The following is a 144179-nucleotide window of genomic DNA, read 5'->3' on the forward strand; positions in this document are numbered from 1 at the left end:
TCCTGGCAGTTGATCTGTGTCCTCGCAGCAGCTCCTCTCCCTCCCGGTGTCCAGGGCTGAAGAAGCCGACCTTGCCAGGTCGGCTTCCAGGTCCAGGTCGCCTGCGCAGTAGAGACCCGATGACGTCACGTACACCACGTGGCCCCCCCGCCGTTAAGTGCACAGAAGCCGACCCGGAAGCCGACCTGCCGGGGTCAGCTTCTTCAGTGCTTGACACCGGGAGATGCAGGAGCTGCTGCAAGGGCACAGATCGATTGCCATGAGCTGGAGGAAGCCCCAGGTAAGTGGAGTTTGTTGTTTTTTTTTTAGCTTGGACGTTCCCTTTAGGCTGCTTACACACTAAGACGTTACAGGCGCACGTTAGTGCGCCTGTAACGCTCCCCCAACGCACAGCAATGTAACACAAGTGGGTTGTTCACACAGCCCACGTTGCGTTACATGTAACGCTGCACGTTCTCCGCAAAGTGCAGCATGCTACGGCGTTGGAGTGGCTATAGCCGCGTTAGACTGTTTGCACATGTGCAGTGGGGGGCGGAGAGGAGGCGGGGAGAGCCAGCTACAGTAGCCGCGCACATGGCTACTTAATATTCACTGCGCTGGTGGCAGCTGATTGGCCGGCGGGACCACGTGATGCGGAGTGTCTCGCTCCGCATCACGTGGTCCCGCTGGCCAATCAGTGCCACTCTGGGAGACATTATAGGAATCGAGCCGCCTAACGCGGCTCACTCTACCGTCGGCTCTTGCAGCACCATACGTTGTGTTAGGTGCACGTTATGCGACCTTAACGTGGCACCTAACGCAACGTCTTGGTGTGCAAGTAGCCTTAAGGAAAGGGTAAAGGTCAAAAAAATAATTTTGCAAAAAGACCTTATCGTTTTTGAGAAACTCGATTTTAAAAATGCAAGTAAAAAATGGTTTTTATTATTTAGAAGTCAGCGCAGATCAAAGAGGAATAAATACAGTCCATAAAACTTCACCATGGTGATATTCCAACGTCACATGGTCTCGTGGCCAACCATCACCAGTAAAGAGTAAGAGGGGCTTATTACCAGCTGCCAACAACCCACATTATAAGGTTGTATGTCTCGCATTGAGTGGTAATCCTAACGAACCTCGAGCAGATATGGATCCAAACTTCCACCACTCCCTCACTCCGATATATGGTATGGTACGAAGGAAGGCCAATATATAAACACAACAAAAATACGGCAACTCTAATTGTAAACCGTTTATTGTAAAAACAATCGGTATAGACCGGTATAAACCAGATAAAAACAAAGACTTGCGTTTCTCTCCTGGCGGGCTCAGAGCTGCAGCCGCTAGGCAACTGCCCAGCGGCTGCAGCTCCGAGCCCGCCAGGAGAGAAATGTATTGCACCACCTCTGGTGTTGGGGAGACTTGCCTGGGGTCTCCTGCCGAGTAGGTGCTGGCTTGTTGAGCCAGGGCAGGGCCGGGGTTCGAACCCTGGTCTCCTGTGTTGGTGGTGAAACCCTTGGCCAGTACACTATCCAGCCACTTGTTCATCCTCAGCAACAATGTGTAATGCATGTGGCAATTGCATTATGTATTGCACTGCATTGATCTATGCACTTATTTTGGAGTAATGTGGATTCTCTTTTGTGTTATCCATTTTATATGGAATCCTATTTCGCTTGGAAGACTTATTTGGACACTGTTAGCACAATAGTTGTGTATTCTATTGTATAGGTCTTTCTGCACATTATGTTTTTGTGTTTATCTGGGATGAATAGATTATCCCGATCTAGTGATAGACTATCAACTGGTAAGGTCTAATGGGGAGGGATCTTCAGGTCCACCCCTTCCTCTTTTAGAAAACTATACATATGGTGCCAGCCGCCTGGACTCTTGATTCCCTGATGACGCTAGATTGCGAAACCGGTCGGACAGAAGACAGGCGGAAACTTTAATGTCTTATTGGCTGTGGACCAGCTTGAACGCGCAAGTTTTTATTGGGGGTTCCAAGTTCCTGGGCCCCGTATGTAAGTCTTTGTTTTTATCTTGTTTTTACGGTCTATACCAATTGTTTTTACAATAAACGGTTTACAATTAGAGTTGTCGTTTTTTGTTGTGTTTATATATTGTCCTTCCTTAGTACCATAGCATATATCGGAGTGAGGGAGTGGTGGAAGTTTGGATCCATATCTGCTCGAGGTTCATTAGGATTACCACTGAATGCGAGACATGCAACCTTATAATGTGGGATGTTGGCAGCTGGTAAGCCCCTCTTACTCTTTGCTGGTGATGGTTGGCCACGAGACCATGTGATGTTGGAATATCACTGTGGTTTTATTGACTGTATTTATTCCTCTTCGATCTGCGCTGACTTCTTAATACTCATTATGTGGACTTTGGACGTTGTTCATTCTCGGCAGCGATCATATGTTCTATTTCCTTGGCACTGATAAACTGTTTGCTTGTAAAGAAAAGGGTTTTTAAACTTAGAAAAATGACAGTTTAAAAAACATTTTTCTTTGCATTATTAAAATCGAGCTTCTCAAAAATTACAAGGTGTTTTTGAAGAATTATTTTTGTGACTTATACTGCCTATTCTGCTTAATATATGTAGCAATTTTGGTAGCAATAGCATCTATGGGGGCTTTGCTATCAACCTCTAAATTCGGCACAAAATTATGCAACATTTTGAAAACTACTATTACATACGAAATTAATTACAATTTTCTCTGAAATTGTGCATTACGATTACAATGCGTAATTGCGAATTTTGATGCAAAATTTTGCATATGCGAAATTTTGGCCCACCACTATTGTCCATGCTTGATCTACATATTTCTGTGCATTGTCCATTCATCCCCCTAGTCTCCTCGATCCCCATAACCATGCCTTGAAAATGTTATCTTTTAGCTAAAGCATATTTTTAGACAGGAAGAGGTGGGCTTGCTATGATTCTCCCTCCCACCCCCATCCCTTAATAATTAAAAAATATTGTTTGTGATCAATATGATCAGCTAGGTGTGCTTCAATTAAAGGGACTCCGAGCTCACCCAAAAAAAGAAAGTTGTACTCACCAGGGGCTTTCTCCAGCCCAGTGCTGGTCGGGAGGTCCCACGCCGGCGTCCTGGCTCCTCTCCTTCTCCCCGCTCCGGAATGGCTGACAGGCCACAGCCCGGGCGACACTCGGCAGAGTGTCGGGCTGCTCCTTCCGCGTATGACGCGGCTGATGTCACACGCCGGCCGCCTCGCGTCATCACGGCGGCCGGCGTGAAAGTACTGCGCATGCGCGCTTTAATTGCGCATGCGCAGTACTTTCACGCCGGCCGCCGTGATGACGCGAGGCGGCCGGCGTGTGATGTCAGCCGCGTCATACGCGGAAGGAGCAGCCCGACACTCTGTCGAGTGTTGCCCGGGCTGCGGCCTGTCAGCCATTCCGGAGCGGGGAGAAGGAGAGGAGCCAGGACGCCGGCGTGGGACCTCCCGACCAGCACTGGGCTGGAGAAAGCCCCTGGTGAGTACAACTTTCTTTTTTTGGGTGAGCTCGGAGTCCCTTTAAATCAAGGTTAGACTGATTTTATTTAAAAAGAAAAAAAAGTTTAAGAGAAAAGTTTCAAGAGAAAAAACATATTAAAAAAGGGCCCTTATGTGCATTTATTGGTCACTAATTACTCACTGGCACTTACCGTCACCATATGTATATGTATTTTTTTTTGAATATTCAACAACCTACTCATTTTTGCATTGTCTGTTTCTTTGATAAGTTAATACACATACTTTTTATGTATTGCTAAATATTAATATTATTTATCATTTTAACTGATAACAATTTTCTTTGGAGGTGGTTTTGTATGTTCTGGCCTGTGGCGGGAAACGTTTTCTTTTTGTTTTCTGTTTAGTACAGTATATCAAGAAATTATAGATACTGTAGATAGATAGATAGATAGATAGATAGATAGATAGATAGATAGATAGATAGATAGATAGATAGATTTTTTTTAATATAATTCTCAATACTCTCTTTAAAGAGAATCTGTACTCTAAAATTCTTACAATAAAAAGCATACCATTCTATTCATTATGTTCTCCTGGCCCCTTTGTGCTGTTTCTGCCACTCCCTGCTGAGATCCTGGCTTGTAATTGCCAGTTTTTGGCAGTGTTTACAAACAAAAGACATGGCTGCTAACCAGCATGGGTTAGGCTGAGAGAAGCTCAGTCTGTCACTCATACAGAACCTGGAGGGGGCGTGGAGAGGGTGTGCATAACTTCTATCCTATCACAGCAGAGCATCACATTCCAGCTTGAGCCGACAAAGCCGGCAAAGGAAAGAAGATTAGATTAGATAACAGAGGTAATACAGCCACTGTGCAACTAGGAAAGGCTGCAGTAAGACAGACCACATTAGAACAGGTATAGGAACTTATAGGATAGAAGAAATAAGGCTGACATTTTTGTTACAGAGTCTCTTTAAAGGAAACCAGAGATAAACAATATTAAAATATTTATAAATACCTGGGGCCTCCTCCAGTCTCATCAGCACGGATCGCTCCCACATCGCCATCCTCAGTCTTCTCTGTCGTCTGTACTGGGTCCTGTAACTTCATCCAGCCACGGCCAGTCTGTGCAAGCGCAGTGCACTCTCCCCGTCTCTCTCCAGCGGAGAATAGTACTGCACCTGCGTCCGAGGGAGACGGAGGGAGTGCACTGCGCACATTTGGACTGGCCATGGCTGACCAAATTTACTGGACCCAGTGCAGAAGATGGAGAGGGCTGAGGACGGCAGCGTGGGAGCGATCCGTGCGTATGGGGCTGGAGGAAGCCCCAGGTATGTATACATTTTTTTATATTGTTCATCTCTGGGACACTTGAAGCAAAGTAATATTTAGAATAAGTCACTTTTATTTTTCTTTACTTTGCCTGTTTTCCAGATGACACTTTCTGGTTTAATATTCAGAGTTTCCTCCATAATCCCGATGCAGTTGAAGAACGTCACTGGCTTGATCTGACATACATAACTGTTTGCATTTTTATTAAAGATGACATTTCCTAACATCAATTCTAATGGAACCCCTTCCTTCCTGAAGGGCATCATGACTCGTCCTGCTGGGCCACGGTTTTGAAGGCTTATTACATAGCCGTGGACCTGTCCAATAAAAGTGGAAAAAATATGTTATTTGGATAATATACTACCTTCACTACGACTAATATAATGATTAAAATATTCCCACTCAAAACCACTTCCAGGCACCGGCCTACCCAACCTATGGCTGTAATTCCATAAGTGGTGTGGGGCCTACTTCAGTGCTGAGTCCTGCGGCATTACCCCTTATGTCTCTAAGAGGTTGTAGATCGGCAGGCCAGTCTCTCCAAAATCTACTACTACTACAACAAAATTGTGTCAGAATAATGTTCACACAGTTCAATACAGCTGTTTTTCAATGGAAAGCTCCTTACTTCAGTGGGCAGCTTCTGGCTGCTTCTGAAGAGGTGATAACATTATCTTTTGTTTGCATCCCTTTGTCTGCTACATTCTAGTGCTGAAAATGAGCTCTCTCTGCTGTAGAATGAGAGAGCAGAGACAGAAGCAGAGAGTTGATAAGTGATCGTGAGATAGATTTTAATATATTAATACAGCAGCTATGCAAGAAAATGCTATAGCAGCTTTCAGAGCAGATACACTGTACAGTGGCTGGATAGTGTAATGGTTAAGGGCTCTGCCTCTGACACAGGAGACCTGGGATCGAATCTCAGCTCTGCCTGTTCAGTAAGTCAGCACCTATTCAGCAGGAGACCTTAGGCAGGTCTCCCTAACACTGCTACTGCGCGTCCTAGTGGCTGCAGCTCTGGCGCTTTGAGTCCGCCAGGAGAAAAGCACGATACAAGTGTTCTGTGTTTGTTTGTTTGTTTACTTAAGAACTTGCAATTTGTGAATTGACGAAATTACTCCTGCACAATAGCAAATATGTTAACTGTATGGGCAATAAAAAGTGGTAAAACATCTTTTTGTTGAATATTAGCTGGTGGCCTGGCGTTGCCCGGGTATGTGTTGGCTCTGCCCACTTTTCCTAACCCTAACACACAATTACTCAATTACTTAAAGGATACCACAACTGAACGTGTGTGGTTAAAATGAGTGCAGCACTGTATAGGGTGTAATGCGCACATACCTACTGTTTCTCCCGCCCCCCTCCGTCTGCCGCCATTCACACTCTATACACTCCGGTGTGCGGCGACTTGTTTGACCTCTGCCCGGACATACTGCGCCCTGTGTGCGCAGTATGTCCTTCCCCCTTCACTTCTGGCTGGCGCACAGCGTGAGGCTCAGAAGCTGCTGTCCCCTCTGCACTGCATGTGCGCTCCATTACACCGAGCGTCACATGCTAATTATGTGATGCTCGGTGTAATGGAGCGCACATGCAGTGCAGAGGGGACAGCAGCTTCTGAGCCTCACGCTGTGCGCCAGCCAGAAGTGAAGGGGGAAGGACATACTGCGCACACAGGGTGCAGTATGTCCGGGGCAGAGGTCAAACAAGTCGCCGCACACCGGAGTGTATAGAGTGTGTATGGCGGCAGACGGAGGGGGGCGGGAGGAACAGTAGGTATGTGCGCATTACACCCTATACAGTGCTGCACTCATTTTAACCACACACGTTCAGTTGTGGTATCCTTTAAGGACCACGTTTGTGAGCTTTGCGGTATTTGGCATCAATAATTTGCATTGAAATAAAATTAATCTGTTTGGTGGTGGCTCCACCCCTTTTCTGAATTTGAACCCCAATCACCCAATGGCCAACTGTACCAGGTACAGGTGATTAACAATGCAAGAGGCTTGTGCCATTAACAGTGCAAGAATGGCAGCAATTAAATATTCCCCTTGAAAATCAATGGGTGAATTTTGATTGGCTTTTATAGGCTCCACCCACTTTTCTGAATATTAATCCCAGTCACCCAGCGACCAACTGTGCAAATTTTGAGAACCCTACCATTAACAGTTTAAGAAAGTTTACATTTTCACAGTGAAATTTGTATTTGTCTCCACCCACTGATGACCCAGCATTGCCCGGGTATGTATTTGGCTGGTGTTGGCTGCGGCCACTTTTTCTAACCCTAACACACAATTACTCAATGACCAAGTTTGTGAGCTTTGCGGTGTTTGGCAACACAGTTTGAGGCTGTACCAAGTTTGAGGCTTGTGCCATTAACAGTGCAAGAACGGCAGCAACTAAATATTCCCCTTGAAAATCAATAGGTAAATTTTTATTGGCTTTTGTAGGCTCCACCCACTTTTCTGAATATTAATCCCAGTTAGCCAGTGACCAACTGTGTAAAGTTTGAGAACCCTGCCATTAACAGTGTAAGAATGGCTGCAGTTTACATTTTCCCAGGGAAATTTGTATTTGTCTCCGTCCCCTTTTTGGTTATGGGAATAAAAAGTATCCTATACTTTATTCCAGGTAATGTATTATGTGTGTGCCAAATTTCATTGAAATCCGTTCAGCCATTTTTGCGTGATCGAGTAACAAACATCTAAACATCCGAACTTTCCCATTTATAATACTAGCTGGACGCCCGGTGTTGCCCCGGGTATGTATTTGGCTGGTGTTTGCCCCGCCCACTTTTCCTAACCCTAACACATAATTATTTAGTTACTGAATGACCAAGTTTGTGAGCTATGCGATCTTTGGCATCAATAATTTGCATTGAAATAAAATAAATCTGATTGGCTGTGGCTCCACCCCTTTTCTGAATTTGAACCCAAATCACCCAATGGCCAAGTGTACCAGGTACAGGTGATTGACAGTGCAAGAGGCTTGTGCCATTAACAGTGCAAGAATGGAAGCAATTAAATATTCCCCTTAAAGAGGAACTCCAGTGAAAATAATGTAATAAAAAAAGTGCTTCATTTTTACAATTATTATGTATAAATGATTTAGTCAGTGTTTGCTCATTGTAAAATCTTTCCTCTCCCCGATTTACATTCTGACATTTATTACATGGTGACATTGTTACTGTGGGCAGGTTATGTAGCTGTTTCTAGCTGTTCTGGCTGTTACAGACAGCTGTAAACAGCCATTTCCTGTCTGTGAACATTGTTACATTGTGGCAGTTTGCCCAGAGTACCGCGGTATTCAGAGCCTCTTGTGGGAGGGGTTTCAGCACAAAATCAGTCACACAGCGCCCCCTGATGGTCTGTTTGTGAAAAGCATTCTATTTCTCATGTAAAAGGGGGTATCAGCTACTGATTGGGATAAAGTTCAATTTTTGTTCGGAGTTTCTCTTTAAATATCAATAGCTGGATTTTGATTGGCTTTTGTACGCTCCACCCACCTTTCTGAATATTAATCCCAGTCACCCAGTGACTAACTGTGCAACGTTTGAGAACCCTACCATTAACAGTGTAAGAATGGCTGCAGTTTACATTTTCCCTATGAAATTTGTATTTTTCTCCACCCACTGATTTCCTGAGATTGTTCAGGTATGTATTTGGCTGGTGTTGGCTCCGCCTACTTTTTTCTAACCCTAACACACAATTACTCAATAACCATGTTTGTGCGCTTTTTGGTCTTTGGCATCAATAATTTGCATTGAGATTAAACAAATCTGATTGGTTGTTTGTGGCCCCACCCCTTTGTCTAATTTTGAACTCCAGTCACCCAATGACTAACTGTACCAGGTTATACAATAAATGGGAAAGTTTGGATATTTGGATGTTCGGATGTTCGGATGTTCGGATGTTCGGATGTTCGGATGTTCGGATGTTCGGATGTTCGGATGTTCGGATGTTCGGATGTTCGGATGTTCTGTTCGGATGTTCGGATGTTCGGATGTTCGGATGTTCGGATGTTCGGATGTTCGGATGTTTGGATGTTTGTTACTCGATCGCGCAAAAATGGCTGAAAGGATTTGAATGAAATTTGGCACACACATAGTACATTACCTGGAATAAAGTATAGGATACTTTTTATTCTCATAACCAAAAAGGGGGCGGAGACAAATACAAATTTCACTGGAAAATGTAAACTGCAGCCATTCTTACACTGTTAATGGTAGGGTTCTCACACTTTGCACAGTTGGTCACTGGGTGACTGGGATTAATATTCAGAAAGGTGGGTGGAGTCTATAAAAGCCAATCAAAATTAACCTATTGATTTTCAAGGGGAATATTTACATTGCTGCCATTCTTGCACTGTTAATGGCACAAGCCTCAAACCTGGTACAGTTGATCATTGCATGACTGGGGTTTACATTCATAAAACAGGGTGGAGCCACACACAGCCAATATGATTTGTTTCATTTTAATGCAGGTTATTGATGCCAAAGACCACAAAGCTCACAAACTTGGTCATTGAGTAATTGATTAATTGTGTGTTAGGGTTAGCAAAAGTGGGCGCAGCCAGCACCTGCAAAATATATAATCGGGCAATGCCGGGTCATCAGTAGGCGGAGACAAATGCAAATTTCACTGAGAAAATGTAAACTGCAGCGACTCTTACACTTTTAATGGTAGGGTTCTAAAACGTTGCACAATTGGTCAGTGGGTGACTGGGCTTAATATTCAGATAAGTGGGTGGAGCCTACAAAAGCCCATCAAAATCCACCTATTGATTTTCAAGGGGAATATGTAATTGCTACCATTCTTGCACTGTTAATGGCACACACCTTAAACCTGGTACAGTTGGTCATTGGGTGACTGGGGTTCAAATTCAGACAAAGGAGTGGAGTCACAAACAGCCAATCAGATTTGTTTAATCTCAATGCAAATTGTTGATGCCAAAGACCGCAAAGCTCACAAACTTGGTTATTGAGTAATTGTGTGTTAGGGTTAGAAATAGTAGGCGGAGCCAACACCAGCCAAATACATACCTGAACAATGTTAGGAAATAAGTGGGTGGAGAAAAATACAAATTTCACTGTGCAAATGTAAACTACAGCCATTCTTACACTGTTAATGGTAGGGTTCTCAAACTTTGCACAGTTGGTCACTGGGTGACTGGGATTATTAATCAGAAAAGTGGGTGGAGCCTATAAAAGCCAATCAAAATCCACCTATTGATTTTTAAGGGGAATATTTAATTGCTGCCATTCTTGCACTGTTAATCACCTGTACCTGGTACAGTTGCCAATTGGGTGATTGGGGTTCAAATTCAGAAAAGGGGTGGAGCCACATCCAATCAGATTAATTTTATTTCATTGCAAATTATTGATGCCAAAGACCGCAAAGCTCACATACTTGGTCATTAAGTAATTGTGTGTTAGGGTTAGGAAAAGTGGGCAGAGCCAACACTAGCCAAATACATACCCGGGCAACGCCGGGCGTCCAGCTAGTATAATAAATGGGAAAGTTCGGATGTTCAGATGTTTGGATGTTTGGTTGTTTGTTACTCGATCACGCAAAAATGGCTGAACGGATTTGAATGAAATTTGGCACACACATAGTACATTACCTGGAATAAAGTATAGGATACTTTTTATTCCCATAACCAAAAAGTGGGCGGAGACAAATACAAATTTCCTTGGGAAAGTTTAAACGGCAGACATTCTTACACTGTTACTGGTAGGGTTCTCAAATTTTGCATAGTTGGTCACTGGATCACTGGGATTGATATTCAGAAAAGTGGGTGGAGCCTACAAAATTCACCTATTGATTTTGAAGGGGTATATTTAATTGCTGCCATTCTTGCACTGTTAATGGCACAAGTCTCAAACCTGGTACAGTTGGTCATTTGGTGACTGAGGTTAAAATTTAGAAAATGCAGTGGAGCCACAGCCAATCAGATTTGTTCCATTTCAATGCAAATTATTGATGTGAAAGACCGCAAAGCTCACAAACTTGGTCACTGAGTCATTTAGTAATTGTGTGTTATGGTTTGAAAAAGTGGGCGCAGCCAAAACCAGCTAAATACATACCCGGGCAATGCAGGGTCATCAGTGGGCGGAGGCAAATACACATTTCACTGAGAAAATGTAATATTCAGAAAAGTGGGTGGAGCTTACAAGAGCAAATCAAAATTCACCTACTGATTTTCAAGGGGAATCTATATATATAATAGAGTAAGTACCTCAACCTTCAAGCAAGAAGAAGAAGTAGCGCCCTGCCCCCAGGGCCGGTCCAAGCAAGAAGAAGGGGCTGGTCCAAGCAAGAAGAAGAAGTAGTGTCATATCAAACCAAGGGCAAAGAGGGATAATTTGCATATTCAGTAGCAGTGCATTGTGGGTAACCACAAATGTTAACTTATAGCTGAATTATTGCAGATTTGCTTCTGTTTTAAGAAGGAAAAGTAAACCAAGCTTTGCTTTTTTTAGTAGGAGGGATTTTTGGTCTCTTTTATCCTCCTATACATTCTTAGTAGTTTGGGTCACCCTGAGCTGCTTGGTTACTCTGTTGTACTGGTCCAGGCCCTATCTCATACAGCCTTATCAATCCCTGCTATGTACTGATGAGGGCCAAAAGTCTGAAACAGGCTGTCACATGTGGATTTGATATGACTGTGTGAAACTTAAAGCTATAGGCTTGCTTAACTTACCAAGGGTGAAAAGGAATAATTTGCATATTTAGTAGTGGTGCATTGTGGGTAATCACAAATATTCACTTATAGCTGAGTTATTGCCGATTTTCTTCTGTTTTAAGAAGGAAAATTACACCAAGCTTTACATTTTTTAAGTAGAAGGTCTTTTTGGTCCCTTTTATCCACCTATGCATTCCGAGTGGTTTGGGTCACCCTGAGCTGCTTGGTTACTCTGTTGTACTGGTCCAAGCCCTATCTCATACAGCCATATCAATCCCTACCATGTACTGATGAGGACCAAAAGTCTGAAACAGGCTGTCACATGTGGGTTTGATATGGCTGTGTAAAATGTAAAGCTATAGGCTTGCTATACACCAGTGGTTCTGGGTGCTTGCTTGGCTTACTAAAGGTGGCCATACACTGGTCGATTTGCCATCAGCTTCGACCAACAGATCGAATCTGATCAGAGAGGGATCGTATGGCCACCTTTACTGCAAACAGATTGTGAATCGATTTCAACCTGAAGCTGATCACAATCTGTAGAGCTGCCGCTGCTCCCCCCCCCCCCACCCCCCCCGGCATACATTACCTGCTCCAGCCGGCGCGAGTCCCCTGGTCTTATTTTCCGTTTCGGCCCCACCACGCTCCGGCTACTGAACTTCCTGTCCAGGGGAAGTTTAAACAGTAGAGGGCGCTCTACTGTTTAAACTTCCTGTTGGGACAGGAAGTTCTGTGTAGCTCTGAAGCCCGAAGCGGAGAAGAAGACCAGGGGACTCACGCCGGCTGGAGAAGGTAATGTATTACCGCTGTATTGCGTCGGTCGTCGGGCATTCGAACGCCGCTAACGACGCACTCCCGACCCGCCGGCGACCGAGAAAAATCTTCCGCACGGATGGGTCGACGGGAACGATCGATTTCAGACGGAAATCGATCGTTCTGTCAGCGGTGTGCGCGGCGATTACACAGCCGTTTCGATCACTGAGATCGAAACGGCTGTATATCGGCGGGAAAATCGTTAGGTGTATGGACCCCTTAAGGGTGAAAAGGAATTATTTGCATATTTAGTAGCAGTGCATTGTGGGTAACCACAAATGTTCACTTATAGCTGAATTATTGCATATTTCCTTCTGTTTTAGGAAGGCAAATTACACCAAGCTTTGATTTTTTTAGTAGGAGGTCTTTTTGGTTCCTTTTATCCCTCTATACATTTCGAGTGGTTTGGCTCACCCTGAGCTTCTTGGTTACTCGGTTGTACTGGTCCAAGCCCTATCTCATACAGCCATATCAATCCCTCACATGTACTGATGAGGACCAAAAGTCTGAAACAGGTTCTCTACATGTGGGTTTGATATGACTGTGTAAAGCTTAAAGCTATATGCTTCCTATACACCAGTGACTCTGGATGCTTGCTTGGTTTACTAAGGGGGAAAAGGGGTAATTTTCACATTTAGTAGCAGTGCATTGTGGGTAACCACAAATGTTCACTTAGGCCTGGTGCACACCAGAGGAGTTTTTCTGAGCATTTTGAGTTTTTAAATCTGCTGCTAATGTTATCCTATGTGCCTGTGCACACTGGAGCAATGAGGTTTTGTAAAAAAACCCATAGCATTACATTGGGAAGAGCTTTTGAAACCTCTAAAAGCTCTTCCCAATGCAATGCTATGGTTTTTTTTTACAAAACCTCATTGCTCCAGTGTGCACAGACACATAGGATAACATTAGCAGCAGATTTAAAAACTCAAAACGCTCAGAAAAACTCCTCTGGTGTGCACCAGGCCTTATTGCAGATTTCCTTCTGTTTTAAAAAGGCAAATTACACCAATACAGTGTGCGGCATTGCAGGAAGTGACGACAGTGGAACGCACGATGGAACACGGAAGAGGTGAGTCATCCCCGCCCGCTGCCTCTTACTAATAGTGGCGGCTGCTACTGTGCTTAAGCAGGAGGGGGAGTGCACATGGGGGACCCAGGTGAGGGAGGGAGGGGGGGGGTTCCTGCTGAGCTTAAGCTGGAGGGGGAGCACACATGAGGGACCCAGGTGAGGGAGGGGGGTTCCTGCTGAGCTTAAGCTGGAGGGGGAGCGCACATGGGGGACCCAGGTGAGGGCAGGGGGTTCCTGCTAAGCTTAAGCTGGAGGTAGAGCACACATGGGGGACCCAGTTGAGGGGGGGTCCAACCCCCCTTCCCGCCGCTGTGCCCAATACCCCCTATCTGCCCTCTACCCTCTTATGCGGCGTATGCTACGCCGCGGGTCGGCTAGTCCTACTAATATTATATACTAGCTGGTCGCCCGATGTTGCCCAGGTATGTATTTGGCCGCTGTTGGCTCCGCCCACTTTTCCTAACCCTAACACACAATTACTGAATGACCAAGTCTGTGAGCTTTGCGGTCTTTGGCATCAATAATTTGCATTGAAATAAAATAAATCTGATTGGATGTGGCTCCACCCAATGGCCAACTGTATCAGGTACAGGTGATTAACAGTGCAAGAGGCTTATGCCATTAACAGTGCAAGGATGGCATCAATTAAATATTCCCCTTAAAGATGAATAGGTGGATTTTGATTGGCTTTTGTAGGCTCCACCCACTTTTCTGAATATTAATCTCAGCCACCCAGTGACCAATTGTGCAAAGTTTGAGAACCCTACCATTAACAGTGTAAGAATGGCTGCAGTTTACATTTGCACAATGAAATTTGTATTTGTCTCCGCCTACTGATGACCCGCCATTGCCCGATTATGTATTTGGCTGGTTTTGGCTGCGCCCACTTTTCCTAACCCTAACACACAATTAATCAATTACTCAATGACCAAGTTTGTGAGCTTTGCGGTCTTTGGCATCAATAACCTGCATTAAAATGAAACAAATCAGATTGGCTGTTTGGGGCTCCACCCCCTTATATAAATTTAAACCCCAGTCACGCAGTGATCAACTGTACCAGGTTTAAGGCTTGTGCAAGAATGGCAGCAATGAAATATTCCCCTTGAAAATCAATAGGTAATTTTTTATTGGCTTTTGTAGGCTCCACCCACCTTTCTGAATATTATTCCCAGTCACCCAGTAACCAATTGTGCAAAGTTTGAGAACCCTACCATTAACAGTGTAAGAATTGCTGCAGTTTACATTTTCCCAGTAACATTTGTATTTGTCTCCGCCCACTTATGACCCCGCATTGCCCGCTTATGTATTTGGCTGGTGTTGGCTGTGCCCACTTTTCTAACCCTCACACACAATTAATCAATTGCTCAATGACCAAGTTTGTGAGCTTTGCGGTGTTTGACATCAATAATTTGCATTGGAGTGAAACAAACCTGATTAGCTGTTTGTGGCTCCACCTCCTTTCTGAATTTAAACCCCAGTCACCCAATGATCAACTGTACCAGGTTTGAGGCTTGTGCCATTAACAGTGCAAGAATAGCAGCAATGTAAATATTCCCCTTGAAAATCAATGGGTGAATTATGATTGGCTTTTGTAGGCTCCTCCCACCTCTCTGAATAGTAATCCCAGTCACCCAGTGACCAACTGTGCAAAGTTTGACAGCCCTACCATTAACAGTGTAAGAATGGCTGCTGTTTACATTTTCCAGTGAAATTTGTATTTGTCTCCGCCCCTTTTTTGGTTATGGGAATAAAAAATATCCTATACTTTATTCCAGGTAATGTACTATGTGTGTGCCAAATTTCATTCAAATCCGTTTAGCCATTTTTGCGTGATCGAGTAACAAACATCCAAACATCCAAACTTTCCCATTTATTATATTAGTAGGATTACCACATTTGGAATCGGGTAATGCTGAAAAAAGTTGACTTTACTGAGCACTTAGGAAAATGTAATTTCATAAAGGCTGTTACCACATGAAAAGCTAAAATTACTGAGCAGTGCGGTAAATACCCCAACACATGTCAGCAGATGTCAGTAAATGTCAGTTCATAAAGACTAGATCATGCCGTAAAAGCCTGAAATGTTAGCAGCACCTCTGGTGTGGCAAAATGAGAGAGGAGAGTGTGCGATACTGTGGCAACTTGCAAGCCAGTGTGACTCAGACAAGCAGAGAGGGATATGACTGACAAGAGCAGAAGCCAATAGAAACAGCCCCTGTCTCCTGCAAGTCAGGAGGATGCATTTTGATAAGACCCGAAGCCTTCTCCAGTGGGTCTAACTTTGCTACCCCCAGGCAGTGAGCAGAAAGAATGGAACAAAAGAAGTTTCTCTGCTTCCCTTCAGCAGTTTAACCTCCTCTGTTCCTGTTTGAAGATGCAGAGTAGCTAGTAGGGAAACCATCTAAGCATGGCATGTGTAAAGTCTCCTAGAAGTTCATCTAAGCTGTGGCAATTAAATAAAATATTAAGAAAGACTAATAGACAGAATCAGAGTGAGCAGAGGCAATATAACAAACAGTATAGCAAAACATGTACAGTACATCTAATAGCAAAACATGTACATCTAAAGGGAAGTCAGGATACCTTTTACTATTGTATTGCTGTCTCGGCACATTTTTATGAATTAGCACACAAAAGTCTAAAATACTTGTGTGGTTTTCCGAGCACTTTACATTTACCAGACTGTGCTCTATGAATCAAGGCCTATGACTTCTTCTACTGTTAGGGCTCTTTCACACTACAGGCAGCGGTAAAAGGCTAAAACGCTGCATTTTGGCTGCAGGCGTTTTGAATGCGTTTTCAAGGCGTTTTAACGCCAATACATCACTAGCAATTGTAATAAGAAACGCCGCGGTAGGCCCAGAAAAAGCGCCTGGGAGCGTTGAAATGCAACGCTCCAAAACGCGGCGTTAGATGTGAAAGGTAAAATGAAAGTCTATGGACTTTTATTTTACCTTGGAAAACGCTCACTTTGGCCGTGGCGTTAAAACGCCGAAAAAGCCCTCTAGTGTGAAAGGGCCCTTACAGCTGCTACTGCTACCCCTGGTGCTCAGATTTTTATTCTGTGGTCACAGATTACCCCTGATTCACGAGCTTTTTTTTACTATTCGGTTTTGGTATTCGATTCCGTGTATTGAATTAAAATCACGGAAATCCGTCACGGCAGGCCGTGATTTCGGAAATCCGGACGCATTCACGGTCGTGAACACGGCGTGGAAAGCCATGGCTAGGTTGTGATTAGAGGAAATGGGCGGAAATGACTTCTCTGGACCAATCAGAGGCCCCAGCCAGGCCCTAGCAACCAATCATAGGAGGGGAGGCTACACCCTCCCCTCTTGTATATAAAGCGACGGCCATACTGAAAAGCTCCCTCCTTGCTATTTGTTGCTAAAGCAAGCGCATTTTTTTTTGTATGCAAAACATAGCTTTTTAACTCCTAACAGTGCTCTTATACTGTAGTGTATACTTGTATTCAGCTAGCTAGCCAGTGAGTGATTACTTCAGTTGTAGTCAGTGTAATAATAGTAGTGAGAGAGTGTACTGATTGCTGTGTTTAGTACAGGCAGGCTGGTTCACTGCTCACTTGTATTCAGCTCATTAGCCAGTGATACACTTCAGTTACTACTTCAGTCACTGCCAGTGCTGTTCATTCACTAAGCTTCGTTAGTGACTGTAACGATTGTGGAATTCTCTCCGTGATCAGCGCACAAGACGTGCGCTGACACTGCGGAAACCCTCCACAAGCGTAAAAATTTGAGGGAACCCAGCAAAAGGTGCAATGCACCTGTAGAGGGAAATTCCTGTCGGCAGATGGAGCTGTGGAGTGCAGAGGAACAGCTCCTCTGCCCTGCCACAGACGCCAGACAGGAATTGTACGAAGGGAAGAAACGCAGGGCAAGATAGCCCTTAAAGAGAGAGAGTAAAGTGACAGAGGGTATGTGTGTCCACCAATCTAGTCGCCACCCTGCGACAATGAACACACAACCAGGAAGATAAGGTGAGAAGGCAGTCGCCAGAGATGGAGGTTGCTAACAGTGACACAAGAAAGAATAAGCACAGATGAGGAATGTATGTATGTCCACCAAGACCAAAACCAGAACCGGGCAGAGAATCATCACGAGCAGTGGTCACAAGCACTGGACTTTCAAAAGAAGGCTTGGACTCAAACCTGGAAATCTCTGTGACTGTACTGGTATCTACCACATATTCATCATTTACTACACAAGACTGAAGCTCCTCCAGAGCTGCAACAGTAGTCAGCACAACAGCAATACCCACTGAAGTGGGCAAAACCTCAGACGGATCTGGGGGGCAGGAGGTATCTCCTAGAAGTTCTGCACCCTTTAGGAGGGACTTGGAAACCTCCAAAACATCAACTAAGACCTCAGAAATGTCATTTTCCAAGTTTTCTATGAAGGGTTCTGAACTATCCATGTTACAGGGCTGAACATTAAATACCTCCTGCAGGCAGGGCAGATGTCCCAGGAATGGTTCCACCATAAGCTGAGACTGGATTTCATCATCATGAGTGGGATGTACGGGAATGTTTACTGGAACACACTGACTCCCTAACTTCAATCTCACTGCACCCAGGATTCTGTGTAGCAGTCAAACTAGCTTGCAACTACAAAACTGCAGAGAAACAGGTGAGTATAGTAGCAATACCTAGACGAGCCTCTAGGGACACTGCAGGAGATTCAAAACAAGGCCATATTAACTCATCCAGAGTACAGGGTGCAGAATCAGCATTTTCCTCAGAACAAGAAAGGGACTCACAAATGTCAGTGCGAGTGGAGATCATGTTTTCATTCATGGTACAGGGCAGATTCAGAGAAAGCTTCTCTGAGCAAAGCAAAGAAGCCTCAGCATCAGATTCGCAAAACCGAAGCGCTGTCTCACTCTTAGATTTGGCTAACAATGTCAAATCCGAGGAGTCAGAACGCAAAACTTGCGAATCAAAAATCGCTTTAGGTTGTGAAACTGACGCTTCCATAGCACAAACCTACGCGATCTGCGGACCAGACTGTAAGGCGTTCAGGACAGGAATACTGGAGCAACTGTCACCAGGCAACAGGCTCTTACAGGTGTGAACAGGGTGAGACAAAGACTCATTTGCAGTAGAAATAGCGACAACATCAGGAAAAACTTTATTAGACATATTAATTTTACTTTTGATGCTGCATAATTTAGGAATTTTCCCCACAGCAGGATCACAGATGGAAGATCTGTCTCTAAATGACAAAGGATCCCACACATCCTTGAGGAAACCGGCACATTTATGCCGATCACAATCTGCAGGAACATCCAAGAAACAGGCACCAGATCGCACAGATTCAAACTGCACACTGTCAGGAGAGAATCCTTCAGGATTCGCACAGGAATCAACCACAGTGGCACACTCATTCATTTCAGATTGCACAAAGTCAAGACTCTCATGCTTTACCCCAGAAAGGCAGGAACAATCATCCGACAATGATGACTCTTTATTGGAATCAATTGGTTGGTGTGTGTGTAACTCATCCAAAATCGTCTGCCACACATAAATCACCAGATCCACATCACCCTCGTCACATTCATCGGAATCAATCAAAAGGTACATAGAATCGAGACAATCATTCAAGACATCTTCGCTTTTTGCGATGTAAAAATCGCAAAAGGCTTTCCAATCAAAATCAAATTCCTCCATCAAGGCCCCAATTTCCCATGAGGCAAATGGAGGTTCAAACAAGCCAGTATCAAGATAATCTCCATATGGGTGGAGATCAGGAACAAGAACAGATTTTTTTAACTGCTTTAATATAGTGTGCTATCCTACCTATAGAATCCACATAAGCTTTGGATTGGGGCAAAAAACCCGGAGACTGAGCAACATCAATAGGGAGTGTTTTATTCAGAAGCTTGCAATTTTTAGTTTTTCCCTTTTCAGCAACTTTGCATGTCTGCTGTCTAAATGCGAGAAGCGTATCCAGGCAGTTCTCTTGCACCTGCTTGGAAGCTGAAGTGGCAAGAGAAACATTGAACTGATTATCATACTGAATGGTTTTGCACATTTCAGACTTGACAGAAATAACCTCTTTATTTGTGGTTGCTATGGGCAACGAATCTTTTGGCTGACAAGCCGAATCAGCAGATTGGCCTGCAAGCACCAACTCATTAACATATGGTAATGACAGAGAAATGTTGCATAAGATAATCTGATCAGCATTTTGCACAGCAGGAAAAAACTCATAGAAACAACCTGGCAGGGGAATTCTAAGCTTACGAGAAAAGACATGAGCCAAAAACCTGCAAGGGTTATGTCTCAGATTTTTGTGTCTGGCATACTCATCAGCCCACACGAACAGATCCTCTTGGAAAAGATTGTAAGCAATCTGACCACTCCAAGTGGAAATATTGGTGGCCTGAAATTCAGGATTTGCCAAGAATCTGGAACATTCTGATATGAACTCATCTCTAGTTTCAGAGTCCAGTATCTTAAACCTCTTAAAGATACAGGACCCATATTTGACCAAATCGTACAAATCGGAAATTCCCTCTACACTGGGAATTTCAGTTTTGGCTGGTCATACTGTAACGAATGTGGAATTCTCTCCGTGATCAGCGCACAAGACGTGCGCTGACACTGCGGAAATCCTCCACAAGCTTATAATTTGAGGGAACCCAGCAAAAGGTGCAATGCACCTGTAGAGGGAAATTCCTGTCAGCAGGTGGAGCTGTGGAGTGCAGAGGAACAGCTCCTCTGCCCTGCCACAGACGCCAGACAAGAATTGCACGAAGGGAAGAAACGCAGGGCAAGATAGCCCTGAAAGAGAGAGATCAAAGCGACAGAGGGTATGTGTGTCCACCAATCTAGTCGCCACCCTGCGACGATGAACACACAACCAGGAAGATAAGGTGAGAAGGCAATCGCCAGAGATGGCGGTTGCTAACAGCGACACAAGACCGAATAAGCACAGATGAGGAATGTATGTATGTCCACCAATCTAGCCGCCAACCTGCGACGGCGGACACACAACAGAGGAAACCAAGTGAGAACGCAATCGCAAAAGAAGTGATTGTGAAAGAGAATGAGCACAGGGATAGAATGTATGTATGTGCCCCAATCTAGTCGCCAACCCGCAACGGTGCACACACAACAGCAGATATGAAGTAGGAACGCAATCGCGAGAGAAGCGATTGCCAGAGGTGACACAAGGCTACAGCAAGGCAGAGCATGAGAGTAGCAAAGGCACAGCAAATCATACAATGAGAAGATAAGGAAAATAACAAACGCTAACTAAACGCAAACACCGCACTCATTTGCAACAGCGAACGCGTTTTCTGCGCGGTCTCCGCGTGTTAAGCACAACAGAGACAAGCACGCCTAACTAACCACCAACAGACAAACATGAAACAGAGGACGCGAGCGCTTGCTTAACGGTTACCACACCGAGCCTCCAGCAAGCGTTCGTATCAGACAAGACAGATACACGAAAACAGGAATAAGTGAGAGATACGATCCACTGCTCTTTCCGCCAGAGCAAGTGCAATCCAAGTATAGCAACAGAGCGAGCTGGATCCACTGCTCTTTCCGCCAGAGCAAGTGCGATCCAAGTATAGCAAGATAGCTTAGCAGAATCCACTGCTCTTTCCGCCAGAGCGAGTGTGATCCAAGTACAACAGACAGATGAACAGAAGGGGCCACCAGCAACAACCGCTGCTCTGGTTAGTACCCCACAGACAGACAGAACAAGCAATACAAATAATACAATCCTGACTGCTCTAGCAAGGATGCCTAGTGCAGTCCCAGGAATTACTCTAAGCTAATCTTCAAACCATAAGCAAGGCTGACACTCCAGGAGTGTTTCACAGGACAAACCCTTATGACCAGCCCAGGTCTGTGATATCACATGGTATTTATAGTACAAACCTCCAGAGGATGTGGCTAGGAAATCTGCATGACCAACCTATGCAAATTCCTCAGCAGCAGCAAGCTGCAAAACTGACAAAAGATCTCTCTTCCAGAGACCTGCAGAATGCAGACCTGAACAGTGGTCAAAAAGCTGCCTGCCTGCGCAGGCAGCTGAGCGGATCATTACAGTGACATTGTACTGCTCACTGCTCACTTGTATTCAGCCTGATTTTTGTGTTCTTTTACTGTATTCTTTTTTTTCCCCTTCACTGAAAAATCAATAACAGCCCCCTGTTATATTCCGTCTGTCCCCAGGCCCACACACGCTTTGACTGTAAAAATCAGCACACTTTCTCCACCTTCAAATATCTGTCATACAACATGTCTGGCAGGGTTCGTGGGGGTGTCAGGAAATGGAGTGCCACTTCTGGGACTGCTCCACGGCCAGGGAGAGGGGGCCCAGCTGTACGGGGTTGGGGTGCAGAAGAAAGGTCAGGACAGCCTGGGCCGAGTCAGCCGATGCCGTTATAACAATTTTTCAAACCTTCGGGTCCCCGTGTGGTGGTTGAGCAGCTTGAACCTGACGTATTCATGAACATGATGAGTGTATCCTAGACCTCCGCTGTGAGCAGCACTCCCAGCAGCAGCAGCACCATGCCTGCCTTTTCAAAGCAAGTTAGAACCTACCTGCCTTGGTACATTTTTTGGCTGTGGTACTTCCTGTGAGTTGCCATGGCCCTTCTGTGCTGTCGCACTGACTGGCAGCTTAGTCCTCCTGACTCAGTCGCTACTAAAGTCTGTGTTCCCGCTACCAGGGTCCACGGATGCATATCATTTTTTGGGCAGCATTATCAAACGGTGGTACTACCACTACTAGTGAGTTGCCATGGTCCTTCTGTGCTGCTGCACTGACCGCTTAGTCCTCCTGACTCACTACTAAAGTCTGCGTTCCCAACGCCAGAGTCTACTGACAAATCTGCTGTCATGTCATTGCTATCACTGCAAGAAAAAGAAATACAAAAACCTTTTTGGGTTTTCTTTGTGGCGTCGCCCACTTGTCTTATCCTCCTCCAGTGGTACCACCACCGCCAGGTGCCATTGGGACCCACCATTACCTCTGCGATTGTTTAAAGTGTATTTCCCTGTTTAAAAACAATTATTACCAATTAATAGCCATATTTACAGTGTTGATTTAACTTTAAAATCCATTTTCTCAAAAACGAAAATTTCTTTCTGGAATTTTTTTGTTTAAGTTATAGCCCCTTACCACCTTTATAAGCCATGCGATTTTGGTGATTGTAGCATGTATGGGAGGCCTTGCTATTAGCTAAAATGGGTTTCCATGATCACGGCCATGAATTTCCATGATTGCCTTATTCACTGAAAAAATCTGGGTAGCTACTACTACTACAGCTGCTACTGCCGCTACTACTACTTCTACAGCTGCTGCTACTACTATTACTTCTACTGCCAGTGTTGCCTACCTCAGGAGAAAAAAATTACTGACATAGCTTAAAAAATGTACTGACAGAAGATTTTTTTTTACAGATGCCCCACATACAATACACCAGCAACCACATGGGCACGAATGAGGAAAAAGGACAGGTAAAGCAGTAATGCACGGACACCGGGGGGCTACATCTACATTTGGGAGGATGCGACCAGAGGTTTCCATCACATTCGGCGTTGGTGATTATTGCACGCTGTTACCACTGCACACTCATTTGAGCACGTTGGCTCGAGATTTTACAGCATGTCGGATCAATACATGCAATCAATTTCGGCCCAGAAGTGGTCAAATTGTCAACTGAGCAACTTTTTTACTGACTGAGTAAATTTAGTGATGTTTGGCAATACAGACTACTGCTACTACTTCTACTACTTCTACTATTACTACTATTACTATTACTACTACTATTACTAATACTACCACTACAATTAGATCCGCTGATGACACAAGTTTGTGAAACCAGTCGGGAAGGAGACGGGTGACACCTTTTATCCTTTTATACCTGTTGTTGGCCAGTACACACGCGCTATTAGATTTTGGGGTGCCGATCATCTGGGCCCGATATGTAAGTGCTTTTTTTCATGGTTTTATGTGCTATTTGGTTTTATATTTTTACAATAAAGTAGTCTACACTTAGTGTTGCAGCTTGTAGTTTTTTTATGATAAATCCCTTATTCTAGATTTAATTAGCTTGGAGGATGATGCTATTACACTGAAGTTTGGAGGACCCTTGTGACGATCTATAATATTCAGGCTCTTGACACAACCTTATAACGTGGGTTGTAAGTGGCTGGTAAGTCTCATTCCTTTTTGGGTGCTGGGATTCACAATTGTTTGCTGATACAGGTAGTCCTTGGTTAACGAATGAGATAGGGACTGTCCGCTCATTCTTAACCTGAATCTGTCCTTAAGTCGGGACAGCCACCTTTGCTTCATTTTTAATGCAGAGTAGGTGCAGCGGAAGGTAGATAGAGGATATCTCACCTGTTCCACGGTGGTAGAAGGTCCCATCGCGCTGCCCGGAAGCTGCACGTCCCGTCCTCTCTCTTCGTCCACTGTCCCCTCTGCGACTTCACATGCGTCGGATAATGATGCATTAGGAGGCACCGCCACTAGGGGGCTTTTCCTGATTGCGTCATTATGCGACACATTAGAAGCCGCCGGGTAACAGTGGACGGAGAGAGAGGGTGGGCCGAGCAGCTTCCGGGCAGCACGATGGGACTTTCTACCTCAGTGGAACAGGTGAGATGTCCTCTATCTACCTTCCTCTGTGCCTACTCTGCATTAAAAACGGCAGCAGAAGAGGTAGTCCCCGGCGGCGTGTCGTCATCGCGGCGGGTCGGCGGGCGTTCGTATCGGCGGGTTGTTCGTAAACCGCTCGTAAACTGGGGACTACTTGTACTTCAGAAAGCAAGCATGGTGAAATTGAACGTCTATATCTGCCTGTGACCTGAACGGACTTGTTTATACTACCTCTACTACTATTACTAGCATTAGTACTACTACTACTACTACTTCTACTACTACTACTACTACTTGTGATGAAACGCGGAAAAGCCGCTGTCTCTCAAGGCGAGGCGGCTGTTTCCGCGTCCAGCATTGCGTCACAACGCGGAAAAAACGCCGCATGCCGCTTAGGCAGAGCGGCGGAATCCGCATTGGAGGCGGCTCCCGCACTCAGTTCACTGGATACATTGCAAGACAGTACTGGTGTGGCTGGGACTGATAGTCCACCAAGATTCAGACTTACACGCGCGCGAGCACAGAGGCAGAGTTTAAATAGCTGTTAGAAGGGAGTCGGCTGACCAGCTGGGTCAGCTGACAAATTCCACTGCTCCCATTGGACCAGCAATTAGGGAGGTCCTGGAAAGGTCCTAGAGTATATATACTGCTGGTTGTTCACTTGCTCTTTGTCTGGCGTGCGATCACACACGTGGGAGCACCCAGATCCGTAGTCAGATCCGCAAGTGTGCCGGGACCAGCTGGAGCTGTAATCCTACACTTAGCTAGATTCTGTTGATAGCTAAAGTACTATTTTGATTGTGATTATCTGTTATGACTTTTGCCTGCCTTGACTACCCTTCTGAACTCTGATCTTGTACCTCGTTATTTCTGATACTCCGTTGCCGAACCCCGGCTCGCTCCTAGACTCTGTTTCTGCCTCCTGATTTTGTACCCCGATATATCTGATACCCCGTTGCCGAACCCTGCCTGTACTTTGACTCTGCCTTTGTCTGCTGATCTTGTACTTTATCTGTCTGTGTGTTTACGACCTGGCTTGTCCGACCTCGAGAACCGACCTTACCGTTAGAGGCGGTTCCTCGCTCTGTTAGCGATCCTTCCTCCTGAGGGTCACTTTCAGATATACCTTCCTACTGTCAGTCTGACTCCTCCCGTCTTGGAGAGCTCAGGTCTGCGGAAGGAATCTGTGCAGTACTCCTTGCTGCATTGAGGCCTTGTCCTCTAAGTGTTACAGTTACACCAAACACTACACTCTACTCAGGTGAACAGAGGTTAGTTTGTATATCGGATTATCGGTGAGACTGCAGATCACTTATAATCTGGTATATATCTGTATTTCCGGTGATACTGCAGATCACCGGTAATCAGATACTCTCTGCGCCCACCGATCGTTACAGAACGCCAGACCAAATACAAAATGGACGCAAACACTGATTGTCTGGGTGTACTTGCCACTTCGGTGGACAACATCAATCAAGTACTGGGCACCCACATGACTCTTATTGATGCCCTATCAGGGTCTGTACAAATCCTCCAGACATCAGTGGATCATGTGCGATCCTCTCCTAGCTCTGACATACGTATGCCTGTACCTGAAAGCTTTTCCGGCCACAGATCTGACTTCCGGAATTTTAGGAGTAGAGTATTGTCCTATTTTGAGTTGAGACCCCAATCTTCGGGTACTGAGACCCAGAGGGTCACGTTTATAAAGACTTTGTTGTCCGGCGACTCCCAGTCTTGGGCATATAGCCTGCCCGCCGGAGACAAAGCTCTTACCTCTGTAGAGGAATTCTTTAACGCTATGGCAGTAATTTACGACGATTCGGACCTTGCTTCGACTTCTGAGCGGAAGCTCAAGCTTTTGCGTCAAGGCGAAGGTCCGGTCGAAGATTACGCGGCCGAGTTTAGGAGGTGGTCAGTTACGGCCAGGTGGGACACTTATGCCCTATTAGATCGTTTCTTGTCAGGGCTGTCCGATGAGGTCTCTGATTTGATGTTAAGCCAGCCCGAGCCTAGAACAGTCGATGAGGCCATCTCAGCGGCCATCCGAATCGACCGCAGGCTGCGCTACCAAAAACAGACCAGGGGTAGTTCCCGTGTCAGAGGGGTATCTTACACTACGGTCCCAGTGACTCCACCTCCTACTATTGCACCTTCTCCCGTCTTGCCTCCATCCGAGCCAATACAGATTGCTCGGTCAAAATTGACCCAGGTAGAGCGAAGACGGAGAATGACCGAACAGCTGTGTCTGTACTGTGCTGAAGGGGGGCATATGGTACAAAACTGCCCTAACAAGCCGGGAAGATGCTACCGTTTAGGAGTGGTAGGGGGTAGCACCCTAGGTGCCCGGCTCATACCCTTAAACGAAAAACGTTTGCTCCTTCCCTGTATGATTACATGGGGGGACAAATCTGAAGCCACAGAAGCCTTTGTTGATTCAGGCTCCGCGGCTAACTTTATGAGTTCAGAGTTTGCAGAAAAGTTGGGCATTCCGCTCACCTCAGTAAAACCACCTATCCAGGTTACTGCTGTGGACGACTCCCCGCTGCAAAGGGACCGTCCGCTGTCTCAGACACCAGAGGTGGAAGTCACTATTGGGGTTCTGCATAATGAAAGTCTAAGTTTCTTTGTATTACACATGACCACCTCCACAATTGTTTTAGGAATGCCCTGGCTGCAACTCCATTCGCCACAGATTAATTGGGCTACAGGACAATTAACTAGTTGGTCAGACTTCTGTTCCCAACAGTGTCTAGGGAAGGTGACTTTAGGTCAGACCAAGTTGCATGTGGAGGGGGTTCCCGAGCAATACTCCGAGTTCTCGGATGTATTCTGTCCCAAAGCTGCTGACAAGTTACCTCCTCATCGCCCTTTCGATTGCCCCATCGATCTCCGTGTCGGTTGTATGCCCCCTAGGGGTCACTTGTATAATTTGTCTGGACCAGAGAAAATAGCGATGCAGGAGTACATTCGTGACAATTTAGCCAAAGGGTTCATTCGCCCCTCCCGGTCGCCTGCAGGGGCCGGTTTCTTTTTTGTTAAGAAAAAAGACGGAGGGCTGCGACCATGCATCGACTACCGTGGTCTGAATAAAATCACGGTGAAGAATCGTTATCCGTTACCATTGATAGACGATTTATTTACGCAAGTCACGAACGCTAAGATCTTTTCAAAATTAGATCTGAGGGGTGCATACAACCTGGTCCGCATTAGAAAGGGTGATGAATGGAAGACGGCCTTCAACACTCCCGATGGGCATTACGAGTACTTAGTGATGCCCTTCGGGTTGTGCAATGCGCCAGCCGTCTTTCAAGAATTAATCAACGAGGTATTCAGGGAGGTGTTGGGTAGATTTGTACTAGTATACCTTGACAATATACTAATCTATTCCAACAACCTCCCCGAGCACAGGGTCCACGTTAAATTTGTGTTGGACAAATTGAGGCAAAATATGCTGTATGCCAAGGTGGAGAAATGTATTTTCGAGGTGACCACTGTCACATTTTTAGGGTATGTGATCTCCACCTCAGGCCTGTCAATGGATCCTGCCAAGGTCACAGCTGTCCTGGAATGGCCACAGCCAGTGGGGTTGAAGCCCCTGCAAAGATTTTTAGGTTTTGCGAATTACTATAGGAGGTTCATAAAGGGATACTCCACGATAATTGCCCCTCTTACCAGTCTCACAAAAAAGGGGGCAGATACCAACCACTGGTCTCCTGAGGCTGTGGCAGCTTTTTCTCACTTGAAAAAATTGTTTTGCTCTGCACCCATATTGAGACACGTAGACACCTCTTACCCATTCATTGTGGAGGTTGATGCCTCAGAAGTTGGAGTAGGGGCTGTGCTGTCTCAACGCTCTGGGCTGCAGGGGAGGTTGCACCCGTGTGCCTATTTCTCTCGGAGGTTTTCACCGGCAGAGAAAAACTACGACATAGGCAACCGGGAACTTCTGGCCACTAAATTGGCATTTGAAGAATGGCGCCACTGGTTAGAAGGGGCAGAACACACGATCACGGTGTATACTGATCACAAGAATCTGGAATACATCGAGGGGGCTAAGAGACTAAGTCCCCGACAGGCCCGTTGGTCGTTATTTTTTACGAGGTTCAGATTTATTATCACATACACTCCAGGCAGCAAAAACATCAAGGCAGATGCCCTGTCCAGATGTTTCGAATTAGAGACAGCACAGCCCCCCGCTCCTGAGTCCATCATCCCGCAGAGGCTGGTGTTAGCAGCCACAGAGACCTGGGAGGATTGGACAAAGGTTTTGGGTCCCTTTCAGCAGGATGTCCCTGAGGGGAAACCGGAGGGGGTCTTGTTTATCCCACTGTTTTTTCGTCTACAGGTCTTACAAATGTTTCACGCCCATAAGAGTGCTGGTCACCCTGGTGCTGCCAGAACGCAGGATCTGATTGCCAGGTGTGCTTGGTGGCCTTCTATGGCAACAGACTGCAAGGAATATGTCAGGGAATGTGCGGTATGTGCCAAAAGTAAACCCTCCCGGCAGGCACCTGTCGGTACCTTACAGCCTTTGCCCGCCCCGAGTGAACCATGGACCCACTTGTCCATGGATTTTGTGGGTGAGCTCCCCAGGTCTGAAGGCATGTCGGTCATTTGGGTGGTAGTCGACCGCTTCAGCAAAATGGCCCATTTCGTGCCTTTGAAAGGACTCCCCTCGGCCCAAGAATTGGCTGACCTATTCATCGTCCACATTTTCCGGCTGCACGGCATTCCGGAGAACATTGTGTCCGATCGGGGAGTCCAATTTATCTCTAAATTCTGGAGGGCATTCTGCCACCAAATGGGCATGAAGCTGTCTTTCTCATCAGGCTACCACCCACAGACGAATGGGCAGACTGAACGAATTAATCAGTCTTTAGAACAGTTTTTAAGATGTTACGTTGCGGAGGCACAGAATGACTGGGTGAAGTTTCTGGCTTTTGCAGAATTTGCGCAGAATAATTTAAAGAGTTCTTCTTCTGGTTTTTCCCCGTTCCAGATTGTGACAGGGAGGTCGCCCAAGTTCTCCCCTTTGCCAGTTGCCTCTTCTCCATTCCCAGCGCTGGAGGATTGGCAGAGGTCACTCAGGGACAATTGGGGAATTGTTAGAGATAATTTGCAGAAAGCGTTCCAAAGTCAAAAGGGTCAAGCGGACAAGAGACGTTCCATGGAATGGAAGTTTCAGCCAGGGGATTTAGTCTGGGTGTCCACACGTCACTTGACCCTGAAGCAGCCTTCTGCCAAACTAGGCCCCAGGTTTGTGGGTCCGTTTTCTGTGACCAAAAAGATCAACAACGTCACTTATACCGTTGATCTCCCCGCCAGCATGCGTGGGGTGAGATCATTTCACGTATCCCTGCTCAAACCAGCAGTCCATGTGGGCCCTACTCCTCCTCCTCCTGTCCTGGTGGATAGTCATCCTGAGTTCGAAGTAGAGAAAATTTTGGACTCTCGCATTGTCCAGAACTCGGTACAGTATCTGGTACAGTGGAAGGGATATGGCATTGAGGAGAGACAGTGGGTACCGGGGACTCGCATGCATGCGGATGAGTTGAGGAAAGAGTTTCATGCCTTACACCCCGAGAAGCCTGGTAGGAGTTGTCCGGAGTCCACTCCTCGGGGGGGGGGTACTGTGATGAAACGCGGAAAAGCCGCTGTCTCTCAAGGCGAGGCGGCTGTTTCCGCGTCCAGCATTGCGTCACAACGCGGAAAAAACGCCGCATGCCGCTTAGGCAGAGCGGCGGAATCCGCATTGGAGGCGGCTCCCGCACTCAGTTCACTGGATACATTGCAAGACAGTACTGGTGTGGCTGGGACTGATAGTCCACCAAGATTCAGACTTACACGCGCGCGAGCACAGAGGCAGAGTTTAAATAGCTGTTAGAAGGGAGTCGGCTGACCAGCTGGGTCAGCTGACAAATTCCACTGCTCCCATTGGACCAGCAATTAGGGAGGTCCTGGAAAGGTCCTAGAGTATATATACTGCTGGTTGTTCACTTGCTCTTTGTCTGGCGTGCGATCACACACGTGGGAGCACCCAGATCCGTAGTCAGATCCGCAAGTGTGCCGGGACCAGCTGGAGCTGTAATCCTACACTTAGCTAGATTCTGTTGATAGCTAAAGTACTAGTTTGATTGTGATTATCTGTTATGACTTTTGCCTGCCTTGACTACCCTTCTGAACTCTGATCTTGTACCTCGTTATTTCTGATACTCCGTTGCCGAACCCCGGCTCGCTCCTAGACTCTGTTTCTGCCTCCTGATTTTGTACCCCGATATATCTGATACCCCGTTGCCGAACCCTGCCTGTACTTTGACTCTGCCTTTGTCTGCTGATCTTGTACTTTATCTGTCTGTGTGTTTACGACCTGGCTTGTCCGACCTCGAGAACCGACCTTACCGTTAGAGGCGGTTCCTCGCTCTGTTAGCGATCCTTCCTCCTGAGGGTCACTTTCAGATATACCTTCCTACTGTCAGTCTGACTCCTCCCGTCTTGGAGAGCTCAGGTCTGCGGAAGGAATCTGTGCAGTACTCCTTGCTGCATTGAGGCCTTGTCCTCTAAGTGTTACAGTTACACCAAACACTACACTCTACTCAGGTGAACAGAGGTTAGTTTGTATATCGGATTATCGGTGAGACTGCAGATCACTTATAATCTGGTATATATCTGTATTTCCGGTGATACTGCAGATCACCGGTAATCAGATACTCTCTGCGCCCACCGATCGTTACACTACTACTACTACTACTACTACTACTACTACTACTACTACTACTACTACTACTACTACTACTACTACTACTACTACTACTACTACTACTACTACTACTACTACTACTACTACTACTACTACTACTACTACTACTACTACTACTACTACTACTACTACTACTACTACTACAATAGTAATAATTTAATCATTATCATTAAACTTACTACTTTCCTTAATCCATGCTTTTTAGATTTGTTTTTCTTCATGTACATGCTATGAAGTGCCTGAGCCAGAACATATACTGCCATAAATGCATAGGAGGGCTTTGTGTCCTTTTCCCTGGTAAGTATTGTTATAAAAGGTGGGAGACCCGTGCAGTTTACTCCACATATTTCATGGATGAATTCAAAGTGTTTATTTTTAGATAGGTTTGAGGAAAGACATTTAAATGTATCAAACAAGAAATCTTCCCGCAATGGGTCAGAAGAGTTAGAGGAGGACGTGACACGGTGAAACAAAGCATGGGTGCCAAAAGGGAACATCGAGGACCACAAAAAGATGAAGCTGCAGTTGATTAATGAAAAGAGAGGACTTGGCTTATATTTCATGTTAGCCCATGACTCATGGAGGATCAAGGTGATATCCTTCCTCAAAAAGTTCACCTCTATTAAAAATTTTAAGAAGTTTACCAAGAAAGTGCTACACATGATCATAACTTTAGCTCTTGATTTCCAGACGCTTATGCTCTTCTGCGTATCTGTTTCTTTAGTTTGATAACTAACAAGTTGAATGAGATATTCAGCGCAGATGCCGTGCTGGACCATCAGCTTAGTCAGCTCCTGTAGCTCCGTATCATCACTGCCATCACTTGGAGCCACCACTCCAACCCAGTTCCATCCAAAGTGTAATAATATTTTAATGATGGCCATGTAACGGATCCGATCATCATGTATCATTTGGTAGAAAGTTGGAAACATTTTTCTGTCCCTCAGAACTTGGTCAGTAACTTGATAATTGATCTGGGAAAGGCAACATTTTGACAAAAAAAATGAAACACAAATGTTGGTCCAATCACATACAAAGAGGCCTGCGGGTCTCAGAAATGTAAACTTTTATGGGGAGTCACAAACACTGGTAGAGGGGTACATCAAGCCTCTCAAATACTTTAACTGCAGATACACAAATCCAGCCTGGAATCGACCCTTAAGGTGGGAGCAATGGTCCAGGCTGTAATCTTTATTCACAGCGGTGATACAGCATATTGACCAGTGCTGGTCATCAGACCCCAGAGAGAGAGCTCTGTTGGTGGGAAAAAAAGGGGGGGTGGAAAACCAATTGTGTGTTGAATTGGACAGTCCTGCAGCAAGGCCTTAAAGCTGCAGTGGCCTATTTTTTTTTAAAAAAATGGCCTAGTCTTTAGGAGGGACACTATGGTCCTCAAGTGGTTAAGGTTTGAGTCTGGACTGGATTTCTGTATCTGCACACAAATGTTGGTGCCAGAGTGCCAGACAAAGCTGAATCTAAACACTGAGGGCTAAGTTTTTTTTTCCCAGGAGATGTTTTCACTTTATCAATAAACTACCTTTCAAGCCTCTAGCAAGCAAGAATATACTTGAAATAAGTTTTATATAGCATTTTTACCCACTTTATTATACTTTTTTTAATTGTGTGTTAATTTGTAGACAAGATAAAAAGTCAACTCCTAAGAGCAAATTTAGGTGAAAAATGAATTGAATTGGGGTTACTGTTTTCTGAAAATTCTAGTTCCAAAGTCTAATTTTACCATTTTTTTTAAATGAAACTTTAAATCGATTATCTCAAAAACTGCATGGTCTTTTCACATTTTTTTTCACCATGTTCCTACTGTTCTCTCTAATATATATATAGCAAGTTTGGTGATGGTAGCATAAATGGAGGCTTTGCTATTAACCGCAGAAATCAGCGCTGTTGAATTTTATCCTACTTATATCATAAATGGGAAAGTTCGGATGTTTGGATGTTTGGATGCTTGTTACTCGATCACATAAAAACGGCTGAATGGATTTGAATGAAATTTAGCACACACATAGTACCCTACCTGGAATAAAGTATAGTATACTTTTTATTCCCATAACCAAAATCTGGGCGGCGACAAATGCAAATTTCACTGGAAAATATAAACTGCAGCCATTCTTACACTGTTAATGGTAGGGTTCTCACACTTTGCACAGTTGGTCACTGGGTGACTGGGATTAATATTCTGAAAAGTGGGTGGAGCCTACACAAAAATTCCAATCACAATCAAAATCAATTCACGTATTGATTTTCAAGGGGAATATTTCATTGCTGCCATTCTTGCACTGTTAGTGGCACAAGCCTCAAACCTGGTACAGTTGGTCATTGGGTGACTGGGGCTAAAAATTCATAAAAGGGGTGGAGCCACAAACAGCCAATCAGATTTGTTTTATTTCAATGCAAATTATTCATGTCAAAGACCGCAAAGCTCACAAACTAGGTCATTGAGTAAGTGTGTGTTAGGATTAAAAAAAGTGGGCACAGCCAACACCAGGCAAGTACATTCCCAGGACATGCCAGCTCATCGGGTGGTGGAGAAAATACAAATTTCACTGAGAAAATGTAAACTGCAGCCATTCTTACACTTTTAATGGTAGGGTTCTCAAACTTTGCACAGTTGGTTACTGAGTGACTGGGATTAATATTCAGAAAAGTAGGTGGAGTGTAACGTTTGCGGGATTTTATTTCCGTGGTCAGCGCACAGAATGCGCGCCGACACTGCGGAAATCCTCCATAAACGTGTATTTAAGTATAACCCAGCTATGGTGCTCTGCACCTGTAGAGAGAGATTCCCACCGGCAGATGGAGCTGTGGAGTACAGACGGACTCAGCCTCTGTACTGCCACAGATGCCAGATGGGAATTGCACGAGTTGCAGCAATGTAAGGCTGGATAGCCCTAAAAGAGAAAGAGCACAGAGACAGAATAAATGTGTGTCCACCAATCTAGTCGCCACCCAGCGACGGTGAACACACATCTGCAGAAACGAAGTATGAATGCAATCACGAGAGAGGCGATTGCCAGAAGTGACATAAGACTGAGCAGGACAGAGCATGAGAGTAGCAAAGGCACAGCAAACGAGAGCAATAAGGAAAATAACAAACGCTAACTAAACGTGAACACCGCACTCATTCGCAACAGCGAACGCATTTAAGCATGATCATTAGATGCCCAGTGATAAGCGTGCCACCCTAACAAACAAATGACACACAAACACAAAATAGAGAGCTCGAACGCTTGCTAAACGGTTACCTCACCGAGCCTACAGCAAGCGTTCGTACAAGACAAGACAGAGAGGAGGAGCAGCCAGCAGCAACCGCAGCTCTGGCCTACACTCCCAGACAGAGTTCAGAAGGAACCACCGCTGCTACCGCTAGAGCGTATGCGATCCAGACAGACAAACAGATGGGGCTACCAGTAGCAACCGCTGCTCTGGCCAGCACCCCTAAGGCAGAATACAGAAGGAAGCACTGCCACTACCACTAGGGCAAATGCAATCCAGACAGATGGAGCAGGCCAGTAGCAACCGCAGCTCTGGCCTACACTCCCAGACAGACAGAACGATTCCCTGTCGACCGCCGCTGGCGACAAGGCAATCGAGACAGAAAGGGAGAACAAGGCAACACAAATAATACAATCTGACTGTACTAGAAGGGATGCCTAGTGCAGTCCCCAGGAATTACTCTAAGATAATCTTAGCAAATGACAGCAAGGCTGACACTCTGGGAGTGTTTGCAGGAACAAACCTTCATGACCAGCAAAGGATTCTGGGAGCACATGGTATTTATACTGCAAGCCCTCAAAGGAGGCAGCTAACCAATCTGCATGACAATTATATGCAAATTCCTCAGTAGCAGAGCAGGTCTGAAACTTGCAAAGCAAAGACAGGTCTCTTTTCCAGAGACCTACAGCCCTCAGACTTAAGGAATGGACAAACAGCTGTCTGCCCGTGCAGACAGCTGAGCAGATCGTTACAGTACCCCACTCTAGGGACGGATTCCAGACGTCTCTTAAAACTGACGTTTCCAAAAAAATCTAACTGAAGACTCATGAAGGTCAGGTTAGCCCGACAAGGCCCAATTCCAGAGTCAATCCTCCCGAAACCGACCTCGTCGGAAGCAAAAGCCACCGAAACATGTCCATCAGTACTACAAGTCTCAGCGTAGCACCCATCAGAACTGTGAATGCCAGAGAAGAAGCCATCGACACCCTCCAGGCAATACCCACCACCTTCCAAGGAGCGTCCAAAAATACCAAACCTACCACAATACCTATTCGAAGTGTCCCTTTCAACAGAGACGCCACTGTTGATCCCATCCAGGTCACCAAGAAAAATTTCTCCCAGAATCTCCCAGAACACTTTGAAGCTCCGCAGAGATCCCAAGAGGCCAGAACGCTCACCCGGCTCACATGGAGAACTACCAAGAACCCCTATGGAACCTATGATTATTCCGGATTCAGGATTACCAGGACAACCATCAAGATCAGGGCTGCCAAGGACCACTTCTGGGCATGCAGGCAGGCAGGCAATGTCAGAACATGTCTCCACCAAGGAAGCATCTGAGCATGCTGGTAACCGAGGCACACTTGGCTTTCTGGGTCACAGAGCACATCGGGGTACACTAGCACAGGAGAAACCTCAGGACATGTCGGGGAACTGCCAACCTCAGAGTCCGACACGACAAGACCAAAACCAGGACCGGGCAGAAAATCATCACGAGTAGTGGTCACAGGTAGTGTTGGGCGAACATCTAGATGTTCGGGTTCGGGCCGAACAGGCCGAACATGGCCGCGATGTTCGGGTGTTCGACCCGAACTCCGAACATAATGGAAGTCAATGGGGACCCGAACTTTTGTGGTTTGTAAAGCCTCCTTACATGCTACATACCCCAAATTTACAGGGTATGTGCACCTTGGGAGTGGGTACAAGAGGAAAAAAAAATTAGCAAAAAGAGCTTATAGTTTTTGAGAAAATCAATTTTAAAGTTTCAAAGGGAAAACTGTCTTTTAAATGCGGGAAATGTCTGTTTTCTTTGCACAGGTAACATGTTTTTTGTCGGCATGCAGTCATAAATGTAATACATATAAGAGGTTCCAGGAAAAGGGACCGGTAACGCTAACCCAGCAGCAGCACACGTGATGGAACAGGAGGAGGCGCAGGAGGAGAAGGCCACGCTTTGTGAGACACAACAACCCCGGCCTTGCATGAGGGCAAGAAGCGTGCGGATAGCATGCTTTGTACCGCCATGCAGTCATAAATGTAATAAAGATAAGAGGTTCCATAAACAGGGACCGGCAACGCTAACCCAGCAGCAGCAGCAGCAGCAGACGTGATGGAACAGGAGCAGGCGCAGGAGGAGAAGGCCACGCTTTGTGAGACACACAACAACCCAGGCCTTGCATGAGGGCAAGAAGCATGCGGATAGCATGCTTTGTACCGCCATGCAGTCATAAATGTAATAAAGATAAGTGGTTCAATAAACAGGGACCACGCGGCAACGCTAACCCAGCAGCAGCAGACGTGATGGAACAGGAGCAGGCGCAGGAGGAGAAGGCCACGCTTTGTGAGACACAACAACCCAGGCCTTGCATGAGGGCAAGAAGCGTGCGGATAGCATGCTTTGTACCGCCATGCAGTCATAAATGTAATAAAGATAAGTGGTTCAATAAACAGGGACCACGCGGCAACGCTAACCCAGCAGCAGCAGACGTGATGGAACAGGAGCAGGCGCAGGAGGAGAAGGCCACGCTTTGTGAGACACAACAACCCAGGCCTTGCATGAGGGCAAGAAGCGTGCAGATAGCATGCTTTGTACCGCCATGCAGTCATAAATGTAATAAAGATAAGTGGTTCAATAAACAGGGACCACGCGGCAACGCTAACCCAGCAGCAGCAGACGTGATGGAACAGGAGCAGGCGCAGGAGGAGAAGGCCACGCTTTGTGAGACACAACAACCCAGGCCTTGCATGAGGGCAAGAAGCGTGCGGATAGCATGCTTTGTACCGCCATGCAGTCATAAATGTAATAAAGATAAGTGGTTCAATAAACAGGGACCACGCGGCAATGCTAACCCAGCAGCAGCAGACGTGATGGAACAGGAGCAGGCGCAGGAGGAGAAGGCCACGGTTTTTGAGACACAACAACCCAGGCCTTGCATGAGGACAAAAAGCGTGCGGATATAGCAGCAATGCTTTTTGCCGCCATGCAGTCATAAATGTAATACAGATGAGAGGTTCAATAAACAGGGACCGGAAACGCTACACCATCCCAGATGTTAATTGGTCATGTTACTTGGTTGGGGTCCTGGAGTGTTGTGTAGTCATTTCCAATCCAGGATTGATTCATTTTAATTTGAGTCAGACGGTCTGCATTTTCTGTAGAGAGGCGGATACGCCGATCTGTGACGATGCCTCCGGCAGCACTGAAACAGCGTTCCGACATAACGCTGGCTGCCGGGCAAGCCAGCACCTCTATTGCGTACATTGCCAGTTCGTGCCAGGTGTCTAGCTTCGATACCCAATAGTTGAAGGGTGCAGATGGATGGTTCGACACAGCTACGCCATCTGACATGTAGTCCTTGACCATCTTCTCCAGGCGATCGGTGTTGGAGGTGGATCTGCACGCTTGCTGTTCAGTGGGCTGCGGCTGCATGGGTGTCAGAAAATTTTCCCACTCCAAGGACACTGCTGATACCATTCCCTTTTGGGTACTAGCTGCGGCTTGCGTTGTTTGCTGCCCTCCTGGTCGTCCTGGGTTTGCGGAAGTCAGTCTGTCTGCGTACAACTGGCTAGAGGAGGGGGAGGATGTCAATCTCCTCTCTAAAGTCTCCAAAAGGGCCTGCTGGTATTCTTCCATTTTGACCTGTCTGACTCTTTCTTCAAGCAGTTTTGGAACATTGTGTTTGTACCGTGGATCCAGAAGGGTATAAACCCAGTAATTGGTGTTGTCCAGAATGCGCACAATGCGTGGGTCACGTTCAATGCAGTCTAGCATGAATTGAGCCATGTGTGCCAGAGTCCTACCAGAATCCTCATCATCCTCTTGTGAGCGTTGTGATAGTTGTTGTGATGCATCATAGTCGTCACCTTCCTCCTGGTCTGCTTCTGCTGACCATTCGCGTTGAATTGTGGAAGTCCAACGTGCACCGCTCTGGCCCTCGTCAGTGGTGGCATGAAATTCCTGCTCCAACTCCAGCTGTTCCTCCTCCTCTTCTTCGTCATAGCTGCTGGGGCCAGCGTTCCCTGAGGCGGATGGCCTGATGTTGGTACCATCACGCTGATCGTTTTCTCCTTCAGATTCCCCCAGTTGCATCATGACAGCTGTTTCCTTGATTTTTAACATCGACCTCTTCAGTAAACACAGCAGTGGTATGGTAATGCTGACTGAAGAGTTGTCACTGCTCACAAGCAACGTGGATTGCTCAAAATTTTGGAGGACTTGGCAGAGGTCCAACATGTTGGCCCAATCGGATCCACAGAAGCTTGGCAGCTGGCCGGATGCGCCTCGGTACTGCGCCGTCATGTACTGGACCACTGCACTCTTCTGCTCGCAAAAGCGGGCTAGCATGTGCAGCGTAGAATTCCAGCGCGTAGGGACATCACACAGCAAGCGATGGTGGGGGAGATTGAAGCGCTCCTGCATCTTGGCGAGTGCCCCCGAAGCAGTACTGGAATTTCTACAATGTTTGGCCACTCGACGCACCTTCAACAGCAGATCGGGCACGCCTGGGTATGTCCTCAGGAACCGCTGAACTACTAGGTTCATCACGTGCGCCAGGCAAGGGATGTGTGTCAGCTTAGCCAACCTTAAAGCGCGAATGAGATTACTCCCATTATCACACACAACCATGCCCGGTTTCAGGTCCAGCGGTGCCAGCCACAAATCCGTCTGTTCCTTTATTCCCCTCCAAATTTCCTCCCCTGTGTGCTGCTTATCCCCAAGGCAGATTAGCTTCAGCAACGCTTGCTGACGCATGCCAACAGCTGTGCTGCACTGCTTCCACGATCCTACTGCTGCTGGGTTAGCGTTTCCGGATGAGGTACAGCTTTGAGATGCGTTGGAGGAGAAGGAGTCAGAGAGGTAGGTGCTGCTGTTATCCAGTGGGAGGGACGGCGGTGCAGCTGTTTGTGGCGTGGGCAACACCCGTGCCGTAGCAGGTGAGGAATCGCTGCCAGGCTCCACAAGGTTCACCCAGTGCGCGGTAAGGGAGATGTATCGACCCTGGCCGAACGCACTCGTCCAGGTGTCAGTGGTGAGGTGAACCTTGCAGGCAACGGCATTCTTCAAGCTTCGGGTTATTTTGCTGACCACGTGCTCATGCAACTCAGGCACTGCAGAGCGTGCAAAGTGGTAGCGGCTGGGAACCACGTAACGTGGGATGGCCACTGACATCATGCCCTTGAAGCTGTTTGTCTCCACCAATCGATATGGCAGCATTTCGCAGGCCAGAAGCTTGGCTATGCTGGCTGTTACTGCCACGGCCTGGGGGTCATTTGCTGGCAATTTCCTCTTGCGCTCAAACATCTCCGACACAGACAACTGAACCGTAGCGCTGCACACGGAAGGGCTGTTGGTTGTTGTGTTTGATGAACACTGGGAGACCTCAAGAGCACTACTCCGGAAAGTGACAGTGTCAGCGTCGTCTGATGTTTGTGAATGTTGTGAACCACGCAATGGCTGGGCTACTGCTGCTGCTGAGGCGGGTCTGGTGGTGAGTCTGGTGAACCCAAGGGAGGCAGTTTTGTTTCTGGTACCCTGTCCTGACGCGTTTGCCCAAAGAGTGGGATGTTTGGATAGCATGTGACGGCTCATGCTGGTGGTGGAGAGGTTGTTAATACTTTTCCCCCTGCTCAGGCGGGTCTTGCACACCTTGCAAATCGCCATGGTAACATCCTCAGTGCAGTCTTCAAAGAAAGCCCAGACTTTGGCGCACCTTCCTCCTTGCTGGCGATTTCTGTTTGCTCCTCTTTTGCCTCTCACTTGAACTTCCACGCTTGTGGTGCCTGAAATTGCGCGCCGCCTACCTTGTGGCACAAGGCGAACTCGTGCAGCAGTGGGTTCTTCAACAGACTCATCTGTGCTGCTGCTACGACGGCGATGTTCTCGTTCACAAACAAAATCTGGGTCTCTGTCCACATTGTCCATACCCTCCTCTTCCATCTCCTCAAACTCGTCATATGTCATTGTGGGCCGCCGCCGTGGAGTAGAGCTCCCCACAACAACCTCTGCGCAGCACACTCCAACTCTTCCAGATCTTCCAGATCTTGTCGGCCGACCTCCTGCAATTGCAACCCCTCCTGCCCAAATTGCTCTGGGATTTGGGTTTCCGAGTCCTCTTCGGACTCGCCTTGTATTTCAGTGCGCGGTGCATTTCCCACAGTTAACGGTTGTGAATCCAGGCACAACATTTCTGGCTGTTCCTCCATTGACCTTTGAAAGGTGGAAGTTTGTTGGGCTGGGAATAGCTCCTGCGAATACCCCATTGTGTCCTGAGGTAATTCATCGGACTGGTTATCTGGCAGTTGTGTGCGTGGTGTCGCTGCCGGTTGTGTCAGCTTTGTGCCCACTGGCTCCTTGTAACTGGCTGAGGACTCGGACCTCGTGCGTGATGTGCTGGTGCTGCTTAACCCACTGCTGGACGCTTGAGAGGTCATCCAAGTAATTATCTGGTCCTGTTCTTTTGGATTTGTGAGGGTTGTTGTCCTGGACAACATGGGCGGTATTGAGTGGGTTTTCTTGGGTGCTCCCCTGTGGCCTGTACGTGAACCGTCAGGGGAAACACCTCTTCCCTTGCCCCTCCCTCTTTCACCGGATTTCTTCCTCATTTCACTTATCCTTACAGTACACGCTGACTGGCAGCAGTACAGTGGCAGTACAGAAATGCTATACAGTACCACTATTCCCAGCAGCGACACAGAGCACAATGCTATACAGTGACGGGTGAGCGGTGTACCACTATTCCCAGCAGCGACACAGAGCACAATGCTATACAGTGACGGGTGAGCGGTGTACCACTATTCCCAGCAGCGACACAGAGCACAATGCTATACAGTGGCGGGTGAGCGGTGTACCACTATTCCCAGCAGACACAGAACAGTACACAGAATGCTATATAGTGTGGCTGAACGAGCGGTGTACTACTGTTCCCAGCAGACACAGAACAGTACACAGAATGCTATATAGTGTGGCTGAACGAGCGGTGTACCACTATTCCCAGCAGACACAGAACAGTACACAGAATGCTATATAGTGTGGCTGAACGAGCGGTGTACTACTGTTCCCAGCAGACACAGAACAGTACACAGAATGCTATATAGTGTGGCTGAACGAGCGGTGTACCACTATTCCCAGCAGACACAGAACAGTACACAGAATGCTATATAGTGTGGCTGAACGAGCGGTGTACTACTGTTCCCAGCAGACACAGAACAGTACACAGAATGCTATATAGTGTGGCTGAACGAGCGGTGTACCACTATTCCCAGCAGACACAGAACAGTACACAGAATGCTATATAGTGTGGCTGAACGAGCGGTGTACCACTATTCCCAGCAGACACAGAACAGTACACAGAATGCTATATAGTGTGGCTGAACGAGCGGTGTACCACTATTCCCAGCAGACACAGAACAGTACACAGAATGCTATATAGTGTGGCTGAACGAGCGGTGTACCACTATTCCCAGCAGACACAGAACAGTACACAGAATGCTATATAGTGTGGCTGAACGAGCGGTGTACTACTGTTCCCAGCAGACACAGAACAGTACACAGAATGCTATATAGTGTGGCTGAACGAGCGGTGTACCACTATTCCCAGCAGACACAGAACAGTACACAGAATGCTATATAGTGTGGCTGAACGAGCGGTGTACTACTGTTCCCAGCAGACACAGAATATGTGCACCTTGGGAGTGGGTACAAGAGGAAAAAAAAATTAGCAAAAAGAGCTTATAGTTTTTGAGAAAATCAATTTTAAAGTTTCAAAGGGAAAACTGTCTTTTAAATGCGGGAAATGTCTGTTTTCTTTGCACAGGTAACATGTTTTTTGTCGGCATGCAGTCATAAATGTAATACATATAAGAGGTTCCAGGAAAAGGGACCGGTAACGCTAACCCAGCAGCAGCACACGTGATGGAACAGGAGGAGGCGCAGGAGGAGAAGGCCACGCTTTGTGAGACACAACAACCCCGGCCTTGCATGAGGGCAAGAAGCGTGCGGATAGCATGCTTTGTACCGCCATGCAGTCATAAATGTAATAAAGATAAGAGGTTCCATAAACAGGGACCGGCAACGCTAACCCAGCAGCAGCAGCAGCAGCAGACGTGATGGAACAGGAGCAGGCGCAGGAGGAGAAGGCCACGCTTTGTGAGACACACAACAACCCAGGCCTTGCATGAGGGCAAGAAGCATGCGGATAGCATGCTTTGTACCGCCATGCAGTCATAAATGTAATAAAGATAAGTGGTTCAATAAACAGGGACCACGCGGCAACGCTAACCCAGCAGCAGCAGACGTGATGGAACAGGAGCAGGCGCAGGAGGAGAAGGCCACGCTTTGTGAGACACAACAACCCAGGCCTTGCATGAGGGCAAGAAGCGTGCGGATAGCATGCTTTGTACCGCCATGCAGTCATAAATGTAATAAAGATAAGTGGTTCAATAAACAGGGACCACGCGGCAACACTAACCCAGCAGCAGCAGACGTGATGGAACAGGAGCAGGCGCAGGAGGAGAAGGCCACGCTTTGTGAGACACAACAACCCAGGCCTTGCATGAGGGCAAGAAGCGTGCGGATAGCATGCTTTGTACCGCCATGCAGTCATAAATGTAATAAAGATAAGTGGTTCAATAAACAGGGACCACGCGGCAACGCTAACCCAGCAGCAGCAGACGTGATGGAACAGGAGCAGGCGCAGGAGGAGAAGGCCACGCTTTGTGAGACACAACAACCCAGGCCTTGCATGAGGGCAAGAAGCGTGCGGATAGCATGCTTTGTACCGCCATGCAGTCATAAATGTAATAAAGATAAGTGGTTCAATAAACAGGGACCACGCGGCAATGCTAACCCAGCAGCAGCAGACGTGATGGAACAGGAGCAGGCGCAGGAGGAGAAGGCCACGGTTTTTGAGACACAACAACCCAGGCCTTGCATGAGGACAAAAAGCGTGCGGATATAGCAGCAATGCTTTTTGCCGCCATGCAGTCATAAATGTAATACAGATGAGAGGTTCAATAAACAGGGACCGGAAACGCTACACCATCCCAGATGTTAATTGGTCATGTTACTTGGTTGGGGTCCTGGAGTGTTGTGTAGTCATTTCCAATCCAGGATTGATTCATTTTAATTTGAGTCAGACGGTCTGCATTTTCTGTAGAGAGGCGGATACGCCGATCTGTGACGATGCCTCCGGCAGCACTGAAACAGCGTTCCGACATAACGCTGGCTGCCGGGCAAGCCAGCACCTCTATTGCGTACATTGCCAGTTCGTGCCAGGTGTCTAGCTTCGATACCCAATAGTTGAAGGGTGCAGATGGATGGTTCGACACAGCTACGCCATCTGACATGTAGTCCTTGACCATCTTCTCCAGGCGATCGGTGTTGGAGGTGGATCTGCACGCTTGCTGTTCAGTGGGCTGCGGCTGCATGGGTGTCAGAAAATTTTCCCACTCCAAGGACACTGCCGATACCATTCCCTTTTGGGTACTAGCTGCGGCTTGCGTTGTTTGCTGCCCTCCTGGTCGTCCTGGGTTTGCGGAAGTCAGTCTGTCTGCGTACAACTGGCTAGAGGAGGGGGAGGATGTCAATCTCCTCTCTAAAGTCTCCAAAAGGGCCTGCTGGTATTCTTCCATTTTGACCTGTCTGACTCTTTCTTCAAGCAGTTTTGGAACATTGTGTTTGTACCGTGGATCCAGAAGGGTATAAACCCAGTAATTGGTGTTGTCCAGAATGTGCACAATGCGTGGGTCACGTTCAATGCAGTCTAGCATGAATTGAGCCATGTGTGCCAGAGTCCTACCAGAATCCTCATCATCCTCTTGTGAGCGTTGTGATAGTTGTTGTGATGCATCATAGTCGTCACCTTCCTCCTGGTCTGCTTCTGCTGACCATTCGCGTTGAATTGTGGAAGTCCAACGTGCACCGCTCTGGCCCTCGTCAGTGGTGGCATGAAATTCCTGCTCCAACTCCAGCTGTTCCTCCTCCTCTTCTTCGTCATAGCTGCTGGGGCCAGCGTTCCCTGAGGCGGATGGCCTGATGTTGGTACCATCACGCTGATCGTTTTCTCCTTCAGATTCCCCCAGTTGCATCATGACAGCTGTTTCCTTGATTTTTAACATCGACCTCTTCAGTAAACACAGCAGTGGTATGGTAATGCTGACTGAAGAGTTGTCACTGCTCACAAGCAACGTGGATTGCTCAAAATTTTGGAGGACTTGGCAGAGGTCCAACATGTTGGCCCAATCGGATCCACAGAAGCTTGGCAGCTGGCCGGATGCGCCTCGGTACTGCGCCGTCATGTACTGGACCACTGCACTCTTCTGCTCGCAAAAGCGGGCTAGCATGTGCAGCGTAGAATTCCAGCGCGTAGGGACATCACACAGCAAGCGATGGTGGGGGAGATTGAAGCGCTCCTGCATCTTGGCGAGTGCCCCCGAAGCAGTACTGGAATTTCTACAATGTTTGGCCACTCGACGCACCTTCAACAGCAGATCGGGCACGCCTGGGTATGTCCTCAGGAACCGCTGAACTACTAGGTTCATCACGTGCGCCAGGCAAGGGATGTGTGTCAGCTTAGCCAACCTTAAAGCGCGAATGAGATTACTCCCATTATCACACACAACCATGCCCGGTTTCAGGTCCAGCGGTGCCAGCCACAAATCCGTCTGTTCCTTTATTCCCCTCCAAATTTCCTCCCCTGTGTGCTGCTTATCCCCAAGGCAGATTAGCTTCAGCAACGCTTGCTGACGCATGCCAACAGCTGTGCTGCACTGCTTCCACGATCCTACTGCTGCTGGGTTAGCGTTTCTGGATGAGGTACAGCTTTGAGATGCGTTGGAGGAGAAGGAGTCAGAGAGGTAGGTGCTGCTGTTATCCAGTGGGAGGGACGGCGGTGCAGCTGTTTGTGGCGTGGGCAACACCCGTGCCGTAGCAGGTGAGGAATCGCTGCCAGGCTCCACAAGGTTCACCCAGTGCGCGGTAAGGGAGATGTATCGACCCTGGCCGAACGCACTCGTCCAGGTGTCAGTGGTGAGGTGAACCTTGCAGGCAACGGCATTCTTCAAGCTTCGGGTTATTTTGCTGACCACGTGCTCATGCAACTCAGGCACTGCAGAGCGTGCAAAGTGGTAGCGGCTGGGAACCACGTAACGTGGGATGGCCACTGACATCATGCCCTTGAAGCTGTTTGTCTCCACCAATCGATATGGCAGCATTTCGCAGGCCAGAAGCTTGGCTATGCTGGCTGTTACTGCCACGGCCCGGGGGTCATTTGCTGGCAATTTCCTCTTGCGCTCAAACATCTCCGACACAGACAACTGAACCGTAGCGCTGCACACGGAAGGGCTGTTGGTTGTTGTGTTTGATGAACACTGGGAGACCTCAAGAGCACTACTCCGGAAAGTGACAGTGTCAGCGTCGTCTGATGTTTGTGAATGTTGTGAACCACGCAATGGCTGGGCTACTGCTGCTGCTGAGGCGGGTCTGGTGGTGAGTCTGGTGAACCCAAGGGAGGCAGTTTTGTTTCTGGTACCCTGTCCTGACGCGTTTGCCCAAAGAGTGGGATGTTTGGATAGCATGTGACGGCTCATGCTGGTGGTGGAGAGGTTGTTAATACTTTTCCCCCTGCTCAGGCGGGTCTTGCACACCTTGCAAATCGCCATGGTAACATCCTCAGTGCAGTCTTCAAAGAAAGCCCAGACTTTGGCGCACCTTCCTCCTTGCTGGCGATTTCTGTTTGCTCCTCTTTTGCCTCTCACTTGAACTTCCACGCTTGTGGTGCCTGAAATTGCGCGCCGCCTACCTTGTGGCACAAGGCGAACTCGTGCAGCAGTGGGTTCTTCAACAGACTCATCTGTGCTGCTGCTACGACGGCGATGTTCTCGTTCACAAACAAAATCTGGGTCTCTGTCCACATTGTCCATACCCTCCTCTTCCATCTCCTCAAACTCGTCATATGTCATTGTGGGCCGCCGCCGTGGAGTAGAGCTCCCCACAACAACCTCTGCGCAGCACACTCCAACGTCGTCTTCCAGATCTTGTTGGCCGACCTCCTGCAATTGCAACCCCTCCTGCCCAAATTGCTCTGGGATTTGGGTTTCCGAGTCCTCTTCGGACTCGCCTTGTATTTCAGTGCGCGGTGCATTTCCCACAGTTAACGGTTGTGAATCCAGGCACAACATTTCTGGCTGTTCCTCCATTGACCTTTGAAAGGTGGAAGTTTGTTGGGCTGGGAATAGCTCCTGCGAATACCCCATTGTGTCCTGAGGTAATTCATCGGACTGGTTATCTGGCAGTTGTGTGCGTGGTGTCGCTGCCGGTTGTGTCAGCTTTGTGCCCACTGGCTCCTTGTAACTGGCTGAGGACTCGGACCTCGTGCGTGATGTGCTGGTGCTGCTTAACCCACTGCTGGACGCTTGAGAGGTCATCCAAGTAATTATCTGGTCCTGTTCTTTTGGATTTGTGAGGGTTGTTGTCCTGGACAACATGGGCGGTATTGAGTGGGTTTTCTTGGGTGCTCCCCTGTGGCCTGTACGTGAACCGTCAGGGGAAACACCTCTTCCCTTGCCCCTCCCTCTTTCACCGGATTTCTTCCTCATTTCACTTATCCTTACAGTACACGCTGACTGGCAGCAGTACAGTGGCAGTACAGAAATGCTATACAGTACCACTATTCCCAGCAGCGACACAGAGCACAATGCTATACAGTGACGGGTGAGCGGTGTACCACTATTCCCAGCAGCGACACAGAGCACAATGCTATACAGTGACGGGTGAGCGGTGTACCACTATTCCCAGCAGCGACACAGAGCACAATGCTATACAGTGGCGGGTGAGCGGTGTACCACTATTCCCAGCAGACACAGAACAGTACACAGAATGCTATATAGTGTGGCTGAACGAGCGGTGTACTACTGTTCCCAGCAGACACAGAACAGTACACAGAATGCTATATAGTGTGGCTGAACGAGCGGTGTACCACTATTCCCAGCAGACACAGAACAGTACACAGAATGCTATATAGTGTGGCTGAACGAGCGGTGTACTACTGTTCCCAGCAGACACAGAACAGTACACAGAATGCTATATAGTGTGGCTGAACGAGCGGTGTACCACTATTCCCAGCAGACACAGAACAGTACACAGAATGCTATATAGTGTGGCTGAACGAGCGGTGTACTACTGTTCCCAGCAGACACAGAACAGTACACAGAATGCTATATAGTGTGGCTGAACGAGCGGTGTACCACTATTCCCAGCAGACACAGAACAGTACACAGAATGCTATATAGTGTGGCTGAACGAGCGGTGTACCACTATTCCCAGCAGACACAGAACAGTACACAGAATGCTATATAGTGTGGCTGAACGAGCGGTGTACTACTGTTCCCAGCAGACACAGAACAGTACACAGAATGCTATATAGTGTGGCTGAACGAGCGGTGTACCACTATTCCCAGCAGACACAGAACAGTACACAGAATGCTATATAGTGTGGCTGAACGAGCGGTGTACTACTGTTCCCAGCAGACACAGAACAGTACACAGAATGCTATATAGTGTGGCTGAACGAGCGGTGTACCACTATTCCCAGCAGACACAGAACAGTACACAGAATGCTATATAGTGTGGCTGAACGAGCGGTGTACTACTGTTCCCAGCAGACACAGAACAGTACACAGAATGCTATATAGTGTGGCTGAACGAGCGGTGTACCACTATTCCCAGCAGACACAGAACAGTACACAGAATGCTATATAGTGTGGCTGAACGAGCGGTGTACTACTGTTCCCAGCAGTGACACACAATGACTGGGGGGGACCCTGGCTAGCGTGGCTGGAGCGCGAACTACCCTGCCTGCCTACCCAAAGCTAAACCCACAGACAAATGGCGGAGATATGACGTGGTTCGGGTATTTATTTACCCGAACCACGTGACCGTTCGGCCAATCAGAGCGCGTTCGGGTCCGAACCACGTGACCCGTTCGGCCAATCACAGCGCTAGCCGAACGTTCGGGGAACGTTCGGCCATGCGCTCTTAGTTCGGCCATGTGGCCGAACGGTTTGGCCGAGCACCGTCAGGTGTTCGGCCGAACTCGAACATCACCCGAACAGGGTGATGTTCTGCAGAACCCGAACAGTGGCGAACACTGTTCGCCCAACACTAGTCACAGGTACTGGTCTTCCAAAAGAAGACTTGGACTCAGACTTAGAAGTTTCTGTGACTATAATTGTATCTAACCAAAACTCATCATTGACTACGCATGACTGAAGCTCCACAAGAGCTGCAAAGGTAGTCAGCATAATGGCAATGCCTACAGAAGTGGGCCATACCTCAGACGGATCTGGGGGGAAGGAGGCATCTCCTAAAAGTTCTGCACCCTTTGGGAGGAACTTGGAAACCTCCAAAACATCAAACAAGACCTCAGAAATATCATTTTTCAAGTTTTCTGACAAGGATTCTGAACTATCCATGTTACAGGGCCGAACATCAAATACCTTCTGCAGAGAGGGCAAATGTCCCAGGAATGGTTCTACCATATGCTGAGACTGAATTCCATCATCAAGAACAGGATGCACAGGAATTTCTAGTAAAACCAACTCTGACTCCCCGAGTTTTGTTTCACTGCAGGCAGAATCCTTCATAGCAGTCAAACCAGACTGCAATTCTGAAATGGCAGAACAACAGATGCAATTAGCTGCAATACCTAGAGGAGCCTCTGGGCTCCCTGCAGGAGGTTCATTGCAAAGTAATCTTTACTCATCCAGAGTACAGGGTGGACAATCATTACCTTCCTCAGTATCAGATTCACAAAACCAAAGCGCTGTCTCATCCCTAGACTCGGCTAACAATGTCGAATCCGGGGAGACAGAAAGCAAAATTTGCGAATCCAAGATCGCCTTAGCTTGCGAAACTGATGCTTTCAGAGCGCAAACCTCCGCAATCTGTGGACCAGACTGCCAAGTTTTCAGGACAGAAACGCTGGAACAACTGTTATCAGGCAACGTGTCTTTACAGGTGTGAACAGAGTGAGACATAAATTCATTTGCAGAAGAAGTTATGACAACAACCGGAGAAACTTTATTAGTAATTTCAACATTACTCTTGAGGCTGCATAGTTTAGGAATTTTCCCCATAGCAGGATCATCTGAGAAACAGGCATCAGATCGCACAGATTCAAAGTTCACACAAGCAGACGAGAATCTACCAGAATTCACACAGGTGTCCACAATCGAGGTACACCCATTCATTTCAGGTCGCACAGTGTCTAAACTCACTTGCTTTACCCCAGAAAGGCAAGAACAATCATCTGATAATGATGTCTCTTTATTGGAATCAATTGGTTGGTGTGTGTGCAATTCATCCAAAATCGTCTGCCACACACAAATCACCGGATCCACAACACATTCATCACACTCATCAGAGTCAATCAAAGTGTACACCGAATCAAGACAAGCATAAAGAATCCTTTCGCTTTTTGCAATGTAAAAATCGCAAAAGGCCTTCCAATCAAATTCAAATTCCTCCATCAAGGCCCCAATTTCCCATGAGGCAAATGAAGGCTCAAACAAGCCTGTATCAAGGTAAGATTCATATGGGCTAGGATCAGGAACATGCACAGATTTTTTAACTGCTTTAATATACTGAATGGCTTTGCATGGAAGGGATAGAACAGCTGACTGATTAGCAGATACATACTCATCAAAAATGGGTGGTAAAGAAGGCAGTTTAAACCAGTGGGAAAAAATCAATGTAAGAAACTGATAAAGATTATCCTCCCAGGAATTGCTTTTCAAAATATCATGAGCCCACACAAACAGATCTCCTTGCAATAGCGTATAAGCGTAGGATTAAGCAAAAATCTTAAACCAAGGATTTTGGTTTGTTACATTGTACATTGTTTGTTACATTGTAACTACCGCACCCGACGTCACTCGCCGCCGCCTCCGCCGCTGCACCCGCACGGACCCGACAGAGAGCTCTGAGCTATATAGCTCAGAGCTCTCTAAGCATCTTTGTATTTGGGCTCCAAGGAGCCCCATTGGTCCTTAGCAGACCAATGGGGTTCCTTTAAATCAGAAGGAACCCCATTGGTCTGCTAAGGACCAATGGGGCTCCTTGGAGCCCAAATACAAAGATGCTTTAGAGAGCTCTGAGCTATATAGCTCAGAGCTCTCTGTCGGGTCCGTGCAGGACGCTAAGTCCCCGCTGGCTCCCGCTGTCCACCCCGCCCACATCTGTCACCCACATGTCACCCACATGTGGGTGACATGTGGGTGACATGTGGGAGGGGCGGGGAGGGCAGCGGGAGCCAGCGGGACTTAGCGTCCTGCACGGACCCGACAGAGAGCTCTGAGCTATATAGCTCAGAGCTCTCTAAAGCATCTTTGTATTTGGGCTCCAAGTAGCCCCATTGGTCCTTAGCAGACCAATGGGGTTCCTTCTGATTTAAAGGAACCCCATTGGTCTGCTAAGGACCAATGGGGCTCCTTGGAGCCCAAATACAAAGATGCTTAGAGAGCTCTGAGCTATATAGCTCAGAGCTCTCTGTCGGGTCCGTGCGGGTGCAGCGGCGGAGGCGGCGGCGAGTGACGTCGGGTGCGGTAGTTACAATGTAACAAAGTTGTTACATTGTAATAACTTTGTTACATTGTAACTGATAGAAAATTTCTGAGGATATTGCGTGGGATCATTTATTTAAAGGGACAGGTAAGTATTAATGGTTAATTAAGAATATTAAAGGACTTTTTTCGTGGTTATGTTTTTTGTTCAATTAAAATACTTTTTCTAAGTGTCTGTGTGTTTATTTACTTTTAACTCTTAAAGGAAATGGGTAAGGGGTACAAGTACCTCTATACTCATTTCTCCTGGGAGGGGGGGTGGGCATCTGGGGGACCCCTTTTTAAAGGGGACTCCCAGATTCCACCATGAACCCCCCCCCCCCCAGGAAATCGCGGCCTCCACCTCCACCGCCCATCGGAGGTGAAGAAGAGCCCCTTGTCCTTGGATTGGACAAGGGCTCGGAGGGGGAGGGGAAAGCTTGGCTGCCCCTCCCCTTCCGAGACCCCCCAATCCATGGACCATGCGGGCTGGTATAGTCAGGGTGCGGAGCCCCACGCGGCCGGTGCTCCGCATTCTGGCTATCCCAGCCTGCATGGGGGACAAGGGGTTAAAGAGGTCTGGGAGGGGGGACCCCACGTCGTTTTTTTTTTATATTTCCCACACTCAGAACGAAGTAAGTAAAACTCTCCCCACTTGGGGGAATCTATGAAAATAATACACTATTGTTACCTGTGCAAAAAAAACTGACATTTTCCGCATTTAAAAGACATTTTTGCCCTTGAAACTTAAAAATCGATTTTCTCAAAAACTATAAGGTCTTTTTGAAAAAAAAAATTTTCCTCTTATTCCCACTGATCCCCTTAATATACCCTGGGAATTTGGTGTTCCTAAACTTTAAGCAGGCTTTGCTATTAACCGTTAAAGTCGGCGGGTTTTTAAATGTATACATTTTTACTTTGAAACTTTAACATCGATTTTCTCAAAAACTATAAGGTCTTTTTGAAAAAAAAAAATTTTCCTCTTATTCCTTCTGATCTCCTTAATATATTCTCCAAATTTGAGGCTCTTACCATTTAAGGGGGCTTTGCTATTAACCGTTAAAGTCGGCGGCTTTTTTGTATTATACGGGAGCGTTACGGTGTAACGCGAAATTACGGTAGCGTTTAATGCGAAATTACAGCAGGCCCACTGTAATGCGAAAATTACGCGAAAATTACGCTTACGCGAAATTTCGCAAAATCCATCTTCATTACGATTATGTACTTACGGCCATAATCGTAATTACACTAATTACGCGAAATTTCGCGAAATCGTAATTACGTCATTACGCTCATCTTTAGTTCGTACAAGACAAGACAGAGAGGAGGAGCAGCCAGAAGCAACCGCAGCTCTGGCCTACACTCCCAGACAGAGTTCAGAAGGAACCACCGCAGCTACCGCTAGAGCGAATGCGATCCAGACAGAAAAACAGATGGGGCTACCAGTAGCAACCGCTGCTCTGGCCAGTACCCCTAAGGCAGAATACAGAAGGAAGCACTGCCACTACCACTAGGGCAAATGCAATCCAGACAGATGGAGCAGGCCAGTAGCAACCGCAACTCTGGCCTACACTCCCAGACAGACAGAACGATTCCCTGTCGACCGCTGCTGGCGACAAGGCAATCGAGACAGAAAGGGAGAACAAGGCAACACAAATAATACAATCTGACTACTAGAAGGGATGCCTAGTGCAGTCCCCAGGAATTACTCTAAGATAATCTTAGCAAATGACAGCAAGGCTGACACTCTGGGAGTGTTTGCAGGAACAAACCTTCATGACCAGCAAAGGATTCTGGGAGCACATGGTATTTATACTGCAAGCCCTCAAAGGAGGCAGCTAACCAATCTGCATGACAATTATATGCAAATTCCTCAGTAGCAGAGCAGGTCTGAAACTTGCAAAGCAAAGACAGGTCTCTTTTCCAGAGACCCGCAGCCCTCAGACTTAAGGAATGGACAAACAGCTGTCTGCCCGTGCAGACAGCTGAGCAGATCGTTACATGGAGCCTACAAAAGCCAATCAAAATTCACCTATTGATTTTCAAGGGGAATATTTCATTGCTGCTATTCTTGCACTGTTAAAGGGAAAAGCCTCAGATCTGGTACAGTTGGTCATTGAGTGACTGGGGTTCAAATTCAGAAAAGGGGGTGGAGCCACAAACAGCCAATCAGATTTGTTTCATTTCAAAGCAAATTATTCATACCAAAGACCACAAATCTCACGAACTTAGCCATTGAGTAATTGTGTGTTAGGGTTAGAAAAAGTGCCCACAGCCAACACCAGCCAAATACATACCCGGGAAACGTCAGGACATAAGTGGGCAGAGAAAAATACAAATTCAAGGGGAATATTTAAACTGCTGTTTTTCTTACACTGTTAATTGCAGAGGCTTCAGACTTACTACAGTCAGTCATTGGGTGACTGGGGTTCAAATTTACTAAATGGGGCGGAGCCAAAAACAGATTTCTTTGGTGGATAAACTGCTTCCATTCACATATTTTTGATGCCAGGAACCCTAAACCTCACAAACTTGGTCATTGAGTCACTGTGTGTCAAGCTTACAAAAAGTGGGCGGGCCAAAAAAATCACTGGCAGAATGTAAACTGCAGCCATTCTTACACTATCAATGGTAGAGTTCTCAATCTTTGCACAGTTGGTCACTGGGTGACTGGGATTAATATTCAGAAAAGTGGGTGGAGCCTACTAAAGCCAATTAAAATTCACCTACTCATTTTCAAGGGGAAATATTTCATTGCTGCCATTCGTGCACTGTTAATGGCACAAACCTCAAACCTAGTACACTTGGCCTTTTAGTAACAGGAGGTGGAGGTGGAGCCACAGCCGATTAGATTTATTTCATTTCAATGCAAATCATTGATGCTAAAGACTGAAAAGCTCACAAACTAGGTAATTAAGTAACTGAGTAATTGTGTGTTAGGGTTAGAAAAAGTGGGCAGAGCCAACACCAGCCAAATACATAACCGGGCAACGCCGGGCGTCCAGCTAGTAAACAATACTTCCGAAACACAGAACTTCAGAACTCGGAATTTGCCTGTGGAACAAATTGTTTGTGACCTACTTTGCCCTGTACTGACTTCTGCTCATTGTGAATACACTTTTGTCTGTCCCCTGGATATCCACATTTGTACCTGACCTCAGGTTTGTGTAACCCACCATGGTTTGATAGTCACATGACCTTCATGTATGACCTTGGATTGTTTCCCCTCTTTCTGCCTGTATCCTGCCTAGTGAGGTTGTGGTGGTACTTCTGCCTTCACACAATTAATTCCTACACTGTGTGCACTTGGGTGGACATGTACATGTAAAATAAAATATAATTTAAAGTGGTCACTGTGCTCCCCAGGAAAAATAATCAATCTCCTAAATAGCACGTAGGTGGATCGCTATGAACTATGGGGGGTATCAGAACCCCATAAACTTGTACGTTTGTTATCAGATATCAGCTCTACAACAGGAATTCAATATATGGAAGGACTCTAGAACCTATAGTTCATATAGTCTATATAACAGTTCCACTTCCTCAGGGCAAAAAATCTTCAACAGTCGGGTAAATATATGCAAGTACGCTCACCAACGGTGATGGCTGATTGAATGACAGATCAGCATATCAGGCACAAGGTAGTAGCAGCAACACAATTATTGAGTCCTCTTGTCAGACAACAACCACTTCTTCTGACTATAACTCAATAGAACATAGAAACAAAAGGGTACATAGCGTAATACTGTTTCCACTGGTACATATCCACCACCACACCTGTCAGCAGTGTATAGCCATGACCCCTGAAGAGTCATCTATGACGAAACCGGTTGGGCGGAGCCTAAGACGCACTAGACGCTGAGACGCTGTGGAGAGGAGACTAGATGCTGTTTATGGAGACGTCCAACTTTTACTGATATGCGCATAACGTTTAAAGGAAATGTGAGTGCACTACTATGTATTTTAATTGAATTAAAGCAGTATTACGCTATGAAAGCCTTGTTTTACGTTACAGATCGTGGAGGACTGTCACTAAGCATGCTGAGCTGGTCTTTGAAGGGTCAGCCTGCTATCTGGTGAGCGTGTTTTCCACCTGGGTATAGATGTGTGACAGCACTGGGGTCATGGCTATACACTGCTGACAGGTGTGGTGGTGGATATGTACCAGTGGAAACAGTATTACGCTATGTACCCTTTTGTTTCTATGTTCTATTGAGTTATAGTTAGAAGAAGTGGTTGTTGTCTGACAAGAGGACTCAATAATTGTGTTGCTGCTACTACCTTGTGCCTGATATGCTGATCTGTCATTCAATCAGCCATCACCGTTGGTGTGCGTACTTGCATATATTTACCCGACTGTTGAAGATTTTTTGCCCTGAGGAAGTGGAACTGTTATATGGACTATATGAACTATAGGTCCTAGAGTCCTTCCATATATTGAATTCCTGTTGTAGAGCTGATATCTGTTGCCATGTTTTGATGCAATACTAGGTGTTAGTACATGTACATGTGTGCTAGGTTGATGTATAAAGGCTTCAATTCTGGTAGCTATGTGAGGGAAATATTTTTTTTTTTGTAGGTAAAATCCCTCAGTAGGTATTTTCTTCTTTTTTAGCAATTAAAACATGAGGAAAAACATGAGGTAAATGCATAAAGTGAGGTAAAACATGAGGTGTTTAAAGAGAACCCGAGGTGGGATTTTATTATGCTAGTGGGGCACAGAGGCTGGTTGTGCACACTATCACCAGCCTCTGTTGCCTCATGGTGTGCCTCCAGGACCCCCCTGCGCGCCGCTATACCCCCGCAGTGCTGGCAACAATGTTTACCTAAGCGCTGTCTGTCAGCGACGCTCCCCCGCCTCCTCCTTATCGGCGCTACCCGCCTGTGTCCCTTCCCTCCCGCTGATGGGAGGGAAGAGACGCGGCGGGTAGTGCCGATATGGAGGAGGTGGGGGAGCGGCGCTGACAGACAGCGCTTAGGTAAACATTGTGCTGGCGACACGCTGCTTGTCCCCAGAACTGCGGGGGTATAGCGGCGCGCAGGGGGGTCTTTGAGGCACACCATGGGGCAACAGAGGCTGGTGATAGTGTGCACAACCAGCCTCTGTGCCCCACTAGCATAATAAAATCCCACCTCGGGTTCTCTTTAAGTGGTAAGCATGCAGTTAATAAAGCTTCCATCTTCCATAAGTTAGGATAGTCTTTGGAAGATGTTTTTTTTTTTTTTTTTTTTTTTTTTTTTTTTTGAGGGGGGAAGGTGTATTTGATTATGCAGCAACCTATGAAAAGTATATAGGCATCCCTTATAAAAAAAATCCTGTTAATATTTGGAGTTTTATTTCTACTAGTCTTTTCTATTACACAGTGTGAATAGGAACTGCACTAAAACCTGCAAAATGCATACAAACTGACTTCACTTTCAGGTACAGGTAGGTCTTAAACTGATTGACTGATTGGTCAATTATGTGCTAACTGCTCCCCCCCCCCCCCCAATTTCCATGAGAATAGCTATTTTCTGTAAAATTAATGCAAATTACCTCATGAGGTAAAACATGACTAAAACCTACCAGAATTGCTAAATGCCATGAACTCATGAGGTAAATTACCTCACATGAGGTAATTTGTTTGAAAACCCTACCAGAATTGAGGCCATTGTCTCCTGAATCTGAGCGAGGAGGACACACCACAAAGGGTGAAGGGCCAAGGTCTCCTATTATACTTGAGTACTTTCATTAACTTTAATAGCTGAATCCTGACAGCCATTTATCCGGTGAACAATGCAGCAATTGCAACCAGCATAGCAATGGATGGAAACAGCCAATTTTGTGAACTCCATCACGGACTATTCGTGCACATATACTGTCGGTCTTGGTTTAGTAAATCAGCACTCATTGTGATTCAGGGACAGTGATGAGCAATATTCTTTTCGAATTGATTTTCACAAAAATTATTTAAAATTTGACTTTCGAGCAAACATGCCATTGAAAAGCATTCTATATTAAGTTTGTGATTTTTTGCAATTTTTTTTTTATTTATGTGCTAAAAATAAACTTTTTTTGCGCTTTGATTTATTTGACTATGTTAGGGAAATACAAAGTATTTTCACAAATATTTTCTCAAAATCACAAAATAACATTTTTGATGCGAAAATGACTTTGGCGAAATGTGCAAGCAACACTGTTCAGGGATCGTGGATTGTGCAGGTTTCTTTTTAAATTAGGCTCACTATCTCTGCACTCTGCAATGCAGTTTATTGTGATAGAGAGTCAATCTGCTGATGGATAACCTGATGCAGTGATCACTTACCTGTGTGTACCGGTACAGGCTGAGTAGCTGGGCCATGGCATGACTTGTATGGAAAGTGGTGTCACCAATAAAACCAGCCACCTCCCCATGTCTCCTGCAGGAATAGTTAGGAGCCTCCATCTTATCTCCAGACAATATCTTCAGAACATATCCTAAGTTTTGCTGTGGATTCCCACAAGTATTTAACACATGATATCCCAGAGTAACATTGGGTAGAAGATCAGGGTCCTTGTTAATCTCATCCACTGCAGACATCAGAGCCAAGATGCTTTTGTACTCCTCAATGTTAAGGCTGCAGCATATCAAGAGCAATGGAAACTTCATATGATTTTTGACACCCCGTACACAGAGCTTACAATTTGATCAGCAGGACTGTATTCATAGATAGTCCACAAAGGCCCCGGTTTTGATGCCCAAGCTGGTGGTTGAGCATGGAAACAGAGTTGCTCGGATGCCCTTGACCAAGAATATGAGTGATCATGGGCATGACTCCGCCCACTTCTGAATTGAATCGTGATCATGATCACGAGTAGGAAGGGATATCGGACATGAGTGCAGTTTTGAGTCGAATAACCACATGTAATCACAAATCCAGAGTCGGTATTCGGAATTAAAAACCTGCTGAATATAGTGCTTAATAGCAAAGCCCCCTTACATGCTAGAAACACCAAATTTGCAGGATATCTTAACCCTCCTGGCGGTAAGCCCGAGCTGAGCTCGGGGTAAGCCGCCGGGAGGCACCGCTCAGGCCCCGCTGGGCCGATTTGCATAATTTTTTTTCCTGCACGCAGCTAGCACTTTGCTAGCTGCGTGCAGTGTCCGATCGCCGCCGCTACCCGCCGATCCGCCGCTACCCGTCGCGCCGCAGCCGCCCCCCCCCCCCCCAGACCCCGTGCGCTGCCTGGCCAATCAGTGCCAGGCAGCGCCGTGGGGTGGATCGGAGTCCCCTTTGACGTCACGACGTCGATGACGTCGGTGACGTCATCCCGCCCGTCGCCATGGCGACGGGGGAAGCCCTCCAAGAGATCCCGTTCTTTGAACGAGATCTCTTGATCTCCGATCGCCGGCGGCGATCGGAGGGGCTGGGGGGATGCCGCTGAGCAGCGGCTATCATGTAGCGAGACCTCGTCTCGCTACATGAAAAAAAAAAAAAAATTTAAAAAAACGTATTTGCTGCCCTCTGGCGGATTTTGTCAAACCGCCAGGAGGGTTAAGAAGAACAGTGGGAACAAGATTAATTTTTTTTTAAAAAGACCTTATAGTTTTTGTGCAAATTGATTTTACAATTTCAAAGGAAATTACATGACGGGGTTCCCAAGGGGTCTGTACATAGTGTGTACAAACCCCCTGGAAACCCTTCCAGCACCACAGCACTTTAGCCAGAGATTGCTATACAGCCGCAATATGGCTGTATAAAGATCCCTGACATCTTTTCCTATTTTTTTACACTTTTTTTATGTTCAGAGGGGTGGGAAATTTAAAAAAGAAAATGATGTGGGGTCCCCCCTTCCGCGACTTTTTAACCCCTTGTCTCCCATGCAGGCTGGTATAGCTAGAATGCAGAGCACTGGCCGAGGGGGGCTTCGCACCCTGAGCTATACTAGCCCGCATGGTCCATGGTATGGGGGGGCTCTGGGGAGAGGGGCAGCCAAGCATTCTCCTCCCCCCGAGTCCTTGTCCAGGACAAGGGGCTCTTCCCCACCTCCGGTGCCCCAGGAGGAGGTGGAGGTGACGACTCCCTGGGGGGTTCATGGTGGCATCTGGGAGACTCCTTTAAGAAAGGGACCTCAGATGCCCTCCCCCTCCCAGGAGAAATGAGTATAGGGGTACAAAATACCCCTTATCCATTTACATAAAAGGTTACATGGAATATTACTATTATTATTATTTATTAGATTTATATAGCGCCAACATATTACGCAGCACTGTACAATAAATAGGATTACAGACAATGATCACTGGGGTGACAGAACAATACAGGTAACAAATCATAGATACAACAATACAGGTAATAGCAATAAGATACACAGCACAATGCAGATAGTAGTACAATGCCAGATCATACACTGGAGTGGTAGTGGTATAAATTACCAGTTCCAAATTCTGGGTAAAGTGCACACACACAGTCAAGTAAGATACAAATGGGGAGAGGGCCCTGCCAAAGGCTTACAATCTAGAGGGAGGGGTTGGTGACACGAAGGAGGGGGTGCAACAAGAAGTTATTGGCAGAAAGGATTAGGGCAGCGTTGAGTTTATGTAGGCCTCCTTGAAGAAGTGAGTTTTGAGTGCTTTTTTGAAGGTGTTGAAGGTGGGAGCGAGCCTGACAGGCAGTGGGAGAGAGTTCCACAGGATGGGGGCAGCTCTAGTAAAGTCCTGCAGTCGTGCATGGGAGTGCAAGATGCGTGGGGTGGTTAAGAGGAGGTTGTTGGAGGAGCGAAGTGGACGGCCAGGTGTATATATGCTGACCAGGTCAGAGATGTAGGTTGGGCAGGACTTGTGTATGGATTTGTATGCCAAACATAGGATCTTGAAGCTGATTCTTAAGTGAATTGGAAGCCAATGAAGGGATTTGCGTAGTGGAGTCATGGAGACAGAGCGGTGGGAGGAGTAGATGAGTCTGGCTGCTGCGTTCATGATGGATTTTAGGGGGGGCGATGCGGTTTTAAGGAAGGCCTGACAAGAGGGAGTTGCAGTAGTCCAGGCGGGAGATGATGAGGGCGTGGACAAGGAGTTTGGCAGTGTCTGGGGTCAGGAAAGGCCGGATCTTGGAGATGTTGCGCAGGTGGAAATAGCAGGCTCTAGCTACAGTTTGGATGTGGGAGGTGAAGGAGAGGGCTGAGTCCAGAGTGACACCCAGGCAGCGGGCTTGTGTGGTAGGACGAATGATTGTGCTATTGACAGTGACATAGTGTCAGTGGGGGGTGAAGCAGCATGTGGTGGGAAGATTAGGAGTTCAGGAATAAAAACACAATGACGAGAAAAGTCCTTTATTGTTCTAAATTAACTACCTTTAAAAAAAATGTTCCCACGCCAATTTCCTTGGAAAAGGTCCCACGCCAATATCCTATATCTTGCGACCTTGATTAAAGATCTCCGATGACCCGCTCTACTGCCACCACACACCGCCGGTTCCTGTGCAGCTCTAGCTATACTTAGTATAGCTAGAGACAAAGCATCTTTGAATTTCCCTTCAAGGCTTCCCATTGGTCTATTAACAGACCAATGGGGATCCTTCTGAACCCACATTGGTCTGTTAATACACATAAAAAAGGGGGTGCACATGGAATGTTAGAGGTAGAAAATGTGTAAATGAGGCCTCAGTGATCAGCAAACACAAGTATGCTAATCCAGTCATACCATGAAACCACTAATAAATAGGGGTGGTCGGGAAATGCTTACTTCCAATTCCATGGAAATTCTGATTTCCAGTTTTCTGATTTCCGATTTTCTTTATTTATTTATTTTTTTATTACCGAGGAGTATTTTGTTAGTCTTTTTTGCATCAGAGAATTAAAAAAAATCGGAGAAACAGATTTTTTTTTTTTTTGTGATTTTGTGATTGATCTAAAATTAAAATTTTGTAGAAAAGTTCTTCAATCTCTGATTGGTCCAAGCCTTTTGAGTTCTGTGATTGGGCAAAAATTACAGAGTTCAAATGTCCGATCTCCAATTGAAAATGCGCAAATTTCAATTCCACAGATTTTGAATGAGCATCCCTACTAGAGTTGAGCTGAAATTTTCGAAATTTCGCATTACTATAATTACGCATGCGAAATTTGCGATTACGATGCGAAATTACGGTAGCGTAATTGCCATTAAAATCGTAATGGAAAATACCGTAAGCGTAATTTTCAACGCGTAATTTCGCGTTTCGGGCATGCCGAAATTTCGCATTAAACGCTACCGTAATTTCGCGTTACACCGTAACGCTCCCGTATAATACAAAAAAGCCGCCGACTTTAACGGTTAATAGCAAAGCCCCCTTAAATGCTAAGAGCCTCAAATTTGGAGAATATATTAAGGAGATCAGAAGGAATAAGAGGAAACATTTTTTTTTCAAAAAGGCCTTATAGTTTTTGAGAAAATCGATGTTAAAATTTCAAAGTAAAAATGTATACATTTAAAAACCCGCCGACTTTAACGGTTAATAGCAAAGCCTGCTTAAAGTTTAGGAACACCAAATTCCCAGGGTATATTAAGGGGATCAGTGGGAATAAGAGGAAATTTTTTTTTTCAAAAAGACCTTATAGTTTTTGAGAAAATCGATTTTTAAGTTTCAAGGGCAAAAATGTCTTTTAAATGCGGAAAATGTCAGTTTTTTTTGCACAGGTAACAATAGTGTATTATTTTCATAGATTCCCCCAAGTGGGAAGAGTTTTACTTACTTCGTTCTGAGTGTGGGAAATATAAAAAAAAAACGACGTGGGGTCCCCCCTCCCAGACCTCTTTAACCCCTTGTCCCCCATGCAGGCTGGGATAGCCAGAATGCGGAGCACCGGCCGCGTGGGGCTCCGCACCCTGACTATACCAGCCCGCATGGTCCATGGATTGGGGGGTCTCGGAAGGGGAGGGGCAGCCAAGCTTTCCCCTCCCCCTCTGAGCCCTTGTCCAATCCAAGGACAAGGGGCTCTTCTCCACCTCCGATGGGCGGTGGAGGTGGAGGCCGCGATTTCCTGGGGGGGAGGTTCATGGTGGAATCTGGGAGTCCCCTTTAAAAAGGGGTCCCCCAGATGCCCACCCCCCCTCCCAGGAGAAATGAGTATAGAGGTACTTGTACCCCTTACCCATTTCCTTTAAGAGTTAAAAGTAAATAAACACACAGACACTTAGAAAAAGTATTTTAATTGAACAAAAAACATAACCACGAAAAAAGTCCTTTAATATTCTTAATTAACCATTAATACTTACCTGTCCCTTTAAATAAATGATCCCACGCAATATCCTCGGAAATTTTCTATCAGTTACAATGTAACAAAGTTATTACAATGTAACAACTTTGTTACATTGTAACTACCGCACCCGACGTCACTCTCGCCGCCGCCTCCGCCGCTGCACCCGCACGGACCTGACAGGGAGCTCTGAGCTATATAGCTCAGAGCTCTCTAAGCATCTTTGTATTTGGGCTCCAAGGAGCCCCATTGGTCCTTAGCAGACCAATGGGGTTCCTTTAAATCAGAAGGAACCCCATTGGTCTGCTAAGGACCAATGGGGCTCCTTGGAGCCCAAATACAAAGATGCTTTAGAGAGCTCTGAGCTATATAGCTCAGAGCTCTCTGTCGGGTCCGTGCAGGACGCTAAGTCCCGCTGGCTCCCGCTGCCCTCCCCGCCCCTCCCACATGTCACCCACATGTGGGTGACATGTGGGTGACAGATGTGGGCGGGGTGGACAGCGGGAGCCAGCGGGGACTTAGCGTCCTGCACGGACCCGACAGAGAGCTCTGAGCTATATAGCTCAGAGGCAGAGCTCTCTAAAGCATCTTTGTATTTGGGCTCCAAGGAGCCCCATTGGTCCTTAGCAGACCAATGGGGTTCCTTCTGATTTAAAGGAACCCCATTGGTCTGCTAAGGACCAATGGGGCTCCTTGGAGCCCAAATACAAAGATGCTTAGAGAGCTCTGAGCTATATAGCTCAGAGCTCTCTGTCGGGTCCGTGCGGGTGCAGCGGCGGAGGCGGCGGCGAGAGTGACGTCGGGTGCGGTAGTTACAATGTAACAAAGTTGTTACATTGTAATAACTTTGTTACATTGTAACTGATAGAAAATTTCCGAGGATATAGCGTGGGATCATTTATTTAAAGGGACAGGTAAGTATTAATGGTTAATTAAGAATATTAAAGGACTTTTTTCGTGGTTATGTTTTTTGTTCAATTAAAATACTTTTTCTAAGTGTCTGTGTGCTTATTTACTTTTAACTCTTAAAGGAAATGGGTAAGGGGTACAAGTACCTCTATACTCATTTCTCCTGGGAGGGGGGGTGGGCATCTGGGGGACCCCTTTTTAAAGGGGACTCCCAGATTCCACCATGAACCTCCCCCCCAGGAAATCGCGGCCTCCACCTCCACCGCCCATCGGAGGTGGAGAAGAGCCCCTTGTCCTTGGATTGGACAAGGGCTCGGAGGGGGAGGGGAAAGCTTGGCTGCCCCTCCCCTTCCGAGACCCCCCAATCCATGGACCATGCGGGCTGGTATAGTCAGGGTGCGGAGCCCCACGCGGCCGGTGCTCCGCATTCTGGCTATCCCAGCCTGCATGGGGGACAAGGGGTTAAAGAGGTCTGGGAGGGGGGACCCCACGTCGTTTTTTTTTTATATTTCCCACACTCAGAACGAAGTAAGTAAAACTCTTCCCACTTGGGGGAATCTATGAAAATAATACACTATTGTTACCTGTGCAAAAAAACCTGACATTTTCCGCATTTAAAAGACATTTTTGCCCTTGAAACTTAAAAATCGATTTTCTCAAAAACTATAAGGTCTTTTTGAAAAAAAATGTTTTCCTCTTATTCCCACTGATCCCCTTAATATACCCTGGGAATTTGGTGTTCCTAAACTTTAAGCAGGCTTTGCTATTAACCGTTAAAGTCGGCGGGTTTTTAAATGTATACATTTTTACTTTGAAACTTTAACATCGATTTTCTCAAAAACTATAAGGTCTTTTTGAAAAAAAATTTTTTCCTCTTATTTCTTCTGATCTCCTTAATATATTCTCCAAATTGGAGGCTCTTAGCATTTAAGGGGGCTTTGCTATTAACCGTTAAAGTCGGCGGCTTTTTTGTATTATACGGGAGCGTTACGGTGTAACGCGAAATTACGGTAGCGTTTAATGCGAAATTACAGCAGGCCCACTGTAATGCGAAAATTACGCGAAAATTACGCTTACGCGAAATTTCGCGAAATCCATCTTCATTACGATTATGTACTTACGGCCATAATCGTAATTACACTAATTACGCGAAATTTCGCGAAATCGTAATTACGCCATTATGCTCATCTCTAATCCCTACTGATAAATGAAGCCAGAGACATTCACCTGTTAAGGGGGTAAGTAGTAAGTAGCAGTAAGGTAGCAACAGACCAACCAGTTCTAGAGGGGAGGTGTTGGAATCAAGCTTTTCCCTTTGACAGGTACTCATTATCTTATGGAGCACGGTTGCTGGCATCACTCAGGCGGAGGAACCACACACTGGTGGTCTCTGAATTCCCCCCACGAATGCCAGTCTGCATGGAAGATTAGAGGCCTCATAGTGTTTGGAGGGAGGAACCCTGTACTTTGCATTATTGTCACTATTCAAAAATGTGTAATGTCCATTTACATTTTCAAAGTTCCAACAGTTGACAAAAAGGATGGAGAAGATTAAAAATCCAAAACCGATGCAGACCTGTCATCTGATTTTTTTTTTGTTTTAATGTAGAACAATTTTCATTTGCAAATTTGCATATGATCATAAATAAAATGTGATGCCATCCAAATACATTAAATGTGTGAGAATCACAATTTCAGAAAAATGCAGTTTGGATTTTTAACATGTGTGAACCCTGCCCAACCGAACTTACTGTATCATGCCTGAACAAGAAACCTAAAGATTTTTTAAAGCTTGTAAGACAACTAATTACATTGTTGAATTAGTCATTAAAGCAAACGTGTGTGTGTGTGTGTGTGTGTGTGTGTGTGTGTGTGTGTGTGTGTGTGTGTGTGTGTGTGTGTGTGTGTGTGTCTGGGTGTGTGTCTGGGAGGGGTGGGGAGAGAGCCTCTGGAACCTGGAGAAGCTTCCTCAGTCCTACTCAGCACCGTGCCTGAGCAGTAGCATTGACCCCCTCGGACTTCACCCAAAAAAACCAAACTGATTGGGTCCATGCTACTGCACAGGTTCAGATACCTTGCACATGCACAGTAGCATGAACTGGATCAGGGATGGCTTTTTCAGCCAGAGCCCAAGCAGAACCTGCTTGGGCTCTGGCTGAAAAATCCAACCTTGATCCAGTGCCGCCGCACATGCAAAGCTGTGGACAAGCGATTTCGGGGGATCTCAGTGCTGGAACACGGAGATGGAGGAGGACAGGGGAAGCCACTCTAGGTTCCAGAGGCTTCCTACTCCTGAGATGAGTATCCCGTATGGGGCACTTTTTTTTCCCTACAGGTACAGTTAGAAGTTATTACCTAAATCAATATTTGTAGGTTTGATATTGGCAGATCAACATCATGAATAACATCAGACCATAATTTGCATGCCCTGTCTAGCTAAAAAAAACCTGGCTGAAAGGAAGTGCAAGCCCTACCCTGGAAGCTGCCTAGTCACCTACCTATTCAAGATTACACACTATGGAAGGCAAGAAAGGATAGCAGGAGATATGGTTATATTCTTCAGATCCACTCTGTAGATCAGACCATTTGCAGTAGGCCCCATCCAATCCTTTATATGTCTGACAGCCCAGCTTTCTGCTAAAACATAAACGCATTGCTTGTCCACTTCCCCTCAATGAAGAGCTCAGCCTTTCTCAAAGACAGGGTTCAACTCAGATCTTAACTACGGAATACAAACAGCTAAAAGAGGTGTTATGAGTAATTTAGGTGCCAGGGAAAGCCGCAAGTAGCATATTGATAAAATTACTCATTTTTTAATATTAGGCAAAGGATATACAATGGTAAAATATCAGTAATGTTTCCTAATCCATCCTATGGTATATACTTTAAAAAGTCATAAAACAAGATAACCCCATAACATATATTTATCCCTCATTCATACCAATAACATCAGTTCTACTGGGGCACAAGATTGTGTGACATTATTTATTCATTATGGCTATCCAACCATTCACAGCTTAAAGTCAATCTCCATTCGGAGGCAGCATCAGACTGTATTGATAAGCCGGGTAGAGATGAGCGTAATGGCGTAATTACGATTTCGCGAAATTTCGCGTAATTAGTGTAATTACGATTATGGCCGTAAGTACATAATCGTAATGAAGATGGATTTCGCGAAATTTCGCGTAAGCGTAATTTTTGCGTAATTTTTGCATTACAGTGGGCCTGCTGTAATTTCGCATTAAACGCTACCGTAATTTCGCGTTACACCGTAACGCTCCCGTATAATACAAAAAAGCCGCCGAATTTAACGGTTAATAGCAAAACCCCCTTAAATGCTAAGAGCCTCAAATTTGGAGAATATATTAAGGAGATCAGAAGGAATAAGAGGAAAAATTTTTTTTTCAAAAAGACCTTATAGTTTTTGAGAAAATCGATGTTAAAGTTTCAAAGTAAAAATGTATACATTTAAAAACCCGCCGACTTTAACGGTTAATAGCAAAGCCTGCTTAAAGTTTAGGAACACCAAATTCCCAGGGTATATTAAGGGGATCAGTGGGAATAAGAGGAAACATTTTTTTTTCAAAAAGACCTTATAGTTTTTGAGAAAATCGATTTTTAAGTTTCAAGGGCAAAAATGTCTTTTAACTGCGGAAAATGTCAGTTTTTTTTGCACAGGTAACAATAGTGTATTATTTTCATAGATTCCCCCAAGTGGGAAGAGTTTTACTTACTTCGTTCTGAGTGTGGGAAATATAAAAAAAAAACGACGTGGGGTCCCCCCTCCCAGACCTCTTTAACCCCTTGTCCCCCATGCAGGCTGGGATAGCCAGAATGCGGAGCACCGGCCGCGTGGGGCTCCGCACCCTGACTATACCAGCCCGCATGGTCCATGGATTGGGGGGTCTCGGAAGGGGAGGGGCAGCCAAGCTTTCCCAAATACAAATACAAAGATGCTTTAGAGAGCTCTGAGCTATATAGCTCAGAGCTCTCTGTCGGGTCCGTGCAGGACGCTAAGTCCCGCTGGCTCCCGCTGCCCTCCCCGCCCCTCCCACATGTCACCCACATGTGGGTGACATGTGGGTGACAGATGTGGGCGGGGTGGACAGCGGGAGCCAGCGGGGACTTAGCGTCCTGCACGGACCCGACAGAGAGCTCTGAGCTATATAGCTCAGAGGCAGAGCTCTCTAAAGCATCTTTGTATTTGGGCTCCAAGGAGCCCCATTGGTCCTTAGCAGACCAATGGGGTTCCTTCTGATTTAAAGGAACCCCATTGGTCTGCTAAGGACCAATGGGGCTCCTTGGAGCCCAAATACAAAGATGCTTAGAGAGCTCTGAGCTATATAGCTCAGAGCTCTCTGTCGGGTCCGTGCGGGTGCAGCGGCGGAGGCGGAGGCGGCGGCGAGAGTGACGTCGGGTGCGGTAGTTACAATGTAACAAAGTTGTTACATTGTAATAACTTTGTTACATTGTAACTGATAGAAAATTTCCGAGGATATTGCGTGGGATCATTTATTTAAAGGGACAGGTAAGTATTAATGGTTAATTAAGAATATTAAAGGACTTTTTTCGTGGTTATGTTTTTTGTTCAATTAAAATACTTTTTCTAAGTGTCTGTGTGTTTATTTACTTTTAACTCTTAAAGGAAATGGGTAAGGGGTACAAGTACCTCTATACTCATTTCTCCTGGGAGGGGGGGTGGGCATCTGGGGGACCCCTTTTTAAAGGGGACTCCCAGATTCCACCATGAACCTCCCCCCCAGGAAATCGCGGCCTCCACCTCCACCGCCCATCGGAGGTGGAGAAGAGCCCATTGTCCTTGGATTGGACAAGGGCTCGGAGGGGGAGGGGAAAGCTTGGCTGCCCCTCCCCTTCCGAGACCCCCCAATCCATGGACCATGCGGGCTGGTATAGTCAGGGTGCGGAGCCCCACGCGGCCGGTGCTCCGCATTCTGGCTATCCCAGCCTGCATGGGGGACAAGGGGTTAAAGAGGTCTGGGAGGGGGGACCCCACGTCGTTTTTTTTTATATTTCCCACACTCAGAACGAAGTAAGTAAAACTCTTCCCACTTGGGGGAATCTATGAAAATAATACACTATTGTTACCTGTGCAAAAAAAACTGACATTTTCCGCATTTAAAAGACATTTTTGCCCTTGAAACTTAAAAATCGATTTTCTCAAAAACTATAAGGTCTTTTTGAAAAAAAAATTTTTCCTCTTATTCCCACTGATCCCCTTAATATACCCTGGGAATTTGGTGTTCCTAAACTTTAAGCAGGCTTTGCTATTAACCGTTAAAGTCGGCGGGTTTTTAAATGTATACATTTTTACTTTGAAACTTTAACATCGATTTTCTCAAAAACTATAAGGTCTTTTTGAAAAAAAAAATTTCCTCTTATTCCTTCTGATCTCCTTAATATATTCTCCAAATTTGAGGCTCTTAGCATTTAAGGGGGCTTTGCTATTAACCGTTAAAGTCGGCGGCTTTTTTGTATTATACGGGAGCGTTACGGTGTAACGCGAAATTACGGTAGCGTTTAATGCGAAATTTCGGCATGCCCGAAACGCGAAATTACGCGTTGAAAATTACGCTTACGGTATTTTCAATTACGATTTTAATGGCAATTACGCTACCGTAATTTCGCATCGTAATCGCAAATTTCGCATGCGTAATTATAGTAATGCGAAATTTCGAAAATTTCAGCTCAACTCTAAAGCCGGGCTCATTCTCCAATTACCAGCTGCCAATCCAAGACTTTTATCTTTACCTAAACTTCAGTAACCCAACAATGCAGATAACCTGCTCCACACCTCTGCATCAGCCCTCCTGTACAACAGTTGTCTAGACCAGGCTCTGATTACAGTTGTATACAGTCTGCTCCTACAGGACAGATGGCCTGTAACTCCAGTAAGTCCTCTAACCCAGGGATGGTCGTAGTCAGCCAACTTCGCTACGCTGGAACTTCGCGTATTTTTATGCAAATACGCTTCACAATCTACGGCTATGTAATCAGAAACTTCACTACGTTTGCCTTTCGTAGACTACGTGTTAAATTACACAAGCTTCGCGTAGTGCGAAGCGTAGTTGATGCGACCGCTTATGCCCTTATGTGGAGAAATTTCAGCAATAATCTTCAACCTATTTGCAAATATTAACTAATATAAGCGTACATTCCACCTTCCAATGTGAAATTGTATGCGTATAAAAGGGCAATAATATTTCTGCGCATGCGCAATGATCCATATAGATGCAGTTACCGCACGCGTAGTTGACTTCGCAATACATACGTCAACTACGCGTAGCGGGTGAAGTTTCGCATAGCGGGACTACGACTACTCGGAAATGCGTACGTGTAGTTCTTAAACTTCATCTACGAACTACGATGCGTAGTTGCGTATTATGACGTGTAGATTCGCACTGGCGTAGTTTACGAGCAACCCTGCTCTAACCTTGCACATGTCTCCTCACTTCAGGGAAGGTGGACAGAGGCTAACAGACTTGGGGCAGAGCATTAAGTTGAGCCCATAGCGCCAACCCAGAAGCTTTGCCGGGATTGGTATCATAGTAAGAGTGAAGCACACAAATATTCAGGGGCCAGTAAGAAGGAACAGAAGGGCGCAAGGCTGGATTTACCATGAGGCACTGTAGGCACAAGCCTTCAGGTGCCTGATCATGGAAAGGCAGCTCACTCCCCTCCCTGAGTGTCTCCCTCCCTCTTTTCATATGCAGAGTCTCAAGCAGAGCATAAATGAGAGCATACATGAGCGGTTACTCATCCAGCTCTCTGCATTTTACTGACAAGATCTCCCTTCAGTCAGGGGCACCTCGAGCTACTTTATACTGAGGGTACCCAGAGGACAGCCAGCACACTTGCGCTGTGGTTCTGTGGGGTATTGTAGGTTCATGAAGGGTTCATGTAGGGTGAAGTCTAGGGTGGCAGGGCATCTGTGTCTATTGGCTCCTGTGATGTAAATCCAGGCCTGGAAGGGTGGATAACTGACAGATTGTTCTGCTTCTGAGATTCACAAACTACTTGGACCTGGTTACAGCCTGCCCTTGGCTAGGCTAAGCCACCAGTTACCCTTCAGGAAGTTGTACATTACAAGTGAAACTCGAAAAATTAGAATATTGTGCAAAAGCCCATTTATTTTAGTAATTCAAGATAAAAGGTGAAACTAATATATGAAATAGACTCATTACGTGCAAAGCGAGATATTGCAAGCCTTTATTTGTTATAATGTTGGTGATTATGGCTAACAGCTTTTGATAACCCCAAATCTCAGACGATTAGAAAATTATGAAAAGGTGTCAGACTCTAATCATCTAATTCATCCAAAACACCTGCAAACACCTGCAAACACCTGCAAATGGTTCTTATTTCATATATTAGTTTTACCTTCTAAGTTGAATTACTGAAATAAATGGAATTCTAATGTTTTAAAGGAATACTGTAGGGGGGGGGGGGGGGGGGGGGGGGGTTCGTGGGAAAATGAATTGAACTTACCCGGGGCTTCTAATAGTCCCCTGCAGACTTCCTGTGCCCGCGCAGCCACTCACCTATGCTCTGGGCCCCGCCTCTGGTTCACTTCTGGAATTTCAGACTTTAAAGTCTGAAAACCATTGCGCCTGCGTTGCCGTGTCCTCACTCCCGCTGATGTCACCAGGAGTGTACTGCGCAGGCACCGACCATACTGAGCCTGCGCCGTGCTTTTCTGGTGACATCAGCGGTAGTGAGGACACGGCAACGCAGGCGCAGTAGTTTTCAGACTTTAAAGTCTGAAATTCCAGAAGTGAACCAGAGGCGGGGCCGGAGCATCGGTGAGTGGCTGCGCGGGCAAAGGAAGTCTTCGGGGGACCATTAGAAGCCCCGGGTAAGTTCAACTCATTTTCCACCGACCCCCCCCCCCCCCCCCCTACAGTGTCCCTTTAAGTTTCACCTGTAAAAGCAGAATAATAACTTGAAAAAAAAGACTTACAACATACAATAAGAAGAGGGCAGATATCTGCCACTCTTTACAAGAGCTTGTTCCCGGGATTCATAGTGAGCAGAGATCAATCCTCCGATAATGAAATCCCCCTCTTGGTAATATTTGTATTCAAACAAAAATCTAATGGCGTCAAGTCTGCATTGAGTCTCTGATCTCCGGGCTGCTCCACAGTGCGTAGCCAAGAGGAAAGATAACAGATATTGGACAGGAGACCCGTTCATGTCTCACCACAGAGGTATCACCGGCAGCAGGGTACATCCTCAGCACAGGAGGGACACACAGCCACCAGCACCTTATATACATCATCTGACACTGATTCCCATTCACTGACACGGCTGCAGAAACATTCCCTGTTTACAGAATTACAATAGCAGCATTAAAATTAAAATGTTTTTGAACAGATGATCTAGTTTAATCTAGTTTAGTAAGAATTTTCTCTCTTTGTTTTCAACTGAAACTTTCCAAATACATGAGGACTCTTCTAAAATAATTTGTGCATTATTAACCAGGTAAGCCTATCTGGACAAATATTTTTGTCCAGATGGGCGCAGCTAAGGGCAAACTGGATGAGTATTCACGTCCAGTTTGCAAGCGGCAGTTCCCGTGGGGTCGCGGGGCCGCAGCCCTGTGCACCTCAGTGATTTTCCGTTTTGGTGATTGGGGAAGAGAAGTAAAGCTTCCCGGAACCAATCGCAGTGCCTGTAATGAATGGACATGAACCCAATCAGCAGCCGTGTCCATTCATAAGAAGGAACATGAATGAAAAGAAAAAAAAATAACACTTTCTGGTAATGCAGGGAGTGTTTCTATCACCATCTACTGGTGAAAAGTTAAATTACACTGCACAGATTTTATTTATTACATATATATATATTAAATCACTTCCAAAGCCCTTAGGGACTTCACTTTTTTAATATGTATGTCATGAGGGTATATTACTTTACTGTTATTTTAGCACATAAGGGCTTACACTTGATGGGACACAAAAAAAAAATACATTATTTCCAAATAATATATTGTCACCATATATTGTACTAGGAACATAATTTAAATGTTGTGATAGATGGGTGGGCTTCAGTTATATTAGCATTGCTTCATTTAAAACTATAGGGGGTGGAATTTAAGTTTATTTGCCTATAAAATGCATGGAAAATAAAGTAATTACTGAAAGCAAGTATCACTCACAAAAAGCTTAATTTGTGGCGAAAAAAACAAGATATAGATGTACGTATGATGAGTAGTACATCTCTGGAAGTACTCAGAAACTTCCTTAGCCTTCTGAGGAGACCTACAGGCTTCTTTGCCAAGAAAGGTGAGTACTACAACAGGTGGCACGAGGGGGCGCACCGATTTCCATCAGATTTGATAACAATTATCAAATCTAATGATCAATAGGCCATCAAGTCTACATTGTTTTATGTACTAGCAGTAGACAAAGAAAAATACCGCTCAACTCACAACAGGGAGACAGTGCTGGAACAAGGGCTGCCCAGCCCAGACACAGTATCAAATGAAAAAAGGTCCGCACGATGCCTCCTCAATCCACAAGTTTTTTCAGGACGTATCCCAAACAGGTAAAAGAGTACTCCAACTGACATGTTTCGAACCTACATGGTTCTTAATCATAGCCATTTTATGGCTTCCGTCTACAAAATTTTATAGAGGGTGGTGGGCAAAACCAGGGGGAGTGGCAGGCTGACCACACCTAAGATGGGTAGTGGCCAGAAACTGCGTCCTCTATACTGGCTGCCACATCAGCCTTTACAATGTTGTATACGTAAATGTAAAACATTTTTTAAAACAAAAAATGATACGTAAATAAAATGCCAGGCAAAACACCAGGCAAGACATACGCACTCGAAAATAAAGACACAGCTGCATATCTCTAGATGACAAACATAGATACAGTCAAAAGACTCTCCAAGAGGCCCAGAAACAGACACATGACAAGCTCCAAAATACAATAGGAGCCCAAACTGAGGGGGGGGGGAGTGTGAGGGAAAGGAGGGGGGGGGATACGTCCTGAATAAACTTGTGGATTGAGGAGGCATCTTGCGGACCTTTTTTCATTTTATGTACTAGCTTGTGTCAAGATTCAAACTCAAAGGTCAAAGGCTTACATTTTACATCAAAGGCCTCACCCTTAACCAGTATGCTATCCATTACCCAATTTATTGAACCTTCATGGAGTTCTATTTGAAAGCCAAAAGTAAGGCTAGGTTCACAGTGGTCAGTTGCATAACGCACACGTAGACTTTTTCATCATAAAATAATTTTATTGAATTTTTAGAAAAAAATGAGCATACATGAAATGTAGTAAAAGCAAATGGTTCCGAATAATGACAGTAACATAGTTAAATCATCACTACATGGACTAGTTATATTACACGTCTAAAGGGTTACAAATGAGTCTCTAGGACAGTATTAGGACCTGAGAATCAATGGAACAGTCAGATCTTAGCTACTCTCATTCCAGGCATTTACAGTACCTAGTAGGTAGCCGGGAAGACGGCATCTGTGAATTATATATATTTGCAAATATTCTAGTGACATCAGTAGGCCAGAGCGGGCCTTCACTAGAATAATAACCAGGAGTGGATAGCAAACAATATTCTATATTAATAATACCTGAACCTGATTAGGGGTGCATCAATCTAAGATATAGTGGTAGTTGTGTTGTTTTCAAACTATAAGTCAAACATAAACCATGAACCAGGTTTTGAATAACAGTGACTGTCTATGTAAGGGGCCTGTCTCTCGTATGTGGCTTAGCATAAAGTTATGGCAGTTTGTACCTGATTTAGGAGAAGGAGAAGAATACCAAGAGTATAGATATCATCTAGGTTGGATAGAACTCAGGTATTATTTGGTTCGGTTACTGACACCACTCTGTTGGTATATAAAAGTCGGAAATTTCAAGACCTAATCTGGCTCTTGATTTTTGCTCCATATAGATATTGTTTTTGGTGTGGAGAAGGAGTTGGTAAGCGGGTATTCCTTCTTGTGATTTCCAGTTTGATGTTATCAAATATAGAGCACTGAGTATTAGGTAATAAATAGGAGGTCTTATATCGGTAGGTATATGGTCATCACTTATCAGAAGGAGTGCAAATTTTGGCAATTTTGGCAATAACTTAAAGTCAGTTTTGAAGATACTGCGGATATATTTTTCCACTAGGGACCAAAGCTTGGATGCCAGTGGACACTGCCAAAACATATGAAGGTACGTGCCTAGGGAAGAGTTGCATTTCCAGCAACTTGGGGAAGCTGAGGCTGTAAAGAAGGCTAATTGTCTTGGAGTCCTGTACCATTTATATACTATTTTCTTAGTAATTTCCCAATGGGAGTTGAAACATGATGTTTTAGACACAAGTTTTTTAGCTGTTAGTAAATTCTCGACTGAGATGTCATTGCTGAGGTCTAATGACCACACTGTGGCATATCTGTTTAGAGGTGATACATCTTCAGATCTGAGTTGTTTGTACCAAGTAGAGATACCACCTCTAAAATGTCCTGTGAAATTTAGCATGGTTAGAATATTTGGGTGTAAAGATGGAATAGTTATCTTAATGTTTCTAATTAGATGGAAGATTCTATGGTATGTGAATAGTTGGGATTGTGGAAAGTTATATTGTTTTGTTTTTGTAGCTCTGTGAATAATTTAAAATGTGAGTGTGAGAAAGCGCGAAGGAGCCGGCGGCGGGCGGCTCCTTCCGCACTCAGCCTTGTCTCGCACGGAGAGGCAGCCGCCTCCTCGCATCATGAGGCGGCTGCCTCCGTGCATGAGGCCGCAGAACGCGGCGAAACCGCCGCGTTGGGTGCGGCGAGTAGCCCGCAGGTCCCCGCTGCGGAGTCACCGCTGAGCGGGGCTGCGCTGGCTGGGACTCGTAGTCCCTCTAGTTTTAGAGTGACGCGCGCGCGCGCACTCAGGCAGGGGATATATGGCAGCAAGGAAGAGGTCAGCTGACCAGGCTGGTCAGCTGATCCTGGCTCCACACCTCATTGGTCCAGCACTTAGGGAGGTGCTGGAGAGAGGAGATGTATATATACTGCTAGCTGTTCATTTGTTCCTTGTCTGGCGTTGCGTTCACATACGTGGGAGCACCCAGATCCGTTAGTCAGATCCGTTAGTGTGCCGGGACCAGCTGGAGCTGTAATCCTACACTAAGCTAGATTTGTTGATAGCTTAAAGTACTAGTTTGATTGTGATTATTTGTTATGACCTTTGCCTGCCTCGACTATCCTTCTGAACCTTGACCTTGTACCTCGTTATCTCTGATACTCCGTTGCTGAACCCAGCCTGTACCTTGACTCCGCCTCTGCCTCCTGATTTTGTACTCCGATATTTCTGATACCCCTGTTGCCGAACCCTGCCTGTACTTTGACTCCGCCTCTGCCTCTCGATCTTGTACTTTATCTGTCTGTGTGTGTACGACCTGGCTTGTCCGACCTCGAGAACCGACCTCACCATTGGAGGAGGTTCCTCGTTCTGTTAGTAACCCTTCCGCCTGAGGGTGACTTTCAGAAGATACTTCCTGCTAGCAGTCTGACTCCTCCCGTCTTGGAGAGCTCAGGGTTGCGGAAGTAATCTGTACAGTACGTCTTACTGTACTGAGGCCTAGTCCTCTAAGTGTTACTGTTACACCTAAACACTACACTCTACTCCGGTGAACAGAGGTTAGCTAGTATATTGGATTATCGGTGATACTGCAGATCACATATAATCTAGTATACGTCTGTATTCCCCGTGACGCTGCAGGTCACCGGTAATCAGACCTCTCTGCGCCCACCGATCGTTACAGAACGCCAGACCCAAAAAATGCAAATGGACGCACATACTGACCGTCTGGGCGCACTTGCCACTTCGGTGGAAAACATCAACCAAGTGCTGGGTAGCCACAAGACTATGATTGATGTCCTGTCAGGCTCTGTGCAAACCCTCCAGACGTCAGTTGATTCAGTGCGATCCTCTCCTAGTACTGACATACGTATGCCTGTACCTGAAAAATTTTCCGGCCACAAGTCTGACTTCCGGAATTTCAGGAGTAGAGTGCTATCATATTTTGAATTGAGACCCCGATCCTCGGGGACTGAGACCCAACGGGTCATTTTTATTAAAACGTTGCTGACTGGCGACTCCCAGTCCTGGGCATATAACCTACCCTCTACTGATATAGCTCTGACCTCAGTAGAAGAATTCTTTAAGGCCATGGCCGTAATTTACGACGACCCTGACCTTGCTGCGTCCTCTGAGCGGAAGCTCAAACTCCTGCGGCAAGGCAGAGGTTCGGTTGAGGATTATGCGGCAGAGTTCCGTAGGTGGTCAGTCACGGCTCGATTTGACAACTTTGCTTTAATGGATTACTTCTTGTCTGGGTTGTCGGAGGAGGTCTCCGACTTAATGTTAACAGTACCCGAGCCCAAGACAGTTGACGAGGCCATATCATCGGCCATCCGAGTGGATCGCAGGTTGCGCCATCAGAGGCAGGCTAGGGGCAGTCACCGTGTCAGGGTGACATCATATGTGGCACCGTCCGCTACACCCCTAGTAACACCTTCTCCGCCTGTCTCTCCCTCCTCAGCCTTGCCGCCGCCCGAACCAATGCAGATTGGTCGGTCGAGACTGACCCAGGTAGAGCGAAGGCGAAGAATGACAGAACAGCTGTGCCTGTACTGTGCAGCAGCAGGGCATAGGGTGCGAAACTGTCCTAACAGGTCGGGAAACGAGTTTGCCTAGGAATAGTGGGGGGGTGACACCCTAGGCACACAAACTGCACCCCTTAAGGAAAAGAAGTTACTGCTCCCTTGTACGGTTACATGGGAGAATAAGTCTATGGCCACTGAGGCATTTATTGATTCGGGCTCAGCGGCCAATTTTATGAATTTTGAGTTTGCGCAGGAATTGGGTATCCCCCTTTCTCCTGTGAGACCCCCCATTCAGGTCACAGCAGTGGACGATTCCCCTCTGCAACGGAATCGTGCACTGTCTCAGACTCCGGAGGTGAAGGTCACCATAGGGGTACTTCATGGGGAACAATTATCGTTTTTTGTATTGCACATGTCAACCTCCACTATCATCCTAGGCATGCCCTGGTTGCAACTCCACTCACCTCAAATAGACTGGGCCACAGGGCAGTTAACCACTTGGTCACCTCGTTGTTTTCAGCAGTGTTTGGGGAAGTTGACCCTGGGGCAAACCAGAATTCAGGTGGAGGGGGTACCCGACCAATATTCCGAGTATTCCGATGTGTTCTGTCCCAAGGCAGCAGACAAGTTGCCCCCACATCGCCCTTTCGATTGTCCCATTGACCTCCGTTCAGGATGTGTACCTCCCCGGGGTCATTTGTACAACCTGTCGGGACCCGAAAAAGTAGACATGCAGGATTATATACGTGAAAACTTGGCCAAAGGTTTCATTCGGCCGTCTCGGTCACCTGCTGGAGCTGGTTTCTTTTTTGTTAAAAAGAAAGACGGAGGCCTGCGACCCTGCATTGATTATCGCGGCCTTAACAAAATTACAGTCAAGAACCGCTATCCCCTGCCACTGATAGACAATTTGTTCACACAAATTACAGACGCTAAAATCTTCTCTAAACTAGATTTGCGGGGCGCGTATAACTTGATACGCATAAGAAAGGGCGATGAGTGGAAGACGGCCTTTAATACACCAGACGGGCATTACGAGTACCTGGTGATGCCCTTTGGGCTCTGTAATGCCCCGGCCGTCTTCCAGGAACTCATTAACGAGGTATTTAGAGAGGTGTTGGGGAAATTTGTTTTAGTCTATCTTGATGATATTCTTATCTTCTCCAACAACCTCTCTGAACATAGAGACCATGTGAGGTTTGTTTTGAATCTGTTAAGGCAGAACTCCTTATATGCAAAACTTGAAAAATGTATCTTTGAAGTAACGTCCGTCGCCTTCTTGGGGTATATAATTTCCACCACAGGCCTGTCAATGGATCCTGCCAAGGTTTCGGCTGTGCTGGAGTGGCCACAGCCGGTGGGGTTGAAATCTCTGCAGCGCTTTCTTGGCTTTGCCAATTACTATAGACGGTTTATAAAGGGGTACTCCACAGTCATTTCTCCCCTTACAAGTCTCACCAAGAAAGGGGCAGATACAACTCACTGGTCTCCTGAGGCTTTACATGCTTTTTCCACTCTGAAGGGCCTATTCTGTTCAGCACCCATCCTCAGACATGTGGATACGTCCTTCCCGTTCATTGTGGAGGTGGATGCTTCAGAGGTAGGAGTGGGGGCTGTGCTGTCTCAGCGATCAGACTTGCAGGGTAGAATGCACCCTTGCGCTTATTTCTCTCGCAGGTTTTCCCCTGCAGAGAAGAATTATGATATTGGTAATAGGGAGCTCCTGGCCATCAAATTAGCTTTCGAGGAATGGCGACATTGGTTAGAAGGAGCTGAGCATACCATTACGGTTTACACCGATCATAAGAACTTAGAATACATCGAGGGGGCTAAGAGGTTGAGCCCTCGTCAGGCTCGATGGTCGCTATTTTTCTCCAGGTTCACCTTCATCATTACATATACCCCGGGGAGCAAGAATGTTAAGGCAGATGCCTTGTCCAGATGCTTTGAGGCAGAGACAGCACAGCCCTCCGTTCCTGAGACCATTATTCCTCAGAGATTGATACTGGCAGCCACTGGTACTTGGGAGGATTGGAGGGAGACGCTGAGTCCCTTTCAGCAGGACATCCCGGAAGGGAAGCCCGCAGGGGTTCTGTTCGTTCCTCTGCCGTTTCGCCTTCAGGTTCTGGAGATGTTCCACGCACATAAGAATGCAGGGCATCCGGGGGCATCCAGAACACAAGATTTAGTAGCCAGATGCGCCTGGTGGCCTTCTCTGGCGGCGGATTGCAAGGAATATGTGAAGGAGTGTGTGACATGTGCCAAGAGTAAACCCTCCCGGCTGGCACCTGTCGGTACCTTGCAGTCATTGCCCACCCCGACTGAACCGTGGACCCACCTGTCCATGGATTTTGTAGGCGAACTTCCCAGGTCTGAGGGAATGGCGGTCATTTGGGTCGTGGTCGACCGGTTTAGCAAAATGGCCCATTTTGTACCTTTGAAAGGACTCCCCTCCGCTCAAGAACTGGCCGAGTTGTTCATTACGCATGTTTTTCGTTTGCACGGTATTCCCGAAAACATAGTTTCAGACAGGAGAGTTCAATTCGTCTCACGTTTTTGGAAAGCTTTTTGCCAGCTCATGGACATAAAACTGTCTTTCTCGTCTGGATATCACCCTCAGACCAACGGCCAGACTGAGAGAATAAATCAATCGTTAGAGCAGTTCTTAAGGTGTTATGTAGCTGAAGCACAGGACGATTGGGTCAGATTTCTGCCGTTTGCAGAATTTGCCCAAAATAATTTAAAAAACTCGTCCTCCGGTTTTTCGCCTTTTCAAGTAGTGACGGGAAGATCACCCAAATTTTCCCCATTGCCTATAGCCTCCACTCCATTTCCAGCCCTGGAGGTCTGGCAAAGGTCATTCAAGGACCTGTGGGGGACAGTAAGAAATAACCTGGAGAAGGCCTTCTTGAGTCAGAAGGGTCAAGCCGACAAGAGACGGTCGGTGGAGTGGAGATTCCAACCAGGAGACCCGGTTTGGGTATCCACACGTCACTTGGCCCTAAAACAACCTTCTAATAAGCTTGGTCCCAGGTTTGTGGGTCCATTTCCGATAACCAAAAAGATCAACAATGTTACTTATACTGTCGAACTTCCCACTAGCATGCGGGGGGTAAGGTCTTTTCATGTTTCCCTTCTTAAGCCAGCGGTCCAGGTGGGTCCCACTCCTCCCCCTCCTGTGTTGGTGGACGCCCAACCTGAATACGAGGTGGAAAAGATAATTGATTCACGTACTGTACAGAATTCGGTGCAATATCTCGTACATTGGAAGGGGTACGGCATTGAGGAGAGGCAATGGGTGCCTGGGAACCGCATGCATGCGGACGAGTTGGTGAGAGAGTTTCATGCGACACATCCAGGGAAACCTGGAAGGAGCTGTCCGGAGTCCACTCCTCGGGGGGGGGGGGGGTACTGTGAGAAAGCGCGGAGGAGCCGCCGCCATGAGCCGGCGGCGGGCGGCTCCTTCCGCACTCAGCCTTGTCTCGCACGGAGAGGCAGCCGCCTCCTCGCATCATGAGGCGGCTGCCTCCGTGCATGAGGCCGCAGAACGCGGCGAAACCGCCGCGTTGGGTGCGGCGAGTAGCCCGCAGGTCCCCGCTGCGGAGTCACCGCTGAGCGGGGCTGCGCTGGCTGGGACTCGTAGTCCCTCTAGTTTTAGAGTGACGCGCGCGCGCGCACTCAGGCAGGGGATATATGGCAGCAAGGAAGGGGTCAGCTGACCAGGCTGGTCAGCTGATCCTGGCTCCACACCTCATTGGTCCAGCACTTAGGGAGGTGCTGGAGAGAGGAGATGTATATATACTGCTAGCTGTTCATTTGTTCCTTGTCTGGCGTTGCGTTCACATACGTGGGAGCACCCAGATCCGTTAGTCAGATCCGTTAGTGTGCCGGGACCAGCTGGAGCTGTAATCCTACACTAAGCTAGATTTGTTGATAGCTTAAAGTACTAGTTTGATTGTGATTATTTGTTATGACCTTTGCCTGCCTCGACTATCCTTCTGAACCTTGACCTTGTACCTCGTTATCTCTGATACTCCGTTGCTGAACCCAGCCTGTACCTTGACTCCGCCTCTGCCTCCTGATTTTGTACTCCGATATTTCTGATACCCCTGTTGCCGAACCCTGCCTGTACTTTGACTCCGCCTCTGCCTATGGATCTTGTACTTTATCTGTCTGTGTGTGTACGACCTGGCTTGTCCGACCTCGAGAACCGACCTCACCATTGGAGGAGGTTCCTCGTTCTGTTAGTAACCCTTCCGCCTGAGGGTGACTTTCAGAAGATACTTCCTGCTAGCAGTCTGACTCCTCCCGTCTTGGAGAGCTCAGGGTTGCGGATGTAATCTGTACAGTACGTCTTACTGTACTGAGGCCTAGTCCTCTAAGTGTTACTGTTACACCTAAACACTACACTCTACTCCGGTGAACAGAGGTTAGCTAGTATATTGGATTATCGGTGATACTGCAGATCACATATAATCTAGTATACGTCTGTATTCCCCGTGACGCTGCAGGTCACCGGTAATCAGACCTCTCTGCGCCCACCGATCGTTACAGTGAGCCAGTAAAAAGGTCTTGTATATGCAGTATACCTGAGTTCATCCAAGCGCCTAGATTCAAATCTTTGGTGTAGTGTTCGAGGGCTGAGAGGGATTGGAAAATGAATTGTTTTGTTGTGTGGTGGGTTTTTTTTAACAACGTTTTCCCGGGATCTTAAAGATGCTTGAATAGAAGGGTAGATAGATTGGGGTGGTTTAGCGCCCATAAGTATGATAATTAAGATGTCTCTTAGGTTGGACCCCAAAAAAGCACAGTCAAGCTGGAACCATGCTTTTTGAGAGGCAGAATTCCACCAGTGTTTCACCATGTCTAGGTTGGATGCATGGTAATATCTCTCTATATCGGGTAAACCCATACCTCCTTGTTGTTTAGGGAGGGTCATTATTTGGTATGAGGTTCTGATCTTTTTTCCCTTGCCAAATAAAAGCATTTATACATTTCTTAATTTCTGTAAAAAAAAATTTAGGTAATAAAAATAATTTAAAGGCCGCTATTCGTCCTGACCAGGATAACCAAAATGTAGACATAGCAGTACATTCTGTTTTAATCTCTGTTAAAAGTGGGGTAAAGTTATAGCTGAATAGGTCTGATGCTGATTTTGTTAGTTGTATACCAAGATATGTTACTGCGCCATCTATGCAAACGAGAACGTCTTTTTAAGATGGGTTTCCATTTCAGGGGGAATATTTAATGGTAAAACAAAAGATTTGGTGTGATTTAGTTTATATAAAGAAATAGTCGAAAATTGCTCCAATTCATTTAAAAGTTGGGGGATTGAAATGAATGGGTTGGATATTAATAGGGCTTCATCATTGGCAAACATGCTGATTAGATGGTTAGTGCTGTTAATAGAGATACCCGATATGGAAGGGTTAGACCTAATTTTTTGAGCTATGGTTTCCATAATTAGGACAAAAATGATGGGTGAGAGGGGGCAACCCTGACGGGTACCGTTGGTGATGGGGAAGGGTTTGGAAATAAAACCAGCTGCGTTTACTCGTGCAGATGGCACAGAATATAGAGCCATAATGGCTGATTATATTGGGCCAGAAAAAACAAACTTGGTCACAGGGGCGTAACTAGAAATCACTGGGCCCCCCTGCGAATATTTGGATGGGCCCCCCTCATAGGTGCCAAATAATCATAATGGGGCAGCGTTTCACTGTAAATTAATTGTAAAGTGGGCAGCATTTTACCAGACAATCGTAATGTGGGCCAGAAAATCGTAATGTGGGCCTTTAGAAAATCATAATGTGGGCCTTTAGAAAATCATAATGTGGGCAGAGTTCACCAGAAAATCGTAATGTGGGCAGCGTTCACCAGAATATCGTAATGTGGGACAGAAAATCGTAATGTGGGCAGCGTTCACCAGAAAATTGTAACATGGACAGCATTCACCAGACAATCGTAACTGTAACGATCGGTGGGCGCAGAGAGTATCTGATTATCGGTGATCTGCAGTATCACCGGAAATACAGATATATACCAGATTATAAGTGATCTGCAGTCTCACCGATAATCCGATATACAAACTAACCTCTGTTCACCTGAGTAGAGTGTAGTGTTTGGTGTAACTGTAACACTTAGAGGACAAGGCCTCAATGCAGCAAGGAGTACTGCACAGATTCCTTCCGCAGACCTGAGCTCTCCAAGACGGGAGGAGTCAGACTGACAGTAGGAAGGTATATCTGAAAGTGACCCTCAGGAGGAAGGATCGCTAACAGAGCGAGGAACCGCCTCTAACGGTAAGGTCGGTTCTCGAGGTCGGACAAGCCAGGTAGTAAACACACAGACAGATAAAGTACAAGATCAGCAGACAAAGGCAGAGTCAAAGTACAGGCAGGGTTCGGCAACGGGGTATCAGATATATCGGGGTACAAAATCAGGAGGCAGAAACAGAGTCTAGGAGCGAGCCGGGGTTCGGCAACGGAGTATCAGAAATAACGAGGTACAAGATCAGAGTTCAGAAGGGTAGTCAAGGCAGGCAAAAGTCATAACAGATAATCACAATCAAACTAGTACTTTAGCTATCAACAGAATCTAGCTAAGTGTAGGATTACAGCTCCAGCTGGTCCCGGCACACTTGCGGATCTGACTACGGATCTGGGTGCTCCCACGTGTGTGATCGCACGCCAGACAAAGAGCAAGTGAACAACCAGCAGTATATATACTCTAGGACCTTTCCAGGACCTCCCTAATTGCTGGTCCAATGGGAGCAGTGGAATTTGTCAGCTGACCCAGCTGGTCAGCCGACTCCCTTCTAACAGCTATTTAAACTCTGCCTCTGTGCTCGCGCGCGTGTAAGTCTGAATCTTGGTGGACTATCAGTCCCAGCCACACCAGTACTGTCTTGCAATGTATCCAGTGAACTGAGTGCGGGAGCCGCCTCCAATGCGGATTCCGCCGCTCTGCCTAAGCGGCATGCGGCGTTTTTTCCGCGTTGTGACGCAATGCTGGACGCGGAAACAGCCGCCTCGCCTTGAGAGACAGCGGCTTTTCCGCGTTTCATCACAGTACCCCCCCCCCGAGGAGTGGACTCCGGACAACTCCTACCAGGCTTCTCGGGGTGTAAGGCATGAAACTCTTTCCTCAACTCATCCGCATGCATGCGAGTCCCCGGTACCCACTGTCTCTCCTCAATGCCATATCCCTTCCAGTGTACCAGATACTGTACCGAGTTCTGGACAATGCGAGAGTCCAAAATTTTCTCTACTTCGAACTCAGGATGACTATCCACCAGGACAGGAGGAGGAGGAGTAGGGCCCACATGGACTGCTGGTTTGAGCAGGGATACGTGAAATGATCTCACCCCACGCATGCTGGCGGGGAGATCAACGGTATAAGTGACGTTGTTGATCTTTTTGGTCACAGAAAACGGACCCACAAACCTGGGGCCTAGTTTGGCAGAAGGCTGCTTCAGGGTCAAGTGACGTGTGGACACCCAGACTAAATCCCCTGGCTGAAACTTCCATTCCATGGAACGTCTCTTGTCCGCTTGACCCTTTTGACTTTGGAACGCTTTCTGCAAATTATCTCTAACAATTCCCCAATTGTCCCTGAGTGACCTCTGCCAATCCTCCAGCGCTGGGAATGGAGAAGAGGCAACTGGCAAAGGGGAGAACTTGGGCGACCTCCCTGTCACAATCTGGAACGGGGAAAAACCAGAAGAAGAACTCTTTAAATTATTCTGCGCAAATTCTGCAAAAGCCAGAAACTTCACCCAGTCATTCTGTGCCTCCGCAACGTAACATCTTAAAAACTGTTCTAAAGACTTATTAATTCGTTCAGTCTGCCCATTCGTCTGTGGGTGGTAGCCTGACGAGAAAGACAGCTTCATGCCCATTTGGTGGCAGAATGCCCTCCAGAATTTAGAGATAAATTGGACTCCCCGATCGGACACAATGTTCTCCGGAATGCCGTGCAGCCGGAAAATGTGGACGATGAATAGGTCAGCCAATTCTTGGGCCGAGGGGAGTCCTTTCAAAGGCACGAAATGGGCCATTTTGCTGAAGCGGTCGACTACCACCCAAATGACCGACATGCCTTCAGACCTGGGGAGCTCACCCACAAAATCCATGGACAAGTGGGTCCATGGTTCACTCGGGGCGGGCAAAGGCTGTAAGGTACCGACAGGTGCCTGCCGGGAGGGTTTACTTTTGGCACATACCGCACATTCCCTGACATATTCCTTGCAGTCTGTTGCCATAGAAGGCCACCAAGCACACCTGGCAATCAGATCCTGCGTTCTGGCAGCACCAGGGTGACCAGCACTCTTATGGGCGTGAAACATTTGTAAGACCTGTAGACGAAAAAACAGTGGGATAAACAAGACCCCCTCCGGTTTCCCCTCAGGGACATCCTGCTGAAAGGGACCCAAAACCTTTGTCCAATCCTCCCAGGTCTCTGTGGCTGCTAACACCAGCCTCTGCGGGATGATGGACTCAGGAGCGGGGGGCTGTGCTGTCTCTAATTCGAAACATCTGGACAGGGCATCTGCCTTGATGTTTTTGCTGCCTGGAGTGTATGTGATAATAAATCTGAACCTCGTAAAAAATAACGACCAACGGGCCTGTCGGGGACTTAGTCTCTTAGCCCCCTCGATGTATTCCAGATTCTTGTGATCAGTATACACCGTGATCGTGTGTTCTGCCCCTTCTAACCAGTGGCGCCATTCTTCAAATGCCAATTTAATGGCCAGAAGTTCCCGGTTGCCTATGTCGTAGTTTTTCTCTGCCGGTGAAAACCTCCGAGAGAAATAGGCACACGGGTGCAACCTCCCCTGCAGCCCAGAGCGTTGAGACAGCACAGCCCCTACTCCAACTTCTGAGGCATCAACCTCCACAATGAATGGGTAAGAGGTGTCTACGTGTCTCAATATGGGTGCAGAGCAAAACAATTTTTTCAAGTGAGAAAAAGCTGCCACAGCCTCAGGAGACCAGTGGTTGGTATCTGCCCCCTTTTTTGTGAGACTGGTAAGAGGGGCAATTATCGTGGAGTATCCCTTTATGAACCTCCTATAGTAATTCGCAAAACCTAAAAATCTTTGCAGGGGCTTCAACCCCACTGGCTGTGGCCATTCCAGGACAGCTGTGACCTTGGCAGGATCCATTGACAGGCCTGAGGTGGAGATCACATACCCTAAAAATGTGACAGTGGTCACCTCGAAAATACATTTCTCCACCTTGGCATACAGCATATTTTGCCTCAATTTGTCCAACACAAATTTAACGTGGACCCTGTGCTCGGGGAGGTTGTTGGAATAGATTAGTATATCGTCAAGGTATACTAGTACAAATCTACCCAACACCTCCCTGAATACCTCGTTGATTAATTCTTGAAAGACGGCTGGCGCATTGCACAACCCGAAGGGCATCACTAAGTACTCGTAATGCCCGTCGGGAGTGTTGAAGGCCGTCTTCCATTCATCACCCTTTCTAATGCGGACCAGGTTGTATGCACCCCTCAGATCTAATTTTGAAAAGATCTTAGTGTTCGTGACTTGCGTAAATAAATCGTCTATCAATGGTAACGGATAACGATTCTTCACCGTGATTTTATTCAGGCCACGGTAGTCGATGCATGGTCGCAGCCCTCCGTCTTTTTTCTTAACAAAAAAGAAACCGGCCCCTGCAGGCGACCGGGAGGGGCGAATGAACCCTTTGGCTAAATTGTCACGAATGTACTCCTGCATCGCTATTTTCTCTGGTCCAGACAAATTATACAAGTGACCCCTAGGGGGCATACAACCGACACGGAGATCGATGGGGCAATCGAAAGGGCGATGAGGAGGTAACTTGTCAGCAGCTTTGGGACAGAATACATCCGAGAACTCGGAGTATTGCTCGGGAACCCCCTCCACATGCAACTTGGTCTGACCTAAAGTCACCTTCCCTAGACACTGTTGGGAACAGAAGTCTGACCAACTAGTTAATTGTCCTGTAGCCCAATTAATCTGTGGCGAATGGAGTTGCAGCCAGGGCATTCCTAAAACAATTGTGGAGGTGGTCATGTGTAATACAAAGAAACGTAGCCTTTCGTTATGCAGAACCCCAATAGTGACTTCCACCTCTGATGTCTGAGACAGCGGACGGTCCCTTTGCAGCGGGGAGTCGTCCACAGCAGTAACCTGGATAGGTGGTTTTACTGAGGTGAGCGGAATGCCCAACTTTTCTGCAAACTCTGAACTCATAAAGTTAGCCGCGGAGCCTGAATCAACAAAGGCTTCTGTGGCTTCAGATTTGTCCCCCCATGTAATCATACAGGGAAGGAGCAAACGTTTTTCGTTTAAGGGTATGAGACGGGCACCTAGGGTGCTACCCCCTACCACTCCTAAACGGTAGCATCTTCCCGGCTTGTTAGGGCAGTTTTGTACCATATGCCCCCCTTCAGCACAGTACAGACACAGCTGTTCGGTCATTCTCCGTCTTCGCTCTACCTGGGTCAATTTTGACCGAGCAATCTGTATTGGCTCGGATGGAGGCAAGACGGGAGAAGGTGCAATAGTAGGAGGTGGAGTCACTGGGACCGTAGTGTAAGATACCCCTCTGACACGGGAACTACCCCTGGTCTGTTTTTGGTAGCGCAGCCTGCGGTCGATTCGGATGGCCGCTGAGATGGCCTCATCGACTGTTCTAGGCTCGGGCTGGCTTAACATCAAATCAGAGACCTCATCGGACAGCCCTGACAAGAAACGATCTAATAGGGCATAAGTGTCCCACCTGGCCGTAACTGACCACCTCCTAAACTCGGCCGCGTAATCTTCGACCGGACCTTCGCCTTGACGCAAAAGCTTGAGCTTCCGCTCAGAAGTCGAAGCAAGGTCCGAATCGTCGTAAATTACTGCCATAGCGTTAAAGAATTCCTCTACAGAGGTAAGAGCTTTGTCTCCGGCGGGCAGGCTATATGCCCAAGACTGGGAGTCGCCGGACAACAAAGTCTTTATAAACGTGACCCTCTGGGTCTCAGTACCCGAAGATTGGGGTCTCAACTCAAAATAGGACAATACTCTACTCCTAAAATTCCGGAAGTCAGATCTGTGGCCGGAAAAGCTTTCAGGTACAGGCATACGTATGTCAGAGCTAGGAGAGGATCGCACATGATCCACTGATGTCTGGAGGATTTGTACAGACCCTGATAGGGCATCAATAAGAGTCATGTGGGTGCCCAGTACTTGATTGATGTTGTCCACCGAAGTGGCAAGTACACCCAGACAATCAGTGTTTGCGTCCATTTTGTATTTGGTCTGGCGTTCTGTAACGATCGGTGGGCGCAGAGAGTATCTGATTACCGGTGATCTGCAGTATCACCGGAAATACAGATATATACCAGATTATAAGTGATCTGCAGTCTCACCGATAATCCGATATACAAACTAACCTCTGTTCACCTGAGTAGAGTGTAGTGTTTGGTGTAACTGTAACACTTAGAGGACAAGGCCTCAATGCAGCAAGGAGTACTGCACAGATTCCTTCCGCAGACCTGAGCTCTCCAAGACGGGAGGAGTCAGACTGACAGTAGGAAGGTATATCTGAAAGTGACCCTCAGGAGGAAGGATCGCTAACAGAGCGAGGAACCGCCTCTAACGGTAAGGTCGGTTCTCGAGGTCGGACAAGCCAGGTAGTAAACACACAGACAGATAAAGTACAAGATCAGCAGACAAAGGCAGAGTCAAAGTACAGGCAGGGTTCGGCAACGGGGTATCAGATATATCGGGGTACAAAATCAGGAGGCAGAAACAGAGTCTAGGAGCGAGCCGGGGTTCGGCAACGGAGTATCAGAAATAACGAGGTACAAGATCAGAGTTCAGAAGGGTAGTCAAGGCAGGCAAAAGTCATAACAGATAATCACAATCAAACTAGTACTTTAGCTATCAACAGAATCTAGCTAAGTGTAGGATTACAGCTCCAGCTGGTCCCGGCACACTTGCGGATCTGACTATGGATCTGGGTGCTCCCACGTGTGTGATCGCACGCCAGACAAAGAGCAAGTGAACAACCAGCAGTATATATACTCTAGGACCTTTCCAGGACCTCCCTAATTGCTGGTCCAATGGGAGCAGTGGAATTTGTCAGCTGACCCAGCTGGTCAGCCGACTCCCTTCTAACAGCTATTTAAACTCTGCCTCTGTGCTCGCGCGCGTGTAAGTCTGAATCTTGGTGGACTATCAGTCCCAGCCACACCAGTACTGTCTTGCAATGTATCCAGTGAACTGAGTGCGGGAGCCGCCTCCAATGCGGATTCCGCCGCTCTGCCTAAGCGGCATGCGGCGTTTTTTCCGCGTTGTGACGCAATGCTGGACGCGGAAACAGCCGCCTCGCCTTGAGAGACAGCGGCTTTTCCGCGTTTCATCACAGTAACGTGGGCAGTGTTCACCAGAAAATCGTAATGTGGGCCAGAAAATCGTAATGTGGGCAGCGTTCACCAGAAAATCGTAACGTGGACAGCATTCACCAGACAATCGTAACGTGGGCAGTGTTCACCAGAAAATCGTAATGTGGGCCAGAAAATCGTAATGTGGGCAGAGTTCACCAGAAAATCGCAATGTGGGCAGCAGTCACCAGAAAATCGCCATGTGGGCAGCAGTCACCAGAAAATCCTAATGTGGGCAGCAGTCACCAGAATATCGTAATGTGGGCAGCAGTCACCAGAATATCGTAATGTGGGCAGCAGTCAGTCACCAGAATATCAAAATGTGGGCAGCACACACCAGAAAATCCTAATATGGGCAGCAGTCACCAGAAAATCCTTATGTGGGCAGCAGTCACCAGAAAATCGCAATGTGGGCAGCAGTCACCAGAAAATCGCAATGTGGGCAGCAGTCACCAGAAAATCCTAATGTGGGCAGCAGACACCTGAAAATCGCAATGTGGGCAGCAGACACCTGAAAATCGTAATGTGGGCAGCAGACACCTGAAAATCGTAATGTGGGCAGCAGACACCTTAACATCGCAATGTGGCCAGCAGTGACCAGAAAATCGCAATGTGGGCAGCAGACACCAGAAAATCATAATGTGGGCAGCAGACACCTGAAAATCGTAATGTGGGCAGCAGGCACCTGAAAATCGTAATGTGTGCAGCAGACACCAGAAAATCATAATATGGGCAGCAGACACCTGAAAATCGTAATGTGGGCAGCAGACACCAGAAAATCGCAATGTGGGCAGCAGACACCAGAAAATCGTAATGTGGGCAGCAGACACCAGAAAATCGCAATGTGGGCAGCAGACACCTGAAAAATCACAATGTGGGCAGCATACACCAGAAAATCGCAATGTGGGCAGCAGGCACCAGAAAATCGCAATGTGGGCAGCAGACACCAGAAAATCGCAATGTGGGCAGCAGTGACCAGAAAATCGCAATGTGGGCAGCAGACACCAGAAAATCGCAATGTGGGCAGCAGTGACCAGAAAATCGTAATGTGGGCAGCAGACACCTGAAAATTCTAATGTGGGCAGCAGTCACCAGAAAATCGCAATGTGGGCATCAGTCACCAGAAAATCCTAATGTGGGCAGCAGTCACCAGAATATCGTAATGTGGGCAGCAGTCACCAGAAAATCCTAATGTGGGCAGCATACACCAGAAAATCGCAATGTGGGCAGCAGACACCTGAAAATCGCAATGGGCAGCAGACACCAGAAAATCGCAACGTGGGCAGCAGACACCAGAAAATCGCAATGTGGGCAGCAGACACCTGAAAATCGCAATGTGGGCAGCAGACACCAGAAAATCACAATGTGGGCAGCAGACACCTGAAAATCACAATGTAGGCAGCAGACACTAGAAAAAAAAATGCACCTGTGAAAAAAAAACAATTCACTTACCTGACAGAAGTCTTCTCCTCTCCCGGCATCTGGCTCGCAGCTCCCCGAGTCCTCCTGCAGCACATCTCCCGCGCTGACAGGCAGAGTGCAGGGCTACGGCAAGATGGCTGCCGAAGCCCTGTACTAGAGACACGAATAGTCTCCAGTGTAGGGCTTCTTCGGCGGCCATCTTGCCGTAGCCCTGCTCTGCCTGCCGGAGACTATGCAGGCTGCTGGAGCGGGGCAGCGGGGAATGAACTGGCGCAGCGTCCATTAGACGCTGCGGCCAGTTGAGCACCTTGCTGGGGGGTCCAGAGCAGCGCTCCCCCCACGCACAGTGAGCGGGCCCCAGAGCAGCCCCGGGCCCCCCTGCGGCTGAGGGGGTCACATCCCCGGCAGGTACGCCGGTGCTTGGTCAAAGTGGCCCTGAGGAATTGCCAGTGAACTCTGTCGAATGCCTTCTCCACATCCAGGGTTAGGTGCAGAGAAGGCACCCGACAGAGCTGCACAAGACCAAGAGCTGTAACCCTCCGTCTTGTTGCATCTGAGGCTTGGCGGCCAGAGGTGAAGCCCACCTGATCTTGGGCTAAAAGGAAGGGAATATACCTCATTAGTCTATTCGCTAACAATTTAGCATACAGATTTACATCTGAGTTTAACAATGAAATTGGTCTATAGTTGGTTGTTAAGGATTGATCTTTTCCCGGTTTGGGGATAACCTTGATTATAGCCTGCAATTGTTCCTTTGGGATTGAGCCTGATGTGGCATAGTCATTAAATAAGTCTGTCAAAAAAGGGGATATGGTGGGATTGAAGGCCATCAAGAATTCATTCCCAAAGCCATCTGTGCCAGGTGCTTTATTGCTTTTGAGGGTTTTAATTGTAGAGGTAATTTCGTCTGTTTTGAAGGGAGAGTTGAGATGGTCTAATTGTAAGGGGGTCAAGGATGGGAGAACTGTAGAGTTTAGGAATTAAGAGATAGAGACTTCAGAAGGGTGAGTTAAGGTGTTATCTGATTGGAGATTATATAGGGTAGAATAGTATTCACTGAACGCATCCGCAATTAGTTAGGGGTTGGACACTATTTTTTTGTGATGTTTTTGGGATGTTTAATTGAGTGGATTTTTGTTTTAGCTTGTTTTAATTTTATCAATCTGACTAGATAGAAGCCTGCTTTATTACTAAGGGAATAAGTATCTAGTTTTAATTTTTGTCTCAAGTATTCATATTTGGATTGAAGAGTGTTGTTTAATTCTTGTCTTAAATGGAATAGTTCTCTCTCTAGATCTAAAGAAGGGGACTGCTTATGTTGTTTTTCTCGAATCTGAATCTGTTTTAATAATAAATTGTACTTTTTGGTTTGTTTCCTTTTCAGAAAGGAGGCTTGGCTTATCAAAATACCCCTTGCAAACGCTTTTAGTGCAGACCAAATCACGCGGCCAGCCCCATACCAGGAGTGTGATTTATTTGAATAAAATTCTGGATGTCTCCTTTTAGTTTTTCAAAGAATGCAGTGTCTGTAAGTAAGGAGGTGTTGAGTCTCCAAGGAGATGGTCTGGGGTCTGAGATATTACCATCGAGTGTGATGTGTATTGGAGCATGATTTGACCATGATTTAACTTCTTGCCGACCGGCTGACGCCAATGGGCGTGGCCGCGGTTGCAACCCCAGGACCACCTAACGCCGATTGGCATCATATCCTGGGGCTCTGATATGCAGGAGATCGCACGCAGGCTGCACACGCATCTCCTGCTCGGGGGGCGGAGCTCCACCCCCTCTTCAGTCTCCGAGCGGTGATTGCCGCTCGGGAGACTGTTAGACGGCATGATCACCGTCTATTTACATAGTACAGTGCTGCAATCAGCAGCAGCGCTGTACTGGGGACAGCCGTGTGACACGGCTGTCCCCCTGGGGGACAAGAGAGCGATCACGTCTCATAGGCTGAAGCCTATGAGAGCCAAAGAACAATGACTGTCCAGCTGATCAAATTTGGTCTGTCCACAGTGAAGCAACGGCCTTATTATCTTTGGTGTGCCACCACCCCTCTTCTCAGTGACAATGCCTCCAGCTGTGCTGAAAGTCCTATCTGACAGGACACTTGAGGCAGGGCAAGACTGAAGTTGGATGGCAAATTGGGACAGCTCTGGCCACAGGTCAAGCCTGTGCACCCATTTGTCCAAGGGTACATCGCTGCTCACAGTGTCTACATCCATACTTAAGGCCAGGTAGCCGGCTACCTGCCTGTCCAGGCATTGGTGGAGGGTGGATCCGGAAGAGCTAAGCTGAGGCATTGGACTAAATGTCTGCATGTCCGACATCACCATGAGATTGCTGGAGCATCCTGTCTTTGCTATGTGGACATGGGAGGAGGATTACTGGCAGTGGTACCTTTATTGCGTTGTGCTGTGACATCACCCTTAAACGCATTGTAAAGCATAGTTGCCAGCTTGTTCTGCTTCTGCTGCATTCTTTCTGCCTTCTGGTGAGTTGGCAATATGTCCGCCACTTTGTGCCTATACCAAGGGTCTGGTAGCCTGGCCACCCAGTACAGCTCATTCCCCTTGAGTTTTTTCATTTCGCAAATGAAACCTTGTTTATGCTAAATGGCAGCCCATGGGACCTAGTGGCTGTTCCCCCAGTCTTTTTTTTTTATTTTTTTATTTCTTTTTTTTGCAGCAGGAGGTGTCGCTTAAGCCATGGGACCTAGCGGTGGTCAGTTTCAGCCTGCAAAGCCTTTACCACACTGAAGGCGGCTTTCTGTTCTGCTCCCATATTAACGCACCCTACTGTCTCATTGCCTTTCTGTGTGTAAGTTGATGCCTATGAGGTGGGAGTGGGGGCTGTTCTCTCACAATATTCGGGTCAACCTGAACGTTTGCATCCCTGTGCATTTTTTTCCAAGACATTTTCACCGGCAGAACGTAATTATGACATAGGGAATAGGGAACTCCTGGCAGTCAAGATGGCTTTTGAAGAGTGGAGGCATTGGTTGGAGGGCGCCGAACATCCTGTCACTGTTTACACCGACCATAAAAACCTAGAATATGTAGAAAAGGCCAAGAGACTCAATCCCATACAGGCACGATGCGCACTGTTATTCTCACATTTCAATTTCACCATCACTTATAAACCGGGAAGTAAAAATGTGAAGGCCGATGCTTTGTCCAGGTGCTTTGATTTGAGGTTTCACAATCTAAGTCTCCTGTTTCTATAATACCTAAACACTGTGTGATCGCCGCCACGGACACTCAGGATTTCTCTGACCTGTCTGAATTATTGTCTACTATCCAGGAGAACTGTCCACCTGAAAAAACCTTTAAACGTATACTATGTACCGATTCACCTTCGTTTACAGGTGCTTCGTCAATTTCATGACACCAAACTGGCAGGACACCATGGCGAGACTAAAACCTTGGAACTGCTAACACGTCATGTTTGGTGGCCAACAGTAAGAAAGGACTGTAAGGCTTTTGCTGGCGCATGCAGCACCTGTGTCAGAAGTAAAGTCTCTAGGATTGCTCCTAGAGGAAGTCTAATGCCTTTACCCATTCCTCAAGTTCCTTGGACTCATATTTCTATGGATTTTGTGGTCGATTTGCCTTCTTCTGGTGGGAAAAGTGTAATTTGGGTGATCGTGGACAGGTTCAGCAAGATGGCTCATTTTGTCCCCTTGTATAAATGGCCTTCTGCCAAAGATTTGGCAGAATTGTTTATAGAACATGTCTTTCATTTGCATGGTATTCCGGAGAACATTGTGTCTGATAGGGGAGTTCAGTTTATCTCCCAGTTCTGGTGGTCATTCTGTTCTTGTTTGCGTATCTCCTTGTCGTTTTCATCAGGTTTTCATCCTGAGACCAACGGTCAGACTGAAAGAACTAATCAATCCCTGGAATATTATATCAGGTGTTTTGTGTCTGACCGTTAGGAGACCTGGCTTAAATTTTTGCCATTTGCTGAATTTGCATTCAATAAGCGTTCTAGCTCTTCCACCAAATTGTCACCATTTCAAGTAGTTACTGGCCAGAGTCTTAAATTTACCTCATTCTCCAGTTCACTTTCTTCTTACCCAGTCTTGGAAGAATGGATCTCTCACATGCAGACGGTCTGGGCTCAAGTCAGAAAGTGTGAGGATATGGTGTGAGGATATGGATGGTATATGTGGTGATGATGATATGTACAGTAATACGCAGGACATGGCGACTATTTATGATATGGTCATGATATTAGAGGTAACTGCCATATGGTTTGTCTGCTATATCTCTCATGTGTATTCTGCTTTGAAGCGATTGTCATCTGGCTGTACTACATTTGCATCTAAAGCAGACTTCAGTGAATAGAGCTGGGGTAATCAGACAATGGCAGAAGTGAAGGGTTTTGTTCCACCTTATCTGGAGCTGAAGCTTTGAAGTCATTGACAATTGAAACTTTTACACTTCTGTTGATGAAGGCTGTTAAAGCATTGTGAAGAACTCTAGACTAGTCAGGAAGAGTCTCATCACCAAACATTTGACATGTGTGTTAAACACTATTTCATTGTGAGGAAATTGAATTATTGGTGGAGGTGCAAACTCTATCCTGTAAATTACATCTATTGGAAGGGGTTGGAAATCTCTGCAGACTTTAAAAACGGAGACAGGAAAGCTTTGATGCTAGGAAATAATGTTGAGGAAGCCTTTTGATGTCTGTTAGGATACAATCTTACCTGTTGAATTCTGCAACCTTCAAAAAGCTAAAACAGGAACCCTTTAAAGTTCGCATATCACAGGAAGACTAGGACAAGCGTTCGGTGATGTCACAAACGGGGAAATTGCATTCGTTCCTGGGGGCTGGACATTAAATGCCCCAGGGGACCCTTCGGACTATTTAAGTTGGTCCAGGACAGTCACAGGTATCTTCTCCTGGAGATAGCGCATAGCTAGGGATGATCTCGACTCCTGGTCGAAAAAAACGGCGTGCTCCCGCCGACAACGTTTAGACCTTCAAGTTGGTAATGTTTTAATCCCCATTTTTATTTTTACGCAAATATCCTTGTGTGTATTTTTGTAACTTTTATCTTGTAACTTTTACTTTGTACTTTTTTACTTTGTTTTTGTACATCTTTTGTATATATTAAGTTCTGCATTGTTCCATGTTTTTTTCTGGAATATTAAATTGTTATTTAAATAAGTTTGACTTCTGCTGTACTAAACTAACACTTATAGCCTAGAAGAGACTGAAGTGCAACTGTGTATAAATCCATGCCTAATTGTAAGTTTGAGCAACCCTACTGTATGAGATTGTAATTGCATTGTGTGTGGGGGCGTTTGTCATACGTTGGCCTAAAGCGTGCAGCTGACCCAACGTACGAAAACGCCAGTGCGAGTAGCTCGACAGCAGAGTGGCTAACAGTATCGTTCGGAACGACTGTTAGTGGTTTTGCTTCACTACAGTGTAAGATTGCAACTGTGTGTGCGTGTGGGTGCTTGGCGTTCCCATATTCGTCCTAAAGCGCAAAGCTGACCTGAATACGAAAACGCGGATTGCGCGCTAAGGACTCGACAGCAGAGTGGACGTGTCTAGTAAACCGCTAGTGGTGGCAGTGAGAAGTGTTCTGAGGGGTCCCAGCCTTGTTTTAGCTTGACTAAGGCTGCTTCCCCTCTCGATCTAGTCAAACCCGCAGTCGGGAACCGTATACGCAGGCGTGCCGTGGGCCGATTCCTGACAAGCAGTCGTTCAGCAAAAATTTCATGATGATCTTCATCGGTCTCCTGAGTATGACTTTACACCTGGGGATCTGGTTTGGGTATCTACTCGCAACATTCCTCTTCGTCAGCCATCTGCCAAGCTGGGTCCCAAATACATTGGTCCTCATCCTATTGCTGAGAAATTTAATGATTTTTTAGATCAGGTGACTTTGCCTCAGTCAATGTGGGGAGTAAGGTCTTTTCATGTATCTTAGTTAAAACGGGCAGCCAATGTTTCATCTTGTAATCCACCTCCACCAATTGAGGTGGATGGGGAACCTGAGTTTGAAATAGAAAGAATTCTGGATTCTCGGAAGCTCCGCAATTCTCTGCAATACCTGGTGGATTGGAAAGGTTATGGTCCAGAGGAGAGGAGTTGGGCTCCTGCACGGCAAGTTCATGCCGATGAATTAATTCAGGAATTTCATTTTCATCATCCCGATAAACCAGACAGAGAGCGTCCGGAGGCCACTCCTCCAGGCGGGGGGGGGGGGGGTAATATTGACGCTGCTGCCAGCTCCTCCGGCGTTTCCGGGCAGCGGCATAAGCCGCTCTTCTTCATCTCCATCTGGCAGCATCCCCGGCTCCCCTGCAGAGCCGGATTAAGACTAAATGGGGCCCTAAGCAAAGTAACTGATTTGGGCCCCCCATCATGTCGTAATAGAATCAGAAGATGCAGCTGCACAGCAACATGCCACACACACCGGGGCAGCCGAGCTACTGGTTGCTATGGGCAACACAACAGCCCGCTTTCATCTGTGGGTACACAATGCAGGGAATAGCAGCAGCAAAATACAGAGTGCGAGATGAATGGCTGGGACATTTGCACTCAGGGGCTGGGGCACCCCTGTGAAGAAGGCGCCAGATATCACAGCAGCAGCACTTTCCCCCTGCATCCCCAGCCTGGCAATAGCAGAAAGCTCTGGACACCGCCAAACCAGAAGCCGTTCCCCAGACAAAATTACCTAACCACCCACACCACCGAACAACCGATTTCCTCCCAAACTAGACAGCCACCATGCAGCCTCCATCCCAGTGAATACGATAGTCCAGCAGAGAAGGCAGCCGCAGCGGGGGAGAATGACAGCACCAGATGACTCACATTCACCTATTGCGATCTAAGCAATAGAGGTCCCGTCATCCGGAGCCCATCTGTCTCCTCTAGAGTGCTGCCGCTCTGTCACTACTATTACTACTTCCTACTTCCTGTCTGATCTGAGAATCAGGAAGTTCAGAGCAAGCGGCTGCACTGTAGAAGAGACAGATGGGTTTCAGATGACGGGATCTCTATCGCTTGGATCATGGATAGGTGAGTGAGCGTTTGCCATCTGCTGCTATCATTCTTGCTGCAGCTGTGGTTCTCTGTGGGAAGGGAGGGAGGAGTGGGCAGCGGCAGAGCACACAGTAGCAGGAGGGGGACCTAGGAGGAGAGCCTGGCTCTGAAGACAATCAGCAGCGCACAGCATCATTTGACAAGACAAGACAAATAACATTTATATCGCGCATTTCTCCTGGCGGACTCAAAGCATTCCTCCCAACTTTTTGAGATGAGAAACCGGGACACTTAAGCCACACCCCCTGACACACCCCTAGTCAATCATAAATATATATATATATATATATATATATATATATATATATATATATATTCTGCAATTATTTATTAAAAAGAAGTGAGGGTGCCCATGGGTGTGGAGGTGAAAGAAATGATTGAGGCTGTGGTGTGCAGGATGTGGGTCTGGGATAATATTGTCCCTCCCTCCCTCCGAATGTGCCCCCCAGTGTCCCCCTGTATGCAGAGATAAGAGCGCAGCGGAGCGGGCAGTCTTTCCATTCATCCTCATACGGGGCATCTCTTGCTTCCATCTACTTCCTGTGATGTCACAGGAAGCAGGGGCCTGGACAGGGGCATGGCGGAGTTGACGTAGAGTCAGTTTTTAATCCCTAAAGGGCAGAAATCTCATTACAAAAGGGTTGCTTTAAAATGTCGAGAGGTAATATAAGGGTTATGCTTGCTTCACATGCTTCACACAGACCAAACTCTGACAGACCAACTCTGTGTTTAACGCACCACAAAGAGTTGTTAAAAGTTGAGACTCTCAGGACTTAAACGTTGGTCCTCTCGGCCACAATCTTTGTGTAGTGGTCGCTGTGCTAATGTGCGGATGTTGGCGTGAGTGCAGGCCATGGCGGTTTTCCAGCCCCTATGGTTGGACTGAGGTATCTCAATGACAGTAGAGTGACCCAAAAAACAGTGGTTCTGTAGTGTGGGCCCATTGCTGGCCTAGTAGGCTTTATTGAATGATCACCTGAGGTGACCAAAGGTTTTGCCAAAACTTTTGCAGCCGATCGATCGAATTTGGTCTGTCCACAATGAAGCAATGGCCTTCTCCTCTTGCAGTGGCGTAACAATAAGGGCTGCACCAAAGGGGGGAGGGAGGGGGGTGGGTGCAGGGCCATTTTGGGGGGGCAAGAGGGTAGCAGCATGAGGGGAGAGCATGGCCACACATCGGCGGGGACAGTCCCCCCCTCCTGCACCTCGGGCTCTCCCCTTAGCGCTCTCCTTCAGCATCAATCAGTGGCAGCAGGCAGCGGGCAGGAACACATACCTTCATGCGTTCCATGCACTGAAGGTTATGCTCTCTCAGTGTCTGCTTAAGCAGTAAGTAGCATGAGGTACTTAGCGATCAGACCTCCACGGTGGATGTATGTATGTGTTCCTGCCCGCTGCCTGCTGCCACTGATTGATGTTGGAGGGGAGCGCTGAGGGGAGAGCCAGAGGTGAGGGGGGACTGTCTCCCCTCCCCAAAAATGTGTGGCCATGCTCTCCCCTTATGCTGCAACCCCTCCTGCCCCCCAAAACGGCCCTGAGCAGGCCTGGGGGCATCCACATTTTTGCAGGGGGACCCGGTCATTTCTAGTTACGCTACTGTCCTCTTGGGTGTGCCCCCAACAAATTCATATAGGTGATGGCGTGGCAGAGGGCTATTGTTTTTCCACTGCTCACAAGGAATTGTCAGTCCCCTTACTTGTGATCACCAGACATTTTGTGGTGGATAGTCATCAAGTTGTAACCCATGGGTCTTGGGCCTGGCCCACCAGAAGAGATGAGAACAGGTAAGACCACTTTGAAAGCTGACAGTGGCAACTGGCAGGCTCTTGTGATGGGCAGTAGACAGGCTAGAGTCAGAAGAGCAAAAAGTAGTCATTGAAAAGGCAAAGGTCACATAGAGTGTAGAGGGGGAATAAGCCAAGAACACTAATAGAAACAGAGTAGTTCGATTGGACGCCTGCAATGTGTCAGGTGCACATTGTAATACTCATCACTGCATATACCTACCTACCTGTTGTTCACAGTGCACCCACCAACCTACGTAAGAGCATGCAGTGTCACTGTGCCTTTCCGGTATCTGTCTGTGTCAGGTGCACATTGTAATACTCATCACTGCTTATACCTACCTACCTGTTGTTCACAGTGCACCCATCTATCTACGTGTGTGCACACAGAGTCACTGGGCCTGTCCGGTATCTGTCTGTGTGTGACAGGTGCACATTGTAATACTTGGGACATGCATGCCATGCCTGCTGCCTTCCTTGGATGTGTGGTGGTGGTAGCCGTTTCTTAGGCTCCCGCTCCGGACCGGAATACAACCAGGATTCCCCGGCCATTACCCGTGGTCACTCGCAATGGCAGACTTGCCCTCCATAACAGATTCTCGTTACAGGCAGTGAACAGCCAGCAGAAAAAGTAATTTAAAAAATAGATGTAAGCTTTAACAATGTAGAGTAAGAACCATGGAAGGTTGATAAGGCAGTCAGACATTACCTGACATCACTGAGTGAGGAAGAGCAATCTCGCCATGTTGCGCAGTAGTCCAGCATGGCCGTCACTACACAAACAGCTGTTTGCGGTGCGTTACACAGTGAGTTTGGTGTGTCAGTGTAAGGCAGTACTCTAATTACACTCCCTGATTGATGTATACACATGCAAGATGTTTTAAAGCACGTTAGGCCTGCAATTTAGCATTCAATGTAGCTAGCCTAGCGCTAGCTACATGATACACATGCAAGATGTTTTAAAGCACGTTAGGCTTGCAATTTAGCATTCAATGTAGCTAGCCTAGCGCTAGCTACATGATAGCCGCTGTGAAGCGGCATCCCCCCACCCCTTCCGATCGCCTCTGGTGATCAGAGCAAACAGGAAATCCCGTTCAGAATGGGATTTCCTGTTTGGCTTCCCCCATCGCCATGGTGATGATCGGGGTGACGTCATCAACGTCATCCACGTCATGGCGTCGGAGGGAGTCCCGATCCACCCCATAGCGCAGCCTGGCGGTTATTGGCCAGGCTGAGCAAGGGTTCTCGGGGGGGGAGTCCTGTAACGCGGCGGGTAGCGGCGCATGGACGCTAGCTGCGTGTTTTAAACAAAAAATTGAAAATCAGGCCACAAGGGCCTAAGCAATCCACCGCGCCGGTCATAGACGAGCTGAGCTCGTCATTACTGCCGAGGTGGTTAAAACGCTGCTTTGCGTCCAATCCAGATTTCTCCCCGGCACTTTTGGCATGTATCCCACTCCGCCATGCCCCCCTCCAGGTGTTAGACCCCTTGAAACATGTTTTCCATCACTTTTGTGGCCAGCATAAGTGTTTCTAGTTTTCAAAGTTCGCCCTCCCATTGAAGTCTATTGCGGTTCGCGAAAGTTCATGCGAACCGAGCTTTTGCAGAAGTTTGTGTTCGCGATTCGCGAACTGAAAATTGGAGGTTCGGGCCATCTCTATTTATTAGTTTATGACTTTTGTAAAATGGTGCCACCTGTGCAGGAACTGAAAGGTTGTGACACATTCTCAGGAATTCCTTTAGAAAAAATAACGATATAATAAAATAAGGGGACTTACAGGGAAATAATTTATAAAGTCCTTTTCTTTTGTGCATATTTACAGCATGGAAATCATAAAAATTTAACTATAAAAATTAGCATTTAAGTTTATAAAAACAAAGAAATAATGTTAATATTACTCACTTCCGGCGGCGGACATTGAAATCTACGCTCTGTTTGTGGCAGCTTATACCTGTCAGGGTGTAGATTTCAACTAACGCACTCACACACACCCACCGCTACTGCTGACCGTGCTGTTCTCTTGTCGCCGCAAGCCCCTTGCTCTGCCATCGCTATGACAGCAGAGCCCTGCGAGCCAGTCAGGCACTGATTTCATTAGCTCCTGAACCCATGATCACTGTGAGCCAATGGCAATGGATTATTGTGAGGCTGCGGTGATGGGTGAGCGCCGTGATCGGTGGTAGCAGTTGGTTCATGCGGTGATATGCCAGTAGGCCCTGCTTTTTTATACCAGCAGTGTGTGGTCCTTAATGGTCTAGAGACTGCTGGTGCAGAAGTGGCTAACAACAATACTACTGCTTAATAAGTGATAATTAATTACAACAAGTAACAATTATTATTATTATTATAATAATTATTATTATGTGTAATAATTATTGTTATGGCTAATAATAATAATAATAATAATAATAATAATAATAATAATAATAACAACAACAACAACAACAACAACAACAACAACAACAACAACAACAATAATAATAATAATAATAATAATAATAATAATAATAATAATAATAATATGATTATTATTTCTCTATACTGTAATACAGGAACATTTATGATTAAATAACCAAATACAACTAAATAAAAAGTACAATGAATGATGAAATAATATTGCTGTTTATTAAAGATTTTGTTTATTTTATTATCATTCCAAACACTAGGAAACAACCGTTTAGAAAATGCCAGAAAATGAAATATAACTTTGTCACCCGTAAGGTAAAACAGTTGCTTCAGAGCACTAAGCTGTTTTCTATTGGTTAAAAGTTTCTGTAAAAAGTCTACAGAGAAAAACAATTTACATTTAATCACCAGCACTTTATCACTAAATTATTTTTTTAGAATTAAACTGTGCTGTTGATTCCTCTTCGCATCAGAGATTAGAATAAGAAAAGTCACATGACTGCAGGAAAGCACAGTGATGAAACTGCTCTTTAAAATATAGAAAACAAAAGATTAGTTTAAAAAGAAGAATTAAAAGTTACGTTTCTGAGTCAAGGTTCCTCTGCGTTCCCTTAGGAAATGGCCGGTGAACAAAACACCACCTGCTCACCCACACAAAGCCAGCTGAATAATTACGAGTTACAGAAAATAGACAAGGCACCGCTGACATCATCGAGGAGAGCGATGCTGAATCCGCTGTGTTCCCTCCCACCTGAGACCAGCCGCTCTCTAGTGACGAGCCGCCACACAATTATCGTTGTGGATCATAAAGGAAATATGAACTTGTGAACTGTGCAGAAACAAAACGCAGCGTTTCATTCGATCAAAGTTTCTGCAAGATTCCCTCGGTGGACATGCTAAATATACTCTTCACCATATGCTTACCAATGCAAAGAGTTATTATTTTTATTATGTCTTTCTCTTTCACACAATACTTGGTTGTCTAGTTAGTAATATTAACATCAGCAATAGCAATGGTGATGATGGTGGTTATAATGATAAAGTCAACTGAAGAAAATAAATAAATAAATGAATAATAATAATAATAATAATAATAATAATAATAATGGATTTAAAGTGGAAGGGATAACATTGTAATAATAATAATAATAATAATAATAATGGAAATTGAGAAAAAACTTGGATGGTATTACAGTACCACATTGTCGAGCAAGAATAGCCCAAGAGAGAACACCTCTGGCAGTCTTGTGAAAATTTTATCGAACTTCAAATAGTTCCGTAAATTTTCAGTAAATCAGTTTTGCTGATTGCATTATGGTCATGTAACGATTGGTGTCAGCGAGAACAGAAATCTCTGATTATTGGTGATCTGCAGTATCACCAATAATACAGATGCTATACCTGATTATGTGTGATCTGCAGAATCACCAATAATGCCAGTATAGCCAGACACAGGACAACCAATATAAGGATAGGTGTTTGGTGCAACAGTAACAATAGAGATACTCGCTTCCCCAGAGGAGCTGGAAGAGAGGAATATCTCTATAGAACACAGAAGTGCAAACTCCAGCAAGCTGGAGATGCAGGCAATGATGTGATTAGTCCACCCGAGGAACGGGTAGTATATTTTAAAGCAAGAGTACTGATCACCCGAGGAGTGGGTGATTCAGACTGTACTGCAGCTGGAGATCACCTGAGGAGCAGGTGATTAAGACTGTACTGTAGCCACTGATCACCTGAGGAGCAGGTAGTGGTGATAGTACTGTAGTGGCTATACACCTGAGGAGCAGGTGATACAGACTGTACTGCAGCTACTGACCACCTGAGGAGCAGGTGATTCAGACAATACTGCAGCTAGTAATCACCTGTGAAGCAGGTGATACTAAACAGATAATCCCTCACCGGTGACTAGGCTCACCGGTGAGGACAGGAGAGTCAGACAAGCAGGTTTGGCAACGAGCGGACAGATATGGTACAGAGACAGAAGGCTAAGTCAGAGTATTGTTTCAGGCAGAGTCGGCAACTATATCAGATAGGCAAAGGTACAGGATCAGTAAGCAGAAGAGTAGTCAAGCTAGCAGAAGGTCATAACAAATAATACAATTCAATTAGTACTTTAAGCTATCAACAGAATCTGACTAAGTGTGGATCCCCAGCTCCTGCTGGTTCTAGCACACTTTAGGACCTGACTAAGGTCTGAGTGCTAACACGTAGCATTCGCAACAGCAGACGCGGAGCAACTGACAGGTGTAACGATCGGTGAAGCACAGACAGGGTCTGATTACCGGTGATCTGCAGTATCACTGGGAATACAGATGTATACCAGATTATAAGTGATCTGCAGTATCACCGATAATCCGATATACCAACTAACCTCTGTTGACCTGAGTAGAGTGTAGTGTATTGGTGCAACAGTAACACTTTGAGGACAAGGCCTCAGTGCAGTCAGGAGTACTGCACGGATTCCTTCCGCAGACCTGAACTCTCCAAGATGGGAGGAGTCAGGCTGACAGTAGGAAGGAAGGTCTGAAAGTAACCCTTAGAAGGAAGTGTCACTAACAGAACGGGGAACCGCCTCTAACAGTAAGGTCGGTTCTCGAGGTCGGACAAGCCAGGTCGTACACACACGGACAGATAAGGTACAAGATCAGGAGGCAAAGGCGGAGTCTAAGTACAGGCAGGGTTCGGCAACAGAGTATCAGATATATTGAGGTACAGGATCAGGAGGCAGAGGCGGAGTCTAAGTACAGGCAGGGTTCGGCAACAGAGTATCAGAAATATCGAGGTCCAAGATCAGAGTTCAAGCGGATAGTCAGGCAGGCAAAGGGTCATAACAGATAATCACAATCAAACTAGTACTTTAAGCTATCAACAGAATCTAGCTAAGTGTAGGATTACAGCTCCAGCTGGTCCCGGCACACTTGCGGATCTGACTACGGATCTGGGTGCTCCCACGTATGTGATCGCAACGCCAGACAAAGAGCAAGTGAACAGCCAGCAGTATATATACACAAGGACCTTTCCAGGACCTCCCTAATTGCTGGACCAATGAGAGTAGTGGAAAATGTCAGCTGACTCGCCTGGTCAGCTGACTCCCTTCTGGCTGTTATTTAAGCTATGCCTCTGTGCGCGCGCGCGTGTCACTTTGAATCTAGGTGGACTATCAGTCCCAGCCACACCAGTACTGTTTTGCAATGTATCCAGTGAACCGAGTGCGGGAGCCGCCTCCAATGCGGATTCCGCCGTTACCAATGCGGATTCCGCCGCTACCAATGCGGATTCCGCCATTACCAATGCGGATTCCGCCGCTCTGCCTATGCGGCATGCGGCGTTTTTTCCGCATTGTGACGCCATGCTGGACGCGGAAACAGCCGCCTCACCTTGAGAGGCAGCGGCTTTTCCGCGTTTCATCACAACAGGCAGGTCCTATATATACTGAAAGCGCTCCACAGCGCCGCCCCAGGCACTCAGCCAATCCGGAGCCCTGCTGGAGTCAGCTGACTGGCCGATCAGCTGACTCCCCTTCTATTCGCATAAAGGTCCTGTCCCCTGGCGCGCGCGCGTAGCCCTTAGTCTATGAGCAATTGAAGGACCAGGCAAAGCACGAGCATGTAACTGCGCAGCGGAGGCCGCTGGCTGAGACACGGAGATAGCCGCCATGCCGCTTGCTGTTGTGGCAGTATCTCCGCTATCCATTACAGGTCAACTTAAGTGGTTAATAGCAAAGCCGCATACGTGTTACAAACACCAGATTTGATAGATTTGTTAGTGAGATTAGTGGGAACAAGAGAAAAATGTTTCAAAAGACTAGAGATGGCCCGAACCTCGGTTTGCGGTTTGCGAACCTCCCGTGAAAGTTCGGTTCGCGCAAACTTTCGCGAACCACAATAGACTTCAATGGGGAGGCGAACTTTGAAAACTAGAAACACTTATGCTGGCCACAAAAGTGATGGAAAAGATGTTTCAAGGGGTCTAACACCTGGAGGGGGGCATGGCGGAGTGGGATAGATGCCAAAAGTCCCCGGGAAAAATCAGGATTGGACTCAAAGGACTAAGGGCAGAAATCACATTGAATGCTAAATTGCAGGCCTAAAGTGCTTTCAAACATCTTGCTTGTGTATACATCAAGGAGTGTAATTAGAGTACTGCTTCACACTGACACACCAAACTCACTGTGTAACGCACCGCAAATAGCTGTTTGTGTAGTGACGGCCGTGCTGGACTGGTGCGCACCATGGCCAGAGTGCAGGCAATAGCGGTTTTCAAGCCCATATGGTAGTTAGGCATAGGTAGGTGTCCCAGTAGTTAGCTAGGCATAGGTAGGTGTCCCAGTAGTTAGCTAGGCATAGGTAGGTGTTCCCGTATAGGTAGGTGGGTGACACAGTAGTTAGCTAGGCATAGGTAGGTGTTCCTGTATAGGTAGGTGGGTGCCACAGTAGTTAGCTAGGCATAGGTAGGTGTTCCCGTATAGGTAGGTGGGTGCCCCAGTAGTTAACTAGGCATAGGTAGGTGTTTCTTTTATAGGTAGGTGGGTGCCCCAGTAATTAGCTAGGCATAGGTAGGTGTTCCCGTATAGGTATGGGGGTGCCCCAGTAGTAAGCTAGGCATAGGTAGGTGTTCCTGTATAGGTAGGTGGGTGCCCCAGTAGTTAGCTAGGCAAAGGTAGGTGTTTCTGTATAGGTAGGTGGGTGCCCCAGTAGTTAGCTAGGCATAGGTAGGTGTTCCCGTCTAGGTAGGTGGGTGGCCCAGTAGTTAGCTAGGCATAGGTAGGTGTTCCCGTATAGGTAGGTGGGTGCCCCAGTAGTTAGCTAGGCATAGGTAGGTGTTCCCGTATAGGTAGGTGGGTGCCCCAGTAGTTAGCTAGGTATAGGTAGGTGTTCCTTTATAGCTAGGTGGGTGCCCCAGTAGTTAGCTAGGCATAGGTAGGTGTTCCCGTATAGGTAGGTGGGTGCCCCAGTAGTTAGCTAGGCATAGGTAGTTGTCCCAGTATAGATAGCTAGACAGGGCCTGGCACAGTATAGCGATTACCAAGGTCCAGCTGCAACAGACAGGGCTGTATAATGCAGTGTCAGTGGGCAACACAACAAAAAAAATAGATCACAAGAACAAGATTAGCTCTCAAAAGAGCTGTTGTGGGGTGCTATTTTAGCAATAAGAATCAGCAAGGAGCAAGATAAGAAGCCTACAAGAGCCTAACTAAGCTTTCCCTATGAGAGAGTCTACAGCAGCTGTCCCTTCTCTAATTAGTGCAGGCACACGAGTGAGTATAATGGCCAGCGCTGCCTGCCTTTTATAAGGGGGGGGCTCCAGAAGAGAGTGTAGCCTGATTGGCTACAATGTGCCTGTTGACTGTGATGTAGAGGGTCAAAGCTGACCCTAATGGTGCATTATGGGGGCAAACCGAACTTCCGCAAAAGTTTGCGGCTCTCTGCTAATGTGAACCACCGGAAGTTCACCGGCAGGTCATCTCTACAAAAGACCTTAAAGGATACCCGAAGTGACATGATGAGATAGACATGTGTATGTACAGTCTTTGAATGTGGAACAGAGGCGCCAGTAGGATAAAAATTCGTAAAACCTTTAAAAGTACTTGGAGGAAGTGGTGGGCTTGCCTCCCAAAAACAGACGAGAAGTCATGTTTTTATGTAAATTAACACATTTATTTATACGGTACCCCAAAACAGAAATGCAACGCGTTTCGCAGGTCAAGCCCGCTTCATCAGGCAAAAATGGGGACAACAGGATATCTGTAATAACAGGATTAGCGCCTCAGTGTGTATGTACAGTGCCTAGCACACACATAACTATGCTGTGTTCCTTTTTTATTTTCTCTGCCTGAAAGAGTTAAATATCAGGTATGTAAGTGGCTGACTCAGTCCTGACTCAGACAGGAAGTGACTACAGTGTGACCCTCACTGATAAGAAATTTCCCTTTTTATCTCTTTCTTGCTCTCAGAGGCCATTTTCTGCTAGGCAAGTGTTTTATAGTTGGAATTTCTTATCAGTGAGGGTCACACTGTAGTCACTTCCTGTGTGAGTCAGGACTGAGTCAGCCACTTACATACCTGATATTTAACTCTTTCAGGCAGAGAAAATAAAAAAGGAACACAGCCTAGTTATTTGTGTGCTAGGCACTGTACATACACATGTCTATCTCATCATGTCACATGTCACTTCGGGTATCCTTTAAAGAGAACCCGAGGTGGGTTTGTGAAATCAATATTAGGACACAGAGGCACATTCTGCATACTATCACCAGCCTCTGTGTCCTTATAGTGTGCTTCCAGCCGCCCAACATGCTCTGCTGTGCCCCCTTATAAAAACCGCCAAGCTAGCGACACACAGATTGTTGCTAGTCTTCTGTTTACCTTCTGGCTGCCACTCACCGCCGCTCCCCCGCCTCCTGTATAGCGCGGTTCCCCACCTCTGTCCCTTTCCTCCTCGCCTCTGTCAGTCGATTGGAGGAAGCTTACGAAGGCGCGGAGGGAAGGGACATTGGCCGTAGGTGTCAGTTTAGAATGCTTACAGCAGTCTGAGCCATAGAAGCAGCAGAAGACCACATTGCTAGGATCCTGAAAGATCCGGGGTACCCTTGAGCACTCCTGCGTAGCCCGCTGTGCCAAAAAAATAGGATTGGCCATGCAACAGAATGTGGGCATGGTCATGGGTGGATCCAATTGTTTAGGAACTTAGTAGCAGTGTAAGCAGGCCTGCACAGCCAAAAAATAATAAAACAAAAAATATGCAGCATGGTAAAGGGATGAGCAAATAAATGGACTTAACCTCTTCCGGACCACAGGCTTCACCCCCCCCCCCCCCAAAGACCAGGCCATTTTTTTGTAAAATGGGCCACTGCAACTTTAAGGCCAAGCTGCAGGGCCGCACAACTCAGCACACAAGTGATTCCCCCCAACCCCCCCCCCTTCCCCGCTTTTCTCCCCACCAACAGAGCTCTCTGCTGGTGGGGTCTGATCACTCTCCCAATGTTTATTTATTTTTTGTAAATATTTATTTCTTTATTTTATAATAAAAATGTGTCTTTTTTATAATATATGTACTCCCCCCTCCCTCCCTCCCCTTGCCAGCCAACCCTGGTGATCAGCTGTCACAGACTTCAGCCTATCACAGCCTACTGGGGACAGTTGATCACCCCTGAACTTCTGGAGGGGACAGCCGTGTCACACGGCTGTCCCCAGTATAGAGTTGCTGTAGATCGCAGCGCTGTACATGCTAATTAGACGTCGGTTTCGCGGTCTAACAGTCTCCAAGTGGCGATCACCACTGGGAGACTGAAGGTGGAGCTCTGCTCTGCTCACCAAGCAGGAGATGCACACGCAGCCTGCGTGCGATCTCCTGCAAAATGAAGCCCCAAGACTTTACGCCGACTGGCGTTAGGCGGTCCTGGGGCTGCTGCCGCCACGGCCGATGATGTGACACGGTCGGCAAGCAGTTAAAGACTGTATTTAGAAAAAAAAATAATTTTATTAGACACAAGTACAAAGATACAAATACAGTCAGTGGTGCTTGAATGTACCCAAATTTGATTCGAGTACATTCAAATTCGGGTCCAGGTCAAATTCGGATTCAGCCGTTATCACGCCCATCGAATTTGATTCAAATTCGACTCGTGATAGGTACTTGAATTCAGGTAAAAGTCGTGATCACGCATTCGGATGGCCTTCAAGCCAATTTTTTTAAAGGAAAATCACAATGAAATAGGTGGAATGTAAAAAAAAAAAAAATGTGATGGAAAACTTTTTTCTGCATTTCTTGTTTATTCTTCTTCACCGTCTTCACCTTCTTTTTCTTCTATCCATCTTTTTCTTCACCGTCTTCTTTTTCTGTTTTACCATCTTCTTTCTCATCACCATCGTCTTCATCATCTTCTTCTTCACTGGCACCTGGTTTTTCATCTTCTTCACCTGGTTCTTCTTCTTCTTCTTTTGGTTCATCTTCACTTGGTTTTTCATCTTCTTCACCTGGTTCTTCTTCATCTTCTTCTGCTTCTTCTTCATCATCATCATCTGGTTCTTCTTCTTCTTCTTCTTCAATCAACTGGTTCTTCTTCTTCTTCTTCATCATCATCTGGTTCTTCTTTTTCTTCACCTGGTTCTTCTTCTTCACCTGGTTCTTCTTCTTCTTCACCTGGTTCTTCTTCTTTTTCTTCACCTGGTTCTTCTTCTTCTTCATCATCATCTGGTTCTGTAATGATCCGCTCAGCTGGCTGCACAGGCAGACAGCTGTTTGACATTCCTTATGTCTGAGGGATGCAGGTCTCTGGAAAAGAGACCTGGCTTCATCTTGCAACTTTCAGAGTTGCTTTGCTGAGAGATTTGCATACATGCAAATTGCCCAGCTGTCTCCTTTGAGGGCTCGCAGTATAAAAGCCTTCTGCTCCCAGAATGCTTTGCTGGTCATAATGGTTTGTAAATACACTCCTGGAGTGTCAGCCTTCCCTGTTGGATTGTTAAAGTTATCTTAGAGTATTTCTGGGGGCTGTATTAGACACCCCTCTAGTTCAGTCAGGTTGTATTATTTGTATTGCCTGTTCTCTCTGTCTAGGGGTGCTAACCATAGCAGCGGCTGCTACTGGTAGCTCCTTCTGTTCATCTGCTTGGATCGCACTTGCCTCTAGCGGTAGTGGCTGTGGATCCTTCTGATCTGTATTCTTGGAGGGTAAGCTGGAGCAGCGGTTGCTACTGGCTACCTCATCTTGCTGTACTTGGATCACACTCGCTCTGGCAGAAAGAGCAGTGGATCCTGCTAACTCTGTGTCTATACTTGGATCACACTCGCTCTGGCGGAAAGAGCAGTGGATCCTGCTAAGCTCTGTTGCTTTACTTGGATCGCACTCGCTCGGGCAGAAAGAGCAGTGGATCCTGCTAACTCTGTTTCTATACTGGATCACACTCGCTCTGGCGGAAAGAGCAGTGGATCCTGCTAAGCTCTGTTGCTTTACTTGGATCGCACTCACTCTGGTGGAAAGAGCAGTGGATCCTGCTAACTCTGTTTCCCTACTTGGTTCGCACTCACTCTGGCGGAAAGAGCAGTGGATCCTGCTAGCTCTGTTGCTTTACTTGGTTCACACTCGCTCTGGCGGAAAGAGCAGTGGATCTTTCCTATCCTGTTTCTGAACCCGGATCGCACTCGCTCTGGTGGAAAGAGCAGTGGATCTTTCCTGTCCTGTCCCTGAACCCGGATCGCACTCGCTCTGGCGGAAGAGCGGTGGATCGTATCTCTCAAATTCCTATTTTCCGTCCATCTGTCTGTCTTGTCTGATACGAACGCTTGCTGTAGGCTCGGTGAGGTAACCGTTAAGCAAGCGCTCGCGTTCTCTGTTTCGTGTGTGTGTCGGTGGTTAGTTAGGGTGGCGTGCTTGTCTCTGTTGCGCTTAACGTGCGGAGACCGCGCTGTAAACGCGTTCGCTGTTGCAAATGAGTGCGGTGTTCGCGTTTAGTTAGCGTTTGTTATTTTCCTTATCTTTCTCATTGTATGATTTGCTGTGCCTTTGCTCTGCTTCTGGGTTTACCTCTGCTTAGTCTTGTGTCACCTCTGGCAATCGCCTCTCTCGCGATTGCGTTCCTACTTCGTATCTGCTGTTGTGTGCGCACCGTCGCGGGTTGGCGACTAGATTGGTGCACACACATACATTCTGTCCCTGTGCTCATTCTCATTTGCAATCGTTTCTCTTGCGATTGCGTTCTCACTTGGTCTCCTCTGTTGTGTGTTCACCGTCGCAGGTTGGCGACAAGATTGGTGGACATACATACATCCCTTTTCTGTGCTTATTCAGTCTTGTGTCGCTATTAGCAATCGCCATCTCTTGCGATTGCTTTCCCACCTGTTCTTCACGGTTGTGTGTTCATCGTCGCGGGTTGGTGACTAGATTGGTGAACACGCATTCACCCTGTCGCTGTGCTCTCTCTCTTTAGGGGCTATCTTGCCCGAGCAGGTTGCAATTCGGACAATTCCCACTGGCATCTGTGGCAGTGCAGAGGCTTTGCTCCTCTGCACTGCCACAGCTCCACCTGCCGGTGGGAATTTCCCTCTACTGGTGCTTTGCACCAAAGCTGGGTTCTCTCCTTTCATACGCTTGTGGAGGTTTTCCGCCGTGTCAGCGCACGCCTTGTGCGCTGATCACGGAGATAATTCCACAATCGTTACAGGTTCTTCTTCTTATTCTTAACCTGGTTCTTCTTCTTCTTCACCTGGTTATTCTTCTTCTTCTTCACCTGGTTAATCTTCTTCACCATCACCATCTTTTTTTTTTCTTTTGTGTTCATATTCCTCCTCTTGTACCCAACAATGTTTTTTTCCCTTACAGAACTCAACTGTTGTAAAAAAAATTCTTCAACAGCATAGCTAAATTTGTGGCGTAATAGCTATTGGCGCATGACAGCCGTGCATAATTCTGTGGACCCTGGCGTGGGAACACAGACAGCATGAGGTTAACTACAGCTGCAGCAGCAGCAGGAGGAGGAGGAGTGACGTGTGGCAGCAGGCAATGTAACGGGCCATGGTACCTAGCGTTGGTACCATGGCTGTAAATAAACACCAAGAGCAGGAGGTTCCGGACAGCAGTCGTGCAGCCCACATTGTGCCCATTGCACAACTGGGACAGCACAGTTTTCAACCTAGACACCTCAGAATTTCTTTTTTTTTACAACAAAAATGTAGCTATTGTAGTGGCGTAATAGCTATTGATGCATGGCAGCAGCACATAATGCTGTGGACCCTGGCGGTGGGAACACAGACAGCATGAGGTTAACTACAGCTGCAGCACCAGCAGGAGGATGAGGAGTGACATGTGGCAGCAGGCAGTGTAACTGGCCATGGTACCTAGCATTGGTACCACAGCTCTAAATAAACACCAACAGCAGGAGGTTCCAGACAGCAGTCGTGCAGCCCACATTGTGCCCAATGCACAACTGGGACAGCACAGTTTTCAAGTTCAACCCAGACACCTCACATTTTTTTTCCAACAAAATGTATCTATTGTAGTGGCGTAATAGCTAGAGTTGCATGGCAGAAGTGCATAATTCTGTGGACCCTGACGGTGGGAACACAGACAGCAGGAGGTTAATTACAGCAGCAGAAACAGGAGGAGGAGGAGGAGGAGTGGCGCGTGGCAGCAGGCAATGTGACGGGCCATGATACCTAGCATTGGTACCACAGCTGTAAATAAACACCAAGAGCAGGAGGTTCCGAACAGCAGTCGTGCAGCCCACATTGTGCCCAATGCACAACTGGGACAGCACAGTTTTCAACCCAGACACCTCAGAATTTTTTATTTTCTTTTACAACAAAATGTAGCTATTGTAGTGGCGTAATAGCTATTGGTGCATGGCAGCAGCGCATAATTCTGTGGACCCTGGTGGTGGGAACACAGACAGCAGGAGGTTAATTACAGCAGCAGAAGCAGGAGGAGGAGTGACGTGTGGCAGCAGGCAATGTGATGGGCCATGGTACCTAGCGTTGGTACCACAGCTCTAAATAAACACCAAGAACAGGAGGTTCCGTACAGCAGTCGTGCAGCCCACATTGCACCCAATGCACAACTGGGACAGCCCAGTTTTCAACCCAGACACCTCATAATTGTATTGTTTTACAAGAAAATGTAGCTATTGTAGTGGCGTAATAGCTAGTGGCGCATGGCAGCAGCACATAATTCTGTGGACCCTGGCGGTGGGAACACAGACAGCAGGAGGAGGAGGAGGAGGAGTGACATGTGGCAGCAGGCAATGTAACGGGGCCAATGGTACCTAGCATTGGTACCACGGCTGTAAATAAACACCAAGAGCAGGAGGTTCCGGACAGCAGTCGTGTAGCCCACATTGTGCCCAATGCACAACTGGGACAGCACAGTTTTCAACCCAGAAACCTTAGAATTTTTTATTTTTTTTTGCAACAAAAATTTAGCTATTGTAGTGAAGTAATAGCTATTGGCGCATGGCAGCAGCACATAATTCTGTGGACCCTCATGGTGGGAACACAGACAGCAGGAGGTTAACTACAGCAGCAGCAACAGAAGGAGGAGGAGTGACGTGTGGCAGCAGGCAATGTAACGGGCCAATGGTACCTAGCGTTGTTACCACAGCACCTAAAGGCAAACCAGGCCAAAGTAGCAGGGGACTGAAGGGTGATGTCAGTGGTCACAAATTAATTCCCAGGTACCTCATGTCCACCTGTCACTGACAACAGGGGCCTGGAACGTGCCTTCAATCCAGGCCTGGTTGACCTTCAGGAATGTCAGTCTGTCCACGGACTCTGTGGACAGATGAGAGCGCTTCTCGGTGACCACGCCACTGGCCACACTGAAGCACCTCTCGGACAGCACGCTGGAAGGGGGGCAAGAAAGGACTTCCAGGGCGTACTGCGCCAGCTCGCTCCAGATCTGCATGCGCTCGACCCAGTACTCCAAGGGGTCCACATGCTCCTTGCTGCTGGTGTCAAGCCCGCTGAAGGACCCCATGTAGTCAGCCACCATCCGGGTCAGGAGCTGGCTGTGACTTTGAGAGAAGGATGCTGCTGCATGCACCTCCTCTCTCGGCTGCTCTACCATCATGTAGAGCGCCTTAGTCAATGACAGCAGGTCTCCTGGGTGCCTGAAGCTGCTGCTGGCTGCAGGCACCGTCTGCTGTGCTGGCTGGACAGGGACAGAGGGGGTGCAAGGCTGGGGGAAGGCTTCCTCCAGTCGCTGAACAAGGAGCTGCTGAAACTCCCTTGTTCACTGCTCATGGTCTCAAGCAGGCAGGAACTGAGCCACCTTCCCCTTCAGTCGTGGGTCCAGGATCATGCTGATGCAGGCATCCTCCCGAGCTTGCATCTGCTTGACCCTGGGGCCTGTGCGCAGGCAGCGCAGCATGTGCGCTGACATGGGGAACAGGATGGTCCATCACGCAGAGACATCAGGGTCAGCAGCCGCAACGCTGTCCTCCTCCTCCTCTGGCCCCTTAGCCTCTTCATCCTCTCTCCACCCTCGCACCACTGCTGCTACGCTACACTGTTCCCCCTCAGCAGCAAAAACATCCAGGACCTCCAACTCCTCTTCCTCCTCCAACACCTCAAAATCCTGTGCAGAGGTGGACTGCGCAGGCGGCTGCTGTTCCAGCTGGACCAGGGCCTCCTCTTCCACATCCACCAGATCACAAAGTGCCATGTCCAGCAGACCAACAAAGAACAACCATTGGGGAGGGATGCCCGCTCCTTGCTCACCAGGTTGATTCCCTGCAGGAAGGGAGCCAACACCAAGTGCAGACAATTTTCCAAGCCGCTTCCAGAAGATTGTCCACCCCCTAGGGGCACAGGAACTTCTGCACCACCAGGTTCAAGACGTGGGCCAAGCAGGGGACGTGGGTCAAATGTCCCCTTTTGATGGCAGACAGCAGGTTGGCCGCATTGTCGGACACCACCAATCCGACTCTGAGACCTCTGGGGGTCAGCCACGTCTTCTCCTGCTCCCTCAGGTAGCGGAGCACGTTGGCTGCCATCAGTTGGGTCTTCCCAAGGCTGACCATCTCCAGCAGCGCTTGGCAGTGGCGGGCCTTCACGCTGCTGCTCTGCTGCTAAGGCGGGTTCCGCTTGGCGGCAGGAGCTGCTGCTTCTCCCCTGACCCCGTGTGGTGGCACCACATAGTGGGCGACTGGTGCTGCTGCTGCTGATGCGCCCGAGGATGGACCTGCTGCTTCCTCGCTGGCACATTCCACCAGGCTGACCCAGTGGGCCGTGAAGGACAGGTTGCGGTCTGTCCCAAAATGACTGCTCCATGAATCCATGGTTATGTGGATCCGCTCACTAACGGCGTGAACTAGCGCGCGGCCCACAGAGTGCTGGGATCGCCATGCGGGAGAAGTAGTGGCGGCTGGGGACTTGCCACTCCAGGACCCAAACTGCAGCAGCGGTCTTATGTCACTCCCCTCCTGCACAAATAAACACGGCAGGAGCTGGGAGCACATGGCCTAGGCAAGCAACCCATTCAGCACCCAGATGCGCCTGTTGGAGGGAGGCAGCACCTTGGTCACACCGGGAAATGACTCGCTGAGAAGGGTCTGGTGGCGTTTGCCTGCATGGGAGGAAGAGGAGGCGACTGTGGAGGGAGCAGTTGATGAGGCCACTGAGGACTGGCTGCCCAGGAGGGGAGCAGTGTGTTTCTGTGCTACTGCTGCTGTTTCATCATAACGTTCAAAGAGGACTAGACCAAGCCTAAGTTGATAGAGATATGAAAAATGTTTTTCCAGGCCAAGGCCCAATCCTCTAAGGGTCTGGAGCCCCGCAGATCTGTCTCCCATTTCTTGACATAAGAGTGCTTAAAGGGAACCTTAAAGAGAACCCGAGGTGTGTTTAAAGAATGTTATCTGCATACAGAGGCTGGATCTGCCTATACAGCCCAGCCTCTGTTCCTATCCCAAACCCCACTAAGGTCCCCCTGCACTCTGCAATCCCTCATAAATCATAGCCGTGCTGTGAGGCTGTGTTTAAATCTGTAGTGTCTGTCTCAGCTGCTCCCCCGCCTCCTGCATAGCTCCGGTCCCTGCCCCCGTCCCTTCCCTCCAATCAGCAGGGAGGGAAGGGATGCAGGCGGGGACTGGAGTTCTGCAGGAGGCGGGGAGAGCAGCAGACTGACACTATAGAGATAAACACAGCCAGCTCTGACAAGCTGTTTGTCAGAAGCATGGCTGTGATTTATGAGGGATTGCAGAGTGCAGGGAGAGCTTAGGGGGGTTTGGGATAGCAACAGAGGCTGGGCTGTATAGGCAGATCCAGCCTCTGTATGCAGATAATATTCTTCAAACCCACCTCGGGTTCTCTTTAACTGAACGGGGGGTAAAGAGTTTTACTTACCTGGGGCTATTACCAGCCCCCTGCAGAAGTCCTGTGCCCTCGGCGCCGCTCTGGAATCCTCTTGTCCCCTGCTGTCACTTAGTTTCGTTTTTGACGACTCACCAGTCGCCGGCCGCCATGCGTATTATTGGACGCATTCACCAATGCAATTAGCGCTATTGCGGACCGCAACGCGTACAAAAATACGCGTTGCCACATATCTACGCGTGCGGAATGTGGCAACGCGTATTTTTGTACGCGTTGCGGTCCGCAATAGCGCTAATTGCATTGGTGAATGCGTCCAATAATACGCATGGTGGCCGGCGACTGGTGAGTCGTCAAAAACGAAACTAAGTGGCAGCGGGGAACCAGAGGATTCCAGAGCGGCGCCGAGGGCACAGGACTGCTGCAGGGGGCTGGGAATAGCCCCAGGTAAGTAAAACTCTTTACCCCCCATTCAGTTAAGGTTCCCTTTAAAAGCAGCAGGGATGCTCGGATACCCCTTTTTAAAATCCGAATTGATTCGGATCCGGATACCCAGATATCCAGATCCGAATCAGATATCCAAATCCGAACTTTGCGGTATCCGAATCAGAACGGATATCCGAAACCATTATTTGGGAAATCCAAATTGATTCGGATATACTCGGCAGGAGTAGCAGAGGGGGTTCTGGTGCTCTGAACCTGACCACTGCCAGTACCAGCTTGCTTCAGCCAGATGATGTGGGGTACTTGTACTTTAATAAAATCTGGGTTGGACTTTAAAGCAAATCAGCACGGAGTGACAGACAGCAGAGTTAAAGACAGTGCACACTAACTGTCTAACTGTCACACTGACACTGCTCAGCACAGCAGCACTGTAGTAATCTGTAGTAAGCTAACACAGTAGTACTACTCTAACAACTAACTAGCAGTGCAGTACTAACTACACAATAACAGTAATCCTGTTCCCTAACCTATACTGTAGCTAAGGCTAATAGCAGGCCAGCAGCAGGCCTGGTCCCGCACACAGACACAGGACCTAACTAGCAGCTGCTGCAGCACAGAGAGTCTGATTGTCACTGAATGAAATCAAGCTAGCTAACTAATAAACAATAGAACAATAGTGTAGTGAAGGTGTTAATCACTGAAAAGCTTTAGGTTTATCACTGTATACAGCACTTGCTAGGCCAGCAGCACTGGAGCATGTCTCTCAGTGAGCAGTCACAAGCAAGGATGATATTTCTCATCATGGCACCCCTCCTTAATATACAGGGGGGGCTGGCCAGGGTTCCCTTCTGTGATTGGGTGCTAGGGCTTAGACTGGGAGCCCTCTGATTGGCTCAATGACGTCATGGACGTCATCTCCTTAGTTACAGTATCCGGATTTGGATATCCGAACTCAGTATCTGACCGGATTCCGGATTTCAGATAGATATCCGAGTTAACTCGAATAGCGCTATTCGGATTTGCACAGATATCCGGAATCTGAATCCGAGTTTGGATAGCGGAAAACGTTCAGATTATCTGGGTAGTTCGGATATCCGAATATTGGATGAGCATCACTGAAAGGCAGTGCCAGGATCTGTAAGGGAGAGGTATAGCTTACTGATCAAGCTCCTGCTTCCCAGGTCATGTAGGCAAGCTGATTCGAACACTGAGAGAGGTAAGTGCGTATCTGGGGCATTCGCCAGCAAAGACTGAACCCAATGCCTCAGCTGAAGAAGTCTGAAATATTCTGACCCGGGGATGTGGTACTTCTCCCGAAGATGATCCCAACCCACGACTTTAGAGTCTTTAATTAAATGAAAGACCGAAAGTAACTGTTTGGAGACCCACCACCTAAAGGAGACAGGACTTTCAAATGCTGGCAGAAATAGAGGATTATCAATAGTGGGGGAGTAGGAGAGTAGGAGACAGAAGCCTCCGGGAGTATTTGAAGGTATCCCAGACATAAAGGCAATGCCTGAGAGCCTTACTCAAAAGAGGTGGTCTCATCTTCGGGGGTAGCCAAATAAGACATTGCACCATCGCTATCTACACCCCCACCAATTGCAACCATAACTGTAGACAACACCCCAATAACCTCAACCACTAAGGCCCGCTGCTTGGGGGTTATACCTGACTCAGAGCTCTCCTTTAAACTTCACATTGCCTCATTAACCACCACCTGCTATTTCCAGCTCAAAAATATATTCTGTATCTGCCCCTTCCTCACACAAGAGGCCACCAAAATGCTTGTTCATGCCGTAATCATCTCCCACCTAGACTACTGCAACACTCTGCTCTGTGGTCTACCAAAAAAAAAAGGCTAGCACCTCTCCAATCCCTTCTAAATTCAGCGGCCTGCCTCATTCACCTTTCCACACGCTCTTCCGATGCAGCCCCACTGTGCCATTCTCTCCACTGGTTACCCATTACCCAGAGGATCCAGTTCAAACTCCTGACTCTAACATACAAAGCCCTCCACGAGTTGTCTCCTCCATACATCTCCTCACTAATCTCAAGATATTGTCCCTCCCGCAACCTTCTCTCCTCCCAAGAAATTCTCCTGGCCTCCAAGCTGATCACTTCCTCTCATGCTCACATCCAGGACTTTACACGAGCATCATCCCTTATCTGGAACTCTCTTCCACAGCCTGTACGTCATGCTCCAAACCTGGTCATCTTCAAACGCACTCTTAAAACACACATTTTCAGACAAGCTTATACCATTCTATAGCCCTTATTTGCTTATCTGTCACAATGTAATCAGAGGCAAAGGGTCACTGCCTCATCCATCCTCCACCCCCTTACCTAGTGTGTCCCCCACTACCTATTAGATTGTAAGCTCGCAAGGGCAGGGTCATCCTCCTAATGTTTACTGTTTTTGTAACAATATTTGTGCTGCTTGGAACTCTGCTGTACATTTGTTAGTTGTATCTATGTTCCCCTTGTCGTCTTATTGTGCTTTGTAAAGCGCTGCGGAATATGTTGGCGTTATATAAATAAAGAAAAATAATAATAATAATAAAATAATTGCACCGATTGCGGGGCTGCTGACACAATATCGAAAAGAGACCATTGGGGCATTTTGTGGCCTCTGTATAGACTTACTAGCAGGGCAATTTGGGCCACCTGGTAGTAAACTCGTAGGTCAGGGAAACTTAAACCCCCAGATTGCTTTTGGACATAAAGAATAGCTCTTGGGACCCTGGGCTTGGACGGACGCCAGATAAACTTATTAATCCTTGATTGTAGAAGCCTCAAAAAATGGGGTGGAATCCACACTGGGAGTAGCCTAAACATATATAAAATTTAGCAAGGTCTTACTGAATTAACTCGGCCAAGCCAAGATAACTGCATAGAGGACCATTGAGTGATACAATGAGAGATCTGCCCAGCCAGGGCATAGTAGTTAGCCTGAAAAAGTGATTTGTAACATGGGGTCGTTGTTTTTTTTTTCTTTTCCTTCAGTTTAGGATCCCTTTAAGATACTCTTTAAACTCTATGCTACAAGTTTTTCAATTATATTTCAGAGATTTCAGAGAAGTTAAATAAAATTGTTCAAAGAAACACAAAGCAAGAAATAATCAGTAATTATAAGAATATGCGCATCTTTTAGAATCATGGAAATATCTCGGTCCCTTACGGCTGCCACTTTAAGTCACAGCTCAGCTATATAACATGGGAGTAACTGCTGCTGATCAGCCGGAGACTCTGCAGACAGGGAGAGCTGCATCCAACATGAAGTAACCCCCTTCCCAGAGACATGGACTGGTCAGCAGTGCGCATAGCCTCAGCTCTGATCTCTGTACTCTTCTGTCTGATCATCCTGTGGGCCTCGTCCTGTGCAGATATACACAATTCAGCAGCACAGTGTGCACTAGGCTCATTCCAGTCTGTATACACCACAGACTATTACCAAGAAGGAGATGTGTTAATTGGGGGACTGTTCTCAGTGAGTTTACATTTCCATTTACCTCCTCATGCTGGAAAACTTGGCTTTGACTGTTTCTTGTAAGTTTTTTTTTCTTTTTTATGTGTAAATTTCTTCATAAGTCACTTATCTTATATGACTTATCCATCCATCCATCCATCCATCCATCCATCCATTAATCTAGAGATAGTCTGCATTGGATCCAGTGCTGTCTTCCATCCACTGGCAAAAGTATGCCTGCTTGGTTACAGATAGCTCTGACATATTCCACAGCATTGTACAGAGATCACTGATCCATTCCCATCAGTCTCTGCACCAGAGGAGCTTACACTCTAATGTCCTCACCACAGTCACACACTATTATTATTATTATACATTTATATAGCTCTGACATATTCCACAGCGCTGTACAGAGATCACTGTTCCATTCCCATCCATCTCTGCACCAGAGGAGCTTACACTCTAGTGCCCTCACCACAGTAATTATGAATTGGTCGTACTTACAACCAAATTCTGCATTTCAACCTTTCAGTTGTTATTCCTGAATGGTTGCGATCACGAATGGCGATTTTGAATGCACCCATAACTGCATTTGAATTTAACTCTTGATTCCGAATTACAAGTCATAATTCTGAATGGACTCGTAACTAAGTAAATACAGTTTCTAATATAAATGTATTTGTTTTTTTATATATGTTCAGAGTGGGGGAAATGAAAAAAAATGATGTGTGCCCCCCCCCCCCTTCTAAGCCTCTTAAATCCCTTGTCCCTCATGCAGGCTTGGATAGCCAGAATGCAGGGCTCTGACGGCGTCAGGCTTTGCACCCTGACCTATACCAGCCCGCATTGTCCATGGTATGGGGCCTCCGGGGGAGAGAGGGGGCCAAGCCTTCCCCTCCCCCTGGAGCCCTTGTCCAATCCATGACAAGGGGCTATTTCCCACTTCTGGTGCCCCAGGAGGAGTAAAGAGTTGACAATGCCCTGGGAGAGGGGGGGGGGGGGTCATGGCAGCTTCTGGGAGTCCCTGAGTCCCTGCACATTACAGCTTCCTCCCCAGGAGAAATGAGTATAGGGGTACATAGTACCCTTTACCCATTTCTGCAGAGGGTTAATAAGAAATAAAAACACAACAGAGGTAAAATTCCTTTTATGTTCTTTCTTAAAAATAAATACCTTTAAAAAAAAGCTTCCATGCCAATATCCTTGGAAATGGTCCCTACGCCAATATCCTCTAATCTTGACTGAAGATCTCTGCTGGCCACCACCTCACACCGCTCCCCCACGCAGCTTTCAGCTATACTCAGTATAGCTGAGGACAGTAGCATCTCCAAATAGCCCTCCCTATCCTCCTGACCTCCATTGGTCTGTTAATTTATCAATGGGGAGCCTTGGAGGTCTGTTTGAAGATGCTTCTGCTCTCATTTATACTTAGTATACTAGAGAGCCTCATCTGGACACTGCACCATCGACTCCTGCTGTCCTCCCCACCTGCTCACGCCTATCACCCTATCCATGCTGGCACCTATTGCACCTATTGGTATAGGTATGGGGGCGGGGGGGACAGTGGGAGCCGGGGGTGCAGCGTCAGGAGCCCTGACATACACATTGGGGCATAGACTTTAATTGATCCTGCTGGATGAAATATCTTTCACCCCAGTTGGCCAGGATATGGCAGAATATAACTTCCACTCCCACCCACTCTGTTTTTATTTGAGGAATTATACACTAACATAGAGTCCCCTGACCCTCTCAAACAAACCTAGTACTTACGCTGACTAACGAGCCATTGCTTAAGCTTCAGGTGATTGTATCAATGCTTCTTTGCTATAGTTAATACTAGCTGATGACCCGGCATTGCCCGGGTATGTATTTGGCTGGTGTTGGCTCTGCCCACTTTTTCTTATCCTAACACACAATTACTCAATGACCAAGTTTGTGAGTTTTGGCTTCAATAATTTGTATATTCCCATAGAAATTAAACAAATCAGATTGGCTGTTTGTGACTCCGCCCCTCTCCAAGCATTTGAACCCCAATTACCCAAGTACCAACTGTAGCAGGTTTGAGGCATCTGCTATTAGCAGTGGAAAAATGGCAGCAATTTAAATATTCCCATGAAAATCAACAGGTGAATTTTGATTGGCTATTATATGCTCCACCCACTTCCCTGAATATTAATCTCAGTCACCCAGTGACCATCTGGGCAAAGTTTTGGAACCCTGCCATTAACAGTGTAAAAAGGCCTGCAGTTTATATTTTCCCAGTGAAATTTGTTTTTGGCTCTGGACACACAGTCACTCAATGACCAAGTTTGCGAGCTTTGGGCTCCTTGGCATCAATAATTTGTTTTTGCCCAGTAAAATAAAACAAATCTGACTGGCTGTTTGGGGCTCCACCCATTTTCTGAATTTGAACCCCAGTGACCCAATATCCACCTGTACCAAGTTTGAGGCTTGTGACATTAACAGAAATGGCAGCAAATTAAATATTCCCCTTGAAAGTCAACAGGTGAATTTTGATTGGCTTTTTTAGGCTCCACACACTTTTATGAATATTAACCCCAGTCCCCCAGTGCCCAACTGTGCAAAGTTTGAGAACCCTGCCATTACAAGTGAAGAAGAGTTGCAGTTTACATTTTCCAAGAAAAATCTGTTTTTGACTCCACTCAGTTTTTGTAACCTTGACTCATAGTAACTCAATTACCACGTTTGTAAGCTTTCGGGTTCCTGGCATCAAAATTGTGTGAATAGAAGTATTTTATCTAGCAAAGAAATCTGATTGGCTGTTTGTGACTCTGCCCCTTTAGTGAATTTGAACCCTAGTCACTTAATGACCGACTGTAGCAGGGTTGAGGCCTCTAACATTAACAGTGTAAGAATAGCAGCAGTTTAAATATTCCCTTTGAAAATCAATAGGTGAATTTTGATTGGCTGTTGTATGCCCCACCTGCTTTTCTGAATATTAATCCCAGTCACCCGGTGACCAACTGTGTCAAATTTGAGAACCCTGCCATTAACAGTGTAAGAATGGCTGCAGTTTATATTTCCCCATGTAAAAAGTTAGTTGTTTTTGGCTCCGCCCACTGTTTGTAACCTTGACATACAGTCACTCAATGACCAAGTTTATGAGCTTTGGGGTCCTTGGCATCAATAAGTTGCATTTTTCCATTGAAATTAAACAAATTTGATTGGCTTTTTGTGGCTCCACCCCCTTTAGTGAATGTGGACCCCAGTCACCTCAATGACTGACTGTATCATGTTTGAGGCCTCTGCCAATAACAGTGTAAGAATGGTAGCAATGTAAATATTCCCTTTGAAAAATCAATATGTGAATTTTTATTGGCTGTTGTAGGCTCCCCCCACTTTCTAAATATTAATCCCAGTCACCCAGTGGCCAACTGTGTTAAGTTTGGGAACCCTGCCATTAACAGTGTAAGAATGGCTGCAGTTTATATTTTTCCATGTTAAAAATGTAGCTGTTGGTGCCGCCCACTTTTTCTAACCTTGACATACAGTCACTGAATTATCAAGTTTATGAGCTTTGGGGTCCTTGGTATTAATAGATTGTATGTTCCCTTTGAAATTAAGCAAATCTTATTGGCTGTTTGTGGCTCCACCCCCTTTCTGAATTTGAACCCCCAATCACCCAGTGACCAACTGTACCAGGTTTGAGGCATCTGCTATTAACAGTGTAAGAAAGGCAGCAATTTAAATATTCCCCATGAAAATCAACAGGTGAACTTTGATTGGCTGTTGTGGGCTCCACCCATTTTCCTGAATATTAATTCCAGTCACCCCGTGACCAACTGTGCAAAGTTTGAGAACCCTGCCATTAACAGTGTAAGAATGGCTGCAGTTTATATTTCCCCAGTGAAATATGGTTTTGGCTCCGCCCACTTTTTGTAACCTGGACACACAGTCACTCATTGACCAGGTTTGCGAGCTTTCAGGTTCCTTGCATCAAAAATGTGTGAATAGAAGCTGCTTATCTAGCAAGGAAAACTGATTGGCTGTTTGTGGCTCCACCCCTTTAGTGAATTTGAACCCCAGTCACCCAATGACAGACTGGTGCAAGTTTGAAGCCTCTGCCATTAAGAGTGTAAGAATGGCAGCAGTTTCAATAATCCCCTTGAAAATCTATAGGTGAATTTTGATTGGCTGTTGTAGGCTCCACCCACTTTCCTGAATCTTGATCTTATTCCCCAGGTCAGGTGACCAAGTGTGCCAAGTTTGAGAACCCTTAGAACAGTCTAAGAATGGCTGCAGTTTACATTTTCCCATGCAAAATGCATGTCTGAAATTAGATTGGATGTTTTAGGCTCCGCCCACTTTTCCTATATTTGTAACCTCGGTCACCAAGTGACCAACTGTGCCAAGTGTGGGGACTTTGGCATGATGATTACTGTGAGAATGACAGCCTTTTACATTTTTTTTTCCATTGACGTGAATGGGAGGAATCTGATTTGCTGTTTGTAGCTCCGCCCAGGTGTGCAGGGGGGAAGCGAGACCCCCAGAACATATCATCCCAGGTAGTAAGGGATCTGTGTACCAAGTTTCATTCAAATCGGTCAAGCCGTTTTCGAGTGATCGCGGCACGTACATACACACACACACACACACACAAACATACATACATACGATTTTATAAATGTTACGGCCAGAACCCGCAGTCTGGCCACTTCGGGTTCTGGCCGGTAGTGATGGGCGAACAGTGTTCGCCACTGTTCGGGTTCGCCCGGATTTTGGCCTGTTCGGGTTCGGTTCGGCAACCCACGAACACCTCATGGTGTTTGGGAGGGTGCTCGGGCACGCTGCCCGAACCCGAACAAGAGTGCGCGTCAAGAGTGCGCAGAAGTACCGCGATGATGCGTACGAGGGTACGTGTCATCATGTAGATGACGCGTACCCTCGTTCGCGTCATCGCGGTACTTCTGCAATCTGCACCCTCTTGACGCGACTTCAAATGTAAACAGGAAGTGCGTCAAGAGAGGGCGGAAGCACCAGATGGTACTAGTGCCCAAGAACTCCGGCTGCCCTCTTCCTGCCCTCCTCCTCAAGTACTTTTGGGCACTTAAATTTAATTATAGGGTAACGGCAGAAGGGAGAGCTTAGCGGGGAGGGGTGGGGGGCATTTCCAACCCCCCCCCGCGCTCGAGGCATGCTCTCCTTTTATGCTGGGACCCTATAGGGGCCCCAAAGGGACATGTTCGGGTTGGGTTCGGGGTTCGGCTCGAACATGCCGAACATCAGGGGCATGTTCGGCCGAACCACACCGAACCCGAACATCCAGATGTTCGCCCAACACTACTGGCCGGCCAAAATGCGAAGTGGCCGGGTACCTGCGGCCAATGTTAGAAATGATTTCTGGCGGCTCCGCCTCCTTTCACGGGCGGCAAATGTCAGAAATGAATGGATTTCTGTAACGATCGGTGAAGCACAGAGAGGATCTGATTACCGGTGATCTGCAGTATCACTGGGGATACAGATATATACCAGTTTATAAGTGATCTGCAGTATCACCGATAATCCAATATACCAGCTAACCTCTAGTTCACCTGAGTAGAGTGTAGTGTTAGGTGTAACAGTAACACTTAGAGGACTAGGCCTCAGTGCAGTGCACAGATTCCTTCCGAAGACCTGAACTCTCCAAGGCGGGAGGAGTCAGGTCGAGAGTAGGAAGGATTGTCTGAAAGTGACACTCAGGAGGAAGTGTCACTAACAGGACGGGGAACCGCCTCCAATAGTAAGGTCGGTTCTCGAGGTCGGACAAGCCAGGTCATAAACACACAGACAGATAAAGTACAGATTCAGAAGGCGGAGGCAAAGTCTAGGTACAGGCAGGGTTCGGTAACAGGGTATCAGAAATATCGAGGTACAAGATCAGGAGGCAGAAGCAGAGTCTAAGGATGAGCCGGGGTTCGGCAACAGAGTATCAGAATGGCAAGGTACAAGATCAGAGTCCAGGAGGATAGTCAGGCAGGCAAGGGGTCATAACAGATAATCACAATCAAACTAGTACTTTAAGCTATCAACAGAATCTAGCTAAGTGTAGGATTACAGCTCCAGCTGGTCCCGGCACACTTAAGGATCTGACTAATGGTCTGAGTGCTCCCACGTTGTGTTCGCAACGCTAGACAACCAGCAACTGAACAGCCGGCAGTATATATACACAGAGATCTCTCCACACCTCCCTAAGTGCTGGACCAATGAGGGAAGGCAGAGTTGTCAGCTGACCAGCCTGGTCAGTTGACCTCTTTCTGGCCACCACATAAGCCCTGCCTCTCCGTGCGCACGCGCGTCATTCTGAACCTGGAGGGACTATGAGTCCCAGCTACACCAGCACCGCTCTGCGATGCAACGGGGCCATGCGCGCTGTTTCTCCGCGCTCCGCCATGCCCTTCACAGCCGCCTCACGCAGAGTAGAGGCGGCTGCTTTTCCGTGCTGCGCCATGTGCTCCACGGAACCAGCCGCCCCACGCTGAGTGGAGGCGGCTGCCTTACCGCGATCTCTCACAGTACCCCCCCCCCCCCGAGGAGTGGACTCCGGACAGCTCCTTCCAGGCTTTTCTGGATGTAAGGCATGAAACTCCTTCCTTAACTTGTCCGCATGCATGCGACTCCCCGGAACCCATTGTCTCTCCTCAATGCCGTACCCTCTCCAATGTACCAGATATTGCACCGAATTCTGTACAATGCGCGAGTGTAATATTTTCTCCACTTCATACTCGGGTTGGTCATCCACCAACACAGGAGGAGGGGAACCCACATGGACTGCAGGTTTTAGCAGGGATACGTGAAAAGTTCTTACACCCCGCATGCTGGCAGGAAGATCAATGGCATAAGTTACGTTGTTGATTTTCTTAGTCACAGAAAATGGACCCACAAACCTGGGGCCCAGTTTGGCAGATGGCTGCTTCAGGGTCAAGTGACGTGTGGACACCCAGACTAAATCCCCTGGCTAAAAACTTCCATTCCAAGGAACGTTTCTTGTCCGCTTGACCCTTCTGACTTTGAAACGCTTTCTGCAAATTCTCTTTAACAATTCCCCAATTGTCCCTGAGTGACCTCTGCCAATCCTCCAGTGCTGGAAACGGAGTGGAGGCCACTGGTAATGGGGAGAATTTAGGCAACCTCCCGGTTACTATCTGAAACGGAGAGTACCCCGTGGAGGAACTTTTCAAGTTATTGTGTGCGAACTCCGCGAAAGGCAAAAACTTGACCCAAACGTTCTGCGCCTCCGCAACATAACACCTCAAAAATTGCTCCAAAGACTGGTTGACCAACTCCGTTTGCCCATTGGTCTGTGGGTGGTAGCCTGACGAGAATGACAGCTCCATGCCCATTTGGTGACAAAATGCCCTCCAAAATCCAGACACAAATTGGACTCCCCTATCTGACATGATGTTTTCCGGAATGCCATGCAGCCGGAAGACGTGAATGATGAACAATTCGGCCAATTCCTGAGCCGAGGGGAGTCCTTTCAGGGGCACAAAATGGGCCATTTTGCTAAAGCGGTCGACTACCACCCAAATGACCGACATGCCTTCAGACCTAGGCAATTCCCCCACAAAATCCATGGACAGGTGGGTCCATGGCTCACTCGGGGTGGGCAAAGGCTGTAACCTTCCCACAGGTGCCAGCCGGTAGGGTTTACTCTTAGCACATACCGCACATTCCCTGACATATTCCTTGCAGTCTGTTGCCATAGAAGGCCACCAAGCACACCTGGCAATCAGATCCTGTGTTCTGGAAGCTCCAGGGTGACCAGCATTCTTATGGGCGTGGAACATTTGTAGAACCTGTAGGCAAAATGGCAGTGGGATAAACAAAACCCCCTCAGGTTTTCCCTCAGGGACATCCTGCTGAAAGGGACCCAGAACCTTTGCCCAATCTTCCCAGGTCTCTGTGGCTGCTAACACTAACCTCTGCGGAATGATGGACTCAGGAGCGGAGGGCTGTGCTGTCTCTTGTTCAAAACATCTGGACAGGGCATCTGGCTTGATGTTTTTGCTGCCTGGAGTGTACGTGATTATAAATCTGAACCTCATAAAAAATAAAGACCAGCGGGCCTGATGGGGGCTTAGTCTCTTAGCCCCCTCGATGTATTCCAAATTCTTATGATCAGTGTAAACGGTGATCGTATGTTCTGCCCCTTCTAACCAATGGCGCCATTCTTCAAATGCCAATTTAATGGCCAGAAGTTCCCAGTTGCCTATATCGTAGTTTCTTTCTGCCGGTGAAAACCTATGGGAAAAATAGGCGCATGGATGTAATCTGCCCTGCAACCCTGACCGTTGAGACAGCACCGCCCCCACCCCAACCTCCGAGGCATCGACCTCCACAATAAAGGGAAAGGACGTGTCTACATGCCTCAAAATAGGCGATGAGCAAAACTATTTTTTCAGGTGAGAAAAGGCTGCCACAGCCTCAGGGGACCAGTGGTTGGTATCTGCCCCCTTTTTAGTGAGACTGGTAAGGGGGGCAATTATCGTGGAGTACCCCTTTATGAACCTCCTATAGTAGTTCGCAAAACCCAAAAATCTCTGCAGGGATTTCAACCCCACTGGCTGTGGCCATTCTAAGACAGCTGTGACCTTGGCAGGATCCATTGACAGGCCCGAGGTGGAAATCACATACCCTAGGAACGTGACAGTGGTCACCTCAAAAATACACTTCTCCACCTTGGCATAAAGCATATTTCGTCTCAATTTTTCCAATACAAATTTAACGTGGACCCTGTGCTCGGAGAGGTTGTTGGAGTAGATTAGTATATCATCAAGGTATACCAGCACAAATCTACCCAACACCTCCCTGAATACCTCGTTGATTAACTCCTGGAAGATGGCTGGTGCATTACACAACCCGAAGGGCAACACTAAGTACTCGTAATGCCCGTCGGGTGTGTTGAAGGCCGTCTTCCATTCATCGCCCCTTCTAATGCGGATCAGGTTGTATGCACCCCTTAGATCTAATTTTGAGAAGATCTTAGCGTCTGTGACCTGCGTGTATAAATCGTCTTTCAATGGTAACGGATAACGATTCTTCACCGTGATTTTATTCAGGGCACGGTAATCAATGCAAGGTCGGAGACCTCCGTCTTTTTTCTTAACAAAAAAGAAACTGGCCCCCGCAGGTGACCGGGAGGGGTGAATGAACCCTTTGGCTAGATTGTCATGGATGTACTCCTGCATAGCCACTTTTTCTGGACCAGACAAATTATACAGGTGACCCCTCGGGGGCATACAACCGGCACGGAGATCGATGGGGCAATCGAAAGGGCGATGAGGAGGTAACTTATCAGCAGCCTTGGGACAGAATACATCCGAGAATTCAGAATATTGCTCGGGAACACCCTCCACATGAATCTTGGTCTGACCTAATGTCACTTTCCCTAGACACTGTTGGAAACAGAAGTCTGACCAACTGGTTAATTGTCCTGCAGCCCAATTAATCAGTGGCGAATGGAGCTACAGCCAAGGCATACCTAGGACAATTGTGGAGGTAGTCATGTGTAAAACAAAGAAACTTAAACCTTCTTTATGCAGTACCCCAATAATGACTTCCACCTCTGGTGTCTGAGACAGTGGACGGTCCCTTTGTAGCGGGGAGTCGTCCACGGCAGTAACCTGGATAGGTGGTTTTACTGGGGTGAGTGGAATGCCCAACTTCTCTGCAAACTCTAAACTCATAAAATTAGCCGCGGAGCCTGAATCAACAAAGGCCTCCGTGGCTTCAGATTTGTCCCCCCACGTAATCGTACAAGGAAGGAGTAAACGTTTTTCTTTTAGGGGTGTGAGTTGGGCGCCTAGGGTGTCACCCCTTACAACTCCTAGGCAGTAGCGTTTCCCGGCTTATTCTTATTCGGCTTAATGGGACAGTCTCGTACCCTATGCCCCCCTCCACCACAGTACAAACATAACTGTTCCGACATTCTCCGTCTTCTCTCCACTTGTGTCAGTTTAGACCGACCGATCTGCATCGGCTCAGGTGGAGGCAAGACCGGAGATGATGAGACAGAAGGAGATGGAGTCACTAGGGGTTCAGCAGGAGGCGCTGCGTAAGAAGTCAACCTGACACGATGACTGCCCCTAGTCTGTCTATGATGGCGTAGTCTACGGTCGATTCGAATGGCCGATGAGATGGCCTCATCGATTGTCTTGGGCTCGGGTTGACTTAACATTAGGTCGGAGACCTCATCTGACAACCCAGACAGGAAGTAATCCAACAGGGCATAGGTGTCAAACCTGGCCATAACTGACCACCTACGAAATTCGGCCGCGTAATCTTCGACTGGACCCTTGCCTTGCCGTAAAAGCTTGAGCTTCCGCTCAAAGGTCGCAGCAAGGTCTGGGTCGTCGTAAATTACTGCCATGGCTTTCAAGAATTCCTCTACTGAGGTCAGAGCTGTGTCTCTAGGGGGCAGGTTATATGCCCAGGTCTGAGAGTCACCGACCAATAAAGTTTTGATAAACGTGACTCTCTGGACCTCAGTACCAGAGGATGGGGGTCTCAATTCAAAATACGATAACACTCTACTCCTAAAATTGTGGAAGTCAGATCTGTGGCCTGAGAACCTCTCGGGTACGGGCATACGTATGTCCATGCTAGGAGGGGACCGCACCTCATCCACTGATGTCTGGAGGGTTCGACAACAGGGTATCAGAAATATTGAGGTACAAGATCAGGAGGCAGAAGCAGAGTCTAAGGACGAGCCGGGGTTCGGCAACAGAGTATCAGAATGGCAAGGTACAAGATCAGAGTTCAGGAGGATAGTCAGGCAGGCAAGGGGTCATAACAGATAATCACAATCAAACTAGTACTTTAAGCTATCAACAGAATCTAGCTAAGTGTAGGATTACAGCTCCAGCTGGTCCCGGCACACTTAAGGATCTGACTAAGGGTCTGAGCGCTCCCACGTTGTGTTCGCAATGCCAGACAACCAGCAACTGAACAGCCGGCAGTATATATACACAGAGATCTCTCCACACCTCCCTAAGTGCTGGACCAATGAGGGAAGGCAGAGTTGTCAGCTGACCAGCCTGGTCAGCTGACCCCTTTCTGGCCACCACATAAGCCCTGCCTCTCCGCTCGCACGCGCGTCATTCTGAACCTGGAGGGACTTTGAGTCCCAGCTACACCAGCACCGCTCTGCGGTGCAACGGGGCCATGCACGCTAACCGCCGCGTCAGATGCGGCGGTTTCTCCACGCTCCGCCATGCCCTTCACAGCCGCCTCACGCAGAGTAGAGGCGGCTGCTTTTCTGTGGTGCGCCGTGTGCTCCACGGAACCAGCCGCCCCACGCTGAGTGGAGGCGGCTGCCTTACCGCGATCTCTCACAATTTCTCTGCTCCGGCTCCTCCTCCTGCCTTCCTCCTATTTTCCTCTGACAGCCTGGGGCACACACCTGCACCCAGAGTCATTTGTGACTGCAGGGATTCGTTCTGTTAATTCCTGCAGAGCGGGTGCTGGCAGAAGCAATGTCTGCAGCAGTCCCACTCTGCTTTCCTGCAGCCATGAACGATTCTTGAGTCTATGTGTGTCCCCGGCTGTCAGAGGGAAATAGGAGGAAGGCAGGAGGAGGAGCCGGAGTGGAGAAATCTGCTAATTGCTGACATTGTCCGCTCGTGGAGGAGCGCGAGGAGAGAAAGAGGACACAGCACCGGGGACGGGAGCGCTGCACTGATCGCCAAATGAGAACGCTGAGCTGAGCTGATCGCAAAGCCAGGAATCATTTCATTTCTAACATTGGCCGCAGGTACCTGGCCTCTTCGCATTTTGCCCGGCCAGAACCCGAAGTGGCCAGACTTCGGGTTCTGGCCGTAATATATATATAGATGGCAGGTGGTTACTAGTACTGTCTATTATTTACTAGGGTAATATGTTGGCGCTTTATAAATACAATAAATAATAATAATAATAATAATAATAATAGGGATTTATGCATATCACTTGAGTGTACTTGAGGCTACTTATCCTTCTGGACACCTTGTCTGTTTGCACCCCGGGCCATCAAAAGACAAGAAGACTCTCTGGTACGGGGCGTAACTCTAGTAGTGATCAGGTTTTTAGACCTCAACAACTTGGACATCTTGCCAAACACTGCTTCCAGAACTCTTGTGCTTTTGTTTCTTAGCCCAAAATTATCTTTCTCCCATCCCTGGACCTCTAGAACTGTCTCAGCTACTTACTACAAGGAGTGGGAATCCTACAACTACATTCTATCATTCAAATGTAAAATGTGTATATTTTGGATGTGGACATCCTTTATAAAGATTTCCCATGATTTTCACAGGCCAAAACTGAGGAAGTATGCAGACCTCCTAACATTTATTTACACAGTTGATGAACTAAATTCAGATCCCAATTTTCTTCCAAACACAACACTGGGTTATTTTGCACAAGACACGTGTGGAGATGCCATACATTCTGTGACGTGTATATTCAAAATATTGTCTGGACTGGAAGTGGATGCCCTAAACTATGCTGACTTGAATCATGGGGAAATCATAGGGTTCATTGGTGACAACACAGTAATGCCAGAAATATTTCAACTCTATGGCAATCCAATGGTAAAGACATTTAAAGGACACCAATGTAAAATTTAAGGAATAAAAAGTTATCAATGATAATTGCTTTTTACGGTGCAACGACTGGTGCCATAAAATAAACAGGGGTTCTGTGAAAGTTTATGGTAATATTAGGTTCAGGAATTGCAGAGAGTACTTGTGATATTAAAGAGGAACTGAATGTGACTTCATGATTAGAGATCGCTTGAACCTCCGATTTTAGGTTCTTGAACCTCGAAACGCAAACTTCCGCAACAGTTTGCATTTGCGCAAACTTTGCAAACCGCAATAGACTTCAATGGGCAGACGAACTTTCAAAACTTGAAACACTAATTCTGGCCACAAAAGGGATGGAAAAGTTGTTTCAAGGGGTCTAACACCTGGAAGGGGGCATGGCAGAGTGGGATACATGCCCAAAGTCCCGGGGAAAATTACGGATTTGACGCAGAGCAGGGTTTTATGGGCAGAAATCACATTGCAATGCTAAATTGGAGGCATAAAGTGCTTTAAAACATCTTGCATGTGTATACATCAATCAGGTAGTGTAATTAGTGTACAGTTTCACATTGACAGACCAAACTCACTGTGTAACGCACCGCAAACAGCTGTTTGTGTAGTGATGGCCTTGCTGGACTGGTGCGCACCATGGCGAGAGTGCAAGCGATGGCGGTTTTCAAGTCCATATGGTCGCCGGGCTAAGGTAGCTCAATGATAGAACAACAATGACTGTCCAGCTGATCGAATTTCGTCTGCCCACAATGAAGCAACAACCTTATTATCTTGGGTGTTCCCCCCAACACACTCATATAGCCGGTCACTGCTTCATTGTGATATGCAAACTCCTTCACCGCGGCAAGGTAACGATCATGAAGGGGAATTGACACATGTCCATGCCTTTTGTTTTGTTGTTGCAGCCGCAGTGCATCCAGAAAAATTAGGCAGGCATGTACACACACCAGAAAAATTGTTATTGTTTTTGTTAGCGGCCGCTGCTAGCAGCGGCCTTCAAAATTCAGGAATCCACCTGGCGTTCTGGACCCTGTTGGTGGTGGCGGAGAAGGCAGTCAAGTGGTCTGCAGGCAGAGATGCTGTGTGGGGACTGACTTAGTTTTGGGGCAGGCAGTCACACGGCATGCAGGCAGAGATGCTGTGTGTGGGGACTGACTTATTCTTCGGGCGGGCAGTCGCCTTCCGGAATCCATGCCTCATTCATTTTGATAAAGGTGAGGTACTGAACACTTTTTTGACCTAGGCGACTTCTCTTCTCACTGACAATGCCTCCAACTGTGCTGAAGGTCCTTTCTGACAGGACTCTTGAGGCAGGGCAAGACAAAAGTTGGATGGCAAATTGTGACAGCTCTAGCCACAGGTCAAGCCAGTAGTCCAGGGGTTCATCACTGTTGTCTACATCCGCAGTTAAGGCAAGGTAGTCGGTCCACCTGCCGGTCCAGGCATTGGTGGAGGGTTGATCCAGAAGGGCTAAGGCGAGGCATTGGACTAAAGAATGTCCGCATGTCCGACATCACCATAAGATCGCTAGAGCATCCTGTCCTTTCCTGCGTGGACATGGGAGGAGGAAGAAGATTACTGGCAGTGGCACCTTTATCCCATTGTGCTGTGACATCACCCTTAAACCCACTGTAAAGCATACTTGCCAGCTTGTTGTGCAAGTGCTGCATACTTTCTGCCTTCTAATGATTTGGTAACATCTCTGCCACTTTGTGCTTATACCGAGGGTCTAGTAGTGTTGCCACCCAGTACAGGTCATTCACCTTGAGTTTTTTTATAGGGGGGTTCCTCAACAGGCTGGACAGCATGAAAGACCCCATCTGCACAAAGTTGGATGCCGACGTACTAGCCATCTCCTTTTACTCTTCCTCAATGATGTCAGGTAAGTTCTCCTCCTCCCCCAGCCACGAACAATACCATGGGAAAGGTGAGCAGCACAAGTCCCCTGCGATGCCTGCTGCGGTTGTTCTTCCATCTCCTCCTAAAAAAAAACACCTTCCTCATCTGACTCCTCTTCCCCACATGACTCGTCTTCCTCCTCCTCCCCCCTCCTCTGTGCTGCCGCAGGTGTTGAGGAAACATCTGGTTCTGTTGATGATTGTTCCCACTTTTCCTCCTCTTCCTGTTCACGCTCCTCCACAGCTTGATCCACCACTCTACACATAGCACGCTCCAGGAAGAAAGCATATGGGATCAAGTTGCTGATGGCACCTTCACTGCGACTCACCAGGTTTTTCACCTCCTCAAACGGATGCATAAGCCTGCAGGCATTACGCATGAGTGTCCAGTACTTCGCCAAGAAAAACCCCAGCTCCCCAGAGCATGACCTTTCACTGTAGTTGAACAGATACTCGTTGAGGCTTTCTCCTGTTGTAACAGGCGGTCAAACATGAGGAGCGTTGAATTCCAGCGAGTCGGGCTATCGCAAATCAAGCGCCTCATCGGCAAGTTGTTTCTCTGCTGAATATCGACCAAGCATGCCATGGTCGCGTAGGACCGCCTGAAATGCCCTCACACCTTCCTGGACTGCTTCAGGACCTCATGTAAGCCTAGGTACTTACACACAAATCTTTGAATTATTAGATTCAGCACATGTGCCATGCAGGGTACATGTGTCAACACTCCCAAACTCAAGGCAGAAATGAGATTGCTGCTGTTATCACACACCACGTTGCCGATCTCCAGTTGGTGCGGGGTCAGCCACTGATCCACCTGTTTGTTCAGAGCAGCCAGGAGAGCTGCTCCAGTGTTACTCTTGGCTTTGAGGTAAGACATGCCCAAGATGGCGTGACACCGTCATACCTGGCATGCAGCATAGGCCCTGGGCAGTGGTGCTCAAATACCCCTTTTTAAAATTCGAGTTTGGTCGAATTCGAATAGTAAATTATTCGAGGTCAGTCGAATATTCGAGTCGAATAATTTTTACTATTCGATTCGACCTCGGACTTCAAGCTCACTATTCGAGTTGGTATTCGAGCTCATTATTCGAGCTGACTATTCGAATTGGCCTTAAATAGCTTCCAACACTTGTTTTGAGGGTGAATGATGCAAGAAACATCTTTTTTTCCAAGTAACAACAGCAAGTGATTATGTGGGGATGTTCCTTTAAAAAAAAATGTGGAAAGAGAAGTTGTGTCCTGAATTTTGTTCAGTACTGTATATACTTCTTCTTCTTCTTCTTTATCTTCTATATCTTCTTCTTCTTCTTCTATATCTTCTTCTTCTATATCTTCTTCTTCTTCTTCTATATTGTCTTCTTCTTCTTCTTCTTCTTCATCTTCTTCTTCTTCTTCATCTTCTTCTTCTTCATCTTCTTCTTCATCTTCATCTTCTTCTTCTTCTTCATCTTCTTCATCTTCTACTTCTTCTTCTTCATCTTCTTCTTCTTCTTCTTCATCTTCTTCTTCTTCTTCATCTTCTTCTTCTTCTTCTTCTTCTTCTTCTTCTTCATCTTCATCTTCTTCATCTTCTTCTTCTTCTTCTTCATCTTCATCTTCTTCATCTTCTTCTTCTTCTTCTTCTTCATCTTCTTCTTCATCTTCTTCTTCTTCATCATCTTCTTCTTCTTCTTCATCTTCTTCTTCTTCATCTTCTTCATCTTCTTCATCTTCTTCTTCTTCTTCATCTTCTTCTTCTTCTTCATCTTCTTCATCTTCTTCTTCATCTTCTTCTTCTTCTCCTTCTTTTTCTATATCGTCTTCTTCTTCTTCACTTATTTCTCTTTTCAATTTTTTCTTTTAAAGAAATGCAGCTATTTTTGAACAAATAGCTGGTGGGCGCACGCATGTTGGAAGCGCCATTGTATGTGCTCCCTGGCAGTGGAAACACACAGACAGCAGGAGGTAAATTCAGCAGCAGGAGGAGGAGGATGAGTGTGTGGCAGCAGGCAGTCAATGAGGCAGGCAGCGTGACATAATAGCCCTGGTACCTAGCGGTGATACCAGGGCTGTAAATAAACACAGCAGGCAGGAGGTCCCAGACAGCGGTCGTGCAGCCCACATTGTGTCCAATACACAACTGGGACAACACAGTTTTCAACCCGGGCACCTCAGAAAAATTAAACCTTTTTTTTTTTTAATGTTTTTTTTGGTTTCGGTTTTACAACCAATATAGCTATTGTTTGACGTAATAGCTGGTGGCAGAGTGGCAGCAGACGGTAAATCATCTGTGTACCCTGGCAGTGGGAAACACAGACAGACAGCAGCAGCAGCAGGAGGAGGTATGGAGGAGTAGTGTGAGTGTGGCAGCAGGTAGGCAGCGTGACATAATAGCCCTGGTACCTAGCGGTGATACCAGGGCTGTAAATAAACACAGCAGGCAGGAGGTCCCAGACAGTGGTCGTGCAGCCCACATTGTGTCCAATACACAACTGGGACAACACAGTTTTCAACCCGGGCACCTCAGAAAAATTAAACCTTTTTTTTTTTTTAATGGTTTTTTTGGTTTTGGTTTTACAACCAATATAGCTATTGTTTGACGTAATAGCTGGTGGCAGAGTGGCAGCAGACGGTAAATCATCTGTGTACCCTGGCAGTGGGAAACACAGACAGACAGCAGCAGCAGCAGCAGGAGGATTGGAGGAGTAATTATGTGAGCAGCTATTGTTTGACGTAACAGCTGGTGTGGCAGAGTGGCAGCAGAAGGTAATTCTGTGTACCCTGGCAGTGGGAAACACAGACCGACAGCAGCAGCAGCAGGAGGAGGTATGGAGGAGTAGTGTGAGACGGTGTGGCAGCAGGTAGGCAGCGTGACATAATAGCCCTGGTACCTAGCGGTGATACCAGGGCTGTAAATAAACACAGCAGGCAGGAGGTCCCAGACAGCGGTCGTGTAGCCCACATTGTGTCCAATACACAACTGGGACAACACAGTTTTCAACCCGGGCACCTCAGAAAAATTAAACCTTTTTTTTTTTTAATGGTTTTTTTGGTTTTGGTTTAACAACCAATATAGCTATTGTTTGACGTAATAGCTGGTGGCAGAGTGGCAGCAGACGGTAAATCATCTGTGTACCCTGGCAGTGGGAAACACAGACAGACAGCAGAAGGGCAGTACACAGCAGCCCACTGTAGGTGTAAAATGTGTGGCTGCAGGCGACGTAATAGTCAAAGACTAGTGAACCAGGCTGGCTTAGTGAGCAGGAGCCAGGAGGTGGTAAAGGGTGGTAAGGCACATTAACGATGGTTCTAAGTTCCGGCAGCCAGTTCATGTCCCCCTCTCGCCGACAACAGGGGCCAGGAACTCGCCTTCCACCCACGCCTGGTTCATCTTGAGAAACGTCAGTCTGTCCACAGACTTGTGAGACAGACGTGAGCGTTTCTCGGTGACCACGCCACCAGCTGCACTGAAGCAGCGCTCGGACAGCACGCTGGAAGGGGGGCAGGACAGCATTTCCAGGGCGTACTGCGCCAGCTCGTCCAGATCTCCAGGCGCTTGACCCAATACTCCATGGGATCAACAGGGGCCCATGTAGTCAGGCCCCCATGTAGTCAGCCACCATGCGGGTCAGGCGCTGGCTGTGACCGGAGGAGGATGCTGCTGCATGCATCTCCTCTCTAGTCACTGCTGCCGGAGCCTCTACAGTCCTGTAGAGCTCGTGGCTGAGAGACAGCAGGTCTGTGGGGCGCTTGCTGCTGCTGGATGCAGGCACCTGCTGCTGCCTCTGTGCTGGCTGGACAGTGGGGGTGGATGGCTGGGGGAAGGCTTCCTCCAAGCGCTCAACAAGGGCCTGCTGCAAGCTCCTTATTTGTTACGCTGGGTCTCCTCCTGCAGGCGGCAGGAACTGGCTCAACTTCCCCTTGAGGCGTGGGTCCAACATCATGCTGATCCAGATGTCCTCCCTCTGCTTCATCTGGATCACCCTGGGGTCCCTGCGCAGGCACGTCAGCATGTGCGCTGCCATTGGGAAGAGGCGGGCCACGTCTGCTGGCACATCGACGTCAGTGCTGTCCTCATCCTCCTCCTCTGCCGCCTCATCCTCTCTCCACCCCCGCACCAACTCAGCTGCGCTGCGCTGATCCCCCTTATCAGCAGCCAGGTCAGGGACCTCCACCAAGTCCTCCTCCTCCTCCCCCTCAGAGGTGGACTGTGCAGCTGCTTGCCGCTCCTGCTGGTCCAAGGCTGCCGCTCCCTGTTCCAGCAAAGCATCGAGGGCCCTGTTCAGCAGAGAAACCAGGGGCACCCACTCGCAGACCATAGCATGGTCCCTGCTCACCATGTTAGTGGCCTGCAGAAAGGGAGCCAGCACAAAGCACACCTGCTGCATGTGCCTCCAGTCATCATCGGGGACGATGGACGGGATGTTGCTGGTCTTGTCCCTTCTCTGAGCGGCGGAAACAGTGGCCAGGGCAAGGTACTGGTTGACAGCGTGCCTCTGTTCAACCAGACGCTCCAACATCGCCAGGGTGGAGTTCCAGCGAGTCGGAACGTCAAGGATCAGCCGATGGACTGGCAGATCCAGCTCCTTTTGCACGTCTTCCAGGCTCGCACAGGCTGCAGCCGAGCGCCGGAAGTGACGCACAACGTTCCTTGCCGTTTCCAGCAGTTCGCCCATCCCCTGGTAGGTGCGCAGGAACTTCTGCACCACCAGGTTCAGCACGTGGGCAAGACAGGGGATGTGGGTCAGGTTTCCCCTGTCAATTGCGGCAACCAGATTGGCCCCATTGTCGGCCACCACCTCTCCGACTCTGAGGCCTCTGGGGGTCAGCCAAATCCTCTCCTGCTCCTGGAGTTTGGCCAACACATGGGCTGCCGTCAGCTTGGTCTTGCCAAGGCTGACCAACTGCAGCAGCGCTTGGCAGTGGCGGGCCTTCACGCTGCTGCTGAGGCGGGGGGTTTGGCCAGGTGTGCCGGAGGTCGGCAGAGGATCGGAGGAACCTGCTGCAGTTCCCCTGACCCTGCGGGGTGGCACCACCCACTGTGTTGCTGCTGCTGCTGTGCCCGCTGCTGCTCTCCCATCCTCACCCCCTTCCACCAAGCTGACCCAGTGGACAGTGAAGGACAGGTAGCGGCCTGTCCCGAAGCGGCTGCTCCAGGAGTCCATGGTGACGTGGACCCTTTCACCAACCGCGTGCTCCAGCCCTCGCTCCACATTGGCCATCACAAAGCGGTGCAGTGCAGGAATGGCCTTGCGGGAGAAAAAGTGTCTGCTGGGGAGCTGCCAGTCTGGGGCTGCACAAGCAAGCAGCGCCCGCATGTCGCTCCCCTCCTGCACGAGCGTGTACGGCAGGAGTTGGGAGCACATGGCCCGTGCCAGCAAGCCGTTCAGCTGCCGCACGCGACGGCTGCTGGGAGGCAGAGCCCTAACCACCCCCTGGAAGTACTCGCTCAAAAGGCTCTGGCGTGGCCTTTTGCTGGCACGGGAATCAGCAGACACAGCAGAGGAGGCCACTGAGGACTGGCTGCCAGAACAGGCCTCAGTGTCGGCGGCAGGAGTTGCAGAGGGGGGAGGAGCAGTGCGTTTCCGCACTCCTGCTGGTGCTGCTGGAGGAGCAGGAGGGCGGGTGGCTGCTGTTGCTGCTGCTGCTGCTGCTGCTGCTGCTGCTGAAGGCTGTGCAGTGATGGGTGTGGTGCCACTGCCAGCATCAGATGCCTTCAGCCTCTGGAACTCCTCATGCTGGTGGAAATGTTTCGCAGAAAGGTGGTTGATCAGCGAGCTGGTGCTGAACTTTAAGGGGTCTGCACCTCTGCTCAACTTCCGCTGACAGTGGTTGCAAGTGGCGTACTTGCTGTACACTGTGGGCATGGTGAAAAAGCGCTAGATTGGTGACAAAAACATCCCCCTACGGCATGGAAGCGCTGCTGCCTGTCTCCCTGTGGTGGTTGGGGGGGGGGGGGGCTTGGGTGCGGCTGGTGGTGGTACTGGCAGATGCTGCTGCTGCTGCTGCTGAGCCTGAGACACCAGCGGGCTGTGGGACCTGCCTACTGCTGCCAATGCTTGCAATGATGCACCTCCTTGCAAGGCCCACAAGCGCATCCTCCTCCTCCTCCTCAGAGCTGCTGAGGACGACATCCCCTGGAGGTGGTGGCACCCAGTCTTTGTCTGTCACCGTGTCATCATCATCCTCCCCCTCCTGAAACATGTCCTGCTGGGATGATGACCCCCCAAACTCCTCTCCTGATGCATGGATGGGCTGCTTGACTGTCCAATCCCTCATCCCCCAAAGTGCCCATCAGCATCTCCTCCTCCTCAAAATCGCCAACAACAGCAGACAATACCCTGATGGTGCCTGGGGTAAAAAGACTGCTGAGTGACAGGTCGGCGACTGACGGTGAACTGGCCTCCTCCCCAGGCCCTGCTGGGCGGCTGCTGCGAACAGGGGTGGTGGTGGTGGTGGTGAGGGTGGAGGCCTCGGATGCAGAGCTGATGGCGTCGGGCTGCTCATCCTCCGTCATCAGTTGCACCACAGTGTCTGCATCCTTTTCCTCAATGGGACGTTTCCGACCCGGCTGGAGGAAAATCGGAGCAGGTGCTACACGCTGCTGCTGCTGCTGTGTCTCTGCAGCGTGAGTTGCAGATGCTCCTGCTGGGCGACGCCCAAGGCGTCCACGGCCAGTGGCTATGGGAGGAATGTTAGCCACTGACGCTGCTGCTGCTGCTGCGGAACTGTGCATGGTGGCGCGGCCGTGGCTTGCCACAATGCTGCTCCCTCTCCTCCTGATTCCCTTGCTGCCCTTCCCCTTGCCCAAACCGCGCTGGCTGCCACTTCCAGACATCTTCGATGTTTTGGGCGTAAACACAAAAGTTTTTAAAAAGGGCGGGTGAAAAGTGGGGTACTTTAATGGAGTGGGTTGGTGGGTGAGGTGACTGAGTGAGTGTAGTACAGTAAGTAAGTAGTAACAGTCAGGAAGTACAACTAGCAGTTACAATAATCAGTAGTAATCACAAGGAAATTTAGTGTGTGTACACTACAGACAGTGAGTGCACGCACGCGCAAACACGCGCAGGAGCTAGCCTATGAACAGTGACTAAGTGAGTGTCCCTAGTACAGTAAGTAAGTAGTAACAGTCAGGAAGTACAACTAGCAGTTACAATAATCAGTAGTAATCACAAGGAAATTTAGTGTGTGTACACTACAGACAGTGAGTGCACGCACGCGCAAACACGCGCAGGAGCTAGCCTATGAACAGTGACTAAGTGAGTGTCCCTAGTACAGTAAGTAAGTAGTAACTGTCAGGAAGTACAACTAGAAATTACAATAATCAATCAGTAATCACAAGGAAATAGAGTGTGTGTACACAGACAGTGAGTGCACGCACACACACACGCAGGAGCTAGCCTATGAACAGTGACTGAGTGAGTGTCCCTACTACAGTAAGTAAGTAGTAACTGTCAGGAAGTACAACTAGCAGTTAATAATCAATCAGTAATCAGAAGGAAATAGAGTGTGTGTACACAGACAGTGAGTGCACTGCACACACACGCAGGAGCTAGCCTATGAACAGTGACTGAGTGAGTGTCCCTACTACAGTAAGTAAGTAGTAACTGTCAGGAAGTACAACTAGCAGTTAATAATCAATCAGTAATCAGAAGGAAATAGAGTGTGTGTACACAGACAGTGAGTGCACTGCACACACACGCAGGAGCTAGCCTATGAACAGTGACTGAGTGAGTGTCCCTACTACAGTAAGTAAGTAACTGTCAGGAAGTACAACTAGCAGTTAATAATCAATCAGTAATCAGAAGGAAATAGAGTGTGTGTACACAGACAGTGAGTGCACTGCACACACACGCAGGAGCTAGCCTATGAACAGTGACTGAGTGAGTGTCCCTACTACAGTAAGTAAGTAGTAACTGTCAGGAAGTACAACTAGCAGTTAATAATCAATCAGTAATCAGAAGGAAATAGAGTGTGTACACACAGACAGTGAGTGCACACACGCAGGAGCTAGCCTATGAACAGTGACTGAGTGTCCTAGTACAGTAAGAGTAACTAAGTAGTAACAGTAACAGTAAGTACAACTAATTAATTACAAATCAATCAGTAATCAGAAACTTCAGAAGGAAATAGAGTGTGTGTACACAGACAGTGAGTGCACACACGCAGGAGCTAGTAGCCTATGAACAGTGACTGAGTGTCCCTACTACTAGTACAGTAAGAGTAAGCAGACAGTAACAGTAAGTACAACTAATTACAACAATAATCAATCAGTAATCAGAAGGAAATAGAGTGTGTGTGTACACACAGACAGTGAGTGCACACACGCAGGAGCTAGTAGCCTATGAACAGTGACAGTGAGTGTCCTAGTACAGTATAACTACAATACTAAATACAATTAGTAGTAAAGGACAGCAGAAATACTGGTATAGATGAGAGAAATAAACAGAGGACAGGAGGACAGCTGCCCACACAGGCAGGCCCTGAGTGAGGCCTAAAGCTGTAAGCCTGCAGCAGCTGTCTCTAATGTAACACACAAGCTACTAACTAAAATACAATGTCTATCAACTAACAACAATATAGGTGTATATAGGAGGTGTATGTGAGCAAAAACGCTAGGTAAATGACCACAATAGAGCTCTTGCTAAGCCAAAGCACAAAGGAGCAACTCTCTCTCTATGCAAGTCTCAGGCAAGGACGGAAAAACCTAAAATGGCGGCCGTTATTTATAGGGTAGGGGCTGGCCAGGGTCCCCCTCTGTGATTGGCTGCCGTCAGAGGGCCTGGGAGCCCTCTGATTGGCTCTAAGGACATCAATCTGGGCTATGACGCTATTCGAGCTCGGTACCCGAGCTCGAATAGCGCCGTTTGCTCGAATAGCTCGAATAGTGAATGGGCTATTCGAGTGTACTCGAATAGCCCATTCGAATAGCTACAGCTATTCGGAGCTCGAATACCGAGCTCGAATAGCTGAAAAAGAGCTCGAATATTCGAGCTACTTGAATATTCGAGCTCTGCTGAGCACCATGCTGGGGGTGTGTAGCTGGAGAGGAGATTGCAGCACCAGTAGAATAGCACTGCCTCTTAGCCAAGGAGGAGGAGGACGACAGCGAAGAGGATGCAGCAGGAGGCGTAGGAGAAGAAGGAGAGGAGGTGGCAGCAGGCCTGCCTGCAAGCCGTGAAGGTGTCACAACTAGGGCCGCTGCACGCCCACGTACTCCCTACTTGCCACCAGCACTCACCAGGTTGACCCAATGTGCTGTATAAGTAATGTACCTGCCCTGACCATGCTTTGCAGACCAGGCATCCGTGGTCAGATGGACCCTTGACCCAACGCTGTGTGCCAGAGATGACACCACTTGCATATCTTCCACTGTGGTGTCCCTCAGAGTCCACCAGCTGGTGTGGTAACAGCTGGAGAGCTAACAGTTCCACCAAGCAAGCTGTCAGACGTCGGGCAAGGGGGTGACTGGCAGACATTGGCTTCTTCCGCTCAAAGATTTCCTTCACAGACACCTGGCTGCTGTGGGCAGAGGAGCATGAACTGCTCAAGGTGAGAGGCAGAGTGGAGGAGGGTGGC

Source organism: Hyperolius riggenbachi, chromosome 1, assembly GCF_040937935.1.
Source record: "Hyperolius riggenbachi isolate aHypRig1 chromosome 1, aHypRig1.pri, whole genome shotgun sequence".
NCBI lineage: Eukaryota > Metazoa > Chordata > Amphibia > Anura > Hyperoliidae > Hyperolius > Hyperolius riggenbachi.